The sequence below is a fragment of the Schistocerca cancellata genome, chromosome 4 (assembly GCF_023864275.1).
Source record: "Schistocerca cancellata isolate TAMUIC-IGC-003103 chromosome 4, iqSchCanc2.1, whole genome shotgun sequence".
Classification (NCBI taxonomy): Eukaryota; Metazoa; Arthropoda; class Insecta; order Orthoptera; family Acrididae; genus Schistocerca; species Schistocerca cancellata.
Window position 1 is genome coordinate 636994591 of NC_064629.1, and position 144179 is coordinate 637138769.

At 41.4% G+C, this 144179-nt stretch overlaps 1 protein-coding gene across 1 annotated transcript; it reads right to left on the reverse strand.

The window, feature by feature from the left end:
- Positions 1 to 564: 564 nt before the first annotated feature.
- On the reverse strand, positions 565 to 88143 carry LOC126183481 (GTP:AMP phosphotransferase AK3, mitochondrial). Its single transcript, XM_049925500.1, has 4 exons — positions 87674 to 88143; positions 40833 to 40952; positions 24113 to 24285; positions 565 to 1772 (listed from the first exon to the last, which is right to left on the reverse strand). The coding sequence occupies exons 1-4, from the start codon at positions 87816 to 87818 to the stop codon at positions 1554 to 1556; spliced, it is 657 nt and encodes a 218-aa protein (XP_049781457.1). The 5' UTR covers positions 87819 to 88143; the 3' UTR covers positions 565 to 1553.
- Positions 88144 to 144179: the final 56036 nt, after the last annotated feature.

Genomic DNA, 144179 nt, shown 5'->3' on the forward strand with positions numbered 1-144179 from the left:
ATAGTAAATAGATACAAATGTATGTAAGTTACAGTAGCTATGTGGAGATGATTAGACTTTCACAGGATAGACTAGGATGGACAGCTGCATCAAAGCAGTCATCAAACTGAACACTACTATAACAAACATCTCTGTCTGTGATAACATGCCAAACTTTGCATTTCAATTATAACAATATTTAAAACAATACTATTAAATGTAAGTATCTAACAAACATTAATAACAGGTAATATTTGTTTATGAGGAGGTACAAAAGCAGTACCCCCCCTCTGCCACCCACATGTGCCATTATTAGTAACTGATCCCATACTTGGCATCATATGTCTTATGTGCAGCAGTGAACTACTCTGTTCTCTACAATAAAAAGCATTCCAACACATGTTGGCAGGATTTGATATAAACAGGTAGCTGTTGAATTTTATTATTCACAAATTAAAATTTCCCTTGCAGGAGATCAAGCACAAAGAGCACAGGAGAGTCTGGCAGCCTGTATTCATTGATGACATGCCTCCATCAGGAATGGTGCTGCTCTCAAGAATGATGGTGATGATGATGATAAATTAAATTTATTGACGACAAAAACAAAACAATTTCATTAAAATTTGTTTAACAAGTAATGAGGCATTTTCGTTGCATTTGGTTCTTTCTATAAAAGAAAGAATGATGCTTGTCATATTTCACATCTTACAGAAGGTACACCATAAATGTATGTTATAGTGGACAAATTTTTATTTTTATAGTTTTCCATGTATTTAAATGCCCTTTCACTTATCTAAATATACTATAATTTATAAACAAAATATACCCTCTGACATTTTCAATAATTTATAGAAACTACATTCTATGCAACATTCATCCTCTTTTTGTTTAGTGAATTCTAATATCATCAATATTTTTTCTGGTTCATAGACCAAATGAATTTTCTCTCCTCTTACATACAAACTTGTGCAAAAATTTTAATATGAGCAATCTTCAAGGCAAGTATTTTATCCTATAGATACGAGCACAGAAATTGTAAAGGTACACTTCGTACCCATTTAAACAATAATTTTTCTTGAATTTCTTCAGGATATTTGATTATGTATAAAATCAAAAGCTGTTCCATTTAGTTTTTACACAGTACATGCACAATACCAATAGATTACAATTTAGTTCTTAACAACCAAATATTCAGCTAAAATAATATCAATTTCCACATAGTTCTTAATACTATATCACTGCAGTTTATATGAAGGAACTTTTAATATTGTACTATTCTCAGCTAAAAAACACAACCATAAGAACAACAAATATACTTCTAAAAACTATTGTCTATCTCATATGATGACATAAAATGAACACATAAATACTTCAAAAGTTTTACAAGAAATCACACTTAACAGTACAATCAGTTAACAAAAATTATCAAACAGGTTAAAGTCCACTTTTATTAAAATATTATCACCTGAGTAAGCTGCATACATTTTGAAAAGTTTGTGCTTAGTTTTGAGCTTAGTTATGTCGATGTGTTTAGTCCCAAATAGTCAGAAGGAACACAGCCTTCCAGTACCTATTTAGATTTTAGGTTTTATAAAGTTTGACACATATGCAAAGACTTGAGTCCATATTTCATCAGAAGTTTTTCCATGGAAGTTCTGAAGGAGACCAGTCTTCTGATATAGCTCAAGCAGAGGCTCAATTGTTGATGCATATATTTGTAGACGTTTTTTCACCGTTTCTGGATTGTCATCAGCTCTCTGTACCAATGGTTCCCCTGTTACATCATCAATTCCCTTCAAAAGAGAACACAAAATTAGAAAATTACATGGAAGAATTAAGACAAGGATTTGATTATTAATATTAATTAACATTTAGCTGCTGTTGCTCTCAATGAAAGATTATGTCAAAACTGATGATATGATTCAAAATCATACTAGTATTTTTTAATTGTTGCAATTTCTCATGCTAAGTGGGATTTTCAACATATTCAGCAATGTATTACCAATGTTCCCAATAGTGAGCTTCATCAGGAGAGCCTGTGTTTTTCATTTGAAAGACATGCAATCAGGTTTTGTCCTCATGTTATGTCAACTAGTAATTTTCTTAAGCACTATGTGCATGCTGCAAGCCACTATCTTAGTGCTATAATTTGTAATCTATACTTTTAACAGTTATCAAGAACTGTGAGCAAGTCTCATCATGGGCAGATCATCCTGCACCATGCAGTATTCTCGCATCTCTTATTTCTGAATACATTTACATCTCTTTAGTATTAAAGCAGTCATCAGTCTAAAGATTGCCTTGAACACAACAGTGCTATTACAGGCATGGTCCTATTGGAGATTATATGCTGTTGACTTACTTCAATCTCTTAACTGACTTACCCAGTCAGTTATAAGGAACTTACAGTTTAATATGGATTCTGAATCATGGTGCAACTCAGCATTTTTCACATCATCAAACATTACCAGAGGTGTAATATGTGATAAGTGACAGATAAAAATCCTAGGGTTGACTGAGGATCAAATCTGAGACCTTTGGATTTATAGTCTGGCACTTTACCACTGAGTCACTGCTATTGTCTAACAATATGTGTTGGCAAGTTATTTCCAGTTTTGAAGCCAGTATCATGAGTCACCATTATGAAACATTCACAACATCAAATTAAAAAGTATTATTGCTTATGTAGTTTTAATATGAGTGATTGGTCTAATGAATGGATCATAGACTTTTAGAATTACCAATAATTTTTTGTTTTTCTGTTCCAAAGAAGAAAAATGAACAGCATTTTCATGTAAGTTGATATATAGAGCCCATGTAATCTTACAGGTGGCACTTCTTCATTGAAGTTAGTCTTATCAGTCATGGTACTGCAGTATGTAATGGGAGTACAATGCACAGGACATGTTTTGCAACAAAGGTTACAAAAGTATGTGGCACAAAAAATTGTTTTGGAATGGCAGGAGCATAATGTGATGCAAAGATTTGGAGGGAAGCAAATCTAGTTATACTTTAAAACCACATTTTAGAAAATTATAGTGCAGACAAGGAAGCTCATTTATGCATACCAGATCATAATACTATTCTATCTCCTATTCTACAATCAGTTCATAAAGAAATCTGGACAGTGATAAAATGGCATAAGAAATATATCATTTCACCAGACCAGTAACTGAAAAAAGACAAGCCAGTGATGGAGTTAATGGCTGTTTTAAGGACACTTATGAGGATATAGCAGGTTGTGATGAAAAGGGCAAGGTTCAGTAGTTAGGTAGGCATTGGAACTCAATACGAACAGCAGTGAATATGAGATAGGCAAAGGGAATACGAGTAGAAAAGAAAATTAACAATGACATTTAATGTGTGATTGGCAGAGAATGCTTGAGTTTAGGGCATTCAATCTTGAGGATGCCAGTGCTAGTGTAAAACTAGTTTTTGATGAGTGAGTCTAGAACATGTAGAATTTTTGAGATAGTATGTCAACATGATAGCAATACACATGATATAAAATACTTTAACCCGATGAATCAATAAAATACAAACTATCTGTAGCTGCCTCTTAGATTGTGTGACTACGCTTATACAATCCCGAGACAAACATCAAATCTTAATTTAGCAACATTTGTAAAATATTACAAAATACAGAACATTCCCCATACAGATATAGAGTAAAATTAACTATGCAGATAAATGTAGCTGGTTCATAAAGCAAAATATCAGATGGAACAGCCACTCTGTGATACATTAAAATCTGTCAATATACAAAAATTGTAGGATAAAATGCTATTCACTGAAAAGAGTATATTACAAGCATGCAGGTCCTCATATTATAGAGGAGGCTCCACATTAAAGGAGTGTAGGCAATATGCAAATGTGTAAGAAGAGCTTGATATCTTCTTTGCAGTTGAATGGAGGTAGCCCATAACTTTTTTGTGAGTTGCCCATGTCACCACATATTGTCACACACACCCAGCCACGTGTTTTCCCATTGGCACACCACTTCACAGCTCAACAGCATGCAGGGAGATGTCACACTGCACTATTGTCAAGTATCCATAAGCCTCCTTCACTGCTTCAGCAGCAGTTAAATTCTCTTGATTCTCACGTGCCCAGGTACCCAGCAGGGAGTGCCACTACCTTCCCTTGGTACCATACTGGCAAGTGGTGTCCTTGATTCTTTGGACAGTTTTGTGTGCTTAGTACAAGTGCTGGATGGAATGCACAGCATTTAGGAAACCAGAACCGATGAAGAATCTCATGCCTCGATCGTGTCTCAACTGCTTCAGTATCTCCAGGATTCCATTACATACAACATCAAAGGTAGAATACTCACCTGGGACCCAAATCTTGAAGACATCAGGGAAAACAATGACACAGTCCCCTGCTTATATTTACCAGTGTATATATGTAGGGCTTATTTCAATAGTGGTACAAGACCATTACCTCCACTTTTCTGCCTATAATGCTTCTGAAATTAATGATTTAAAACCAAAAAAAACAAAAAAACACAGAAAGAAAGGTTCATCTCTAGCAAGAACCCATATGCTTGAATATTTCTGGTATCTCAAGTGCAGATTTTTCAGTGCTCATTTAACTTTAGGACTCTGTATCTCAAAATTAACAAAAATGGACTTGTACCACTACTGAATAAAAAAATCATAATTCTCTTTTAAAATCTCATAAAATGTTATTTTCAAAATATATTGGGAAGAAATTAAATTTAAAAGCTTCCTGAGCCTTGCCAATAACTGGAAGGAGGCTTACTCCAATCCTGAGATATGATCATTATACTTGCTGCATCTTAGTCTATCACACAGTGCTTCGCTCGTTTTCCAAATTGCCTCGTGGAATTTTAGTGGTGTAAATTTACATGCACCACATAGGAATGGGCAACACAGATGACTGCTTGTTGGTATTTACAGCCACGTCACTGGTGCTGACAGAACAATGTCCACTCCCAGTTTTTGCATGGACACTGGAGATCTGCCATTATTCTTCTAGCAGCATGGTATGATAGTAGCCACAGAGAGAGAGCTACTGGTGAGGCCAGGTCCCAAGAAAATGGTCATATAGGTGAACCACATGACCTTCACTAAGCATATAAGGGATGAAATGATGAAGTGTTCCTCTCAGACACTTTTGAGTTTATGCTTTACATCAGCTATTGGATGAAATTTGAGCACAGTGGACCTGGGACTGGCTTACATTACTGGACTATGATTTTGTTGTTTTTCCCTTGACTTTGGATGCACAGGTTGCACTGATGATTCTTGGCTCTGTGTTGCAGATTTGTATGGGCCTTCATCACTGACATATTTCAGCAAGAGTTCAGGAGACACTCACTTGTCATGGTGGTGGTTATAATTTTGAGTGTGTCAGTGTTTATGAGAGTATATTTTGTACCCTGCAATAAAGGAGTTCAACACTGATAAAAGTTTAAAATCCATTTACAGTTCATCTACACTGGTGCTAAATTCCACCATTTTAATGAAACAAATGCAGTGAGCTCCTTAACAAATTTTTGTACAATGAGAACCTTTCTTAAGAATAAATGTCTTTTAACTGGTGTCATCTAAAGAACCATTTCAAAAATAAAAGAAGAGTGTTGTGTTAGCTCTCCTATAAGTTTTCAAACGATTTTGGCCTTGAGTATGATTGAAGACATTTACAAGCTTAAGCAATGATCACTTACCAACCTTATTTAGGTGTATGACAATTTCAGTGCAGCATGATGCATGAGTGCTCTCAGCTAACACCTTTTTAATGTATTCTACATCAGTATTCTGTCAAGAACTATATTAATTCACTTTACAGCACTATGAAGATGATATTAATCATGACACTGGGAGAATAGCTGTAAAAAGTGAACACTAGTGGTGCAAACATGAGTAGAAATTCTGTTCAAGTCACCATAAGCTCAATCATGTTAGTGACTTTATTCTGTCAAAATACTCCCCCCCCCCCTTTTTCCCCTCAAGATTAATTGGTGGAAATTCCTAATGGTGCCACCAAAACTTTGTTATGTCACTTATTAGTGAATATTTCCTAGTTAGCTTGCAGCAAAAATAAGATATTTTATTCCAGAATGGATTTCCACTTTGCAGTAATCCTGACCAGGATTCAAACCATGAAGGTTCAAGCCATGTTCAGGCACACAGTTATAATCAGTCAGGATGTTTCAAATCAGTGCAGTGCACATCCCCCCCCCCCCTCTCTCTCTCTCTCTCTCTCTCTCTCTCTGAGGAATTGTGCTAAATCTGAAGTGATTGAAATAAAAAATTGGCACAGCACTTTAGAAAAGTGATCCAGTGATCCACTAGATTATATGGATCAACTGGAATGCTGCAATGCACAGAGAGGAGAACAAAACTGGTCAGCCTGTTTTGATACGTACTATTTCGTAGATATATTTTCACATGTTTTAAAGTAGAAAATGTCCCTTCTTGTGACTTGGGATAATGATGTAATTTGGCACAGAGTTTTCTGCTCTCCTGGTCGTTATGATGGCATTCTTGACCGAAGCCGCTACTATTCGGTTGAGTAGCTCCTCAATTGGCATCACGAGGCTGAGTGCACCCTGAAAAATGGCAACAGCGCACAGCAGCTGGATGGTCACCCATCAAAGTGCCAGCCATGCCCAACAGCGCTTAACTTCGGTGATCTCATGGGAACCGATGTATCCACTGCGGCAAAGCTGTTGCCCCACAGACTTCTAGTACTGGGAATAAATATGAAATGCATATCTATGATGTCTCCAAAGCATTCTATGATCTCATACTTGACATTTTAGCTTCTAAATAGAAGATTCTTCAGCTACTGATGAAGGCTGTGGCAACAAAGAAAGACTGATAAAATGTAATGCAACTGAGAATATCTTTGGTATTGTGAATCACACATTTTGTCAGACAGATACTTTAATGGAATTTAATCAATTTTTCACTGATTTTAAATCTGTAGTGCTGTTGGTTTCTTACATGAAGCAAGAAAGGTAAACTATTCTTATTCTACAGTATTACTATGGGCTGCTATCAAGCCTATTATCTTAGCAAGAGATTGCTGACACAGGCCTTGGTACCAAGGTTGTTAATCCTTCTCCTTACAATAGTGTTCTGGCCAAGATTTTTGAATTCCTTATCACTACCCCACATTACTTCTTCTACACCACTACACATACTTGTAACATATACCAGTATCCAAACACTTTGGAGTGTACTGCAAAGAGAAGGGTGTAGGAGACGTTTTATTTTCAACAGTACAAAAATTAGAACGAACTTGCTACATGCAACAACAAATGACAACTGGTGTGCATTTTGGGAAGTTTCTTCATTAGAAAATAACTCTAACAACTGCCAAGAATAGATCATTTATACAACCTTAGGAAATGTCAAATGTTTGCAGATCCACAGAGTTCTCCACATGTCTCTCTCCTAATGACACCCTTTGGTTTCTGTCAGAGATATAGAACTTGAACCATTTTGCTGTATTTCCTGTGACATCACAATATTCTAAATCATTTAAAAGCATAAATAATGAGTGATTAAAAAGTTTCTGTTCAAAGACCTTACAGTCCATAATCAGCGTGCCAATCAGACAAAATCACTGTGAGCATTTAGGCAATCATCCCATTGATGCATCAGGAAAATATACCTGTGTGGTAAAACACTGTGTCTTGTTGCATGCAGAAGTCCATAACTGCCTGCTGCACATCCTCTTCCAAAAGAAATTGTCAAACATTCAGGGCCTTTTTTAGGCAGCTAAAGACATGATAATGACATTAGAAGAGATTAGGACTACAGGGTTGGTGCTCGAGTGTCTCCCACTTGTCTGTAATGGATGAGGCTGGCCTCCCAGATCGACCGGCATCTTGTGTGCAACCATGACCAACACAGAACTTGTGCATCATTCCACAAGGGTGGTTTTTGACAGATATGCTGCCCCATACACATTCTTCATTCTTCAGTGGATGTCTAATGGTGTTTGTCCTTTGGCAGCCAAGAAAACAATAATAGCATGTTGGTCCTGTTTGAACACATTTGGTAATAATGTCACCATAGTTCACATTCCTGCATTTACTGCACACATGTTGGAATGACATGAATGTCACACTTACCCTTTGCCTGTATGTCAGTGTTTATATCCCAAATTAGAGTTGTGCTATGTTGCATATACACTGTAGCAATGCACTCAAATGGAAACCTTTTGATCACTCCTTATTTTATTTGTTGTATATGGTTCAGAAGCTGTTGTATATTACCCTTTCTAAAACTATTCAGATTGCTGGAAAAAGTGCAACTGGATGGAAATTTGACAGAATTTCTGTATCTTCTTTCTTAAACAAAGGCTTAACTTCAGCATATTTAAACCCTTCAGGAAATGTCTCACCAATAAATGATTGGTTACACAGACGCCTTAATATGTTACTAAACTCAACAGCATACTCTCTTATTAACTTTGTTTATATTTTGCCATAACCACTACAATTTTTTAACTTTAAAATATTTTAAGGTGGACATCACTTCTACTTGTGTAGTGAGGGATATATTCACATTACTGAAGTTATTTGTAGAGATATTCCATGGCAGCATTTTCTGAATCTGTCAACCCCATCTTTTCAGTAACACTTATGAAATGCTTGTTAAAAAGTTGTGCAACACTGCACACATCTGTTACAAATGTATCATTGTATATGGTATCATGGTATCTGCTCCTCATCATGCCTGGTTTTACCAGTCTCTGCCAGATATACACATATGAAGATGGCAGTAATATTGGGTACACAAGATACAAAAGGGTAGTGTACAGGAGGAGCTGTCATTTGTACTCAGGTGATTCATGCGAAAAGATTTCTGACTAGATTATGGCCACATGATGGAAATTAACAGACTTTGAATGTGGAATGGTAGCTGGAGCTAGATGCATGGGATATGCCATTTCAGAAACCATTAGGGAATTCAATATTCCAAGATCCACAGTGATAAGAATGTGCCAAAAATACCAAATTTCAGACAATACCTCTCACCATGGACAATGCAGTGACTGATGGCCTCCACTTAATGACTGAGAGCAATGGCATTTGTGTAGAGTTGTCAGTGCTAACAGACAAGTAGTGCTGAGTGGGACAACTGCAGATATCAATGAGGGACATACGACAAACATATCAGTTAGGACAGTGTGACAAAATTTGGTGTCAATGGGCTATGGCAGCAGATGACCAATGTGAGTGCCACTACTAATGGCACATCACCACCTGCAGCACCTCTCCTTGGCTTGTGACTGTTGGTTTGACCCTAGATGACTAGAATATTGTGGTCTGGTTGATGAGTCCCTGTTTCAGTTGGTAAGAGCTGATGATAGGTTCAAGTGCAGTACAGACCACATGAAGCCATAGACCCAAGTGGTCAACAAGGCACTTTGCAAGCTGGAGGTGGCTCCATAATGGTATGAGCTGTGTTTACATGGAATGTAGTGGGTCCTCTGGTCCAACTAAACCAATCATTGACTGGAAATGGTTGTTTGGCTACTTGGAGACCATTTGCAGCCATTCATGGACTTCATGTTCCCAGAGAACAGTGGAACTGTTATGGATGACAATCTGTCATGTCACTAGACCACAACTGCTTGTGACTGGTTTGAAGCACATTCTGGTCAGTTTGAGTGACTGCCTCACATGAATCCCATCAAACATTTATTGGACATAATCAAGAGGTCAGTTCATGCACATCATCCTGCAATGGCAACACTTTCTTAATTATGGACAACTACAGAGGCAGCATGGTTCAGTATTTCTGCAAGGACTTCCAACAACTTGTTGAGTCCAGGCCACACCCAGTCGCTGCACACCAGGCAGAAGAAGGGTCAACACAATATTAGGATGTATCCCACTACTTTCGTCACCTCAGTGTATATAGCATATTGTCTTTATTTTGTTATTTGATGTGATCATCTTTTTCTCATAATGCATTTGCTTTGCTGTCTGTAGTACTACATTTAATACTTTGCAGTGTCTTGCATAAATAGTTCAAATGGCTCTGAGCACTATGGGGCTTTACATCCGAGGTCATCAGTCCCCTAGAATTTAGAACTACTTAAATCTAACTAACCTAAGGACATTACACACATCCATGCCCGAGACAGGATTCGAACCTGCGACCGTAGCGGTCCCCCAGTTCCAGACAGAAGTGCCTAGAACCGCTCAGCCACAGTGGCTGGCTCTTGTAATGAGCTATAGCATCAACATCAGAGCTGTTTCTGACTGACAGATACAGTTGTCTTTTTGAGCTACGTAATACATTTATTCCTTGAGTAATCCATGATTTCTTTGTAGATTTTGGTCTAATCTGGGTTAGTTTTGGAGGAAAACAGTATTCAGATAATTTAAAGACTTCACTAATGACCGTTTTACAGTTTTTAATTCATACCATGAGCACTGTATAGCAACTCAAATGCACAACAGACAGTGGGTTAAAAACTGACAAATAAAAATTGGTAGGGGGCCTCGAAAACCCCATTCATGGGGGGTAAGTAAAATGTGATGGTACCAAGCAGTGTCATATGCTTCATGTGGGTGACAAAAGACTGTGATGAGGTGTTGATGTTTAGAAAAAGCCTGTTGGATTGCTGTTTCCAACCTAACCACAATATCAGTTGTGGATCATCCCTTTCGGCAACTACACTGATAGGGGAAAAAAAGGTCCTGAGATTTGAGAACCCAGTATACTCTGCAAGCAACCATTCTTTCAACCAGTTTGTAGAGTACATTGCTGAGACTAATCAGTTGGTAGATATCACCAGACAATGGGCTTAACAATTGGGATGATGATACTATCTCGCCATTGCAAAGAGAAGACACTTTCAAGTGAAATATGGTTGAAGACCCTCAGTAGCTGGAGCATTTCAGTAAAATTCACATGTTGGACCATCTGACAATGAACCGAATCAGAGCTGGATGCTGTATCATAAAATGAAGCAAAAGTTTGAAGCAGCTTCCAGTCAGTGAAAGGCTCACTACACAATTCAACTTAGTGAGGTGTGAAACATAGGGGGATGTCTTCAACTCATCATTTCTGTGTTAGAAAGGTATCCAAGTAATAAGAGGATGCCAACACTGTTATAAAGTGGGTCACAAGGCATTAAGCAAGAATCGGCGCACTGGTACAATGACCATCCTGAAGGGAAAAAAAACCTGGAACAGTTGTTGATATTCGGTGGGCCAGAAGGCTATACAGCTTCGCCCACAGTTGTGAGGAAGATGCATGTGTTCCCGTGGAGGAGATTTAGCACTCCCAGCATTCCTTCTTACTGTGCACAATTAGACAGTGAGCCTAAATCTTGTTTTGCTTAAAAGTGATACAGGTGGCCTCTGAAAGATGCCACTTGGATGTTGCAGGGTCCTATGATGATCCTGAATAGCTGTTTCAATGTCTTTGGTCCACCATGGGACTGGCCCGTGAAAAGAGGAATAGCAGTTCCAGCAGCATGGGTGATTGTGTCAGAGATATCTACCACAACCTCATTAATCCAATTCCAATCTGATGAGGAGGGGTGTGGTGTGGGAGGGGGAGGGGGAGGCAAGACAGCAGGGAGGTTATATGGTGAAAAGAACAGCAGGGGTATAACACTGCCAGTTGGCTCTTCAGAGATCCAATCATGGTGACTGATTCATTGGGTGGCAACAAGGAAGTGACAGAATCAGTGCCAAGTAGCCACTGTCACAGAAATCATCGTGGAGCAATCAATGTGGCAAAGCTATGAGATTGCGGGAAGAGACTGTAAGGTTGATAGTCAAAATGTTGCTATGAGCTGCACTGAAGTGGGTAGGAGTTCCGTCACTTAGGAAGCACAGATCAAGATCAGGAGGAAGCTGGTCGCTACCAGATGAAGTGGAAGTGTTACTTCCTCACAGGGTGTGCACTGGAACATCCAAGTAGGCAAGAAAGAGGGGAGGGGGGAGGGCTTTTGGGTTGAGGTGGTGATCTTAGAAGAAGTAAGTGAGCTGCCTGGAAGAAAATAAATGCTACAAGTTGTGATCACTGGTGTAGTCTGCACTCGCACCACTATTTCAATGAGGTATGGAGGGGAATTCACTAACTGATGACACCTGTGCAAACCAATGCACAAACCTCTCCAGTTGTCCTCCCAGTGCCACTATGACTCTGGGGACTGATGACCATAGATGTTAAGTCCCATAGTGCTCAGAGCCATTTGAACCACTATGACTCTGGCCGAATGCATGGTAATTGTGAAGCATTGGGAAATGGTAAACAGTGAAGTGAGTTTCTTGGAGGTCAATAGATACTGCCAAATAAGAGGAAATTTGTTGTTGCAGTTCCAGCAGGTGACAGTAACATCCATTGAAGATGTACTGGTTAGGCATGAAGGAGCAAGGAATATGTCATGTCACAGGATCACTGCATGTGACCGGTGCAGGTGGGACAATATCAATGAACTTAGGCTCAGAATCTGACAGCACTGGGCAATCTGTCACCTATGGGATTAGTGGAGTAGCCTTCATCTTCTTCCCTTTAGTAACTTTTGATAGCTGAGATTCTTGTGAGGGGTCATCTGCTGAAGACATTGGGATGGATGAAGAGCAGGCAGCCCTGGGACACACAAGCTATATTTTGTCGGATCTCTGATCTGTGACGGGCGCTGATAACCTCGTTGTTGTGCGCCCTAAAACACTAATCATCATCATCATCATCATCATCATCATCATCATCATCTGATCTGTGTGTTTGTGGATAGAGGGGTCCCAAGAGGGACAGGAGAAAGAAACTGCTTTTCCAGCCAGGTGTAGCAAGTGGTTCACAAAGGTAGTGTCATGGGAACCATGGTGGAGGGCGGTGGTGGATCTGGTTTGGAAAATATTCAGGTAGAAGGGTGACAGCAGTAACTTTTACCTAATTGATCATCATGTCAACAGGAAGCAGGCATTCATATGTTTTCTTGTCTCAGTATATAATAGGTGCACAAGTGATTTATATTCTTGTATTTTAATTTTTAACTGACACATAAAGACAGTTGTTCACAAGACCAACCTTTGTGGAGTCATTATCCACAGTTTCCACATTTTGGGTCTACTGTGCAGCAAAATGACAGACAAGCAATGTGTAAACACCAAAAACACCTCATTGGCAGTGGGACATAAGATTTCACATCAAATCGGTAAACCATTAATTTTTCTATGAGCACATTTCCTTCAAAGGCTAGGATGAAAGCACATGTATCTGTTCAGTTATCCTTGGGACCTATTTGTGCATGTCAGACAAAATGCACACCTTACCATTCAAGATTAGCTCATAGCTCTTCATCCGTCTGTGATATAAGGTCTCTTTGAAAGGTAACTCTTTGTACCATACTGAGAGTTTTATGTGCAGTAAGTCACTGGTATGTCAACCAGCCATTCACATGCCTAAGGAGCTTGATACTGTACAGTACAAGAGGCCTTAATCTATAGTGATCCAACACACATTTTGCCCAAGTCAACTTCTCCAAATCTTCTGTGTGTTCCATAAAAAATAATGATTTTGTTACCGTAAAAGGGTCTCCTTCAGTTCTAGTATACACCAGGTAATAAGAAAATTGTTTCACTCCCAATCATCTGTCTTGTCCTTCTTCCCATCATGTGGCCAGGGCAAGGGAAAGCAGTAGGTTCTGTAACTGTCCATATTGAAATATCTACACTTATCTTTTGAGATGGCCAAACAAGAACAGCCATTGTATTGGTTCAGTTTGGTACATTTCATGAGTGAAATGTCTACCCTGATGCCACCTACACCAATCAAGGTCTCTTTCAATGGGTGCTACCCAGCAAAGCAAATGTTATCTGGCTCAACAGCCATTCCCAAGAGGCCTGATGCCCCAAGAAGATGGGCATCTACTCCTTGACATGCAGCTCAGACATCAGAAGTTGTTACCAGGAGGCTCTTTTAAAATGATACATAATGAACCCACTACGTCAGATTGGCTGTCACATTGGCTTTAAGCACATATGTGAGAGAGGACAAACGTACGGATTTAGAAGCATATTTCTCTGGGGGAAAGATCGATGCCACCTACAGGAAAATTGAAGAGGCCTTTGGATAAAAGAGAAGCAGCTATATGAACATCAAGAGCTCAGATGGAAAACCAATCCTAAGGAAAGAAGGGAAAGTTGAAAGATGGGAGTATTTTGCAGGGTCTATACAAGGATGAACTTGAAGGTAATGTTATAGAAATGGAAGAAGATATAGATGAAGATGAGTTGGGAGATGTTATGCTGTGAGAAGAATTTGACAGAGTACTGAAAGACATAAGTTGAAACAAGGCCCATGGAGTATACAACATTCCATCAGAACTACCAATAGTCTTGGAAGAGCCAGTTACAGCAAAACTCTTCCATCTGGTGTGCAAGATGTATAAGACAGGCAAAATACCCTCAGACTTCAAGAAGAATGTAAAAATTCCAATTCCAAAGGAAGCAGGTGCTGTCAGGAGTGAACATTACCAAACTATCAGTTCAGTAAGTCATGGTTGCAAATAAATAACATGAATTCATTACAGAAGAATGGAAAAACTAGTAGAAACTGACCTCAGGGAAGGTCAGTTTGGATTCTAGAGAAATGTAGGAACATGCAAGGCTATACTGACCTCATGACTTATCTTAGAAGATAGGCTAAGTGAATGCAAACCTGCATTTATATCGTTTATAAACTTATAGAAAGCTTTTGACAGTGTTGAGTGGAATACTCTCTTTTAAATTCTAAAGGTGTCAGGGGTAAAATACAGAGAGTGAAAGGCTATTTACAACTTGTACAGAAACCGTGGCAGTTGTAAGAGTTGAGGGCCATGAGAGGGAAGCAGTGGTTGAGAAGAGAGTGAAACAGGATTGTAGCCTATCACCAATGTAATTCAGTCTGTACAGTGGGCAATCAGTAAAAAAAAAAACAAATTGGAAGAAGGAATTAAAGTTCAGAAAGTAGAAATAAAAACTTTGAAGTTTGCCAATGTTATTGTAATTCTGTCAGAGACAGCAAAGGACTCAGATGAACAGATGGATGGAATGGATGGTGTCTTGAAAGGAGGATATAAGATGAACAACAACAAAATAAAACAAGGATAGTAGAATGTAGTCAAATTAAATGACGTAATGCTGAGGGGATTAGATCAGGAAATGAGACGCTTTAAGTAGTAGATGAGTTCTGTTATTTGGGCAGCAAAATAACTGATGATGGCCAAAGCAGAGAGAATATAAAATGTTCAAATAAGTTATGGGAATGCAGCTTGGTGACATTGACAACTTCTCATATTTTGACAGGAGCACAGGCTGCCATTTTCACGGTAAAACTGCAGCAAGTAAGCATTGTTCAAGCAAATCTAAAACCTCAGTTTTCAGAGAAACTTTATAAAGGCAACTCTCTCTCTCTCTCTCTCTCTCTCTCTCTCTCTCTCTCTCTCTCTCTCTCTCTTCTCTGAAAGCACTAGCTTCATCACAAACCTAAGACGACGACTGATGTCAAAATTTACTGATAGTGATATTAACAATCAATGGGTGAGGTAGCCAAAACTTTGACCATCCATTTTCTAACAAGTGCAAGAGTGGGATTCCATGCAGAATTTCAATGAAAACCACCATATCTACTCATAAGGTTACTTGCTAATTGAATTTCAACAGCTTCCTTAATGACAGTATCAACAGCTGGAAGTACATGCTATAATCTCCATGTTGCTATATGCCAAAGGATGACCAGTGCCAAGACAGCATGCTGCAACGGCAGATTTATTCAGCTGTTGTAAGCATTTGTGCCGCTTATGCTCAGTACACTGGTCCTCCACAGTCCTGATAGTTTGATCACTGTATGACATGGCACAGATGCAAAGAATATGATAGACACCTGCCTTACACAAACCAAGATCATACTTCACAGAATCTAAAAGGACCTTGATCATAGATGGTGGTCTAAAAAGTCACTTCACATCATACTTCCACAAAATACAACCAGTCCTGTGTGAAATGCTGCCTGTGTAAGGCAAAAAGGCTGTAGACTTTGGTGTCACCCTGGTATTGTTATCACTCAACTGGTGCACACACACATCTAACCTGTCTTTCACTGAAACCATTCTAATGAAAGGTTATTTTGAGATGGGCTAACTCAGCTGACAACCTTCCTCCTGACCAGCAAATCAAGGAAGGGAAGACAGCCATTCTTTTCCACCTCCATTATGAAATAAATCTTTGAGTGGACTAAATTCAGGTGTTATAAAAAGTCATTCAAATTCTCACTGCTATGAGACCAAACAACAAAAGTATTGTCTACATATCTGAAAATAACTGCAGGTTTCAAAGCCTCTGACTCCCATGCATGTTGCTCAAAATCTTCCATAAACAAACTGGCTATAATAGGTGACAATGGGCTTTCCATCACAATTCCACCTGTCTGCCCATAGCACTGGTCATTGAATAACACACAAGTGGAACTCAACACATGTCAAAATAGGTTTGTTAATTCAGCTCAAAACCAAACCTCAGTCAACCTGATGAATAAGACAGAGAAACATGGGTGAAGAGAGGGACTACCTCAAAATGTACTACAATATTAGAGTAATTCAAACACATGTCTTCTAATTAACATAATAAATTGACTAAATTCTTAATATGGTGTTCAACTGACCTATTACAGGGCTCAACATAGTAGCAAGGTGTTTTGCTACATGATGTGTCAGAGCACAAATGTTTCTCACAATTTGACACAGAGGAACACCCTCCTTGTGAACCTTAGGGAGGCCATATAACCTAGGCAGGATAGCACAATAAGAACTGAGACTCTTGATAGTCCCCTGTGACAAGTAACTTTTCTTCAGGAGGCTGTTGGTCTCTCTCTCAACACTTGTTGTGGAGTCAACACTGATCCTGTGATACACTGAATCAGACAGTGAACATTGCAGCTTTTCAATGTAATTCTGCTTGTCCAAAACAAAGGTAGCATTGCACTTGTCTGCTGGTAAAATAATATTTGGATCAACTCTAAGTGAACATACAGCAGCCCTCTCAACAGCTGTGATTTTACTCTTGGGTGGACATGCCCCTGTCAACGCGACATACCTCCCTCCTAGCCTCCTCTGTAAGAGGTTTAAAAACAGCCTATTCAACAGAACTAATAAAATCAACCACTGGCAAACATTTGGGAAATGGTTCAAAATTTAAACCCTTCCCTAGCATGGATAAAGCTGTGTCATCAAGAACTTTCTCCGTGAGATTATCATAGTATGTCAAGTTATAGTCTCAGACTCTGAGCTACAAAAACTTTCAAACCTCACCACATGCCAGGCAGTTACAGAATGAAATTTCCAGTCAGATTGAAACCATGAAGCACTGTCCAGCCAATCCCAGGAAAAGCCAAAATTTTTGAATCCAACATTAATTGAATCCAAAACAATTCCTAGGAAACAAAGCTCAACTGTCAACGAGTGTAATGGATCCTTACTAGGGCAAGTCCACCCAAGAGTAGCATCACAGTGGCTGAGGGGACTGCTTTACATTCACTTAAAGTTGACCTGGATATTGTTATTTTACCAGTTGACAAGGGCAACACTACTGTTGTTTTGGACAAGCAGAATTATGTTCAAAAGATGCAGTTTTCACTGTCTGATTCAGAGTATCACAGGATTGATGCTCACCCCACAAAACGTGTTGAGAGAAAGATCAACAGCCTCCTGAAGAAAAGTTCCTTATCATGGGGGACTATAAAGAGTCTCAGTTCTTATTATGCTCTCCTCCCTAAGTTATGTGGCCTCCCTAAGGTCCACAGGGAGGAGTTCCTCTTTGTCAGATTGTGAATAACATTGGTGCTCTGGCATATTGTAGCAAAACACCTTGCTACTCTGTTGAGCCCTATAGTAGGTTGGTGTAAGCATCATATTAAGAACTCAGTGGATTTCTTACATCAGTTAGAGGGAATGCATTTGAATGACTCTGATATTCTAGTACTTTTGATGTGGTCTCTCTCTTCATCCATGTTCCTCTGTCTGATTCATTAGGGTTGATTGAGGTTAGGTTTTGTGCTGAATCAACAAACGTATTTTGACATGTGTTAACTTCCTTTTATGTTTTATTCAATGACCAGCACTACGGGCAGATACGTAGAGTTGCAATGGGAAGCCCATTGTCACCTGTTATTGTCACTTTAAGGAAGATTTTTATGAATATGCCTGGGAGTCTCCTTGACACCTACATGCTTTTTTTCTCATATGTAGATGATACTTTTGTTGTTTGGCCTCATGGCAGTCAAAATTTGAATGACTTTTTAGAGCACTTGAATGCAATCTGCCCGAAGATTCGTTTCACAATGGAAGTGGAAAAGGATGGCTGTGTTCCCTTCCTTGAAGTGTTGTTCAGGAGGAACATGGATGGTATGTTGGGACATGCTGTTTACAGGAAGCCTACTCACATTGACTTTTATCTGCAGGCTGATAGTTGTCACCGTCCAACTCAACATGAACGGTACTTGGTATCTTGGTTGTCACAGGGCCAATGTCATCTCGGCTCCTGAGAGTTTGTCAGTTGAGTTACTCGAAGTCACCTTTCATTAGAATGCTTCTGGTGAAAGACAGATTAGATGTGCAGTGTGTTTTCAACCAACTGTGCACCAGGTGAGTGATGATAATACCAAGGAGGCACCAGAGTCTATGGCCTTCTTGCCTTATGCAGGAAGCATTTTGAACAGAATTGGTTAAATTTTGTGGAAATATGATGTGAAGTCTGTTTTTTGACCACTATCTAAGCTCAAGGTCCTTTGATTTGTGTCAGGCGGCTGTCTACTGCATTGCTTGCAGTTGTGGCATGTCGTATATTGGTCAAACTATCAGAACTGTGGAGGACCAGTGTACTGAGCATAAGCAGCACACACACTTACAACAACCAAGTAACTGCCATTGCAGAACATTGTCTTGCCACTGGTCATCCTATGGAATATAACAACACGGAGATTCTGGCATGCACATTCAGCTATTTGAATACTGTTATTAAGGGAGCTGTTCAAATTCATTTAGCAAGTAACCTTATGCATAGATATGGTGGTTTTTGTTGAAATTCTGCATGGAACCCCGCTCTCTCACTTGTTAGAAAATAGAGGGAAAGCATTTTGGGTACCTCACCCACTGATTATTAATTTCACTGTCGATAACTTCTGACATTGGTTGTCTTTGGTTTGTGATGGTGCTAGTGTTCACAGAATGAGAGAATGATAGAGAGAGAGAGAGAGAGAGAGAGAGGGAGAGAGAGAGAGAGAGAGAGAGAGAGAGAGAGAGTGGAAGGGAGGGGTGGAGGGGTAAAAATTACAGAAGGAGACCAAGAGATGAATGCAGAAGGATCTAAGTTGCAGTAGTTATTCAGAGATGACAAAGCTTGGACAGGGTAGAGCAGCATGGAGAGCTGGATCAAACCAGACTTTGGACTGAGGACCACAACAATAACATGAGTCTAAGCTGTATTTGTGCCCAGAGGGTCATCAACACTACAGACAGTAGGTGCTATTTAAGACAGTCTTCCTCAGTTTGTCCAAACTAGAGAAAAAAGAGTTCGAAAATGGAGGTCAATCTCGAAAGAGGACCAAAATTGCTTCAGCTGAAAAGTGATATAAAGGAAATGAATGAAGATGTCAACTTCAAGGAAGCCACTATTGGAAAGAAAGAGAAAGATAAGTGGAGATGGGGGACTGCAGTGCACGAAAGAAATTAGGTGCTGCAATGGCTATGGGCCTTGTGCACACCACACATGTACTCACAAAAGAGTTGCCAGTCCTCTGAGGTGTTCTTTTGATTGAGCTTCTAAATTCCTCAGTCAGTGATCTCATGACAAAATGACACTGCTTTTTCCATTACATTTCTACTTTTAATACTGTGGTCTCCACAGCACTTCTCTTTCAGAAAGAGGCTCAGTTTGAATAATATAACACAGAAATAATTATATAGTTCTGATTAATAACTATATATGGAAAATTAGTGAATGTATAATCTGTTATATATAGGGTAGTCAGAAACAGTCTGAAGAGCTTGTAAGGGTGTTGCAGGGTAGGTTTTTCTGAGAAATAATTGTTGGGGAAAAAAATGCTACATTGAGCCATTTCTGAGTTAATTAGCAATTTCTGAGTTAATTAGCAATTTCTGCCGAAATTTTTACAAAGGCACAGACGGTGTTTAGAAAGGATAGATTGCATGCAACCGGTGGTGGAGTGTTCGTCGCTGTTAGTAGTAGTTTATCCTGTAGTGAAGTAGAAGTGGATAGTTCCTGTGAATTATTATGGGTGGAGGTTACACTCAACAACCGAGCTAGGTTAATAATTGGCTCCTTTTACCGACCCCCCGACTCAGCAGCATTAGTGGCAGAACAACTGAGAGAAAATTTGGAATACATTTCACATAAATTTTCTCAGCATGTTATGGTCTTAGGTGGAGATTTCAATTTACCAGATATAGACTGGGACACTCAGATGTTTAGGACGGGTGGTAGGGACAGAGCATCGAGTGACATTATACTGAGTGCACTATCCAAAAATTACCTCGAGCAATTAAACAGAGAACCGACTCGTGGAGATAACATCTTGGACCTACTGATAACAAACAGACCCGAACTTTTCGACTCTGTAAGAGCAGAACAGGGAATCAGTGATCATAAGGCCGTTGCAGCATCCCTGAATATGGAAGTTAATAGGAATATAAAAAAAGGGAGGAAGGTTTATCTGTTTAGCAAGAGTAATAGAAGGCAGATTTCAGACTACCTAACAGATCAAAACGAAAATTTCTGTTCAGACACTGACAATGTTGAGTGTTTATGGAAAAAGTTCAAGGCAATCGTAAAATGCGTTTTAGACAGGTACGTGCCGAGCAAAACTGTGAGGGACGGGAAAAACCCACCGTGGTACAACAACAAAGTTAGGAAACTACTGCGAAAGCAAAGAGAGCTTCACTCCAAGTTTAAACGCAGCCAAAACCTCTCAGACAAACAGAAGCTAAACGATGTCAAAGTTAGCGTAAGGAGGGCTATGCGTGAAGCGTTCAGTGAATTCGAAAGTAAAATACTAGGTACCGACTTGACAGAAAATCCTAGGAAGTTCTGGTCTTACGTTAAATCAGTAAGTGGCTCGAAACATCATGTCCAGACACTCCGGGATGATGATGGCATTGAAACAGAGGATGACAAGCGTAAAGCTGAAATACTAAACACCTTTTTCCAAAGCTGTTTCACAGAGGAAGACCGCACTGCAGTTCCTTCTCTAAATCCTCGCACCAACGAAAAAATGGCTGACATTGAAATAAGTGTCCAAGGAATAGAAAAGCAACTGGAATCACTCAACAGAGGAAAGTCCACTGGACCTGACGGGATACCAATTCGATTCTACACAGAGTACGCGAAAGAACTTGCCCCCCTTCTAACAGCCGTGTACCGCAAGTCTCTAGAGGAACGGAAGGTTCCAAATGATTGGAAAAGAGCACAGGTAGTCCCAGTCTTCAAGAAGGGTCGTCGAGCAGATGCGCAAAACTATAGACCTATCTCTCTGACGTCGATCTGTTGTAGAATTTTAGAACATGTCTTTTGCTCGAGTATCATGTCGTTTTTGGAAACTCAGAATCTACTATGTAGGAATCAACATGGGTTCCGGAAACAGCGATCGTGTGAAACCCAACTCGCTTTATTTGTTCATGAGACCCAGAAAATATTAGATACAGGCTCCCAGGTAGATGCCATTTTCCTTGACTTCCGGAAGGCGTTCGATACAGTTCCGCACTGTCGCCTGATAAACAAAGTAAGAGCCTACGGAATATCAGACCAGCTGTGTGGCTGGATTGAAGAGTTTTTAGCAAACAGAACACAGCATGTTGTTCTCAATGGAGAGACATCTACAGACGTTAAAGTAACCTCTGGCGTGCCACAGGGGAGTGTTATGGGACCATTGCTTTTCACAATATATATAAATGACCTAGTAGATAGTGTCGGAAGTTCCATGCGGCTTTTCGCGGATGATGCTGTAGTATACAGAGAAGTTGCAGCATTAGAAAATTGTAGCGAAATGCAGGAAGATCTGCAGCGGATAGGCACTTGGTGCAGGGAGTGGCAACTGACCCTTAACATAGACAAATGTAATGTATTGCGAATACATAGAAAGAAGGATCCTTTATTGTATGATTATATGATAGCGGAACAAACACTGGTAGCAGTTACTTCTGTAAAATATCTGGGAGTATGCGTGCGGAACGATTTGAAGTGGAATGATCATATAAAATTAATTGTTGGTAAGGCGGGTACCAGGTTGAGATTCATTGGGAGAGTCCTTAGAAAATGTAGTCCATCAACAAAGGAGGTGGCTTACAAAACACTCGTTCGACCTATACTTGAGTATTGCTCATCAGTGTGGGATCCGTACCAGATCGGGTTGACGGAGGAGATAGAGAAGATCCAAAGAAGAGCGGCGCGTTTCGTCACAGGGTTATTTGGTAACCGTGATAGCGTTACGGAGATGTTTAACAAACTCAAGTGGCAGACTCTGCAAGAGAGGCGCTCTGCATCGTGGTGTAGCTTGCTCGCCAGGTTTCGAGAGAGTGCGTTTCTGGATGAGGTATCGAATATATTGCTTCCCCCTACTTATACCTCCCGAGGAGATCACGAATGTAAAATTAGAGAGATTAGAGCGCGCACAGAGGCTTTCAGACAGTCGTTCTTCCCGCGAACCATACGCGACTGGAACAGGAAAGGGAGATAATGACAGTGGCACGTAAAGTGCCCTCCGCCACACACCGTTGGGTGGCTTGCGGAGTATAAATGTAGATGTAGATGTAGATGAAGTTAGCCAATCAGGCTATTAAGTGCGCACATTCAGGTGGCCTCACCAGACACATTAGGTGTCAGTTTTTCCCATAGTGTATATGATAGCACACAATACTGCTCAGCCTTTGGCTCAGGTTTGACCTTTCTGCTGTCCCACATCCAACTTTTGTATTACTCTCTAGTACAGTTTTAGGAAACCAGAGAACACATCTCTCTGGTGGGTTGCTTGAATCTGCATGTGCAACATCCTGATTGGCTAACTTCAATGCTAATAAACTCTGACATGGCACAATGTACCAAACTTTTCCCTTAACAGTTATTTCTCAGCACAACCTACCCTGCAACACACTTACGTGTGTGTGTGTGTGTGTGTGTGTGTGTGTGTGTGTGTGTGTGTGTGTGAGATTTCCCCCAAACCCCTGGATTGATTTCAGTCAATTTGGCACAGAGACAACAGGCCTCAGGAATATCAGCACTGTGGGGCTTCAACCTCACAGTTCCAATAAGATGAAGATATGAGCAAAAATGTGGTTTTTTTCCCTCAGCCTCTGGCATGTAGGTTGCCCTGCATGACAGGCATGTTGTGTGGGAACAGTATTGGCCCAGCAAATCGACCTCTGTTGCAAGGAGCCTGCATGTCAGGGGCAATAAACAGTTTTCTGGGTCCTGATACATAGGCTACCCTGCATAACAGGCATGTTGTGTTGGAGATGTATCAGCCTGCTTCATCAATCTGCTTTGCATGGATGTCAGGGACCAATAAATGATTTTCGAGTCTCTGATGTGTAGCCTGCCCTACATGACAGGCACTTGGTGGGAATAGTATTGGCCTGCATTATTGAACTGTATCGCAGGGGCTACACATGCTGATGAGCATGGCTGGGGACTGGTTGAGATGGATAGAGGAAGGGGTGGGCAGAGCAAGGGCGAGAAGGAAATGGATAGAGAGAGGGGGAAATGAATGAGGCAGGTGGAAGGTGTGGAGGGGTAGTGGGCAAGTGGAAAAGGAAGAGGAGGAGGCAGAGATAGAGAGAGGGAGGAAGATATACTAGGAGGGAGAGGGTGGAGGAAATGGACAAAGCAAGCAGGAGGAGGAAATGAAGAGAGAAAGAAAATGGGAAAGAAGAGATATATGACAGACAGAGGTGGGAGGATGAGGTGGGCAGGTAGAGGGAGGAAGATGTGGCCACAGAGAGGGGTAGAAGGAAGTGAGTTAAACATATGTGTCAAATGCACATGCAGTCAGAGCCACAGGGAAATGGCTCATGTAAATATAACAACAAATTTTAAGTGACATTGCTCTGAGTATACAAAATAAGGAAAATTGGTATTTACCGCAATTTTTGGCGGTGAGTATTCTGTGTTGTAAACTCGTCCACTTGACGGGTGAATCCATCGTCCTTTCACCCTATTAACTATCACTTCAAATGGTACAATAAGATTCAGCACGCATGTGATAGGGTGGTTTTTCAGTAACAGCTCTGCTTGGTTTCTCGTTCTCGGGAAACCTGCAACAGCATTAAAATATCACTGAAGTAAGTGTCAAAACAGAAAATTTCACAGATGTTCAGTTTATATATTTACACGTTCCATAGTTCATTTGGTATCCCCACAAGTCTCATGCATGTCAGATGAGGCATTTTTCATGGTTGAGAGTCAGAGTGACCAATGACACCACCACAACTGGTGTGAGTGTTGCATACAGCAGGCAGTGCCTCTGGGGTCACAACTTTCCTGGTTTGGCCATGTGGACTTAGGAGTAAGTTCCATGCTAGTCTAGCTCAAATTCTTGTTTATTTGGCCTACACTCATTTTAATTCATGTCATGAATTCTTTTGTGCTGTCATGCTCTCTTAGTTTCCTGTTTGACCCTGATCATGCTTTCAGACTCTCTGTTCACCAGCTGGATCTACACTCACTGCTTTTCACAGGATGTCATGTGTCATAGTACTCTACACTCATTCCCGAGTGTTTTGTGGATTCTGTCACTTCACTATACAAGATGTAACAGTTGCCAATAAATGTGGGTGCCACACTGGACTGGTGTCCATCAGTGAATCTGCCTCCGAGTTTGCAGCAGGAACAGAGAACCACCTTTCTAAAGTGCCAGACTCGCTCCAGAGACACAACAGACTTGGGCCCAGATTGATGGTCATTACAGGAGAGGAGATAATGTTCCTATTTCTCTGTAACTTGTTGAGGCTGCCATACACCAGGGCATTTAGCAGTTGTGTGTGGAAAATGTTGGCGAGTTCCACCATGGGACAATGTCCCTATGTTCACAGTGAAGTACACATGCACATCGGTGGGCCTATAGCCACACCATATTATGGCAGACTTGGAGATAGCTGGGTGTTACATGAAGTTTCAGTTAGGCTTAGGTTCACAGTTTTGAGCTTTGTGTGTTCTGTGTATTATCTTCATTCTTAGTTTATTTTCCACTCCATACAGAATTAAATGCAGCACTCTGACATGTTATACATTGGGTAAACAGTTTAAAAATTTACGACAACATACAAAGAACACATAAACACATGTGAAAACAATCTCTCTGCATTCAGTGTCTATCGTTGGGAAAATTGACACACTACAGTAGGTGTAACCACTAATTATTCCATTCTTTGTAGAGCTGAAAATGGAAGCTACATGAACAGCATAGAGGAAATAGATACCTATATACATATGGTAAAAAATCTGAACAACATTTTAAGTGAACAATCAGAACTTAGAAATAAAAAATACATTGAGAATTTTGACAAAATTCTTACTGGTCATAGATAATTCATAACAAGCAGTACACAGGCAATGGGAATGTCTGTGATTGTCACTTGGTGCTTGGAGCAAGGGTTGATTGGTCCTTCCCACACACATCCATGCCCGAGGCAGGATTTGAACCTGCAACCATAGCAACAGTGCAGTTCTGGACTGAAGCACCTAGAACCTCTTGGCCACAGTGGCCGGCTATAATACAACAAAAAATTTTACTATTATATCCTGGTACCACTAAGAATGAACCACCATTCAAAACTGGTAGCAGCAAATTAAATATAAAAAAGCAATACTGGTGGATCTTGCAACAGCAGTATGCATTTCATACAATTTGTTGATGCTGCAGAACAGCATACATAAGAAATATTTTCAGACTTGATGCTTTCACTATTTTTAAATTTTACGTGGTTGATAAAGTTAACATTGTCTCTCAGAATTTGGACAGAATGCTGCAGTCGTTTGATCAACTTTTTGTGAGTATCTGAGTAAAGCCACCAAGTTTGAGATCCATATTACATTGAAACTGTCAGCAGTTCCTAAGTTCTGTTAAGCCTGCCCCATGGCATTTACTGTGCAAGATAAAGTGAAGGCAAAACTTGACAGATGGCAGAATCTCATGGTTGGTGTCACTGGTTTTATCAAGTCATTGGGCCACCCCCAGGGCTGTGGTTGAGAAACCCAGTGGCAATGTTAGACTTCATGGGAATTTCAAGTACACAATCAACACACAATCTGAAATAGGTGTTGACCTCATACGAGATCCTGAGGACTTGATGGTCAGGTTGGCTGAGGGTCAGTTTTTTTTCCAAAAATTGACCTCAGAGATGCATACTTGTAGTTGCCATTAGACATCAAGTCTTGATGGATTTTAATATTACATATTCCTTGCGGGATGTACCAGTTTAATTGTTTGTCATTTGGGGTAGCTTCAGTTCCAGGAATAGTTCAGCACTTCCTTGAGCAACTTAGCAAAGACATTCCAAGCTGCATCAACTATATGGATGACATTTGGGTTACTGGCTCCCTGAGAGAACAGCATCTTCAACATTTGCAGACAGTTTTTCAGCAACCATTACACAATGGGATGCACTGCAAGTTTGAGACATAGTTTTCTTGCTCCTGGAGTGTGGTACTTAAGGCCTGTGTTAAGTAAGGACAGTAAAGTACCAATGGCACAGCATGATCCAGCATCAACAAGTTACCCAATCCTAAAAATATTAGGGAGTTTCAGTCATTTTTAGTTAAGGTAAATTACTATGCAAAATTCATTCTATGGGGTGTTTACCTTTGACACCCACTGAATCGGATTCGTAAGAAAGGAGTGACGTCTGACTGGTCAGAGGCATGTCAGTCAGCATTCCAGAAATTGAACCAACACTTCTATTCCCCTCCATGTTTAGCCATGTTCACCCCTGACAAGCCTTTGACTCTGAACACAGATACAGCCAAATACAGCAATAGGATCATTCTCACTCACAGAAATACTGATGACTCAGAGCAGCTTATTGCAGTCACCTCAAAGACTTTGTCAGCAGCACAGAAAATTTACTCCCAGAGTGAGAAGGATGCACTCACAATCATACATGGTGTATAAAAGTTCCCTGTGTTCTTGTATGGCACTAAGTTGTACCTCCTTGAAGATCATAACCTACTCATCTCCCTCTTTGGTCCCTGACCCAAGCTTGTGGACAGAACGGCAGAGTATTTGACCTTCTTTCTGAGTAACTATTCTTGTGATATTCACTAATGGCCCACCTCACAGTGCTTGAAAGTGGATGCTTTGTCATGGTAAGCAGTGGGTTCCAATGTTGACTTTGATAAGCTGTGTTGCACTGGGCCAGAACCTTCAGGAATCCTAAACAAATTCCTGTTGACAGTGCAGGTAGTTGCAACAGCTATGAGGAAGGATCTGGTCCTGCCCAGAGTAATTACGACAATCCTCCAGGTATGGCAAAAAAGTTTTCCCATGTGCTCCGACCCACCACTCTAGGTATAGTTCAAATTTCATGTTAGGCTTAACATTGTTGAAAGCGTCCTACTGCTCGCTATGAAAGATCAGAATTACCAAACTGGTATTCCATCATTGTCATGACAACATATTCTGCATATTGTTACATGCATCCCATTGGGAGATGTCCTGGATAAAAGTACTGGCCCAATGATACATCCATTGGCCAGAAATTGATTATACCATTGAGAGCATATGGTGCTCTTCTTGATGTATATGAATGACCTTTTCGATAGTGTCAGAAGCTCTGTGAAGATATTGTGGATGATGCTGGTCACTACACGAACTTCGCAGTGCCAACAACCAGGCAGCACTGCCACAAAAATTTTGTCCATGGTCCTTGCCAGAGCTCACATGGGGCTGAATACTTGTGGATTTCACCAGCCCCTTCTCATAGGCCGTGTGGCTGTGTGTGGTTCCCAGGTTGTCTTCTATGATACTGCATGCTACAATTCGGGCCTTAGCTGCTATTTTTGATATCAAGGGTATGCTGCACATCCTTATCTCAGACAATGATCATCAATTTATGTTGGAGGAATCTGAAGTGTCAGGAGCTCTGCGCCCGCCACAGTTTGTGCCACAATATCAGCAAGGTTCTGCTGTCTGGGTATGCATGTTCAGGCATTGTGGTGGGACATAAAGTGTGACAACTTTACATTGTTGCAGTGGGTCAGCAGTGCCTGACACAACACACAAATCACATACACCAATGTCAAACTGAGTGACAGGCACCACATCTCCAGCATACAGGAGACATTTATGTAGGTGGGAAGGACCAATCAACCCTTGCTCCAAACACCAAGTGACAATCACAGACATTCCCATTGCCTGTGTACAGCTTGTTATATAATTTGTACCCTCACCCAAAACATAAAGGAACACTGTTTCCCATGTGTGATCTGTTGGAGGTGGAGTATGTCCCTGCATAACTGCAGTAGCCAGTAGAGGTTGCCCTCAGTCCTCATTGGTTCTCGACCACCAGCCTCTGATGGAGTATCAGCCCATCACCATCCTCAGTATCACCCTTGATGTCCCAGCGGACAGCATCCAGGCAGAACCCATGGTCGAGATACTGTCACTGCTCATCTCTTGACTTGGTGACTCTGGCATTTTTGTGTCTATGTGCCTCTTTAAGGGAGGAGGGATTTGGTATCCCTGCCAGACTCATGCATGTCAGACGAGGAGTTGTTTGCTGGCTAGAAATGTGATGCACAGTTGTAGAAACTGGTGTAGAGCAACACACAGTCCTGTCACAGGCTTATCCTACGCAATCAGAGGCCACACCACCTGTGAAAGTAGCCGTGTTGTATATCAACTCTGCTACAACACTGCACAGCTTTTTATGTAAGTAAAACTACCAACCAGCTGTCCTTATCCTCCACTCCCACAACCACCTTAGCCTCAACCTCAAGTAACCCACTGTCCCTGCACCTTCCAGCCAATAGTTTTCCCTTCCACCATTTTGTCACCCTCTCATTACATGTCCCCATGTCACCTTCAGTGTACACTACTCCCCACCAGCTCCTTCAATCGTGCATCACATGCTTAGTCTGTATTCATTACCTAAAAATTAAATGGCCTTCACTATATTGCTACAAAGGATAGAAAGTAAAACATGGTCAACAGCCCACATGTTGTTCACTAAAATGACCGGTAACTCAGATGGTAAACACAAACTATAGTGTAAGCAATTAAAAACAAGGGCATTCCATCAGGAAATGGCGGACCATCAAAAGTTGAGTGCAACGTGCACAAAGTGGTGGGGGAGCACCACATAACAAATGGCAATGGCTAAAAAGACAGTGCCCAATAGGCAACCTAGTTAAAATGATCTCCTCGCGGCATGAGGGCCGAGAGGAGGTTGTCTGAGCCACTGAGAGAGGCTTAATAACCTGGAGCTTGTTCCCATGAAGGGAGGAACAGTAGTGATGCCCAAGTGACACCACCTGCTGACAAATGGCAACACAGAGATCATCACAGGGAATGTAAAAACTAGTTGGCTGAGGTATGAGGACTGTAACCCTGGCAGCAGTGTCAGTGGCCTTGTTTCCTGTCAGACTGGCGTAACCAGGAACCTACATAAACATCACACTGGCTCCATCAACAGTGAGCATATGAGACATTTCCTGGGCCTGTTGCACTAAGGGATATAAGCTGTACAGCACACACAGGATTTGAACGGCATTGAGAGATTCGGAGCTGAAGACACAATTGAAAAGCCCATGTCTCCAGATGTACTGTGCGGCCTGATACAGGGCAAAGAGCTCTGCTGGAAATACTGAGCAGTGTTCTGGAAGCCAATATGGAAAAACTTCAGTGCCAATGATGAAGCAGACCCGACACCATGGTCAGTCTGAGACCCATCAGTATACACAAAGGTACTATTGTAAAGTTCTGTGTAAAGGCAATGAAACTAAAGGTGATAGAGTGAGGCTGAAGTAGTGCCTTTAGGAAGTGAATGAAGGCCAAGATAAACACAGGCCACCACACAAAGCCAAGGTGGTGAAGGTTTTACACCCACCGGGAAAGTTGCAGGTAGCGTGAAGTTAAGCTGCCGGAGAAAGAGTCGAAAAAGCGAACTCCAGGAGGTAACAGAGAAGACAGATGTGCACTGTACTGGAAATCAAAGGAGTCATCAAAGAAGGAGGCATATGATGGGTGGCCATGTATGCCAGAAAAATGGCATGCATATCTGCTGAGGAGAAAGTCACAGCTGTAGGACAGCGGTAGTTCGGCAGCTTCTGTAGACAGACCCTCAACCAGGCTAGTGGAAAAGGTGCCAGTGGCCAAATGGATGCCACAATGGTGGATAGTATTGAGACGGTATAAGAGGGACAGATGTGTAGATGCATAAACCAAACACCTATAGTCTAGTTTCAAATGGACAAGGGACCAATACAAACAGAGGAGGGTGGTTCGATCTGCTCCCCAAGAAGTACCATTGAGGACACATAGGACGTTGAAGGACCACATACAGCAAGCTGCCAGAGGAGGACCAATAAAGTTTCCTATTGACCAGAATCCCCAGGAACTTCGAAGTTTCAGCAACAGGTCCAAGATGTAGAGACAGTGGAAGAAACCAATTGTGCCACCAGAAACTCAAAGAAACAATTTTGTCAGTGGAAAAATGAAAGCCATTGTTGATGCGCCATGAGTAAAGATGATCAAGACATTGCTGAAGACATCACTCAATTAGACACGTCAAACTGCAATAGATGGCAAAATTATCAACGCTAAGGGAGCCGGAGATGCCTTGTGGGAGACAGGCCATTATAGGGTTAATGGAGATAGCAAAGAGGACAAAGCTCAGGATGGAACCCTGAGGCACACTGTTTTCCTGGATAAAGGTGTCTGACAAGGCAGAATCCACACATACCTTGAAATCTTGGTCTTTTAAAAATTCCTGAAGGAAACGAGGCATGCAGCGTCAGAAGCCCCACATGTAGAGAGTATGGAGGATACCAGTCCTCCAACAGGCTTTCTCTAAATCCAAAAACATGGACACAGTCCGTGATTTCCACAGAAAGCCACTCAGGAAATTGATGGACAAAGTGACAAGATGGTCAACTGCAAAACAGTGTGCTTGAAAGCCTCATTGTGCAGTGGTTAGTAAATTGCAAGACTTGAGCCGCCATACCAGCCAGGCATGAATCATAAATTCCCTCACCCTGAAAACACAGCTGGTGAGAGAAATGGGCAGTAGCTAGAAGGAAGGTGCTTGTCCTTACTGGGCTTAGGTATGGGTATGACAGTGGCTTCACACCAGCATCTGGGAAATGTGCCCTCTGCTAGATGCAGTTGTATGTATGAAGCAGAAAGTGCTTGCCTGCTAGAGAAAGGTCTTGCAACATCTGAATGTGAACATCATCTGGCCCTAGAACAGAGAATTGGAATGAAGTGAGAGCATGATCTAACTCCCTCATAGTAAAGGTGGCATTGTAGCACTCATGATCCTAAGAATAGAAGGGTATTGCCCGAGCCTCCTTTGCTTATTTTTGATGTAGGAAGGCAGGGTGATAATGAGAGGAGCTCAAAATCTCCGCAAAATAGCAGCCCAAGGTGTTGGAGATAGCAATAGTGTCTACAATTAGATCATCTGCTACTGTCAGGCTGGAAATTGGGGACTGGATCTTTGTCCCAGAGAGCCATCACAGGTTGGCCCGCATGACAGAAGAGAGAGTAGAACTGTTAAAAGACTACAATATGAAATCCAGCTAGCTTTTTTCCTATCCCAAAGAATGTGATGACACTGTGCACACAACTGTTTACAATGAATGCAGTTTGCCATCATAAGATGACGGTTAAAAACATGGAGAGCATGTCTCCACACGTGGATTGTGTTGCGGAACACCTCAGTCCACCAAGGGACTGGGACACAGTGTGGTTAAGAGGAAGTGTAAGGAATGGAATGTTCTGTGGCAGTAGGGATAACATTTGTAAGATATTCTATCTGTTCATCACAACTGGGGAAATGTTGTTCATTGAAGGTCACCAGGAAGAAGTAAAGCCTCCAGTTGGCCTTAGTAAGTTGCCATTTGGGTGTGTATGTAGCTGGTATAGGAATCAGCAAACAGATAGCATACAGGAGATGGTCACTTAAGTATGTGTCAGAGAGAACAGACCACTCAAGATGATGGGCAAGTTGGGCAGTGGAGAAGGATAGGTCCAAATGGAAATAGGTGTGCTTGGAGTCTGAAAGGAACGTCGGTGCTCCTGTGTTAAGGCACAAGAGGTTAAGTTGACTGAGGAGGTCAGCTAAGAGGGCACCTCCTGGACAAGTTCTGGGAGAACCCCAAAGGGGATGGTGCACATTAAAGTCACCAAGAAATGGGTGAGCTAGCTGCCCAATAATCTGGAGGAAGTCTGCCCTGGTGACATCGAATTATGGAGGGATGTAAAGAGTACAAAGGGAAAGGCCAACTGAGGAAGAAAAAGGCGAACTGCAACAGATTGAAGGTGGGTAGTCAGGAAGATGGGTTGACTATGATCATCATCCCATATGAGGAATTCCATCCTCACGGGGGGAACGTCAAAACGGACCAGGAAAAAATTGCGAGTGCTCACACCAGTCGCGAGGACACAATTTTGTTTCCTGAAGGCAGAGAACAAGTGGACGCTATGATTTGAAGGTCAACTGTAAATCCTCTTTGTTGGGTCTAAGACCATGAACATTCCATTGGAGGACAGTCACGACAAAGAAAAAATGAAGGGGTGTCACCTGGGTGGCTGCCGGTGTCAGCCTTTGAAGACTCACTGCTACAGGACAGAGAGGCAGGAGGATCCTGCTCCGTGAGGTCTATAGAAGCATTGCCATTCTCCTTCTGTCAGCCTAAAGAGTCCAGGGCAGAAAAACAGTTGGTGGTGGTGGTGGTTGTTGGGATGTTTAAGGGGGACTAAACAGCGAAGGTCATCAGTCCCCCATTCCAAAAACAAGCGAGACAAAGTCGCAGAGCAGATAAAACCCCAAGGGGAAGGAGACTGCCCCCCCCCCCCCCAGGTGCTAAAGAACACAAATTAGGCAACGAACACTACAGAAAAGAAGAGTGGTGTGCACTGGAAACACAGAGGTTGCATGGGCGAGGTTATCATGTGGCGACACCATCGAAGAGGATCTTCAGGTTGGCAAAGGAAAAGACTGTTTGCCTCTGTTTCACTTCTTGGAGCCTTTCCAGTTGGCAAGACTCCAATGTGAGCTGGCTGGAGGGATGTAGGAAGTCATCATGGGAGTATTCATTCTGCCCTTTCCAGCCTGCCAGCTGCTGAGCTGGTGACTTTGCCCCGTTAGAGAAAAGTTTGGTGGTGTGTTGCACAGCTGAAGGAGGAGACGGGGATGCTACCATGATGCTGGGTGATTTCACAACCACAGTGCTAAATTTGAGGTCACATGTCTGCATGGCCATGTCCTTTGTGGAGCGATATGTAGCAAGAACAGTACTGTAGAAGCCAGATGGTAGAACACAGGGTTTCTGGCTGGACAACAACTTGCAAGTGACCAGGTAAGGCACTTTTTTCCTTCACCAGGATCTCCTGGACAGTCCTCTCAATGAGATACACAGGACAATCGTGGGAGGAGGCAGCATGGTCATGTCACGATAGACATTTGGCTGGGTTTCAACATGACTCTCGGGTGTGGTTGTAATGATGTTACTGGTTTGGAATATACGGTCTGACTGATAACTTCATAACCTGCTTTGATTGTTGATGGAAGAACCACTCTATCAAAAGTGGGAAAGAGAGTGAGTGTGGGCACTAAGGGGGCATCTACTTTTTTATCACCTGATGGACAGCAGTGATACCCTGAACACAGAGGTACATTCGGATTTCTGCCTTGGTCAGACCATCAAGCAGCCTAGTATAAATAACACCATGGGAAGAATTCAGCATTCGATGGGCCTGAACATAAACAGGATAGCCATGTGGACCGTATCTCTGATCTTCCGTCGTCTTGTGTTGGGGTCAACATCTTCAACTTCATAAGTAACATCAGACAACTGTCTTACAACCTTATAAGGTCCAAAGTAGGGCCTGAGGAACTTCTCAGAGAGACCAACCTTCCCTGCAGGAGTGAAGATCCATATGAGGTCGCCAGGCTGGTGGACAACAGGGTGGTGGCTCATGTCATACCTCCGGCGATCATTTTCTTGAGCCTGCAGCATGCGGAGTAAAGCTAACTTCCTAGCTTCCTCAGCTTTGCTTAACACCTGGCTGATGTAGTCATTGTCCATGTCACCAGGATGTAATGGAAAAACAGTGTCCATTGTCATAGTCGCCTCACGCCCAGGCACCACAAAAAATTCCGTAAATCCTGTGGTGTCTTGTTTGGCGATGCTGTAGGCAAACATCACAAAAGGTAGCACCTCGTCCCAGTTCCTCTGCTCAACATTGACAAACATTGATAGCATGTCAGCCGAGGTCTTATTAAGGTGTTCAGTAAGCCCATTAGTTTGCAGATGGTAGGCAGTCGTCATGTGATGAGTAATGTTGCACTGACAGTTTATCTCTGTCACAAGATTCAACTGAAAAACTTTCCCTTGATCCATAATTAACGACCTTGGGGCACCATGTTTTAATACAATGTCTTCCACGATGAATTTGGCAACCTCGGGTGCTTCAGCTGTTTTCATGGCTTTTGTAATGGCATAGCGAGTCAGATAACCAGTGCTAACAATAATCCATCAATTGCCACTAGCAAATGTTGGAAAGCGTCCAAGGAGGTCAATCCCAACACGCTGGAAAGGCGTTTCAACTGGTGGAATTGGTATGAGTCAGCCAGGTTGTTTCTGAGGAACTGCCTTTCTCCTCTGGCACTCTCGACAGTGCAATACATAGTGACGGACACTCCTAAATAAACCTGGCCAGAAAAATCTCTTGTGGATTCTATCGTATGTCTTAATAAATCCTAAATGTCTGGCCTCAGATGTGTCATGGAATTTCTGTAGAACATCTAACAGCGCATGTTTAGGAATCACTAGTAGCCACCTCTTTCCAAACAGAGCAAAGTTTTTCTTGCAAAGTAATCCATTGACTACCTTAAATTGTCCTTTCACATCCTCTGACCGATTTAAGGTGAGCATAATTTGAGATATCTTGGCGTCCTTCTGCTCAGCAGAGAGATCCTGGAATGCAGCGAGACAGTCACTATCTTCATCAAAGTCTTGATGGTCTTGCACAGGGTATTTTGAGAGACAGTCAGCATCTTGGTGTTTTCTTCCACTTTTGTACACTATGGTAATGTCATATTCTTGAGGATGTAGTGCCCACCTGGTGAGTCATCCTGTTGGATCTTTAAGACCTGTCAATCAACAAAGTGAATGATGGTCTGTAAAAACTGTGAATGGCCTTCCACAGAGATACTGCTGAAATTTGCACATGGCCCAAATCACAGCAAGACATTCTCATTCTGTAGTTGAGTAGTTTCTCTTAGCTTTTGTAAGTGTCTTAGAAGCATAGGCTATAACCTTCTCTCTTCCATCCGAAATATGCACCAGAACGGCACCGATCCCATACCCGCTGTCATCTGTGTGTAGTTCTGAACGTGTTCTCTCATCTTACAGACCAAGTACAGGGTCAGTCGTCAGAGCTTTTCGCAGCACATCAAAAGAATCTTGTTGAGCACCAGCCCAGATAAATTTAGCATTGGCTTTTAACAACTCTTGGAGTGGCCTGGCTTTGATACAAAAGTCTTTGATAAAACAATGGTAATAAGAACATAATCTGAGGAAACTTCTCACACCTCTAATACTTTTAGGAATAGGAAATTCGCCTTTTCTGGGTCTGGTTGCACACCTTCATTTGACATAAGGTGTCCAAGTATTTTAATTTCTTTTGCTCCAAAGAGACACTTTCTTGGATTAAGTTTCAGTCCAGCTTGTTGGAGACACTTAAGATTGGCCCTCAGTCTTTTTATATGTTCATCAAATGTCTCTGAGAACACTATGTCATCTAAATAACACAGACACATTGTCCACTTCAGATGCCTTAGAAGATTATCCATCAACTGCTCGAAAGATGCTGGTGCATTACACAAACCAAACAGCATTACCTTAAACTCATACAGGCCCTCAGGGTTGATCAATGCAGTTTTCTCACAATCAGCCTCCTTTACTTCGATTTTCCAGTATCCCACGTACATGTCCATGGTTGAGAAAAACTTAGCCCCCTTCAGACAATCCAGCGTACCGTCAATTCATGGAAGAGGGTAAATGTCCTTTTTAGTTATCTTATTAAGCTTCTTGTAATCAACACAAAAGTGCCAACTGCCATCCTTCTTCCTGATGAGGACCACTGGTGATGAGCATGGGCTCTATGAAGGCTGAATCATGTCATTCTCCATCATTTTCTCTACCTCATCGCAAATTATTTGACGTTCCATTGTTGACACACGGTATGCTCTCTGACTTATTGGTTGATGGTCTCCTGTGCTAATCCGGTGCTTCACCATCGATTTGTCTAATTTGCTCTTCACCTGTGGATTGAAGCATTCAGAGAACTCTTGAAGAATGGCAGGTAGCTTCTTCTGTTGTTCCTCACTGAGATCTGGTGATAGTCAAGCTAGAAGATCTTGTTTTGTAGTGGTAGCACCAATTTTACCCACAGACTCAGCATGGGAGGTTTCTATGAAGCTCAGCTGTCCTTCAATTAATGGCTCAGCATTTGCTATGCACATGCGTCTTGGAAGGATCTGTGGTTCTCGCCAACAGTTAACTATCCACAGTTCACTGAATCTGTTCTTAAACGAGATGACAGAGGCTGGGATGAGCAAGTTATTCTTTACTGATATTCTTCTTTTACATTCCACTACAAGATCCATGGGTTGATGCATGGCATGACATGTGACAGTTACCTTTCTAGCACTGACTGCAGGAATGATCACTTCATCCAGCACACGTAGTCTCCACACACTCAGATGCGCATCTTCCTGTCCACAGTATCTCATCTCATCTAGCATAATTTTTGAGTGATCACAAACTATAATTGCCTGAGAAGCTTTCAAAAAGTCCCATCCAAGAATGATGTCATGACTACACTCATGATGAATTCTAAGGGCTGTGTATGGCCACTTATACCCACTTGAATGGTACATCTTCCTGTAGGTTTTACATATGTCCCATTAGCCACCTTCAGCAGAGATGTTTTATTGTTGACAAATATGGTTTTCTGCAACTGGTGACAGTACTTCTCCGAAATGACTGAATATAATGCTCCAGATTCCACAAGAGCTTGGGCTGGTCAGCCACCCATGAGGATGTTGACATAATTTCCTATCATTTTTGTAGTGATCGATGGCGGAGGATTTTTCTCTTCGGTGGCCTCACCTCCAAGGAAGGTCGCACCCTTTGTTTTCCAGGTTGCGGCAGCTGGGTGATTGGCTGGAGCTACTAAACAGCAATGGAGACCTTGATCGGCATGTTGGGGACTGTCCTTTCCAGTGCCTAGCTTGCAGCGGTGTTGACCTACGTCATCCTGCACCCACATCATGTTGTTCATCTTTGTTGTCCTGGAGCTGGCATCAGCTAAGATCAGTCTGCTGTCTTCTGGCATGGGTGTCTTCAAATATCTGCCACCTTTCTCGGCAATAGCGCACCACAGTGGAATCATACTGGTTGGTTATCCTGGGTCCTCCAAACAACAGTCTTCCTTGGTGCCCAAACAAGTTCTTCATGCGGCATTGTAGGAACGTAACTCCGCCTGGGTCTCGATTTTTTCACCATCTTAAAGGGAAATGAAGGATGAGAGATTGGGTTCAATGTCTGTTCCACTTCCTCCCTTATGACCTCTTGAAGTGTCTCGGTTTTTTGCTCGCCGTGCAATCCAAATGCCTTCTGAAGTTCCTCTCACACTATCTGACGAAGAACACTTGTGAAATCAGTTACTTCCTCCATCACAAACAACGATATGATGTCTGTGAGCCATTCAAACTTATTGCATGTAATTCTTTCTTGTCTCGATATACTGGCACCATTTTATGAAGTCGTCTGCTGTCGAAAACTCCTTCAGGAGTAGGGCCTGATACATGTCCTCAGCAACACCCTTCATGAGATATGCAATCTTATCTTCCTCCTTCATTCTAGGATCCACTATTTTACACAGCTCCAAAACATCTTCAATGTAGCATGCTGTAGTTTCTTATGGACACTGTGCCTGCACTTTAATTTATCTTCACCCCTGCACTTCTGTCATTGTGTGTCACCAAAATACTTGTGCAGTTACTGAGCGAGGTAGCGCAGTGGTTAGACACTGGACTCGCATTCGGGAGGACGACGGTTCAATCCCGCGTCCGACCATCCTGATTTAGGTTTTCCGTGATTTCCCTAAATTGCTCCAGGCAAATGCCGGAATGGTTCCTTTCAAAGGGCATGGCCGACTTCCTTTCCCGTCCTTCCCTAATCTGATGAGACCGATCACCTCGCTGTCTGGTCTCCTCCCCCAAAACAACCCAACCCAACCCCAACTTGTGCAGTTCTGGCTGGAATACTTCACAGCTTGTGAACTTCTCCTCGTTGTTCTCATACCATTGCTTTGCAGTGCCCTCCAAGTAGAAAAATATGTTAGCCAAACACATGGTGTCATCCCATTTGTTAAATTTGGCTATACACTCATATACCTTCAGCCACTTGTTTGGATCTTGGCCATCGTCACCAGAGAACCCGGAATAATGTCTCATGTGGTGGCACACAGTTGCTGTCATCGTAATTTCCTCTTCTTCTTCTGTCTCCGATGGATTGCGATCTGTTGAATATGGCTCAAACTCAGGTTTCTCGCCACATAAACGGCGGCTCTGTCATGGCCTGATTGGAGCCCCTGTGTCATCAATAATGTGTGCTATCACAAGATCCAATACCCAGTGCCTCCACCAGAATAATGTCACATAGAAGAAAGTGTAAGTAGATGAATGACAAACACTAACTTCACTTAACAAAGGTTTATTCTGCACTTGGGCATACAAGAGTGTGTAGTGAGCTGCCTCTGGTGAGAACACATACAGTATATATACAGCTACAGAACATTCCAGTACAATGATTCTTGACATTTGTGGATACTTCTAGGATGTACTCAAACCGAATATAGAAATTAAAATTGTACAGTTCAGGTGAGTTTTGAACTCATGGCCCTCTATGCAACAGTTCAGTATCATAACCACTACACCACAGTGCTACTGAGCTTCTTCTGCAACAACATGCATGTGAATGTCAGTGACCAATTATCTGTTCCAGGAATTTTGAAAAATAGCTAGGACAATAGTCACCCCAAATGGCAACCTAAAGACTAGAAATGACTTTGATTTCTCACCCAGTGACAACTGGGAGTGGGAAATTGAGAATAGGTTCCTGATAAACCAAATTCCAAATAAAATTTACCAACTTTCATACTACAAAATAGATCATCTGGTCATGGACTCAGTTACATAACAATAACAGGAGGTATTTCACTTCTTCAAAACTTCCACATACATATAAATAGCCACTGGGTGTCTTGAATAGGACTAACAAAGAAATCCAGACAAAATGGAGAGAAAAAAACTTTGCCGGTCAAACATGTCTAATCCTGCTTTGATGCCCCCACACACAAAACATGGGGGACTGGCTGCATTCATCGAGATCTGTGAATTTCCTGTAGTTTCATGACAATGTCCACTTGCATTTTAGTGACACACACTATTTAGGGTGAAACAAGTTCAAAAACTTTTAAATAAGTCATCATCCACATCCTATAAAATGCCTTGGTGAACCACAGATTAACTGATTAGGTGCTCAATGAGTTGAAACTGTTAAAATCGTCAACATTTGATACATTTTTAGCAGTGGTGCCAGTAATGTCACTTGCAGAGTGACATGGTTAGATGAAAGCTTTGCAGAAACTTACTGTGACATTGGTAGTGCCTTCCAGCTACATGTGCAGACTTGCTTGTGATGCATAGAGTGCAGGGGGTAAATCTAATTTCAAATGTGTTAATCCATTTAATTGAGAGGAGACAGAACTTGCATTCACCTGGAGGTCTATATCCTGCGCCAAAATCTGTAGCCATATAAACAGTGATGGAGCCAAAGAATCTGTGATGGTGTCCTTTTTTTTCCCAGACAAAAAGGCATGGTGCCAATCACTAAAAACAAAAACATGTGCTGTTAGATGTTCTACAGAAATTCCATGACACACCTGAGGCTACAGCTTCAATTTTTGTGAAACTGCTTTTAATGACATGGAAATAAAATGTAAGCAGTGAATAATACGTTCTCATAACTGGAAAGCATTAACATGATTTTTTAACCATCAAAAACAGCACCCCACACATCCATACTTTCAATAAATGAACAAAAAGCTGGAAAATTTGAATGATTTGAATTTAAGTTATTGATTTTGTGCCATTATTTGCCCTATGGTGACTGAATAGTGTATCAAATGTGACAATGGAGGCCATTCCATTACTTCTAATAGTTACACATTGTTGAAATATGCAACAACAATACCCAGTCCAACACTATCACATAGTTCTCACTAATCACAAATGTTCATCACACTATATATTCCACTAAAGAGTGGAAACACATTACCTCATATTTGCAACAAAGACTAACTTGAAAGTTTTGTTAGAAATATTAGTGCAGAGAATCCAAATATTCCTAACAGTTTCAGAGAAACCCCCTCACTCAGTCAGTAATAAATTTACCTTATTAGTGAAAGATAGCTATAATTACAACAGCTGATAATCATTCACGTGTAAGTTTTATTGAAAACCAATGCTCCATTAACATAAATAACATTCATACATGCAATACTGACCATCTAAAAGCCAGTTGTCATTAGGAAGTTTCTTTAGCTCTTCATTTACTAGATTCATCATGACATCATCTGGTACAAGACGACCTTCATTGATGAACCCCTGAACTCGTACACCAAGTGCTAGAACAAAAATAATTTTCAGTGTAAAACTTCTTTATCAGAGATAATTTTTTTTTTAGAGCACTGATAATTACCCCACTCAACTGAATATTGCACGAGATTAATTTGAAATGATTCTATCAATTCAGCATGTTAGAATATACTTTGCTTTCAGAAGGAATTTTCATTTTGTGGTGAAGTGTGCACTGGTTTGAAAGCTTCTGGTAGATTAAAATTGTATGCCAGAATGGCACTTGAACCTAGACTTTGGCTAAACCATTTTCTCTACAAAACATTTCTTCTAGAAGTGTTAGTCCTGCAATGTATCCAAGAAAACTTCTGTGAAGTTTGGAGGGTAGAAGAAAAGGTACTGCTAGAAGTAGAGCTCTGATGGTAGATCGTGAGTCATGCTTGGATAGTTTAGTCAGTAGTGCCCGTGCTTGAGAAACGCAACAGTCCCAGAATAAAGTCTCAATATGGCATATAATTTTAATCTACCAGGAGTGTTTATCTCTAATGATTATGCACATGGTATTTTCTATTAATGCTGTATATCTCATGGATCACCTTATGAACATCATCTGTTTGGTTTGATTCTATCCAAACATCTATGTATGAGACAGCTTCCTTTACAGGATCAAAGGTCACTTGTCACAATCTAAGAACCACAAGTTCTTATTTTGTCACTTGTCTCTTCTTTCCATAGCAACTTTTATTCCCTTCATCAAAATTTTTCTTAGTCTGCTCCATATCCTTGTCTTCAAACGGATGTATTTTTATAGTGATATTCCATGAATCATGAACCTTTCCATTGATGGGGAGGTTTGCGTGCCTCAGCAATACAGATAGCTGTACTGTAGGTGCAACCACAATGAAGGGTATCTGTACAGAGGCCAGACAAATGTGTGATTCCTGAGGAGGGGCAGCAGCATTTTCAGTAGTCGCAGAGGCAGCAGTCTGGGTGATTGAGTGATCTGGCCTTGTAACATCAACCAAAATGGCCTTGCTGTGCTGATACTGTGAACGACTGAAAGCAATGGGAAACTACAGCCGTAATCTTTCCCTAGGGCATGCAGATCTACTATATGGTTAAATGAGATGGCATCATCTTGGGTAAAATATTACACAGGTAAAATAATCCCCCATTCACATATCTAGGTGGGGACTACTCAGGAGGCTGTTGTTATCAAGAGAAACAAAACTAGCATTCTACAGATAAGAGCATGGAATGTCAGATCCCTTAATCAGACACGTAGATTAGAAAATTTAAAAAGGGAAAGGGATAGATTAAAGTTATATACAGGGTGGTCCATTGATCATGACTGGGTCAAATATCTCACTAAGTAAGCGTCAAATGAAAAAAACTGCAAAGAACGAAACTTGTCTAGCTTGAAGACGGAAACCAGATGGCGCTATGGCGCTGCCATAGGTCAAACGGATATCAATTGCGTTTTTTTTTAAGTGGGAACCCCCATTTTTTATTACATATTCATGTAGTATGTAAATAAATATGAATGTTTTAGTTGGACCACTTTTTTCGCTTTGTGATAGATGGCACTGTGAGTACGTGGTATCATGTAACATTGCGCCAGTGTGGATGGTATTTGCTTCGTGATACATTACCCACGTTAAAATGGACTGTTTACCAATTGCAGAAAAGGTCGACATCGTGTTGATGTATGGCTATTGTGATCAAAATGCCTAACAGGTGTGTGCTACGTACGCTACTCGGTATTATGGACGACATCATCCAAGTGTCCGGACCGTTCGCCAGATAGTTACGTTATTTAAAGAAACAGGAAGTGTTCAGCCACATGTGAAATGTCAACCACAACCTGCAGCAAATGATGATGCCCGAGTAGGTGTTTAAGCTGCTGTTGCAGCTAATCCGCACATCAGTAGCAGACAAATTGCACGAGAATCGGGAATCTCAAAAACGTCGGTGTTGAGAATGCTTCATCAACCTCGATTGCACCCGTACCATATTTCTATGCACCAGGAATTGCATGGCGATGACTTTGAACGTCGTGTACAGTTCTGCCACTGGGCACAAGAGAAATTATGGGACAATGATAGATTTTTTGCACACATTCTATTTAGCGATGAAGTGTCATTCACCAACAGTGGTAACGTAAACCGGCATAATATGCATTATTGGGCAACAGAGAATCCACGATGGCTGTGACAAAGGGAACGTCAGCGAACTTGGCGGGTTAATGTATGATGTGTCATTATGGGAGGAAGGATAATTGGCTCCCATTTTATCGATGGCAGTCTAAATGGTGCAGTGTATGCTCATTTCCTACGTGATGTTTTACCGATGTTACTACAAGACGTTTCACTGCATGATAGAATGGCGATGTACTTCCAACATGATGGATGTCTGGCAATAGCTCACGTGCAGTTGAAGTGGTGTTTAATAGCATATTTCATGACAGATGGATTGGTCAGCAAAGCATGACCCGCAAGTTCACCAGATCTGACGTCCCCGGATTTCTTTCTGTGGGGAAAGTTGAAGGACATTTGCTATCGTGATCCACTGACAATGCCTGACAACATGTGGCAGCACATTGTCAATGCATGTTTGAACATTACGGGAGGCGAACTACTTGCTGTTGAGAGGAATGTCGTTACACGTATTGCCAAATCCACTGAGGTTGATGACATCATTTTGAGCATTTATTACATTAATGTGGTATTTATAGGTCATCACGCTGTAACAGTACGCGTTCTCAGAAATGATAAGTTCACAAAGGTACATGTATCACATTGGAACAACCAAAATGAAATGTTCAAACGTACCTACGTTCTGTATTCTAATTTAAAAAACCTACCTGTTACCAACTGTTCATCTAAAATTGTGAGCCATATGCTTGTGACTATTACAGCACCATCTATCACAAAGCGAAAAAAGTGGTCCAACTAAAACATTCATATTTATTTGCGTACTACACGAATATGTAATAAAAAATGGGGGTTCCCATTTTAAAAAACGCAGTTGATATCTGTTTGACCTATGGCAGCGCCATCTAGTGGGCCAACCATAGCGCCATCTGGTTTCCCCCTTCAAGCTAGACAAGTTTCATTCTTTGTAGCTTTTTCATTTGACACTTATTTCGTGAGATATTTGGCCTGGTCAGGATCAATGGACTACACTGTATAGAGGGAATTAGTGAAGTTTGGCGGCAGGAGGAACAGGACTTCTGGTCAATTGAATACAAGGCTTTAGATACAAGATCAATAGGGGTACTGCAAGATTACAATTAATACTGAACAAAAAATTAGGACAAGGATTAGCAACTGTGAACAGCATAGTCAACGCATTATTGTAGCTAACATAGACATGAAGCCCACACCCACCACAGTAGTACAAGTTTATATTCCAATTAGCTCTGCAGATGATGAAGAGATTGAAAAAATGTATGATGAAATAAAAGACATTATTAGGATAGTAAAGGGAGACAAAAATATAATAGTCATGGGGGACTGGAATTTGATAGTAGGGAAAGAAAGACAAGAAAAAATAGTAGGTGAATATGGACTGGGAAAAAAGAATGAAAGAGGAAGCTGCCTGGTAGAATTTTACACAGAGCATAATTTAGTCACAGCTGACACTTGGTTCAAGAATCACAAAAGAAGGTTTCGTATGTGGAAGAGACATGGAGAACCTGGAAGGTTCCAGATTGATTATATAATGGTAGGACAGGGAATTCAGAACCAGATTTTAAACTTATGACATTTTCAGGGGCAGATGTGGACTCTGACCACAATATATTGGTTATGAACTGTAGATTAAAACTGAAGAAACTGCAAAAAAGGTAGTAATTTAAGGAGATGGAACCTGGATAAACAGAAAGAACCAGAGGTTGTAGAGAGTTTCTGAGGGAGGATTAGGGTACAATTGACAAGGACAAGGGAAAGGAGTATAGCAGAAGAAGAAAGGGTAGCTTTGACAGATGAAATAGTGAAGGCAGCAGAGGATCAAGTAGGTAAAAAGACGAGGACTAGTAGAAATCCTTGCATAACACAAGACATACTGAATTTAATAGATGAATGCAAAAAATATAAAAATGTAGTAAATGGGTGAGGTGAAAGGGAATACAAACATCTAAGAAATGAGACTGCCAGGAAGTGCATAATAGCTAAGCAGGAATGGCTATAGGATAAATGTAAGGATTTAGAAGCAAATATCACTAGGGGAAAGATAGAGGCCACCTACAGGACAATTAAAGAGACCTTCAGATAAAAGAGAACCATCTGTATAACTATTATGAGCTCAGCTGGAAAACCAGCCCTAAACAAAGAAGCAAAAGCAGAAAGGTGGAAGGAGTATAGAGAGGGTCTATACAAGGGAGAAGCACTTGAGGGCAATATTATGAGAATGGAAGAGAACACAGATGAAAATGAGATGGGATATATGATAATGTGGGAAGAATTTGACCAATCAGTGAAAGACCTAAATCAAAACAAGGCCCTGGGAGTAGAGAACATTCCGTTAGAACTAATGATAGCCTTGAGAGAGCCATTTATGAGAAAACTCTTCCACTTAGTGAGCAAGACATATGAGACAGGCAAAATACCCTTAGACTTCAAGAAGTATATAATAATTCCAATTCCAAAGACAGCAGATGCTGACATATGTGAAAATTATGAAACTACCTGTTCATAACTCATAGTTATGAAATATTAACATGAATTCTTTACAGAAGAATGAAAAAACTGGTAGAAGCCAACCTCGGGAAATATCAGTTTGAATTCCAGGGAAATGTAGGAAGACAGAAAAACAAGTAGTTTCAAGGCAAATGTCAGACCTTATAGAGGAGAACAGTGTGTATCAGACCATTATTTAGTAAAAATGGAATGTTTTTGGCCATGGCAGAATGCAAAGAATGATACTAACAACACTAAAATAAATTGTGTTGAGACAGCTCAAAATATACCTTCAATATCAACAGCCAACAAGATGAAATTATACAAATATTCTTTACTGCCAGAATGGAAAGGACATTGGAAGAATCATTTGCAGGAAGTTCAGAGGAAATATATGAATACATAAAAACCAGTGTTATAAAAACAGCAACAGCATAAAGAGAAACCACCACAGCTGTACTGCAGAATGGTGGTCAGAGGAAATAGAAGTGGCAATTAAAGAAAAGAGGAATGAGTCAGAAGCAATATGAACATTCTACAAGGAAAAGTAGAATAAATTGATGGAAAAAAATAAGGATAGCAAAGAATGAAGCATGGGAAAGGACATACGTCAATGTCAATGTCAATGTCAATGTTAATAGAAAACTACGATTTGGGAGAACAAAAGTAGCTTGGTCAGTATTAAAAGGGCTTCAATAAGAGATGAAAGCCAAAATCAGTCTTCAGTTGATAACACCAGAGGAATGGGAAGAATATTACTGGAAATTATTAAATGGGGATATCTGGAAGAAGAAACAATAGAAGGAAAGGAACAGGAAGGGAAGAAGATCCAAATTTTAGAAAGTGAGGTGAGTAAGGTTTAGAACAGGGAAACATGATATATCATTTGGACCATGTAGGATCAGTTTGCAGTTCTTAAAATATGTTGATGACAAAATTTTGAAACTTGTAACACAGTTATTCAACCAAATTTTACATGGAGATTCGATACCCGATGAAATGATGCTAGAATATATTAATGCCATATCTGAGAGAGTAGATTACACAAGCTGCTCGAAATACCAAGGAATTTGTGTTATAAACTTAATGAGAATTTTTGGGAAAATAATTAAAAACAAGCTTGAAATAAATTTTATAAATGAGGGATAACAATGTAGCTTCGCTGCTGGTAGATCATGAATAGACCATATTTTCACATTATGACAGATCTTAGAGAAACATAGGGAAAAATCAAAAAACCTAGGATTGCATTACATTATTACATTAATACTTGTTCCCTAGATCATAAATACAACATTTTGTAATGATATGGAACATGTCAGTTTAAAATAAGTTTTCTTAAGTGAATATCCCAAGTTCCTTAAATGTCTACAAGGTGATCTTAGATGGGCTCCAGCTATTATTCTAATTGTACACTTTTGTGTAATAAATAGTTTTTCTCTTAATGATGAGTTACTCCAAAATTAATTTTCATAGACATAAAAAAAGCACATGAAACTCTTCCAAGAAAACTACTTTGGAGAGAATTATATGTGGTAAACATAAAGGGTACTTTAATTAAAGTAAGACAAGAAATAAATAAACATAATATACGTCAATTGAAATTTTGTAATACACTTTCACAGAAATTTAGAACAAGCAAGGGTCTGCTAAAAGGCTTCCCCATGTCAACAACTTCATTTAACATCTACACTCACGTTCAGAAAAAACAGAACGCCTTTTACCTCCATCTTTAAATGGATCCCAAATAACAGAAAGTATTGATCTTCTTAAGTCTCTTTCCCTCTATATATAAGTCATATGGATCATTAGTCATGTATTCTGTTTTCTGATAATTAATCTTCAGTCTCCGGTTTGTGTATTCCATTGCTAACTGATTACATATAATTTTCATCATCCCTGTCTTGTGCTATAACTGCTTGATCATCAGCAAATAGTAGCTGATGTAAATAAACTCCTTCTTTAATTTCTAGCCCCATCCAATTGCCTTTATGTGACCATGTCTTAAGACTAATGTCTATACACACTCATGTTCAGAAAATACAGAACACCTTGAATGACTAGAGGCAGGACTTTCATATTCACAGGACATGTACAGGCTCTTGGTATCTTCTTCAATTAAAGTTAAGCCCAATCTTTCTTCCTACCTTCTTCAAGTAAAGTAAATAAGGACAAAGAAAGAGCTGCCACATATATAAAAACAGGACACAAATTCAGAAATACTAAAAGAAACAGACCCTCTGACAATGTAATTAAGGCTGACATTAAGACAGGATTTTTGAAACTACAGATCACTCAATGGATTAACATAGCTTGTCACTCAAAAAGGGCACATTATATAAGAAGGACAAAACATCACGATTTAATGTCCCCCAACAACAAAATCATTGAAGATGGAGCACAAGCTCATAACTGACATTCATGGCATAAAAATCAGTTGTGCCCTTTTTGAAGGAACTGTTTTGTTGTTTAACAATTCACAGAAGCATCAAAAAAGCTAAATCTGGATGGTTGCATGGGGATCTTAATCCCACTGCACCTGAATGAAGATCCAGTGCTCTACCTACTATGCCACAACACATAATAGCTAAAATTTACTGAGAAGTCAATAAGTTCACACATTATGGCAGAAATTAATGGTTCAGACTCAGTACGGAATGCAGTGACATGAAATATTATGTAACTTGTACCACAGACCAATACAGTATTACACTTATGATGGATGAGAAGCATGTGTTACAAATCACAAGAGGAAAACATATATGATAATAGTCAACCATGGCAAAAAGAAAAGCAAATTGCATATTAAGAAACCATTTACAAAAACTGTCAAGTCTAAGCAACTTCCCTGATGACGAAATAAATCTCGGGTGAACAGCCTGGTATGAGTGTGCATAGGACACAATATTTCGGCAATCGACCACGTAGCCATCATCAGGTGCGCTGATGTAATGACCGGCGGTGGGCCGGCGCCATGTATATATAGGAAAATCCCCCTCCCGATCCTCCCTCAGGCACTTCTTATGACTCAGTGCAGTCCACGCCCAGCACACGGCCCAGGTGCAGCATCTGTTCTCCCGCCATCTGAATGCTGCATCCTAGGTCTTCTCATTCAGGAGGGTCTGCCTGCACTGCTCTCAGTATTCTTCCCTCCTCCCCCAAAGTTGGTACATTCTGGGAAATATCCTTTATCTTCTAAATCCGGGTGATCGCAGGTCCCCATGCCTTGCTGAGGATGTAACCTCTGTCACAATTTAGTTGTGGCCCCCTTACTTTGATCTCTATGGCTTATTTGATGATACAGTCCCAGTATTTGTAAGTCTGTGTCAGGACTTTGGTTTGGTTATAATCCATGCTGTGGAGGTCCGACAGGCAATGCTCAGCGATTGCCGACTTACTGGGCTGTTGCAGTCTAGTGAGCTGTTGATGTTCTCGGCATCAGTCCTCAATGGTATGAATGGTCTGCCCTATGTATACACTACCACATTGGCAAGGTATCTGATAAACCCCTGATTAACGTAGACCAAGGTTGTCCTTGACACTACTAAGAAGGCTCTTGGTTTTGCTTGGAGGATGGAAGATGGTTTTCACTTGGTGTTTACGTAAAATGCGTCCAATTTTTCCAGATAAGGCCCCACAAAACAGAATAATAGCCAAGGCCACCTCATCCTGAGGTTCATCGTCAGTTTCCGCTGGTGCTGCAGGTGTGGGATGTAGAGCGTTCCGAATTTGCCCTTCCTTGTAACCGTTCCTCCGAAACACGGTCTTCAGATGGTCCAATTCTTGTTGGAGCCTGTCCCTGTTGGAGATGGTGTGAGCTCTGTGTACAAGAGTTTTGAGCACGCCATTCTTTTGTGCCAGGTGGTGGCAGCTATCTACATGTAGGTACAAATAAGTGTGCATCTCCATCCTACACACTCTGTGGCCCAAAGTGCCATCAGCTCGTCTTCTAATCAAAACATCTAGGAAAGGGAGCATTCCATCTGTTTCGATCTCCATGGTGAACTTAATATTCTTGTGTCTGGAGTTGAGATGAGTGAGGAAGTCTGCCAGTTTATCTCTTACATGTGGCCAGATAACGAAGGTATCATCCACATATTAAAAAAAAAAAAATAGGTGGGTTTTAGATGTGCTGATTCAAGAGCTTCCTCCTCGAAATGTTCCATGTACATATTTGCGACAAGAGGTGAGAGTGGACTCCCCATGGGTACTCCTTCTGTCTGCTCGTAGTATTCACTATCAAATACGAAGTAAGTTAATTTCAAAATATGTCTGAAAATGTTGGTGGCCTCTCTGTCAAATTTCTGGCTGATGAGTTCCAAGGATTCTTGTAATGGAACTTTAGTGAATAGAGATACCACGTCGAAGCTCACCAGTATGTCAGATTCCTTAAGTACAAGGTTGTTGATGTGTCCCAGGAAATCCATGGAGTTACGGATATGGTGGGTACATCTCCCAACGTAAGGTCTAAGCAGTTGTCTGAGGTGCTTGGAGAGAAGGTATGTTGGGGCACCAATATTGCTGACAATGGGACGTAACAGAATCAATCAATTCCTTGTGCACCTTTGGCAGTCCGTAAAGTCTAGGAGGAGCAGCAGCCCTTGAGCGTAGCTTCTTGGTAATCTTGTCAGGGAAACCGGAATCCTTGAGAAGTGCCAGAGTCTTCCTCTCAACCCTCTTGGTAGGATCGGTGTCAACCTTGCGGTATGCACTGTCACCATCTTCTCAGCATAATCCTGTCAGGATAGGATCACTGTTGCGTTGCCCTTGTCTGCAGGTAATGCTACTATGTCTGGATCTTCTCTTAGCTCCCGTATGGTGACCCTCTCCCTGTAGGAGATGTTTGGTTTCATCAGCTTTGTTTCGGTTAGAGCTCTGCAGATTTTGCAACGAACTTCTTCAGCAGCTTCAGGTGGAAGTCAAGCACCTGTTTGTTCCACTGTGCTAATGATGTCAGCAAGGGGTACATCTTTAGGAGTCAGAGCAAAATTCAATCGTTTCTTAAGAACCGAAATAACATCATCATCCAGTTCCTTGTTAGTGAGATTGATGATGGTCTTTCCACTGCCATCAGAAGGTTGTTTCCCCGATATATGTTCAAACTTGGATGCCTGCCGTCCAGCTGACTTCCTCTGGGTTAAGTCCGCTGTGGTCCAAGTGACACCATCAACCCAATCCCACATCCTGGGGTTGAACCAGTTGGCCAGTTGTAGATGTAACTGTAGGAGTTCTTTGATGGTAGTGTCCAAGCACCACCGCGTGAAGCAAACTCTCTCTCGTACCAAAGCTAGACTGGCACGTTTCTTGATTCTTCTGGTTGTTGCTAAGTTGATGTGATGCTTGACCTTAGCCAAAGTCAGTACCACACATTCTTCTTGGTACTTCATATTAAAAAAAAAGAACTAAGTGAATGACTTCTCCGATGACGCAGCTTTTCGATCCTTTTCATGCTGTGATATATCTCCTATATCTCCTCCCTGTAGAGGTATGTCATGTGATTCTTCAATTTCTCCAGGCGTATTTTCTGACGAAATAAATCTCTGTTGAACAGCCTGGTATGAGTGTGCATAGGACACAATATTTCGGCAATCAACCACGTTGCCATCATCAGGTGCACTGGTGTACTGACCAGCAGTGGGCCGGTGCAATGTATATATAGGACAATCCCCCTCCCAATCCTCCCTCAGGCACTTCCTATGACTCAGTCCATTCCGCGCCCAGTGCACGGTCCAGGTGCAGCATATGTTCTCCCGCCATCTGAGTGCTGCATCCTAGGTCTTCTCATTCAGGAGGGTCTGCCTGCACTGCTCTCGTTATTCTTCCCTCCTCCCCCAAAGTTGGTACATTCTGGGAAATATCCTTTATCTTCTAAATCCGGGTGATCGCAGGTCCCCATGCCTTGCTGAGGATGTAACCTCTGTCACAATTTAGTTGTGGCCCCCTTACTTTGATCTCTATGGCTTATTTGATGATACAGTCCCAGTATTTGTAAGTCTGTGTCACGACTTTGGTTTGGTCATAATCCATGCTGTGGAGTTCTGACAGGCAATGCTCAGTGCCTGCTGACTTACTGGGCTGTTGCAGTCATCAGCCAGAAATTTGACGAAGAGACCACCAACCTTTTCAGACATGTTCTGACATCAAATTACTTCTTATTTGACAGTGAATACTACGAGGAGAGAGAAGGAGTAGCCATGGGGAGTCCACTCTCACCCATTGTCGCAAATATGTACATGGAATATTTCGAGGAGGAAGCTCTTGAATCAGCACATCTAAAACCCACCTATTTTTTTTTTTTTTTTAATATGTGGATGATACCTTCGTTATCTGGCCACATGTAAGAGATAAACTGGCAGACTTCCTCACTCATCTCAACTCCAGACACAAGAATATTAAGTTCACCATGGAGATCGAAACAGATGGAATGCTCCCTTTCCTTGATGTTTTGATTAGAAGATGAGCTGATGGCACTTTGGGCCACAGCATGTATAGGAAGAAGACGCACACCGGTTTGTACCTACATGTAGATAGCTGCCACCACCCGGCACAAAAGAATGGCGTGCTCAAAACTCTTGTACACAGAGCTCACACCATGTCCAACAGGGACAGCCTCCAACAAGAATTGGACCATCTGAAGACCGTGTTTCAGAGGAATGGTTACAAGGAAAGGCAAATTCAGAAGGCTCTACATCCCACACTTGCAGCACCAGCGGAAACTGAGGATGAACCTCAGGATGAGGCGGCCTTGGTTATTATTCCATTTTGTGGGGACTTATCCAGAAAAATTGGACACATTTTATGTAAACACCAAGTGAAAACCATCTTCCATCCTCCAAGCAAAACCAAGAGCCTTCTTTGTAGTGTCAAGGAAAACCTTGGTCTACGTAAATCAGGGGTTTATTAGATACCTTGCCAATGTGGTAGTGTATACATAGGGCAGACCATTCGTACCATTGAGGGCCGATGCTGAGAACATCAACGGCACACTAGACTGCAACAGCCCAGTAAGTCGGCAATCGCTGAGCATTGCCTGTCGGAACTCCACAGCATGGATTATGACAAAACAAAAGTCCTGACACAGACTTCCAAATACTGGGACTGTGTCATCAAAGAAGCCATAGAGATCAGAGTAAGGGGGCCACAAGTAAATCGTGACAGCGGTTACATCCTTAGCAAGGCGTGGGAACCCTCGATCACTTAGATTAAGAAAAAAAAGAATATTTCCCAGAGTGTACCAACTTTGGGGGAGGAGGGAATAATAACGAGAGTGGTGCCGGCAGACCCTCCTGAATAAGAAGACCTAGGACGCAGTGCCCAAATGGCAGGAGAACGGATGCTGCACCTGAACCGCACGGGGGGTGCGGACTGCACCGAGTCATAGGATGCACCTGAGGGAGGATAAGGAGGGGGATTGTCCTATATATACATGGCGCCGGCCCACTGCCGGTCAGTACACCAGTGCACCTGATGATGGCAACGTGGTCGATTGCCGAAATATTGTGTCCTATCCCACTCGTACCAGGCAGTTCACCCGAGATTCATTTCATCATAAAATACACCTGAAGAAATTGAAGAATCACAACTTCCCCGATGAATAAAAGAAAATTATATATTCTTTCACATATAAAAGGCCATACAGTGTTGATTGTCTTTCCAGTAGAATACTTGTTTGTTGACCAATGACCTTGGCAGTTTGGTCCCTTAGGAATTCACACACACACACACACACACACACACACACACACACACACACACACACACTTGTTTGTTATTCTCAGATAGTAACTACTTAACTGGAATACAGGGGGCAAGGGGTAGTTACAAAGTTTTAATTTTTGAGTCCAGTCTTCTGACTGGTTTGATACAGCCCACCACAAAGTCCTCTCCTATGCCAACCTTCTCATTTCAGAGCCACACTTGCAACCTACACCCTCAAGTACATACTGTATGTATTCCAATTTCTGTCTTCCTCTGTAGTCTTTACCCTCTACAGCTCCATTTAGTACCATAGAAGTTATTCCCTGATGTAATAGATGTCCTATTATCCTGTTTCTTTTACTTACAGCATTTTTCATGCATTCCTTTTATCACCAATTCTGCATAGAACCTCTTCATTCCTCACCATATCAGTCCACCTGATTTTCAACATAATTCTGTAGCACTACATCTCAAATGCTTTGATTCTCTTCTGTTCCAATTTCCTCACAGTCCATGTCTCACTACCACACAATTCTGTGCTCCAAACACACATTCTCAGAAATTTCTTCCTCAAATTAAGACCCATGTTTGATACAAGTAGACTCCTCTTGGCCAGGAATGCCTTTTTTTTTCAGTGCTAGTCTGGTTTTTATTTCTTCCTTGTTCCATCTGTCATGGGTTATTTTGCTGCCTAAGCAGCAGAATTCCTTAACTTCATCTGCTTTGTGATCAGCAATTCTGATGTTAAATTTCTCACTGTTCTCATTTCCGCAGCTTCTCATTACTTTTGGCTTTCTTCAACTTATTCTCAATCTATATTCTGTTCTCACTGGACTGTTCATTCCATTCAAAACATCCTGTAATTCATCATCACTTTCACTCAGGATAGCAATGTCATTAACAAATCTTGTCACTGATATCCTTTCACTTTGAATTTTAATCCCACTCTTGAAGCTTGCTTTCATTTCCGTCATTGTTTCTTCAGTGTATAGATCGAACAGAAGGGGCAAAAGATTACATCCCTGTCCTACATCCTTTTTAATCCAAGCACTTCATTCTTCTTCTTCCACTCTCATTGTTCTCTCTTGGTTCTTATACATATTGTATATTACCCATCTTTCCCAATAGCTTACTCCTATTTTCCAGAATTTTGGACATCTTGCACCATTTCACATTGTCAAATCCTTTTTCCAGGTTGACAAATACTATGAATGTGTCTTGATTTTTCTTCAGTCTTGCTTCCATTCTCAACCGCAATGTCAGAGGTGCCTTTACCTTTCCTAAGGCCAAACTGATTGTCGTCTAAGAAATCCTCAATTTTATTTTCCATTCTTCTGTGTACTATCCTTATGAGCAACTTAGATGCATGAGCTGTCAAGCTGATTCTGTGATAATTCTTGCACTTGTCAGCTCTTGTAATTTTTGGAATTGTGTGCATGATGTTTTTCCAACAGTCTCATACATTCTACACACCAACACAAATAGTCATTTTGTGGCCATTTTCCCTGATAATTTTAGAAATTCTTATGGATTTTTATCTATTCCTTCTGAATTATTTGATCTTAAGTCTTCCAAAGCTCTTTTAAATTCTGATTCTAATACTGTATCCCCTAGCTCTTCCATATCAACTCATATTTCTTCTTCTTCTATCACATCAGCAGACAAGTCCTCTCCCACATATAGATTTTCAATGTACTCTTTCTACCTTCCCACTCTTTCCTCCGTTTTTAACAGTGGAATTCACTCTTAATGTTACCATCCTTGTTTTTAATTATAATGGAGTTTGTTTTAAATTTCCTACATGCTGAGTCAGTCCTTCCGACAACCAATTGTTTTTCTATTTCATCACATTTTTCATGCAACCCATTCGTCGTAGCTTCCTCACACTTCTGATTTATTTCATTCCTAAGTGAACTGTATTTCTGTATTCCTGAATTGCCCTGAACATTTTTGTACTTCTTTCTTTAGTCAATCAATTGAAACATTTCTCCTGTTACCCATGGTTTCTTTGCAGTTACCTTCATTGTACCTGTGTTTTTCTTTCCAACTTCTGTGACTGGCCTTTTTAGAGATGTTGATTCCTCTTCAATTGAACTATCTATTGAGCTATTCATTATCATAGTATCTATAACCTTAAAGAACTTCAAGCATATCTCTCATTCCTTGATGTTTTCATATTCCACTTCTTTGAGCATTGATTCTTCCTGAATAGTCTCTTAAACTTCAGCCTATTCTTCATCATTACTTAATTGGGGTCTGGGTCTATATCTGTTCATGGGTATGCCTTACAATCCAATATCTGATTTTGGAATCTTTGGCTGACTGTGATGTAATCTAACTAGAATCTTCCCATACCTCCCAGACTTTTCCAAGTATACCTCATCCACTTGTGATTCTTAAACAGAATAATTACTGTAAGTACCTGACATTTGTTGCAGTGCTCAATTAGCATTTGTCTTCTCTCATTCTTACTCCCTAGCCCATATTCTCCTGTAACCCTTTCTTCTCCTCCTTCCCCTAAAACCACATTTCAATCATCCATTATTACTAGATTTTCATCTCCCTTTACTTACTGAATTACCTGTTCAGTGCCCTCATATACTTTCCTCACATCTTCATCTTCTGCTTAAGATGTTGGCATGTATGTCTGAACTTTTGTTGTCAGTGCTGATTTGCTGTCTGATGAGAACAAACTTATCACCGTACTGTTCACAGTAACTCACTCTCTGCCCTACCTTCTTATTCATAATGAATCCTACCCCCATTATACTATTTTCTGCCGCTGTTGATATTACCCTATACTCATCTGACCAGAAATCCTTGTCTTTTTCCCATTTCACTTCACTTACCCCCACTCATCCAAGGAAAGAGGAAGAAGTCACTGGGTATCATGCTGGGAGAACTCAGTGGTTGTGGCAAAATTTGGCAGCCCAAAGAAGCAATATGTGTGACTGTGTCCTGTACAAAATGCGCTAGGGCATTGTCATGGAGCAAAACAACCCCTTGGATAGTTTCCCCTGATGCTTCAACTTGATAACCTCCTGTAATCAAGTCAGAAGATTTTGGGGTATGCTCCTGTAACAGCCCTTATAAGCATAACGTGCCATGGCATTGCAGGAGTGTTAGGTGCAGGCACCCCATGCAGTCATGCAGCTGCTGTATGAAGGCTAGTGTGCAGGTGATGGCCGACAGGACTGCACCTCAAAGAAGTTGCCTGGGATGGCAAGCAGCTACCAGTACATCAGTACATGACTTTGGTGGGTGACACACCCAAGTCAGTTTTGTGAGCCACCCACAAGCCTGGGAGAAAAAGTGGCTGGGTAGTAGACCAAGGTATGGACTGAGAGGTAAGGGCAGCTTTCAGGGTATACTGGAATCTCTTCACCATGCCGTTAGTGGCCAGGTGATAATTAGTCATAAAATGGATGAGTATACTGATTTAGTGAGAATTTTAAATAGGCAAGATGTGAATTATTATCTGCTGTCCATCATCACACTTGTGGCTACCAAATGAACCTGTCACTGATAGTGAAAATGTACTGGCGGCTGTTTGATGATGGAAGGGGTCTACATTGACAATATGGACATGATAAAAATTATGGTCCAGCAAAAAAAAAGAAGGGATGGGGGTGGACACATGGTAGCCTATCTTGGAGCACTGGCAGAGGAGGCAGGTGCAGGCCCAGTTGGTGCTGGATTCCATACCAGATGAAATACTCCTGCATGAGGGCCATGGATGCACAGACACCAAAGTGCGACAGTCCATGGAGGTGTGTGAATGCTGTCTTCTGAAAGTCTGGGAGAAGGCATTGGTGGATGTGTTTGGTGGAGTCACCTGGGTGGTCAGAACTTGCACAAAAGTTGCACCAGACATGTAAGTAAGTATTGGGAACCATGTGCAGTTTGAGGTTATGGCTGGTGGTCATTATACAGTCTTAGCAACTTGTGGTTAGCTCCCTGGGCAGTGTAGTGAAGAGGAGGGGGTGGGGGAGGGGGGGAGGGGGCAGCAGCAGCTGAGGCAGCCAGCAACGATATTCTCAATGCCTTCCATGTCAGTTGTGAACTGCGTTATTTATTCCTGCTGATAGAACTGCTGAGGGGAAACCTGTGTGCCTTCCTTTCAACAAAACTCTGTTGTAAGGAGGCACTGGTAGATGAAGATCTTGAAGGGGTGTGCTTCCATCCAGGGATAAAAGTACCTCACCATCTCATATATGCCAAGGAGTTCATGTTCATACGCAGCCCAGCTCTGCTGCAGCACAGAGAACTCCATGGAACAGAATGCCAGCAGCTGCCAGAAACATTCAGCACAATACTTAAGGACAGCACCTAGAGCAGACTGGCTGGCATCAGTAAAGATCACAAATGTGGCAGTTGGATGGGTGTGGACCAGGAGAGCAGTCTGAGGGGTCATGTTTCATTTGTTTGAAGCTGTCTGTCATATGCATCATCCAAAGAATAGCCCTGCTACCTTTAGTGCAGTCATCCTGGAGTGTAGAAGTGAGTGGTGATTGCAGGCTTACAGCACTCTTCAGGTGGCACCATAAAAAATTTGTCATCCTGAGGAACCTGTGGAGTCCTCTGAAGGCTTTGGGGTGTGAGAAACTGGAAGCAGCCTGAACCTTCTCGTCCAATGGGCAGAAACCCGCAGATGACATTCTGTGTACAAGTAAGTTGATCTCCACAACATCAAACATGCACTTCTCCAGACTGATGATAGTTCCCATCTCTTGGAGTCTGGAAAATACCTCCTACAGGCGCCGGTAGTGCCCTGTGAGATTGCATGAGTAGATGAGGATATCATCCAGGTAGGAAAAACAACACAAGGTGCCATGTAGGACATTGTCGAGAAAGCATTGCCAGATCTTGGCGGTGTAGCGGAGGGCGAAGGGCATAAATACCCTTTCTAAAAGACTGAAGGGACTGATTACTGCCCTCTTTTCCACATTCTCTGGGGTGACCAGAATATGCATAAATGCTTTTACACAGTTGACCTTGCTAAAGATAGTTGTGCCGGACAGATCGATGCTGTAGCTGTCCAAGAGAGGCACTGGGTAGTGGTCGGAGACCACCTCGGCACTGAGGGCTTGAAGGTCACCACACGGATACCAACAGTCATCTATTTTTGGGATTAGGTGTAAGGCAGAGGCCCATGGGCTCTTTAAGGGGCAGAGCACACTGGCAGTGATTGATAGAAATTGAGGATTTGATTTTGGAATTGTGTGGCTCTTTGCTTACCCAGCAGAAGGCAGTGGGAGCCCATATCATTGTGATGTAGTGCAATATATCATGGTGTACCTCCCAGGGGGAGGGGGAGGGGGGTGCTGGAAGGGTGGATGAAGAGAGGGAATTTGGTGAGGTGGTCAACAAAGGAGCCAAAATATGATAACTGCTTGATGGTGAAATGGATGGCAGTGCAGGATCTACAAGGAATGGAACGGCGGGACATGCCATCTCCGATAGGGTGATCTGGCAGGTTGAAGAGGAGACCATAGTGGGTGATGAAGTCAGCACCAAGCACAGGCTCTGTAACATCAGCCATGGTAAAGTTCCATGCAAACTCTCCCATATAGACTGGGTGAGAAATCTGTACCACATTTTTACAGACTATAAGATGCACTTTTTTCTTCAAAAAATTGCCTCCAAAATTCAGGTGCAGCTTATACTCAAAATGAATATAAAAATGTCCAATGTTTGATTCAAAATTCCCACCAGTCTTAAAAATGGTCATGTATTCGATGCCACGGGAAACCTATCTCTATCTGGCAACATAGGATTCAAATGGCACAGCAGTGCACCGATACGATGAACATGAGTTGCAGGGATTCACAAGCTTGCTAATACTGTCTCCCACCCACCCTGCCATCACAAACCCAGAACACTGTCTAGCCTATAATGCATCATTGCAGTCTACGGTGCCAGTGAACTTGAACTGAAAGTGATTTTTGTCATCAGTAACAATATAATATTTTTGTTAGTAGCTAGTTTCCTAATGGTAAAAAAAGAGGTATTCATATGATGTGGGCTATAAATTGAAAGTAATAGCATGTGCAGCAGAACATGGAAACAGAGCAGCTGAGTGGCACTTCGGCCCTCCACCAACAGAAAATACCATTTGCAATTTGTGGGCTAGTAAAGGACAATTGAAAAAAAAAAAAAAAAAATGAGGAACAATAAATGTGCAAATAGAGGACTGAGTGCAAAATGGCGAAAACTAGAAAATGACATATTGAAATGGATTCGAGGACAGTGTCAAAATGGCTCTCAAATTAATACAAAAATGATTCCAATACACTCCTGTAAGTTAGTGCTACAGTGGAACTTAACAGACTTTAAGGGTGGAATTGGTTGGTGCTACAGGTTTATGAAGCATCATGGACTTAGCATATGAAACAAAACCAAGATATCTCAGAAAATGCCACAAGAGTATGAAGAGAAAATATTATTTTTTCATCACTTTATTATTGAACATTGAAAGAAAACCAGTGTGGAACTGAGGCAAATAGCGAACATAGATGAAACTCCTCTGACATTTGACATGCTGAGTAAACAGAACTGTTGCCATGAAAGTCGACAAGGAAAAATGCACCTTCACTGTTGTCCATTCATGTTATGTTGATGGTACTAACCCTAATCCAATGATTATTTTCAAGTGCAAATCAATGCCAAAACCTTCTGATATACCAGCTAGTGTTGTTCAGGTACATGACAAGAGTTAGATGGACAAGGCTGGTATGAAATTATGGGTTAACAAAGTGTGTGAGAGAAGGAAAGGTGTTTTATTGAAAAAGAGTTCTCTTCTTGTGCTAGATCAGCTTAGCAGTCATTTTAAAATTCTGTGAAAGAGAAACTGAGACAGGAAAATACAGAGCTTGCTGTTATTCTGGGAGGACTTACTCAACAATTGCAACCTCTTGATGTCTCCATAAACAAACCATTTAAAGTGTATGTGTGAGAGGAAGGGAACACGTGGATAATGGGCGAAACCAAACATGAATTCACACCGAAGGGAGCTTTAAACTGACCTATAATCAAAAAAGTATGTCAGTGGATAAACCAGTCATGGTGTAGAGTGAGAGAAGACATTATTGTTAAATCTCACAAGAAGTGTGGCATAAATAATGCTCTCAATGGCAGTGAAGACCATCTTACATATGAAGAGGACAATTATGATGACAAAAAGGAAGAAGTTCAGATAATGATTTTCAGAGATTTTAAAGGTCAGTTCAGTTTTATACACGAAGATCACTAGCTGATCAGAGTGGTGTGCACCTGTGTGAGCATGCATGCCTCATTCGCAGGCATCACAGGGTGGAGATAGGCATGCCCCAAGTGCTGGGGGCTTCGTGTAGTCAAGGGCAGAGGTTAGCTTTTTCATCTCACCAATCATACTGGTTATGAGCTCCACCATGGGGAAGGTTTGTGGGATGTGGTGGGCATGGGTGCTGGTACAGCCTGTACATGTGGGAGACTGTGCAACAGGCCATCACAATGTTGTGAGGGCTTTGCAGACCCTCTTTGTTCGCTATGACAGCTGCCACATCAACATTCATACAGTCATGTGCAGCTAACACCATGCAGACTGTGGCAGGCAGAGACTAAGCAAATTTGAGAGTAACAGCATTTTTGGAATGATCACAGGCTTGACAAGTGCACGGAGGTGCTGAAGGAGTTGCAAGGGCCACATGTCAGTGAATTCTTCTGATGAAAATAGTGTGCACATGCACTGCATTTCTGATGAGGCCAGCTATGCTGTAAGCTGGTCTTTCAGGGCACTGAAGCTGCTGTACTGTGGCAGGCTTGCGATGATGTTGTGCGCCTCTGCAGCAAACAAATATTCGACTGGTGCAACTGTTAGGGAGAACTGTGTGGAGTTGCTGGTAATCGAGGACTCTGAAAATATAGTCGCTGCAGAAACAAACCACAGACAGGGGTCACAGGAGATGAAAGGCAGGAGATAGATGGTGATGCCGGCCAGGTAGGAGAGGATGTGTGGGCCGGGGTGGTGGCAGTCCCTGCGAGTTGCGTCCAGTGGCTGAGGAAAGTGTGAGAGACCCAGCCACATGCGTTTGTAGATCAGGGGGAGGGGTAGTGTGGGAGGAGGGAATGGGTGGTTGGTTACTGGCTGGGGCTGAACTTGAAGGTAGTGGTAAGCCAGGATTGGACTCACCCTGCAACGTGATGCTTCACTCACTGTGTTAGCCCTGGAACAGCAGAGTAGTGTGCTGTACTACACACTTGGCCCAGTGTTGTAAGTGCTAGCCAGGTGGTGGGGAAACATGACACTGGCAGTCACTTGGTGCACACAAACATGGTCCAGTGTGGTGGGGACTAGACGGGTGGCGTGGTAACGTGACACCAGCAGCCACTCAGTGTGCTGGCTGTGGTATGGAGCTTGGCCTGAGTGGGTTTGGCTGGGATCACCAGTTTGGGAATTGTGTTCCCCAATGAACATGACATGTGGATACTACGGGTTTTCTATTTGTGGATGGTAAAAAGGATGGGTAAAGCATAGGAAAAAATGTAACAAAAGATTTCTGAATAGTAGACAGTTCTTTTATTGGAAGGTTAATAGGCACAATTAATTGCAGAAAACATTTACAAAGATAAGTTGGCACAAAACTGCCTATGAACAAAAACTCTCGATTGAGTTCTACTACTCATGAAGGCATTACAAGTGCACGCAAGGGATGCCCCCCACCTGTGTGTGGAGGATCATTTTATACAGTTCTTTTGAGACAACAGGAGAAACATCATTAGGATTCTTGAAATATGGTGTCAATCTAACCTATCAGTTCTATGTAGTTGTCACAGGAGCCTGCAATGCTGTTCGCTTTATAGACGCATAAAACCAACTCACCACTGATTTCTGCATGTGTTGTGCACCTATCTGGTAGCATTATGGCAATCTGTTAAGTTCTGATAATGAAATAACTTGAACATACACTTAACACAAAATGAACACTAAACCATTGCACTTGTTGCATGGGCAGCTCGGCATTGGCTTGGGAACTCTGGGATTTGGGGACACTTTCTGTAGCGTGCTTTACGGAAAACCCCCACATGCATGGTTTTGCCATGTACGTGGCAGAGAAAACTCTTGTCCTCACATGCATACAGTTTACAATGCAGTTTTCTGCTCAGTGATGTGTTTTCTGCTACAGTGCAAAACCATCTGCAAGAGCTGATGAGTGGCAGGCACAACTGTATGCTAGTGTGTCGTTACAATGATATGAATTAAAATAAAAGCATTCTGGAGCTTATTATGCAGCTAGATGCAACAACATTTGCACATCATTTCTTTGCAAGCAATGGAGAAAAAGGCCAGTAGTAAGTACTGGTATACTTTGTCTACATTCTTTATCTAACATTATTTTGAAAAATATTATGACAACTAAGACTTTATAAACAAAGCTTTTGTAGTACAAAAATGTACAGTATGAAATGTACAGCATGAATAACACTTGGTGTTCATCCACAATTACCCTGTACATAACTCTATTTGTTGTTAGGCATTTTAACTAAAGCCTCGCAATATATAAATTCTTCAATTAAATATCTTGTGAATAATACATCACGTATTATAATATCCACAGTTAAGAGACTAGAAAGAAAAATAACCTTTATTACTCATAGTTAAAGATGAATTTGACTCAAAATTATGCTTGCAACAAAAACATTTCAGCACCTTCTAAATAATTTAAAATGACTGACATGTTTCATTTTGACAACTTCACCATTTCGTAAATTAATTATTATTCATAAAGTTATAATGCAGCATGTGTAAAACAATCATATGAATATTTTTAGGTTAACAACAATAAGTAGGTTACACACCTAGTATGGTATTTACCTATGTGTACATGGGTGGCAATTACTGGTGTCAGATGAATTAACGACCTGTGCACAAGTAATTTGACAGCAAAACTATAAATCATGCAATTGGTATCTGAAATATGTAATTGACTGACAACACCATCTTTTACTACCTGAATGAATTTGGTCTCTCATTCTTTGTGCTGCAATATTTGACTTGTTGATATCAATTGGCAATCACATCATCTGTTAAGCAATTAACTACCAAACTGGAAATAAAATTTTAATCCAATTTCGACTGATGAGTTCCACTTTACCTTCAAATGGTTCAAATGGCTCTGAGCACTATGGGACTTAACATCTATGGTCATGAGTCCCCTAGAACTTAGAACTACTTAAACCTAACTAACCTAAGGACATCACACAACACCCACACTTTATCTTCAACGAAAATAATGATTAATACCAGGATTTGGCATAGAAAGAAACAGCTCATTAATTCAGCACTCATTTGTAAAGACCACGTGCTACAGGGAAGGGAAATTACAATCAGTAATGTGATAAGCTATGATTCTTGTTTATCTGTTGACTCTCATAATTTGACATGCAGAGCATAACAATAACACAGAACTATTCTGCAGATTCATTTTTTTCCCATAAGAAACACAACAGTGTTCTGCAACAAGACAGTGTGCATCAGTCAACAAATACTATGAGTTGTTAATAACATTCTTCAAGTCCTGGTTGCCTATTAAATGCAGCAAACTTCAATGAACAACTGTAGAAATAATTGTGGTGCTGTTTCACAGCAATCCTATGCAATAAAATGTCCTTTAACATAATTTCCTTTCTCTTATAATTAAGAGGCATCAATTTATCATTAGTAATCTGATTGTCAGAAACATACTTCACCTCCAACACGGCCACAATATTTCAGTTTTAAACTTGACTTTTGCTCTGTAGATACTAAACATATATATTTATACTCAGTCAGCTTTGTTCTGCCTCTCCACCACTGAACATTGTTGGCCAATGTGCTAGGGCACTGCGGCTGTCTCTATATTTGTTGCTCTGGAGAAGATCAAAAGTTCATATGCTGAGCTACAATTTTCTAGTTTTTGTTTATGTACCTGTCTATATAGTGAGCAGATACAATCATTCCAGTGTGTGTAGCCCACCCACAACTTTTCATTATTGCATAAATATTCGCAGACAGCTCCCATCTCTCTTATTAATAATGCATGTGTCATTGCTGTGAGACATAATCCAGGTGCAATACCTGTCCCATTTATCCACCTAGCACATCCTGTCTGGTCCTGTCAGGAATAAGAGGCTTGGACATAGGTAGAAGCAGGCATATGAAATGGCCACCAGTTAGCTCTTCAACTGGATACAGAACCATCACCAATCTGTGGCCAATGTCTATGAGTTGTCATCAACACTGCTGTCTCAGTGGTATCACTCTCCCTTTCTTCGATCCACCGCTCCTCCTCCTCCTCACCCTCATCCTCCACCTCCTTTCCTAATTCCTCATTTCAGTCTCATTCTCAAATGATTTTGTCAGTGCTTTAATTAAGCCAATATTTTTCTCAACTTCCTAAGATAGAGGCAAATAATACAGCTACAATTATGTTTTTCATGTTTATAAATAAATTTGTAAATTTTCTAAGTAACTTCCTATGAGGTAATTAACATACTTCTTCCTGCACCTACTCATGCTCACAAAGAACATACCACCATAAGTAATTGTTCACAGTGGTTTGTCACTGGAATGTTAAACCCTACTCGTCCTCCTTGTTCAAGGTGATTATCTCAATGCACTCATTATGAAAACAAATGACTTTTGCATCACAAGAGTAAATGAGCAGGCATCTTCCAGGAAATTTTAAAACAGTGAAGACTCCATTTTACATGCTGATTTATTCTGGAAGCAGGCATCTGTTACCCTAGCAAGTTGGTCTGTCTTAAGTTTAGACTGGAGTTATATTCACAATTGTCTTAATGTATGCTAGACAAAGTGGAAAAGAATCCAGAATGAACAAGCATCTTTGCTGCAGCCACCAGATGTGACAATCTCTTTGAACACAGTGATTATGAAACACATTAATCAGGTGATACAAATGTTGAAAAGGGTAGGCACTCAACTGTGTTGCATTCATAATCTCTTACAGACAACACAAGATGAAGCTTCCACTGACTCAAGCTGTGTTATGAAGAATGCCATGTATTGCTGTCAATTCAAATGAAGAGGCAGAGGGTAAAATGCCTCATGCCAGAGGATAATATGCACCTGCATCTAGACATTTCCAAACCAGTAACTTCTCAGTTTGGATCCTTGTGTCACCTGTCTCATTTTAACAAAAGAGGATGGAGAAACATGATAGTTGCACAGTCTTCCAAAAGAAATATTACATGAGCAACATAAGTCCTATCTTTCGTAAATGAATACATCCCTCTCTTCTCGCACTTACAAGAAAGCCAGTTATTGTTTTAAATTTAAGACTTACTAGTAGACACACACAGCTTTTCATATACATCCAATGTATATTTCTAGGTACTACACCAAGACAACTGAACACAGTCAAAAATCATTAATTAACATGCTTATACTAAGATGGTATCTGTTCTTTCGGGCATGTCCGAAAGAACAGATACCATCGGTGACCATTCAGCTCGTTAGAATGAAATTACAATGAAATGAACACCCTTAGTTGCTTACAGGCGTTGACATTCGTCAACGGGGACAGATGAAAATGTGTGGCCCAACCAGGACTCAAACCCGGGATCTCCTGCTTACATAGTTAAGGCTCACCGGCCACCTGACCAACTTCTTCTTCTGTGCGAATGCACAGACAGTGCCCGAACTCTTACAGGAATCAGCAACACACCGCGAGTAATGAGTATAATGGGCGGGGGCACTACGAATATAGTGTGGGACAATACGTTGAGAATGTGGGTTGTGCGGGAGGCGTGCCAGAGATTAATCCCTGCAGTCACGATATCCTCTGTGTCCTCAGTAGCTCAGATGGATAGAGCGTCTGTCATGTAAGCAGGAGATCCCGGGTTCGAGTCCCAGTCGGGGCACACATTTTCATCTGTCCCCGTTGACGTATGTCAATGACTGTAAGCAGCTAAGTATGTTCATTTCATTGTAATTTCAATTAACATGCCGACTGCCATAAGCATAGTGATGAATGTTTCACTGCCACACCAGACCACAGTGTCAGGTTTGAGGCTTTACTGTGGCCGTCGGTAGGCAGATAGTGTCAGGTGGAAGACACTGCTGTGGCAGCTAGTGGGCACAAGGTGTCAGGCTCTGCTGTTGCCAGTGGAAAACCTCCAGTGGCAGTCAACATGTTGATTACCTACAGTCAATAAAACTTCCATACATATTTGAATTGGACTGGATGTTCATATGAATCTTACCAACCACATTGATTTCTGCTGTCTCTGCCAGAAGATATTGGGGGGGGGGGGGGGGGGGGGCAGACTATTTAGAAGAGCGCAGTATAGTTAAAATCACTCTAGAGAGAGAGAGAGAGAGAGAGAGAGCACATGCTATAAGGACTATGTTACACACAGTACCTCAACTCACGACCAGACCTCATCGAGTGTCTTAGGACTCACGCACAGTTAACATCAAAAAGAGCCGACCTGGACACTGTACAAGTGATGTTAGCCATCATTCACTGAATCTAGGACTACACCAGTATTTAAATAAGACAGATCAGTGCAAGTGAATACTGATCTACACTGAAGCACCAAAGAAAGTGGTGCAGGCATGCATATTCAAAGACAGACAGACAGAATACGGTGCTGCGGTTGGCAACGCCCATATAAGACAACAAGTGTTTGGCGCAGCTGTTAGATTGGTTACAGCTGCTACAATGGCAGGTTATCAAGATTTAAGTAAGTTTGAAAGTGGTGTTATAGTCAGCGCACAAGCTACAGGACACAGAATCTCCGAGGTAGAGACGAAGTAGGGATTTTCCTGAACGAACATTTCACGAGTGTATTGTGAATATAAGGAACACAGTAAAACATCAAATCTCTGACATCACTGTGGCTGGAAAAAGATCCTGCAAGAATGGGGCCAATGATGACTGAAGAGAATCGTTCAATGTGACAGAAGTGCAACCCTTCTGCAAATTGCTGCAGATCTCAATGCTGGGCCATCAACAAGTGTCAGCGTGCAAAACATTCAACAAAACATCATCAATATGGGTTTTCAGAGTCGAAGGCCCACTCATGTACCCTTGATGATTGCACAACACAAAGCTTTATGCCTCGCCCGGGACCCGTCAACACCAACACTGGACTGTTGTTGACTGGAAACTTGTTGCCTGGTCGGCCGAGTCTCATTTCAAATTGTATTGAGCAGATGGGCATGTACATGTATGGAGACAACCTCATGAATCCATGGACCCTGCATGTCAGCAGGGAACTCTCCAAGTTGGTGGAGGCTCTGCAATGGTGTGAGGCATGTGCAGTTGTTGTGATATTGGGCCCCTGATATGTCTAGATATGACCCTGACAGGTGACACATACATAAGCATCCTGTCTGATTACCTGCATCATCCATTGTGCATTCCGATGGACTTGGGCAATTCCAACAGGACAATGCAACACCCCACACATCCAGAATTGCTACAGAATGGCTCCAGGAACACTCTTCTGAGTTTAAACACTTCCGCTGGCCACCAAACTCCCCACACATGAACATTATTGAGCACATCTGGGATGTCTTGCAAATCTTACAGATTTATGGACAGCCCTGAAGGATTCATGTTGTCAGTTCCCTCCAGCTCTACTTCAGACATTAGTCGAGTCCATGCCACATTGTGTTGCGGCACTTCTGTGTGCTTGTGGGAGCTCTTCAGTGTCTAATGCCACATAAAGTCTTCACACTCCAGTTAAGAACTGTAAAAGTTCTTTCAGTAAATCATTTTACTTTCCCACTAATCTGCGTTGTCATCTATTTTTGCCATAGCTGTTGACTACTCCTATTTGGCCCTGTGACAACACTATATAATTGCAATGTGCAAGCAAGCCACATCATAACAGCAAACTTTGGTGGTAACTGTTTCTCTTTCTGCCAAATTTATATGTTTAATGCCAAGTGAATTTGGTGAACACAAATCCCATTACTTTCCAACAATAAAATAATTAAGCAGGTCCATGTAAAAAGACAAAAAAAGAGTGTTAATGTGATTTGCAATTCTGTCAGAATTGAGTCAGATGTTCAGAATAATGAGACACAACAGATTACCTCTTGGTACGCTATTGTTAAACATAGTTTAAATTACCTTGCAAGGGTACACAGCAAAGGAAGAAAGAAGGAAGATTAATGTTTAACCTCCATAAAAGGCAAGGACATTAGAGGTGGAGCACACACTCAGATTGTTTTTAAATTTATCTTTGCTATCCATCTGTCATCTTATGTCATCAGATTTGTAACCATCGAGTTTGGTAGGAGACTTATTAGCCCTTTCTTGAGCTAAATCCAATGGCAATAATGTGTAATCAATGTATTTTTTCCACTAATAATTAAATTAGGGGCGTTATTATTGCTTATGGACTGTAAGCATCCCTATTCAGAGAAGGGAGTTAATAACAAAAGCAGGCAACTTCAACACCCTGTAATACTTTTACGAGAAAATGTGTGGAGATCTACAGTGCATGATAGTAATGTCTTGTCATTCTCCTGAGCTCAATATCTCTCATCTAGGTGCGGGGACCCACTGCCAACATCATTTTCCAATCAGACTGAAGTAGGGCATGGAGATACGCTTGTTCATGGTTCTGGAGTCATCAGTGGGTGTTCGTAGTGTGTGCAGTGGTGCAGTGCAAAACATTGTTTTCTATTGCAAATTATCTGGTACAAGGTATGTTCCACAAGTAATGCAACACAATTTTTTTTTATGAAAGAAGCTTGCTTTTATTCAGGATTCCAGTACACCATTTTATTCCTCAATCTTTTGCTTACAGAACCCTATTTTTTCATCATAATCACCATTCAGTGTGATAGCTTTACACAACCTTAGTGGGGGTGTCTGTATGCCTGCATTACCACTCTCCTAGCTGAGATCAGAGCCAACATATTGCTGCATCAATAACCTTTCTGTCATCCATGTACTGTTTCTTGTGGAGTGAATCTTTCATTAGACCAAACAGATGAAGTCACGAGATGAAAGATCTGGGCTGTAGGGTGGATGAGGAAGAACAGTCCAGTGAAATTTGGCGAGCTCCTCTCGGATGCACAGACTTGTGAGGGGCCTTGCATTCTCATGGAGAAAGAAAACTTTGTTTGCATTTTTGTAACAATGAGCATGCTGAAGTTGATTCTTCAGTTACCTGAGGGTAACACAATACACTTCAGAGTTGATCTTTGCACTATAAGGGAGGACATCAAACAGAATAACTCCTTCAGAGTCCCAGAAGTCCATTGCCATTACTTCACTGGCTGATGGTGCAGTTTTGAAATTTTTCTTCGGAGAATTGATGGTGTGGTGCCGCTTCATATAATTGGCACAATCAGGCTCATAGGACACAAGCAATTCTGCATGGGTGGTCCATCGTTGACCTTTCTGGTCTTCTGTTCGACAGCGAGGAATCCAGTAGGCATACAACTTTGCGTACCCCAACTAGTGGACAAGTGGGTCAGCACTACCAACAGAGATGTCCAGTTGAGCATTGAGGTGTTTAATTGTGGTCCATGGATCACATTGAATGAATGTGTCCACATGTTCCAATACTGTAGTAGTCACAGCTGTGTATAGCTGGCCAGCACCTGGGAATTGAATAGGTTTCCATGACCTTACTGTGATGATGACAGATGCTTCATCTAACAGCTCACCAAGCTTTTGTTTACTGACATGTCTCCATAGATATTCTAGAAGTGTCTGTGAATGTCTGTGATGCTCTGGTTTTCCCCAAAAGAAACTCAATGACTGCTCTCTGCTTAGAATACATCTCTGTTACAGATGCCATTTGTAGGCTGCGTATAGTGCCTTCATCTGTCGGAACTTCATGAAACTACAGGGGCCAAAGTAGAAATAATCAACAATGCCCCACAACAAATTCAGCATTTTTGTCAACTGAAATTAGCCAAGAAAAAAATGTGTTGCACTTCTTATTGGACATTGTGAGTGATCGAAATAACATTTTACAGTGGGGATCAATGACTCAAGCAGGGCAGTTTTCAAGACACTGCTTTCATATTCAGGAGGATGGAGTTTGCTCTGCCCAGCCATCTCAATTTAGGTTTTTTGAAGTTTTCATAAATTATTTCAGGGAAATGCTGGGATGGTTCCTTTAGCAATGACACACCCAACTACCTATCCTGCCCTCATAAAACGTACTTACAGATTTTGTGTAAATGTATATTAGAGCTTTTTTTGTGATGAAAAATAATTAAATTCACCCTGTTCTGTGCATCCCATGATGAAAGAGAAATTCCAGGCTTGTAGAAAGCTTTAGGTTACACATTAATGAAGTTAAGTAGCTGTTGAAACTGGATTAGTAATTAACTAGACTTAGTTGATTCGATTTTTATTGAACTATAGTAAATAATTTGTGCTTAGTCAAATGAAATAAAATGAGTTACAATAATTTGGAACAAGCTGTTGCTTCCTCAGATATCTTTCACAGCTGTCATTTACTTCTTATTGTTAGCTTAGTATTTACATGACCAAATTGATATTTATCATGCAACAGTTATACGTCACTCATAAGAAGAGAGACTTGTTTACAATTAACATTGTCACTTGTCACACTTCTAACAGAGATCTTCAGTTCTTGAATATTAATAATTAGATAATTTGTTGTAGCAGAGGCTAAGAAAGTATGTTTCTGATTTTCTTCTGAACTTACACGAATGTTCAATTTCTTGCTTTATGTCAGCTTGTTGAAGGCCACCACAGCAGAATACAGAAAACAGTCCAAACTCTTTTTTTAAAGAGGTTAAGGCTTTGCAGATGTTTCTCTGTCCAATTTTATGTTAACAATGATTCATCTCCAGCTGATTTTTATTAGTAGTAATCAATGCCAACAATGAAAAAATGTATTTGGAAATGGATGCAAGAATTCTAAGATCTTTGAGTAGATCTCTGCAAGAAGTCTGGTTATCAACAATACTTCACAATGTAACCTTAAAACTTATTTTATCTGATGAACACATACTTATGATGCACAACCCAAGAAAATAATATAAGAAGACAACTGTGAGTGAAAATATCCTAAACAAGCCAACATCAATGTCTTCAAGTCAACACAATAAAAGATGGCAAATTGAGTTTCTTGATTAATTTATCTGAATGTTGACACCATATTGACTTGTTACCTAGCTGAACCCCAGTAAAGTTTAGTAGCTGTCTGCTGTGAACTGGTAGTGTACTCCTCAAACCACAATGAGGTGCATAACAGAGAGTAGGTCCCATTGTAAGGTAGAGGGTAGTTGTGTATTCCTAAAAGTCACCATTTAAAGCCAGTTCTTGAACTTATGCGTTGTAGGTGACCCAGTGCTTTCACTCATAAGCTTGTGCATTCTGCACACTTTACAGCACTTTTTAATAGTCTATTAAAGTCATTGGAATGTCCTTTATGTAGTTTGGGAATAAGTGTTCACTTTACAGCACTTTTTAATAGTCTATTAAAGTCATTGGAATGTCCTTTATGTAGTTTGGGAATAAGTGTTGACCAAATTATGAATTTAGTTTTATTCCAATGGTCTAATTTTCACAATCACAAAATATACCAACATGATAAAGTTTGTTGTTTAGCCCTTCAAGGGCTTTATGACGTCACATATAGCTATCTGTAAAGAATCCCTTACAAAATCCAAACCGATAGGCAATAAGCAAGTTACGCCGTGAAAAATGATTTAGTATGTTATAGTATATCACTTTATTTTAAATAACTGGAAGAAGTGAACTGGAACTGTAATTAGAAGTGACTTACTTTTTTTTATTTTTATAGATTAATGTCACAGCTGGATATTTAAATTATTTAGGAAATATGCCTTGACTCAAAGACTGACCACAAAAATAACTCAACTGTGGTCTAATCTAAAAGCCGTAAATTCAACTAAATACCTAAGTATTACAATTATGAACAACTTAAATCGGACGGAACACATAGAAATGTTGTGGGGAAGGCTAACCAAAGACTGCGTTTTATTGGCAAGACACTTAGAAAATGTAACAGATCTACTAAGGAGACTACCTGCACTACTCTTGTCCGTCCTCTTTTAAAATACTGCTGCGTGGTGTGGGATCCTTACCAGATAGGACTGACAGAGTAGCACGTTTTGTATTATCGCGAAATATGGGAGAGAGTGTCACAGAAATGATGCATGATTTGGCCTGGACATCATTGAAAGAAGGGCATTTTTCGTTGCAACAGAATCTTCTCACTAAATTCCGATTACCAACTTTCTCCTCTGAATACAAAAATATTTTGTTGACACTGACCTAAATAGGGAGAAATGATCACCATGATAAAATAAGGGAAATCAGAGCTTGTACTGAAAGATATAGGTGTTCATTCTTTCTGCATGCTATACGAGATTGGAATAATAGAGAATTGTGAAGGTGGTTCGATGAGCCCTCTGTCAGGATTTGCAGAGTATCGATGTAGATGTGTTCTTATCAAGTCAGTTCAAGATATTAATGATCTGCTAGCATCATCTCATGAATTTAATATGAGATTTACATAAGGCTGTTACTTAGTAAGCACAATGTCTGCTACTTCTATGAGAATGTAATGAATGAAAGAGGTGGCCTATGATATGAAATTAACATTTGTGTCACAGCTATTATCTGGTAACCCAATTTTTGCATTCTGCTTGGGGTGTTTTATATTTTGTGTCTAATATGTGGTCCCCCCCCCCCCCCAACAGACTGGAGGATTTCACGAGACACATGGTAATTATACTACTTCTCTTAATTACAACACATATTCTGAATTAGGAAGAGGTTTCTCACACCGGTATGAGATACTTTAAGCCCATGTGGTATCCATCCCTTTTCCCTGCTTCTGTTTAATTGTACCTTTGTTTGAGGCAAAAGCAGGACTTAAAGAATGTTTAGGAAAAAGTTAAATTTTTGATCACTGCTGTCTGATTTCTAAATTTCTTTCCAGTGTTCTTCCTGAAAATTATTGTTAAAAACTGCAACTGAGCCCTAGTTTCAGTTTGACCTATGTTCTATCATCAACATTTGACCTTAACGCTCAAATACAGGATTTATCATCACTTCTAGAACTAAATTGCTAAGAAAAAACTGTCAATGGCTTCTGCACTATGACTTCCAATTTAGGTTGTGAACTTCACCATGGGAAATAATCCAAAGCTGGACATAAACAGCTCTGTGTTCATCAGTACCACCAAACCAAAAATTAATAGAAAATTCACCACAAATAACTAGTCCCCAGTTCAGTCTACAGATCATCATCAAGGTGCCCTCTAACTGTTTTATGGAACTGTCAGTACTACCGTGTACATGTTTTTAAATCGATGGTTGGGGCCAGTTGGTCTAAAAGCTGTTCAGTATAATATTCACTAATCTGCAGTCACTGGGACATAATATAAATTTGTGCATATATGGGTACTTCCCCTCTTCTTTTACTAACTGCACATTGTATGAGAGTACCTTGTATCCGCCTACATGTATCTGTTCAATTTCAGTTATTAGCAAGCGAGATTCTGATAAGCATAACAACAGCATTTGTACTTTTGTTTCCCTGTATTACAAATTCATTATTTTTATTTATAAAGCTCGCTGTGTGTTCATGGAAAATACTAAATGAACATTACTTCAGATTTACTCTGATGACTGTAGATTTTCGCAGCATATACTGCTGATGAAATCCTCTCAAGCTTTCATCTGGGTTGCTGCACTGAAACTGTGTGAACTTTTAATTAGTGTCATACTCATCATCATCTGGAAAAAATGTCGAGATTATGCAGGCAACCCATATATATACACCTGATCAGTGGCTGTCTCTCACCATCCCTTCCCCCTAGTGAACTGTGGTGGGGAGTGCAAACTACTGTTCAACTCTCAGTTGCTCAGATTACCTGCATAATCTTGACATTTCACCAGAAGATAATGAGATAGACACTGGGGGGGGGGCTCTGTCTGTTAGAATTTACCTGGAGGGAAGAAGAAGAAGAAGAAGAAGAAGAAGAAGAAGAAGACGATGGTGGTGGTGGTGGTGGTGGTGGTGGTGGTGACAGAAGACAAATGAGGAGGAGGAGGAGGAGGAGGAGGAGGAGGAGGAGAGGAAAAAAAAAACAAAAGTCTGTAAAGTGCTGAGACAGGCTGGATACTGCTACCATCAGGCTGGATGTTGGTAGCAGTTATTCAAGCAAGTAGCCTCTTTATTACAAGCTTTCTGGTGTAGAACAATCTGTATTTGACACAAATGAATGAGAGATGACACACAAGCATATCCAAGCTCTGCATTAACACTTTCCACAAAATACTTCATACATGACTTGTCATAACATTCAAAGAGTGCCGTGATCTTCACAGCAGTGAGAAGTGCAGTCTCAACCAGGAGTCATCTAATTGGGGTTACAGTCCAAATTGTTGCCTGCGGACTAAGATATAATAGCATGACTTTTTCCAAAGCATAAATCTTTCCTTACATGGCTATTCCCTATTACTTGACTTAAAAATATTTGGTAATCAAATAGTTCTGTACCACTAAACATTGCCCTTATGGCTTCCTACGTAACACTGAGACCTTCTCAGTTCTTATACATTACCTTATCATCTTAGCTTGCATCTTATACCATTTACTGCCAAACTGCTAGTGAACTAGTTGGGTTGCCTATATACTTATGTCCATAGTCTCCTAAGAAGAGAAGGCATTGCAGACTGAAACTATCACTACAGTTAGCAATATACTAAGTGTACTGTGATGACATATTTAAAATACCCAACTCATTAAACAGTTGTCCACAAAATAATGATGAACGAGAACAAAATATCATCCTTACAGTACCCTTTTTTGTAAGGAAAATTTTCTTGCTTAAGTATGAGTTACTTGGGAATAATGAAAAAAATAAGCAAGGTATTTTAACTAATCTTTTCACTCTCAGATATTTACAAGGCATTAAGTACCTTAATGGGGTTGTTTGGGAAGCCCAGGGCATTTTTTAAATTAAATTCTAATTTTTGTGTTTCTTATTAACTTTAGTCGGACTACAAAATTTATAACTGATGTTGTAACCTTTTGTCATGAACTGAACCTTTTTATTTTCCTTTTTTATTATTTTAAGAGATCATGTATACAAAACCAGTCAATACTTTTTATCAAGCCATTAATATCACTTAAAAGTTCCAGGTTAGTAGACCATGATCGATGCATAAAACTTTCTTCTAATGTTTCCTCTACAACTGTGGGAGACACCTTCAGAGGTAAAGTGGTGAACTGCAACCAGAACTTGAGGGAGTGCCAAATAGACGGGCAGTGTACAGGGCACCACAGCCCATCATGTGACGTTGGCTATGAGATTATCTCTGGTAATGCCAACATTCTAAATTGAAAGTAATCGATCGTCACTCTTCTGTTGCAATGTTGAAATTCAAATTTTATCTAATTTAACCCTTTCTCTTTCCCATTAAAAATTATTATAGTGTTTATAAATCTCAATAGCCTCTCTGTACATATGCACATGATAATGCAATGTTTTCTATATGACACTCATCTCAGTGAATTTTATTTCACGATCACACTCTTGGTAAAGATATTCTGCTACAGTGGATTTATCTGTATGTCCTAGACAGCAATTCCTCTTGTGTTCAACCAGATGGGTGTCAACATTTCTTTTTGCGATACCAATATAAACCAGTCCACAACTACAAGAAATTTTATATAAGCCCTGTGAAGCCAAAGGATGTCGTACATCTTTTGCTGATCTTAAACATTCTTTTATCTTCCTGGTGGGTCTGAACGTAGCAACATAAGAGTGATGATTTGTTACTTTCAATTGAGAATGTTGGCATTACCAGAGAGAGTCTCATCACTCCCTCGAGTTCTGGTTGCAGTTCACCACTTTGCCTCTGAAGATGTCTCCCGCAGTCAGAGAGGAATCATTACGAGAAAGTTTTATACACTAACCACGGCCTACTCACCTGGCAGTTTTAAGTTATGTTAGTACCAGTCATGAAAGCTTACACTGTATCATTATTTGCATTGTCTTTTGCTTCTGTATTTCTCCTAGGATCAATTACAATATCTGTATCAGCTTTAAAATGTATTAATGCAGCTTGTTTAGTGTTAAATGGTAGGTAATTTACATTTAAAAAACATAGTAACAACAGAAGCTTTCTTATTTAGTTACTTTCTCTCACAGCTCATGGGCTGATGTAGGCCTTCCTAGTTGATATCACTTGAAAATGCAACATGAACTATGAGTCCATTCACTAACAAGTATGCATTTACTAGCTCGCTCTTAGCTTCACCTGTGCAAAGATTATCATTACAGGTTCTGCCACCTTCAACAACACCTGAAGGATGATTAATTATTGATATAAAACTGTATGGGCCAAATCATATTTCCAGGTATTTTTTTTTTTTTTAAGCAGAAGTCACTACAAAATCTATACTGAATTCACTACAATTATTAATTGTTGGTTATTACCTGACAGATAACATACTAAAAAATCAGGATACCAAGTAAACACCGGCAAGTTTTCTAGTACCAATTTGCATATAATTACAACAGGCATTTACATTTTATAGCATTAGCTCACAATCACATGTATCTATGTGCTGATTAATGAAAAAAGCACTTGTTTTATTTTTCTGTTATTGTAACACCTTTTAAAGATGTGGCATTACTACTCTACATGAGGAGGAAGCTTTACTAATCTACATGAGGAGGAAGCCAATGCACAACTATTTATATCTCACTTTTTAATCCCTGTCATTCCATGGTATTCAGACACAGAACTAGTAATTGTTCCTTCAAACATCTTTGTGTTTGGTGCACAATGAAGAGTGACACATTTACTGTAAAGCTACTTCTTAAGTGAAACTAATGTAATACAATGTTTTACCTTATTGGTGAATTATTTGGAGTCAAAAATTTTTCTCTGATTTATGTTCTAGCACAAAACTAAAGACATTTTCAATTGCGACATTTTCTTGTGAGAAAAGAAAACTTTGAAAATTTCTGTTGTAGCTTTCTGCATGTGACAATTTCCAAACAAATGTCACTGTAAATCTTATTAATGGTGTACAGGATAAAATTTTTCACATTTATTTTTCATGTACATTGTTTGAGTTAGTGTTGGCACATAAACAGTTATGCACAGAAGGCACGAAAGGATATATGTACCATACCAGATCTAAACTGCAAAGGCAGTGTGATGACATACTCCTTACACTACATTTTTGCAGTACTATGGCAGGAACTGAACCAAAACTGAGCAATTATGACATTAGACTATCTTGTATAAGCTGTAAGTAAATCAAAATAAAAAAGGTCAACATGTAGCCATACTTACAAATTAGTTTGTTCTTTGAATGTAATAGGCCTCATTACACATCACAATCATTCATGATACTAAGTAACTAACTAACAGGAAGGACAATTATCACGTAATAGTTATTTCGAATTGCCAGTCCCAAAAATTGTCATCATTTTCTTCAGACCAAATTGCATGGTAAGAAGCATGGATTGTAAATTAATTAAACTTAAAACATACATTCTTCAAAATGTTGGGAGGTGATGAATGTGCTGTGACATTAGTTTTCGGTCTGAATATGACTTTTATATGACTCTCAGCGATGAACATTTTATAAAAATAAAATCTATATTGTTGGTGAGAGTGTTTCTGCATTAAAATATCATTGCTTTAAGAGGAAAAGTTAATTAGGTCATGAGCCTCATCTATTAAAATACTCTCAGTTTGTAAAGCAAGTTCCAACACAAAAAATTTTCATTAAAAATTAGCATTTAAAATAACTACAGATCACTGATGTAGGACCAATTTTAAATCATTCCAACAATTTGAACGTGCTCTCTTGCAAGAGTGCACATGTATAAAGTTGTGAATGAAGCTAGAGTTAGTGGAATATGAAAACTTTCAACACAACATTATAAAGGGCATCATTTAAAAAAATCAATGTATAGATACACAAAGACACGAGTCATGCCCAAAATGTTTCCATGTGGCGAATCTTAGTTAAATATTTTAGTGTGTGTATAGGAAGGAGAAAGAAAATGAGTAATTTTAGTCAAACAGTCATGCATCTGGCAAAAAAGAGGAAATGTGCTTCCTACTATGCAGCTATAAAAACAAGATATTCCATTGAGAATGAAACTAATAAAAAATAATTAATTTTGCACAGATATTTGTTCCAAGAAAGTTCCAAACAACATTTTAGCAAAACATAGGTTAAACACATCACACGAGAAAATTGAAAGGCAAATTTTAAACCTTTGTCTCTTGATTAATAAAGAATTATTTATTTGAAATTGTGGGGTCTGTTATATTGGACACATCCGAAAAGTCAGACATCACATGGGATCTGCAGAAGTGATATATATTATGTAAAGTGAAGGTGGTGGGGGAAGCATGGAGAAAGGGAAGGACATAATGAATACCTTCCATTTCTTTTCCTTTCTCCCCTCCTCCACCTTCAATTTATATATAGAACCATTTGTCATAAGTCCACCGCCGGTAGCTGAGTGGTCAGGGAGACAGAATGTCAATCCTAAGGGCCCAGGTTCGATTCCCAGCTGGGTCGGAGATTTTCTCCGCTCAGGGACTGGGTGTTGTGTTGTACTAATCATCATCATTTCATCCCCAATCAACGAGCAAGTCGCCGAAGTGGCGTCAAATCGAAAGACTTGCACCCGGCAAATGGTCTAACCGACAGCAGGCCCTAGTCACACGACATTTATTTTTATTTGTCATAAGAAAATTAGTACTGATAACCAAGCCAGAAATCCTTAAAAATTTCCGTTTCTCAACCATAATTCACAAAACCATTTTATTTATTTATTTTTGATATATTTACAGAAGGGTTCCACAGTAAATAAAAACTCATGAGTACTTACTATTTTATATGAGCTATTTCCTGCAGCCATTTTTCTTCCTCTGCTAAGTTCTTCATTCAACAGGTTAGTATATTCATTTCATTATTAAGACCTAATCATCTGTGCTTTTCCTTCTTTACACTTGTCATCCCTAAGTACTTACCTCTGTTTCTTTTTACTGCATGTGTATCCAACGTGAATGAGCATATTTCTTTAGCTATTCAGCAGAGTCATAATGCAAATGTTTACTGCTATTTTTCAGTGCTCAAAGCGATTTCCTTTATCTGTGCCAAAACAATTGCGGCGCGGCCCTCTAAAAGGCAGGTGGGGAGGGCCGACGGCTTGGGCAGGGCCAAAGTGTTGCCTTGGGACCAGGGCCGCTGGCTCCCGGAAGGGGAAACACTTTGGGTGGCAGAGGTCGACGCTCTTGGGGGGGCCAGGGCCGACAGTTTTCGGGGGCAGGGGCTAATGGTTTTCGGGGCTGCAGCCAACAGTTTGAGGGGCAGTGGCCAACAGGTAGGAGGCCTGCACTGACTGGTTAGGGGGCAGGGTCTAACGTGTAGGGGATCTGCACTGATTGGTTAGGGGGCAGGGTCTAACATGTAGGGGATCTGCGCCGACTGGTTAACAGGCAGGGGCCGACATGTAGGGGATCTGCGCCAACTGGTTGGGGGGCAGGGGTCGACGTGTAGGGGATCTGCGCCAACTGGTTGGGGGGCAGGGGTCGACGTGTAGGGGATCTGTGCCAACTGGTTGGGGGGGGGGGGGGGGGCAGGGGTCGACATGTAGGGGATCTGTGTCAACTGGTTGGGGGGCAGGTGCCAACGTGTAGGGGATCTGCACTGACTGGTTGGGGGGCAGGTGCCGATGTTTAGGGGATCTGCACTGACTGGTTGGGGGGCAGGGGCCGTCGTGTGGGGATCTGCGTTGACTGGTTGGGGGGCAGGGGCCACCGTGTAGGGGATCTGCGCTGACTGGTTGGGGGGCAGAGGCCATCGTGTAGCGGATCTGCGCCAAGAGTGGGGGGGAGGGGAAGGGGTAGGTGGGTGAGAGCCAAGACTCAGGGTTGGGATGAGGGCTGAGAGTCGAGGGGGGATGGATGAGCACCAAGTGTTAGCGTTGGGGGGAGGGGGGGAGAGAACGGATGAGGGCCAAGGTTTGGGGGCGGATGGAAGAGAGCCAAGTCTCGTTGGGGGGGGGGGGGGATGATGGATGAGTGCTGAGTTGATGGCTTAGCTTTGCATCGGGGGGGAGGTCAGGGGGGATGGATGAGGACCGAGCACCGAGGGGGGGGGGGTTGTGATGGATGAGGGCCAAGCGTCGGGGGTGGGGGATGGATGAGGGACAAGCGTTGGGGGGGGGGGGGTGAGGGACAAGGGTCATGGGGGTTGGAGTAAGGGTGTAGAGGAGTGGGTGAGGGCCAAGAGTCAGGATGGGGGAGTGAGGGGTGGGAGTTGGGGTGTGAGGGCCGAGATTGGAGGGGGGGGGGCGGCCGAGTGTGTGGGGGCGGCGGCCGAGTGTGGGAGGGCAAGGGCCGAGTGTGGGAGGGCGAGGGCCGAGTGTGAGAGCCAAGTGTGGGAGGGTGAGGGCTGAGATTGTGAAGACTGAGAGCGTGGGAGGGTGAAGGGCAAGAATGGGGGGTGGGCGAGAGTGGGCGGGGCAAGGGCTAAGAGTGGGCGGGTCAAGGGCCGAGAAAAGGTGGGGCGAGGGCCGAGAAAAGGTGGGGCGAGGGCCGAGAAAAGGTGGGGCGAGGGCCGAGAGTGGTGGTGGTGGTGGTGGTGGTGGTGGTGGTGGTAGTGGTGGCGGGAGGTAGACCTGTGAGGGAGTACGGCCACGGTGGGGTGTGAGTGGCAAGAGTTGAGAGGGGGGGACGTCAATGGTGGATGGACAAGAGAAGGGTGGGAGGGATGCGAGGAGGCAGAGAGGGCTGAGCGGGGTGTTTCGGGAATTGGTGAGTGTCTGTGGGGTGGGGGGGGCAGGGGGGGGGGGCAAGGGTGATGGCCAAGGGAGGAGGGTCAAGAGGGGCCTAGAGCTTCATTACATGTAATTCTTTATAATTGGATCCCAATATTACATGAGAAAAGAGTACTTGGACTGCCTAGATTAAAAAATTGAAGATTCCTGTTAATGGATGACTAAATGTAATTTTTATTGCAAGAATACCTATGTTCCTAAACCATACAAATAACAGTCTATCAGTTAAAGAGTGGTTATATAAAAGTTAAGGATAAACTGTAGTTATTTATTAACCATGCAGCTTGCAGATTATTTGATTACCTACATTCAAAAGCTTAAAGATTCTTCTTAACTACGTGACTAGATGTAGTTTTGAAAGCAAGCAGGTCTCTATGCATACAGCATAGAAATAAAAGATAAGTGTGGTGACATAATTGTTCAAGACAATTGAACAAGAAGCCACTTCTTTTATACAGAAGCTTTCCAGCTAATTTTATATGTGAAATATGAAGTAAGAAGAAAACAGTTTCTTAATGCAATGCTCAGATTTAATTTCTAGCAACGATTTCTCTTTATTAATGCATAGTTAGATTAAGCACAAGAAGATGGGAACAATGCCTCAGTTTCCCAAACATGGTTCAGAAGTTCTGACAAAAGTGTGTGCTGTCTCCTAGAAGTGTTAACTATAAACTAGCTACGAAACTGTTAAACAGAATTGAAAAATAAATTAAAAAAGAAATTCGTGTTGAAAATCCTCCAAGACTGTTTACAGATTTCCTTTGTAGTTGCAATTAAGTAAAATATAACTGAGGAAAACTTCCTGTTGTTTATGAAAATTGTATTATTACAGGATTGCCACAACTTTCCCAAGTGAAATTCCTTGATTTCCACATAAGTTTTAGCATTTTTCCCTGACAAATTTTGAGACCTCACGTGTAAATAAAGACACAAGTTGAAAAAAAGTAGGGACTTCTGTATTTTTAAATGTGTGAGCAAAAGTCTTATGTACTAACATCAACATCTTTTGTAATTAACTGTTTTTAGATGGAGAAAGCAAGCTAAATGGTATACATGTTTCATTAAGACCACTGATGTTATTTTATTTCAATAAAACAAAACACATTTGGTGACAAAAATAAGCATTTCATTTGGGTCGCAAGACAGATTTAAAATACCTTCATTGATTTCAGACACAAGCTCACAAAAAAGTAGCCTCTTGAAAGAAGTGTATAAGGCAGGGAAGAGTTGTGTAAACCAATACTATAGGTGACTGTCAATATTCTGTTATGTTCATTATTGTTGGTTATTACCCACTGTGTTATGTCTATTATTTTACAGATTTTGTGCGGTTTTTCTTTTAAGAAATATGTGAGTACATAGCGTACAAACTGCCAACTGCCACAATTTTCTTCTTATTATTATCATCATCCATATTTTCTAATATATAAACTACTTTCAAAGTGCCAAAATGTACTAGAATAAATAAAATGTTACACTCTGCAATGTACTTGTGGTGAGACCGCCGCAATTCCTGAATTCATTGCCCTTAGCCTGCCGAGGAGCACCACAGTCTTGGGTCCATGGATAAACAATGAAAATCCAACACAGTAGCCACATTAAGAGTATGTGCTCGAGTATCATGTCGTTTTTGGAAACTCAGAATCTACTATGTAGGAATCAACATGGATTCCGGAAACAGCGATCGTGTGAAACCCAACTCGCATTATTTGTTCATGAAACCCAGAAAATATTAGATACAGGCTCCCAGGTAGATGCCATTTTCCTTGACTTCCGGAAGGCGTTCGATACAGTTCCGCACTGTCGTCTGATAAACAAAGTAAGAGCCTACGGAATATCAGACCAGCTGTGTGGCTGGATTGAAGAGTTTTTAGCAAACAGAACACAGCATGTTGTTCTCAATGGAGAGACATCTACAGACGTTAAAGTAACCTCTGGCGTGCCACAGGGGAGTGTTATGGGACCATTGCTTTTCACAATATATATAAATGACCTAGTAGATAGTGTCGGAAGTTCCATGCGGCTTTTCGCGGATGATGCTGTAGTATACAGAGAACTTGCAGCATTAGAAAATTGTAGCGAAATGCAGGAAGATCTGCAGCGGATAGGCACTTGGTGCAGGGAGTGGCAACTGATCCTTAACATAGACAAATGTAATGTATTGCGAATACATAGAAAGAAGGATCCTTTATTGTATGATTATATGATAGCGGAACAAACACTGGTAGCAGTTACTTCTGTAAAATATCTGGGAGTATGCGTGCGGAACGATTTGAAGTGGAATGATCATATAAAATTAATTGTTGGTAAGGCGGGTACCAGGTTGAGATTCATTGGGAGAGTCCTTAGAAAATGTAGTCCATCAACAAAGGAGGTGGCTTACAAAACACTCGTTCGACCTATACTTGAGTATTGCTCATCAGTGTGGGATCCGTACCAGATCGGGTTGACGGAGGAGATAGAGAAGATCCAAAGAAGAGCGGCGCGTTTCGTCACAGGGTTATTTGGTAACCGTGATAGCGTTACGGAGATGTTTAACAAACTCAAGTGGCAGACTCTGCAAGAGAGGCGCTCTGCATCGCGGTGTAGCTTGCTCGCCAGGTTTCGAGAGGGTGCGTTTCTGGATGAGGTATCGAATATATTGCTTCCCCCTACTTATACCTCCCGAGGAGATCACGAATGTAAAATTAGAGAGATTAGAGCGCGCACAGAGGCTTTCAGACAGTCGTTCTTCCCGCGAACCATACGCGACTGGAACAGGAAAGGGAGATAATGACAGTGGCACGTAAAGTGCCCTCCGCCACACACCGTTGGGTGGCTTGCGGAGTATAAATGTAGATGTAGATGTAAACAGACCTGGCCTGCGGGCAGACTGGGGAGGCTACATCCGATTGGCAGGACCTGCACATTAGTGGGAAATGATGGGCTTCAGATCGGTATGCCCGATCCATTAGAGATACCTACAAAAATGGCCTGCAGTTTTGGCCTGTCATGGAAGTCCATTCATGTGGCCAACTATTCATATATCACAGACACCACGTCAAAGAAATGAGACCACAGTGATCAATCCATGTAATAGATAACTTGTGCGAATACTCTGAGCATCAATACTCATGAGGACAGGTAGCAACTCTCCAAAAAATGATCGCTGAGCCACAGACAGGCACATAAAGAAAAGACAATCACACTATCACAACTAAATTTTTGGCCACAGCCTGTGTTACACAATCACTCAGATACAACTTGTGCACAAATGACCGCCATCTCCAACCGTTGTGTCAACAGTTTCTGAGAATGAGATCCAAACAAACCACTCCTCACGCCTCCCTGCCTCCGTTGGCAGCTCCTAGGCTAATGGCAAGAAGTGGTGGCAGCACTGACTGCAAGGTGAGGGAATGGTAGGGAGGGGAGAAGCAGTAAGAATGTGGGAGTACGGAAGTGGCGCACATACTCAGCTGTGCCCAGCCAGCAACAGTGCATAACATCTCAATAAGAAACAATTTCATCTATTAAGACAAAAATAAGATTTTTCCAGTGGTTTTTTTCCAAATTTCCCTGATATTTTCCTGACATGTTTGAAATTCTCTGATTTCCAGAACTTGGACAACCCTGCACTGGGAAGTAACAGCCACAGAAGATTATATTTGAATAGATAGATTGTTCATGACAAATCACGTTAACTTCAGTGTAATTATTGTCTTTGAATGAAAGTATCATTTCTGTTCATCTTATTGCATATTTCTTTCAGTTACGTCCTGTACTCAACTGTAGCAGATTTTTCTACGTATGGTCCAAGTTTCATCGACCCATGCCCTCGGCTGTGACATCATGCTAAAGATATTTCTTTCCTGAAGTTTTACACACCAATGTATATAATAGAGCATAAGCAACTGTTGTGTGGAGTGACCCACAATGTAAAAATAATTATAATCACCAACTACTTCAATAAAGTGTTTTGTTGAATACTCACACTATGAGACTACGGATGTGTGACCACATGTGAATTTTTTCAATATATAATTTTGTTGTTGACAATCGGATGCTGGTTCGCATTAGGACTCTTGTGTTACTGACGTCAATGTTTCATGGTGCCATAAATCTTTAAAAAATATATTTCTGAGAAACTAACAACTGGTGTCTACAGCATTTCATATCACTTCAGGGAGTAAACTTTGTTTAGTGACACACACACACACACACACACACACACACACACACACACACACAGTGCTCTAGAGACTGTATTTCCGTAAGTGCTGAGAAGTAACCAATTTTCATTCAACAACACAGTATCAGACACAGTCTTTCGGGAACAGGGAGGTATTTTCCACCTGAGTAGCATCCCCAAGAATTCATTTGTTTATTAAGAATCACGAAGGATTGTTATAGTTTGTTACTAGGCAGGTATAAAAGAAATTCCAATTTCTTCCTTTAGCATTATCCACCACCAGTACACACAACATTGACAACAGTAGGACAAAACAGTCCAGATGAAATAACATCCCTCTATTAACATCAAAATGTAGAACACACTAAATAAAAGACACACTGTCATCTGATGATCAACCTTTGAAGTTCAAAATTGGTAAGAATTCTATTTTTGTCTGCCGTTTCCATTTTGGTAAGAAACTGAAATTCCCAAACATTCTGAGATTTCTGAGTAATTTTTAATCTATTGAATGTTCTTTGCCATTATTTAACAAATGTAATGCTGCAGACGTGTTATAGGGTATGAAACTACTAGATTGTGATACATACACAGCTTCCCATAGAACAATTCAAATAGAATGCCTACTGCATTCAGTGTCTGCTAATTATTGATCACAGATTTTCCTACAAATAACCACAACAAAAAGAAAGTAAAGTGGAAGGCCCAATACGCCCTCTCTACTAACAATCCATGTGAATTTCTTGCAAGTTTTTCAAGAAAATATTTAAGTACTAGGAACAGACATTCCCCCTAGCAGGACAGAAGATCAAACTCATGGGTAACCTTTGTCAACCCCTCCTCCTACACACACGGTTTTCTTCTTGTTCCATTTACATATGGAGCATGGGGAGAAAAGAACGACTGTTCAGATGCCTCTGTGTGTACTGTAATTACTCCAATCTTGTCCTTACAATCCATACAAGAGCAACACATAGGGGGTTGTTGTATATTCCTAGAGTCACAGGTGGAAAACAAGGTCAGAGTGGACATTACTGGATACAGGAAAAAATTGTGTACTTTCCAAGAAAACAATCCAGTATTTGTCTTAAGTGATTTACAGAGACTACAAAAAAACTGACACATGAATGGTTGGCCAAGGATCCGAATCCTGTTCCTGCTGAATGAAAGATCGTTTATATTAACACTGTTCCATCAAGCTCAGTACACTACTAAAAAAACCTTCCTTATTTAACACAACTTCACTTACATGAAATGGTCTCTTAGAGCAAGGAACATCACTTACAGCTTCTTTGATCTGCACATTCTGCTTCATTGATTCCATGAATCATCAGTCCTCTATCACTATCTATGCATCATTTTCCATTGACAAATTACACAGTGCACAGAAAATTGCACTATAACCAGGTACACATTAGCAAAACTGATAGAATCTGCTTCCTGTTTAGTCCCTCTTGTTTTTGTGAATGAACTGTGAGTAGTTTATGTCAGTTATAGGCTTTGCACAGCTTCATCAAATTATCCTGAGCAATTTTAATTTCTGAGAGATTACAAAGTAATACTACATCTAACATTGATAATAAATCACTAGTCTGACTGAATTTGTGGTGCTGCATTGTGTGTGAGCTAAACATTTTGAATAGAGTAAACTAGCCACTAGCATTACTCCAAAGTGGATTCAGATCTGTGCCAATGGAGGGCATACTGTGTTATTACACTGGTGGTGTTCAAACACACTTCACATTGATCACACTGATGGTAGAGGAACGATGAATGTTTACAATATGAAAATTTATAATCTATCACAGAATATATCACCACATGCTTGAAAATGAAAGTAGGATAACAGTTTCTACAAGAACATATTATACTTCATTTTTTCACATTTTGTGAAGCAACGCACACAATGGTGGTGGGGAAAGAAAAATTGTTACTCCTCTTAGATTCAAGCATTAGAATAAATATTATTTCATATCACATTTGTGGTATTGCAGCATGGAAATGGATACAGGTGTATATCACGAAATTAAGAGGAAATAAAACTTCTCTACACTGAACTTTTGGAAGCCTTGTTACTTATACAATTAACGTTTTTCCCACAACAAACAACGATCACTTATATACATTTTTATGACTGTATTGCCCTAAAAATGGTTCAACGAAGGCTCATGTTACACTTCCGTGGTTCCATCATTTAGAAACAAGTTTGAGGTTTTAACAAAGCAATGGCTATATTTTAACTCTACAGTGGTACTTAATACAATCGAATAGTGATATATCATTTACGAGCCCATAAATGTGAGAAATTGACCACTATCTGGTTACAAAACAAATGTCTTACGTTAGTGTGTTCTTACGATAAATACTTTTAAGTGTTACCTGTGTTATTCAGAATGTGGGTCCGCAACATGTCCCCACTTGACAAATGTTTCACTTCGAAGTATTTTACAATCCTTGAAGAAATAGTACCCTTCCCAGATGCAGGGGCTCCCATAATAACTGCACGAAATATCTGTGTCCTCATGGTTGCAATTACCTTCGAATCCGTGCTAATTCTTCTATGCTGTGTCACGCAACTAAGATAACGACAGATAACAGAATACAAACAGCCCTCACATTCAACAACGATTAGTTAATTTCAACAGTGATACAATTTCCCTCACTGAAGGTCGCAACGGTTATTTTCATGCTTGTTTCTATGGGAGATTAACAAAAATACACTGTCGGGGCAAAGTACAATTGTTTCTCACAAATATTTGGGATATAAGATGATATCACAAATATTAAGGATATGTCCCATTATGAAAGAGTTTAAAGAATCTATTACATGTATCGTATAGTCTTCTGTTTCACTTGTATCCACATTTTATTTATATTTAATTTTTTTGGCAACATTCGTCCAAACATATCCACCTTTCAATTTCCTGCCATATATCGCAAACATATCATCATATACAATCGATTAGATTCCGGATTTTGTGATATATTTCTTGAATCGATATGAAAACAACTTTCGACAAGCAAAGAAGAAAATGAATATGGTCAATGACTCAAGGGGCTATAGCACTTCGTACGAGAGAGACAGGTTTATTATTACTATCATTATTATTATTCGTTCGATCATTTTGAGAGTTGTATGAGACACATACAAATTAAGAAGGCGTGTCCAAGCTGTTACACAGTACAGACAATTTTGCATACAAAAAGAAACATCTGTACACAATTATTTTCAGTCCTTTGTGGCGGACACGCACAGTCAACGAGGGACGCTATGTCGTTAAGTGTGGTTAACCACAACAGCAGTACAACACTGAAGCGTAACAAGTTATGAGACATACGCTTCTTTGGCATGTAGTTGTAGTGGAATACCAGATCCATTGATTGCGGTACCACTGGCGGTCTTTCAACACACCTTGTCACTGGATGTAAACCAAACATGAGGTTATTTTACTTTTGCTCGTATTATTATTAATAACTTACCAGATTATCAAACGTCTAACTTTTAATATTTTTGGGCCAGAATTACGAGTAATAATTTTACGCAAATAGTGTGTGTGTGTTCCTGAACACCGTCTACCCTGAACAGCAAATAAGTTTAATAATATTATTGTGTTGAAGGTAAACCTGTGCTCGTAAAAATAGTGTTAGAGAATGTTTTTACTGTGTATATCATAAGACAAACTTCAATTTCTGAAAATAATATATATATATATTTTTAATTCCAGTCAATTTTATGACACTCATCTACAATTTGAAGATAAAATATAGTGTAACATTCCCACAGAGGTGCCTAACAATGGAAGAAATACACCTAAAAACAAATTAATCCAGAGATACTGAACAAGTACCACGAATATACGGGGTGTTACAAAAAGGTACGGCCCAATTTTCAGGAAACATTCCTCACACACAAATAAAGAAAAGATGTTATATGGACATGTGTCCGGAAACGCTTAATTTCCATGTTAGAGCTCATTTTAGTTTCGTATGTACTGTACTTCCTCGATTCACCGCCAGTTGGCCCAATTGAAGGAAGGTATTGTTGACTTCGGTGCTTGTGTTGACATGCGACTCATTGCTCCACAGTACTAGCATCAAGCACATCAGTACGTAGCATCAACAGGTTAGTGTTCATCACGAACATGGTTCTGCTGTCAGTGCAATGTTTACAAATGCGGAGTTGGCAGATGCCCATTTCATGCATGGATTAGCACGGGGCAATAGCCGTGGCGCGGTACGTTTGTATCGAGACAGATTTCCAGAACGAAGGTGTCCCGACAGGAAGACGTTCGAAGCAATTGATCGGCGTCTTAGGGAGCACGGAACATTCCAGCCTATGACTCGCGACTGGGGAAGACCTAGAACGACGAGGACACCTGCAATGGACGAGGCAATTCTTCGTGCAGTTGACGATAACAAGGTAACTTTGACCACGTCACTGTATGGAGAGTGCTACGGGAGAACCAGTTGTTTCCGTACCATGTACAGCGTGTGCAGGCACTATCAGCAGCTGATTGGCCTCCACGGGTACACTTCTGTGAATGGTTCATCCAACAATGTGTCAATCCTCATTTCAGTGCAAATGTTCTCTTTACGGATGAGGCTACATTCCAACGTGATCAAATTGTAAATTTTCACAATCCTCGCAGGCATTGTTGGTGATGTCTTGATTGGACCCCATGTTCTTCCACCTACGCTCAATGGAGCACGTTATCATGATTTCATACGGGATACTCTACTTGTGCTGCTAGAACATCTGCCTTTACAAGTACGACACAACATGTGGTTCATGCACGATGGAGCTCCTGCACATTTCAGTCGAAGTGTTGGTACGCTTCTCAAACAGATTCGGTGACCGATGGATTGGTAGAGGCGGACCAATTCCATGGCCTCCACGCTCTCCTGACCTCAACCCTCTTGACTTTCATTTATGGGGGCATTTTAAAGCTCTTGTCTACGCAACCACGGTGCCAAATGTAGAGACTCTTCGTGCTCGTATTGTGGACGGCTGTGATACAATACGCCATTATCCAGGGCTGCATCAGCGCATCAGGGATTCCATGCGACGGAGAGTGGATGCATGTATCCTCGCTAACGAAGGACATTTTGAACATTGCCAGTAACAAAGTGTTTGAAGTCACGCCGATACGTTCTGTTGCTGTGTGTTTCCATTCCATGATTAATGTGATTTGAAGAGAAGTAATAAAATGAGCTCTAACATGGAAAGTAAGCGTTTCCAGACACATGTCCACATAACATATTTTCTTTCTTTGTGCGTGAAGAATGTTTCCTGAAAGTTTGGCTGTACCTTTTTGTAACACCCTGTATTCACACTTCAAGCAAATTTTCAGGAAGCTCATGAAACTAATGCAGCTTCGTTTTGGTTTTCAACACGTCACACTGTATTTCACAGATCTCTATTTGCATCTGCAAACGTATGTATTACTTCATTTTGTACCAGTCACGGCATTCAATCCCTTAAGGCATGCTCCTGATTAAGGCTCTAGAGGAATCGTCTCCCATTCTCTCAGGATCTTGTAGGGTCTCTGAATAGTGCTGATGAGCCCTTCACCTCAGATGATTCCATACATGGTCAACAGGATTCAAATCAAGGCTTCGTCCAGGCTGAGCCATAGCATGAATTGCATAAGCGGAATAAGAGTAACATATTAACAATGAAATTCAAAGAATGTGATACATATAAGAAGTCATAATCAAGAATACAATGCGATGAAACCATCTTCCGCTCACTATGAAACGAAAACGATAGGCCACCAAGTACATAATTCTGCCAGAAGATGTCTCATTCAGTACGTTGTTCTTTTCTAAACTTGTGAAAATGACGACAGTCTGTTGTAACAGTCACCCTTTGGATCAGATGGTCAGGGACTGACGAGGTTGTAAAGGTGAGGAGGTGACTTTACAGTGTGTTGGAAGCTGAGCTGTGGTGAGAGTTTCAGTCTGACACCCAAAGATGCTAGTGAAGCAGCGGTTTCTGAAATAATGTTTTATTGACATGTTTGTTACAGCGAATACTATCCTTCTTGGTGCTCAGGAAATAGATCAGACTGCTCGCCCAGGGGTCGGTGAGAAATGCTGGACACAGTACTCAAACAGCTTGCCTAGTTTTGCGGCAGGTCAGGGACACTGCTTGACAGTGACGCAACATAAGGGTGGCAGTGGGACCCCATGTGGTGACCAGTGGATGCACTGTGGTGAACTTAAAGGCCTCACTGCACTCGAAGAGGGATGTTTGCTTATACCTGTACCCACAGCATCTTCTGGATGGCATTTGTCGTGAATGTGGAAGCCTAGGTCTCCCTCAGCTTGTGTAGTGCACAGCCAGGAAGATGGTACATGTACAGCTTGGGAGGTGGCAATCAAATGCCCACCAAGCAGGTAGAAGATGGCAGCTTGCAGTTGGTCAGCTAGGCTCTTCACCAGAGAAAGGCCCTGTAGGTTTGCATCTTCTATCAGTCACGGCTGTGACATGTCAGGAGCGATGGCATGGAGTGTCGAAGTCCACCCACAACCAGCAGGCTGCACTCTCATAGCTGAAGTGTTCAGGCAGGCAGGAAACAGCACACCATGGTTCGTCAGCAGATCTAATCCGTAATTAACGAAACTGTCATTCCATCAGGATCAGTGATGCAGACAGAATGAACAGACACAGTGAGGACGAGCTGTGCAAAACAGGGGTATTTAAAGCCAGATATCACGTCCGTGTAGCAGGTTAGGTGGCCACTTGCTCTCATTTAAACAGAGGTGTCAGTGATCTGGTCTGCACTGTGGTGTCTCAGGTATAGATGGTTTTCCCTGCCTCTGCATTCATCATCAGTACTAGCACGTCTTGGAGTGGTGGAGCTTGGATATTGCATATTTTAACTCCATACTGTAGAGTTTGCAGAACGACGTTTTGGGTATTATAATACAGCACCATTTGCACTCCCTGCAATAGTTCTGCTAGCTGTGTAGCAATGAGGCACAGGTTTTGCCCTGCTTTTGAAATACAGACAGTCTTTGCGTGCTCTAGATTACGATGGTGACACGTGTTCAGAGTTTGACTTGGTTCTTTTACTGCAATAGCTCCGAAAATTTATTAGAACTCCCGGAAACAGGGTGCTTCTCCAGGAAATTCACCTCGAATTTTAGGTTGGTGTCACCCTAGAACGACTTCACATAAATACACCATATTTACAATTATTGTGTAACAACTCACAAGAGTGGGTCTACTGCTCATTACCATTCCATTCCTTAATATCTAGTTTTAACCTCTAATTATTATAATCTGATAATAAGCATGACCATAAGTAAGCCCAGTTCTTGTTGTTTACATATGGTGTCAAGCCATTCCATGGAGATTTGAAGTAATGGTAGGTCTTTAGGGCTGGGAACTTTACACCAAAAGTGTACATAGAGCATACAAGTTGCTATCAGAAACACGGCTACACTAATAGTTAAAACACTGATAGTAATTACATTCCAAAGGTGTTGTTCTCAAAAATTTTGAATATACCTGAACATCTGTTCCACAGTAATTGTCGTAGCGGCCTCTTATTAGTTAGAGGGCCCACAGAACCAACACGCAAGATGGGTTGCAAACCTCCTTGCAGAAGTGCAGAGAGAAACATCGCCAGCGGATATAAACAAAGTGGTTTTCCCAATAAACAAGGAACTACTTCGACGTCAACATGTGACAGTGTTCCACCAATCGGATCTCATATGACTCATGTAGCACTCCGCCAATCCGGCTTTATAAGCACGCCTGGACAGTCAGACAGGCAGTGTTTACTTCCTGCTAGGAACAGCTCCGCCCAGTACTTACGTCGGTTCTAGCATTCTATACACTCACCGCAGCATTGTAGTAGCACGTTGTATTCTGTAATTGGTAGAGTAGATTTTGGTCAGTATTTTCTTCCATTGTCTTGTTTCCTGGCCTGTTTTTCCGCCACAAGAGTTGTGAGGTTTTCTTGTTGTTCTTGCGTTTAAAACTTAGTATATCCCAAGAAGGTGATTTTCTTTAATTATAATAAATTGTGTTCAAATTGACTGTTAGTTCTTTCCTGCCGACCGCAAAACACTGCAGTTATTAGCAACAAGGATAAAACTTGCATGTTCAAAGGAAATGGCCTCCTCCGAGGAACTTCTTCAGTCCTTAGTGGAAACTCTACAGCAAATTCAGGCAACGCACACCCATTGAGAACTTCGCCCTCACTCACCAGCGTTGCAAGTGGTAGCTCATAGAACTGATTCTATCGCAGGTAAATTGAACACTTTGCATGTGGCTCCACCGAAGTTTATGGCTTTCGATACGTCCGTCGAACCATGATCAAATTATGTCGAACAGTTGGAACAACACATACTGGCACGTGGGATCCATGATGAAAATCGAAGTCGGGCCTTTTTTCGCAACAGTCGGCTCATAGGTGTATCGTATAATTCAACAATTGAACCCTGAGCAGTCTCCTCGTGATCGCTCATTTACCCATATCAAGGGCTGCTTTTTTGAATACTTTGACGCACAAATACACATCACCTCTGCCCGTCAGACTTCTTTTCTTGTCGAAAGTCATCAGGTCAGACTTACTGGGAATGGATTACGATGCTCCAGGGTCTCTGCCGCAATTGTAAATTCTGATGCGCCAACGTGGCCTGCAAGCAGTCTTATGCCTCTTCGTTGATTCGCGATATGGTGGTGTTTCACGCACCAGACGAGGGTCTTTGGGCTGATATTTTGAAGTTACAGGACTCATCCCTCGACAGCTGTCTGCCAGTCATTTGTGGGTTTGAACAGTCTCACCAGCTATAACCACCATGTATTGATCCAGCTGTTTTCGCGGCTCGCCAGTTGCCTAGCGCTGAGTGGGAGTCTCGTCGATCCGTTGGTACATTCCGTGATAGGAAGTCTTTCACCTGGCTGTCATCCTGTCTAGACTTTTTCCAGACTAACCAATAGACGGCTTGCAACTGAGCTGGTCAAATCGCCATGGTATGTCAGGCTTTGCAGAAACATCATGTAGATGCCACGCTACCAGCGGACACACAGGCTCGTTACGACTCGTCACCTCACGACCAGCAAGCCGCACATTCCATTGATGGACAAGTATTCTACATCATTCCCCATTTGGATGCCCGTTTTCTCCTTACCTTGGAGGTCGCGTATATCCTGGTGGTCTTCCAAATTGACACGGCATCATCCGTTTCTATTGTGGATGGTGCCACATACCAATGCTTGGGCTCGCCGATTTTATCCCTATATACTCGCGCCTTGTGCAGTTTCAGTACTCACTATATATCAGTCTACGGCGTGTTTTCCACACAAATCTCTTACAACGGTCGTTCCTTCACCGCTAAGTTTTTGGTGGTCGGATCTCCTGGCGCTACTAACCTTCTGGGTGTGGACATTTTTGGTCGTCTGGGTTTACCAGTGCAGGATGTGGTACAATTTGTGTCAATTCCCTCATCGGATATCCTCCTCGCCCCGTTGCTCAGCAAATACGAAATGTTGTTCTCATCCTCCACACCAGATGTGAAGGGTCTCACCGAGCATGTTAAGCTTCTTACCTCTGCTGTTCCGCGTTATTTTAAGGGCCACCCGGTCCCCTTTGCTCTCAGAGACAGGCTCCAGGTGGAACTTCACCACTTACAAGACGAAGGCATTCTTTCTCTCGTCAAGCACAGTCGCTGGGCGACGCCTATCGTGATAGTCGAGAAGCCAAACGGAGCTTTACGCATCTGTGGCAATTTTAAGGTCATGGCCAATTCTCAGTCCGTAATCGATGCATATCCTGTCCCACCAGAGGATGACATACTCAAAGAATCCTGGAGATACTAGAAGGTATCAGATAGATTATATAATGGTAAGACAGAGATTTAAGAACCAGGTTTTAAATTGTAAGACATTTCCAGGGGCAGATGTGGACTCTGACCACAATCTATTGGTTATGAACTGTAGATTAAAACTGAAGAAATTTCCAAAAGTAGGAAATTTAAGGAGCTAGGACCTGGATAAACAGACTAAACCAGAGGTTGTACAGAGTTTCAGGGACAGCATAAGGGAACAATTGACAGGAATGGGGGAAAGAAATACAGTAGAAGAAGAATGGGTAGCTCTGAGGGATGAAGTAGTGAAGGCAGCAGAGGATCAAGTAGGTAAGAAGACGAGGGCTAGTAGAAATCCTTGGGTAACAGAAGAAATATTGAATTTAATTGATGAAAGAAGAAAATATAAAAACGCAGCAAATGAAGCAGGCACAAGGGAATACAAACGTCTCAAAAATGAGATCGACAGGAAGTGCAAAATGGCTAAGCAGGGATGGATAGAGGACAAATGTAAGGATGTAGAGGCTTATCTCACTAGGGGTGAGATAGATACTCCCTACAGGAAAATTAAAGAGACCTTTGGAGAAAAGAGAGCCACTTGTATGAATATCAAAAAGGTGGAAGGAGTATATAGAGGGTCTATCTATACAAGGGCGATGTACTTGAGGACAATATTTTGGAAATGGAAGAGGATGTAGATGAAGATGAAATGGGAGATACGATACTGCGTGAAGAGTTTGACAGAGCACTGAAAGACCTGAGTCGAAACAAGGTCCCGGGAATAGACAACATTCCATTGGAACTACTGACGGCCTTGGGAGAGCCAGTCTTGACAAAACTCTACCACCTGGTGAGCAAGATGTACGAGAGAGCCGAAATACCCTCAGACTTCAAGAAGAATATAATAATTCCAATCCCAAAGAAAGCAGGTGTTGACAGATGTGAAAATTACCGAACTATCAGTTTAATAAGTCACAACTGCAAAATACTAATGCGAATTCTTTACAGACAAATGGAAAAACTGGTAGAAGCCGACCTCGGAGAAGATCAGTTTGGATTCCGCAGAAATGTTGGAACACGTGAGGCAATACTGACCCTACGACTTATCTTAGAAAATAGATTAAGGAAAGGCAAATCTACATTTCTAGCATTTGTAGACTTAGAGAAAGCTTTTGACAATGTTGACTGGAATACTCTCTTTCAAATTCTGAAGGTGGCAGGGGTAAAATACAGGGAGCGAAAGGCTATTTACAATTTGTACAGAAACCAGATGGCAGTTATAAGAGTTGAGGGGCATGAAAGGGAAGCAGCGGTTGTGAGCAAGCAGTAAAGAAAACAAAAGAAAAATTTGGAGTAGGTATTAAAGTCCACGGAGAAGAAATAAATACGTTGAGGTTCGCCGATGACATTGTAATTCTGTCAGAGACAGCAAAGGACTTGGACGAGCAGTTGAACGGAATGGACAGTGTCTTGAAAGGAGGATATAAGATGGACATCAACAAAAGCAAAACGAGGATAATGGAATGTAGTCGAATTAAGTCGGGTGATGCTGAGGGAATTAGATTAGCAAATGAGACACTTAAAGTAGTAAAGGAGTTTTGCTATTTGGGGAGCAAAATAACTGATGATGATCGAAGTAGAGAGAATATAAAACATAGACTGGCAATGGCAAGGAAAGCGTTTCTGAAGAAGAGAAATTTGTTCACATCGAGTATAGATTTAAGTGTCAGGAAGTCGTTTCTGAAAGTATTTGTATGGAGTGTAGCCATGTATGGAAGTGAAACATGGACGATAAATAGTTTGGACAAGAAGAGAATAGAAGCTTTCGAAATGTGGTGCTACAGAAGAATGCTGAAGATTAGATTGGTAGATCACATAACTAATGAGGAGGTATTGAATAGAATTGGGGAGAAGAGGAGTTTGTGCCACAACTTGACAAGAAGAAGGGACCGGTTGGTAGGACATGTTCTGAGGCATCAAGGGATCACAAATTTAGCATTGGAGGGCAGTGTGGAGGGTAAAAATCGTAGAGGGAGACCAAGAGATGAATACATTAAGCTGATTCAGAAGGATGTAGGCTGCAGTAAGTACTGGTAGATGAAGAAGCTTGCACAGCATACAGTAGCATGGAGAGCTGCATCAAACCAGTCTCAGGACTGAAGACAACAACAACAACAACAACATGCTCAGTTGTGAAGGAAGTGTCTGGTCAACAATACGAGGTCGACGATATAAAGTCAGTTTGTAGCAAAAATATTTCTGTTACTGATAAGTCAGATCTATGTACAGTATTTAACAATCATTTTCTGTGCAATGCTGGTAAATTAAGTAAAAATTTAGTTTCTACAGGGAATCATATAACTCTCTTGGCAAATCCCTTTCCGAGATTGATGTCTGAAATAGTCCTCTGTGATACAGAAAAGGGAGAGATTGAGTCAATAATTAAATCACTGAAGACTAAGGACTCTTATGGATATGATGGAGTGCCTAGCAGAATATTAAAGTACTGTGCCGCACATGTTAGCCCTGTATTTAGCCATATTTGTAATTTTTCCTTTAGGAATGTTCAGTTTCCTGAATGATTAACGTACTCAGTAGTAAAGCCACTTTGTAAAAAGGGAGAAAGAGATAATGTAGACAATTTTAGACCTATTTCTATGCCCGCATCTCGTGGTCGTGCGGTAGCATTCTCGCTTCCCACGCCCGGGTTCCCGGGTTCGATTCCCAGCGGGGTCAGGGATTTTCTCTGCCTCGTGATGGCTGGGTGTTGTGTGCTGTCCTTAGGTTAGTTAGGTTTAAGTAGTTCTAAGTTCTAGGGGACTTATGACCACAGCAGTTGAGTCCCATAGTGCTCAGAGCCATTTGAACCATTTGAACCTATTTCTATGCCATCACTGTTTTCTAAAGTTATTGAAAATGCTGTGTATGTAAGGATAATTGATCATTTTATATGACAGGATTTGCTATCAAATGAACAGTTCGGCTTTAGAAGTCGTTTAACAACTGAAAAATACATATTCTCTTTTCTCTGTGAGGTACTGGATGGGTTAAACAAAAGGTTTCGAATGCTAGGCATATTTTTTGATTTAAATAAGGTGTTTGATTGTGTGAATTACAAAATATTGCTCCAAAAGTTGCACCATTATGGAATGCGGGGAGTAGCTCACAATTGGTTTACCTCTTACTTTAGCAACAGGTCATCATTCACAATGTTGAGAATGTCTGTGATGTGGGTGGGGTCTGAGTAAGGTACAGTCAAGTGGGGTGTGCCCTAGGGATCAGTGTAAGGGCCACTCCTGTTCCTTATTTATTTCAATGATATGCCCTCTAGTATTACGGGTAACTCTAAAATATTTCTGTTTGCTGATTGCACTAACTTAGTAGTAAAGGAGGTTTACATTACTCTCGTCAGGTAGATTTTTCCAAATCTCCATAAAGAGTCTGCAAAAGTGCTTTCGATCGACATATCTGTGTGAAAGACCTTCTACAGATTGTGAAACTAAATAAGTCATGATTATGCGGGAACTGGAGTGCGGAACTCAGTGAAATTATCTGTGTCTGTCAGTACACCGGCATTTTGTACCAGATAAAAATTATGTTATGTCTTCAGCGTGCCAACAATAATTAATTAATACCGAAGACTTGTTTTGTTTGTTACCTATGCTGTTGATAAACGTGAAATATAAAACCAAGATACATGCAGTGCAACTCCACTGTCATTTAAATATGGTGCATTCACTGTTTTCTCCTCTTCCCCTCCTCGAGCTCTGCCCTCGCATCAGTAGCAGAAATGTGCCAGCCAGGCACAGCGCTATAGCCCTAGGGCCCAGGCATGGTTTCCAAGCCCAAATCTTGGCCACCACTGCTCTGTATACTCCTTCCACCTTTCAGCTTTCCCTCCTTTGCTTGAGACTGGTTTACCATCTGAGCTCTTAATGTTCATACAGCTGCTTCTCTTTTCTCCAATGGCCTCTTCAATTTTCCTTTAAGTAATATCTATCTTTCTATTAGTGAAATATGCTTCTAAATCCCTATATTTGTTCTCTACCCATTCCTGTTTAGCGATTTTGCGCTTCGCCGGCCGTGGTGGTCTAGCGGTTCTAGGCGCGCAGTCCGGAACCGCGCGACTGCTACAGTCGCAGGTTCGAATCCTGCCTCGGGCATGGATGTGTGTGATGTCCTTAGGTTAGTTAGGTTTAAGTAGTTCTAAGTTCTAGGGGACTGATGACCACAGATGTTAAGTCCCATAGTGCTCAGAGCCATTTGAGCCATTTGATTTTGCGCTTCCAGTCAGTCTCATTTTTAAACTGTTGGTATTTCCTTTCGCCTGCTTTATTTGCTGCATTTTGAAGTTTTCTCCATTCATCAATTACATTCAATATCTCTAGGCAACATTCTACTAAGCCTTGTCATATTACTTATTTGATCGTTTGCTGCCTTGACTATTTTGTCTCTTAAAGCTACCCATGCATCTTCTACTGAATTCATTTCCCCTGTTCTAGTAAATCGTTGCCTTAAGCTCCCTTTGACGCTCTCAACAACCTCTGGTTTTTTCAATTTATCCAGGTCCCATCTCCGTAACTGTCTACCTTTCTCCAGTTTCTTCAGTTTCAATCTGTAGTTCATAAACAGTAAATTGTGGTCAAAGTTCACATCCGCCCCTGAAAATGCCTTACAGTTTAAAAACTGGTTCCGAAATCTTTGTCTAACCATTATTCAATCAATCTGAAAGCTTCTGGTGTCTCCAGGTCTCTTTCACATATACAGCATCGTTTCATGATTCCTAAACTGAGTGTTACCTGTGATCTACCATTCTCCTTCCTAGTTGCTATTGTTCAAAACGTGCAAGGTCTTTTCTGAAGATTTGACAGGTGTAACATTACAATAAACTTTTTAGTTTACTAATCTTTCTTGTAGAGTTGGCTCCAGTTGTTCTCGTATGGGTGTCTGATTCTTGAAGCTGAAATTCTCACATTTTAGGTTCTCATGGTTCAATTGACCCAAAAAATTTTGAAGAGTGTCATTGCAGAATTTTTGTTTTCGCATTAATTTATTTTGTCACATTTTTATGACACAGTCTTTTGAACTTTCACATTAACAAAGCTGAAATTACATTGTTAATCCAAAATATAAAAATACGTATGATCACATCAGAGGCATGCTTACAACTAATTCACTCTGTGGTAATAACAATATTCCAAAGGGTTTACAGTTTTTCTTAACAAATGAATTTCTATTAGTTTCGATTATTATTTCATAAATGAATCCAGGAATAAATATAATAAACAGTACTAGATTGGGTAATTAATAATAGAAATTTTAAGTGTGCCAAATAATTCGTAATTTCAAATGTTGCTAAGAAAATAACTTTAACTGTACATTTAGAATTAATAACTATCGATTGTAACATCGAAAATAAAGTAATTCCTTTTCATAAATTTTATCTTGAAATATAACATATTGTGTGTGAAATTATATAAAATTTTTCGGAAAAACAGCTGAGATAATATTGACCTATCCAAAATTCTAAAAATATTAGTGGTATCGACTACTACCTTTAAGGAAAAGTAATGCTAGAGGGGGATGTCCTGTTACACAGCGATGATCAAATTATGCTCTGTGCATAATTCTACAGGCGGCTTCCACTTTCATTCCTTTCCCCCAGTCCACAGTCACCTATTACTTTTCCTTCTCTTCTTTTTCCTACTATCGAATTCCAGTACCCCATCACAATTAAATTTTCGTCTCCCTTAACTATCTGAATAATTTGTTTTATGTCATCATACATTTCTTCAAGATCTTCATCATCTGCGTAGCTAGTTGGCATGTAAACTTGTAGTACAGTGGTAGGCATGGTCTTAGTGTTTATCTGGGCTACAATAATGCATTCACTGTCATTTTCATATTAGCTAAATCACATTCTTGCTTTCTTATTCATTATTAAAACCACTCCTGCATTACCCCTATTTGACATCGTATTTATAACCCTGTATTCACATGAGCAGAACTCCTGTTCCTCCAGCCACTGAACGTCACATATGCACACTATATTTAACTTCTACCTATCCATTTCCCTTTTTAAATTTTCTAACCTACCTGCCCGATTAAGGGATCTAAAATTTCCCGCTTCGATCCGTAAAACATCAGTTTTGTTTCTCCTGATGACGAGATCCCCCTGAGTAATCCTTGCCTGGTGAAACGAATGGGAGGCTTTTTTAGCTCTGGAACATTTTACCAAGAGGACGCCATCGCCATTTAACCATAAAATAGAGCTGCATGTCATCGGGAAAAATTACGGCTGTAGTTTCCCCTTGTTTTCAGCCGCTCGCAGTACCAGCAAGTCCATTCTGGTTGATGTTACAAGGCCATACCAGTCAGTCATCCAGACTGTTGCCCCTGCAACTACTGAAAAGGCTACTGCCCCTCCTCAGGAACACATATTCCTCTGGCCTCTCAACAAATGATCTATGTAGCTATAGCATAAACAACGTATTTTAAAAGAAATGTATCATGTAGGTATGTTATTAACAAAAGTCTCCACGAAGTTACGATTCATTTCAGCTTCTAATTTATGCCCCATATTTTGTGTTTAGAAATCTGGTCACCCTAATCTAGGTCCTTCACCAGAGGGAAGCCCCATAGGTCTACATCTTCTATCAGTCACGGTTGCAAACTATTCGGAGCGACGGCATGGAGCGACGAAGCCAACCCACAGCCGGCAGGCTGCACTCTCGTAGTTGAAGTCTTCACAGAGGCGGCAAGCAGCACATCATGGTTCGCCAGCAGAGCTAACTTATAACTTGCGAAACTGTCATTACTTTGGGACTGATGATGCAGACGGAATGAACAGACACACTGAGGAAGAACTGTCTGAAAATGGGTATTTAGAGCCAGATATCACGTCGTTGTAGCAGATTAAGAAGCCACGTGCCCTCGTTTGAACAGAGGTGTCAGCGGCCCTGTCCGCACCGTGGTGCCTCAAGTACAGATAGGTTCCCCTGCCTCTGCATGTATCAATATTAGCACGCATTGGAGTGGTGGACCTTCGATGTTGCATGTTATTACTCCATATTGTAGAGTTTGCAGAACGACGTTCTGGGTTCAGTCAAACTGCGCCTTTTGCACTCCTTGCTATAGTTCTGCTCACTGTGTAACGATATGGTACGAGCGTTGCCCTGCTTTTGCAGTACTGGCACTCTTTGTATGCTCAAGATTAGGGTTGTGACACACGATCTAAGTTGAACTTGGTTCTTTTACCATCTATGTCGAGCAATAGTTTCTAAAATGCATTAGTGTACTGGGAAACGCTGTGCAATAGGATTTGAGTTATTTTTGAATATGATACACACTCTGTATGTTGACGCACTCTGGTCAGACAGCAAGTTGTACAGATTTTACGCCTGTGAGCGCATACAATTCGTGCACTCGGACTTCGCAGTGCGATTCCTCACATACTGGCAATACAAAAATGTCTCTCACAAAATTTCACCCTGTGCATATTTCGGACAGTAAATGCACGTTAAAGACTGGCAAACTGGCAACACTGTAGTCACATGTACAGTAAGTACCTCTGTCAGGAAGTTGATGATCGCTGTGCGGTCGGTGCATTGGATAGCGTTTTGGGTTAGTATGCAGGAGGTCGAGGATTCGATTCTGGGTCGAGGCTTTTCTGTTTGCTAAAAGTAGTCGGCGTGGTAAGATATTTGGCATCTTAATAGTTTTACAGCGACTACAGCGGGTCTTCTACAAAGTATTTGGAGTTAAGTAGTACGAACACAGAAGTGGATGTACAATCGTTTTCATTGGTCAGCTTATAATGCTGAATGGGTGTGCTGACCTCCATATCTTGAAATACGAGTTCGCTAACCAGTCAACGTTACTGTGACACTTCTTCTTGCCATGAGCATCTTTCCAGTTGTGTATTCGGCCCTGACTTCATTTTTATGGATGACAATGCACGACCACATGGAACAGCTCAGGTGAAGGAGCTCTTGGAAAGAGAGGATATTCGAAGAATGGATTGGCCTGCCCATTCCCACAGCTTAAATCCCATCGAGCACATGTGTGATAAGTTAGGGAGACATACTGAAGCAACTTCGCATGCACCAACGACCACGCAGCAGTTGTCAACCGCACTGGTGAGGAATAGAGATGGGGGATGCGCTCTTGAACTTATTCATAGAGTTGAATCTTTCAAAGGAGTGAACAATCAGTGATTCAGAAAAAAAGAACGGTAGCTCCAAACGTTTCCCACGGCAGAGAGAGAGAGAGAGAGAGAGAGACGGAGCATATCAGCAGCGCCTCTGCTGGTCAGAGCACAGTGCACGCCACACAACACAGCCAGCGCCGGCCTCTGCCCTGCTTCTACCTTGGCTGCCTGCATTGTGCAGTGCCCCATTGGATTTTGTGTTTCACATATGCCGTGCCTTCTCTGTGCGTCGTCTGCCGCGTGCAGTGTCTGGCGCAGCTTAACTTCGCATCGCACTCTGTCAGCGATCGTTTCAGCAACAGGACAGAGAGCCACCTAGCGGATAACATAGGAACTACTTGCAACAACCTGCTCGCAAGGGAACAGACGATTTGTCTCGGAGCGGGTGAGTTCACCGCTCCCCCCACCCTCGGAACTCGCCCGCTCAACGCTCACCCCACTGTTCTCGACTCTAGCCAGAGCGTTGAGCAAAGCAACTCAGGTGTCACTCTGGTCTCTGCGGTCTTAGCTCACGCAGTAATACAGCTCGCGGCTCGACCTGCTCGACTCAGTGCTTCTGCATTGGAGTTCGTCTCTACTGGATATTGTTCTTCGTGGTAATACCGCTATCTATATTACATTATTATGTTATGTATACATCATTTGTTTTTATTTTATTTTTATTTGTTTAAACTGATCAGATTAGGTTCCTGACGACTCCTCTTACTATAGGATTTTTATGATGGACATTTGAATTTACGCTTTAATTACGAGCGAACCGATAAACGTATCGCAAAATGTGATACACCAATATTTTCCTTGTTTTATTCTGCATAAGGCTATATGCAGCACTTTCGTTTTACAGTCAAATTTATATTTTTTTTTTCTTATTCTGGTACGGATTTTGCGATTTTAGGCGTCTTCGGAAGGAAACGTTCACTTTAAAAATATATGGCTTGCGATGTACTTGTATGAGGTTAATGAAATTTTAATACATTATATCCAAATATATTGTTAATGTAAATCTCAAGTTACAACATTTTCCAATCACCCAAAAAACCACGATAGTGCAAAATAAATCAATAATCAAAAACTTTGTCATATCGTGGAAATTTCAATAAACAATACAAAATTCTTACTCATTATCTGTGTTACTTCAAAATAGGATCAAATAAGATCAAAATACAGGTATAGTACTGGAATAAACCAAGTTTAAAGGGCAATGTGCCTTCCATTTATTTTCTATTGTAAATGAGTGGTGAGTCATGAAAAAGAGCTAATTCATTTCAGGGAGTGAACAGTTCTGATCCGATCTCTGAAAAGAACAGTTTTGCCCATCTCTAGTGAGGAATGGAACGCCCTACCCAAAAACTCCTTGCCAACCGTGCGCCCAGCATGAGATCACGTTGCAAAACATGCGTAGCTGTCCATAGTGAGCACACAACCAATTAAGGGGCAACGTTCCACCTTTTGTAATGTCCAGAAGACCATCACAAACCACACTGGCTTCAGTGTAGTTATTGTCTTTGAATAAAAGTGTCATTTCTGTTTGTCTCATTTCTTTGGAAATTTGTGGTAAGATCCTATGGGACCAAAGTGCTGAAGTCATCGGTCCCTAATCCTACACGCTACTTAATGTAACTTAAACTAACTTACGCTAAGGACAACACACACACCCACCCCCGAGGAGGACTCGAACTTCCCACTGTGGTGGTGGAAGGGGGGAGGGGGGGGGGAGAGCCGCGAGGACTGTGATACTTGACGATGACACATCATGTGAAAGTTACTCACACCGTTAAAATTTGCACTCCAGTGTAGTATATCCTTCTACTGTTCCTTTTATAAACTCATCACAAAAATAATAAGTGTACTCGCGAATTTAATATCACTTGTGTGACCTGAAAAAACTACTTCTTTCTATAACGTTCTTGTTAGAAATATCTTTTCTCTGGTTCTAGAAGAAAAATAAAAAATAGAAAAAAGAATCCGGTTTGTAGCTGCACCTGGACATACACCACTGTACATATATGAGGCATAACTGAAAATAAAACATTATACCTCATGCTAAGAATGATCACAAAACAGCACAGGAAAACTATAGACAAATGAAAGACACAAGAATTGGATCTGAGATATTGGAAGATGTGTTGTCAAAACATATGATTGCTTTCCTGGAGGCCAGTCAATGGCAATTCATATATTAAAAATTGTGCTGGCCCTCTATTATATTTAATGCTTTTGGTGGAATGTTAATATTACATTTATCTGAAGAGCAGTGGCGAATCATCCATTAAGGCTCTAAGGGTGAGCCTATCCAAAAAACTCGGAAATAATTCGTCCAACCTGAATTTAATCCGATCTGATCATGTGACCTCGTGAATATTTTCAAATATTTCAGTATAGTACAGTGCTCCTCTAGCTTTGCAACCACTAGCAGCTCGTAATTCGGTACTGGAGTTTCTACAGAGTGGATAAGGTTTTTAAAAGCTGGGGTTTGATTTGTTTCTACTTGTCGCCAGCAGGTGGATACACGCCTAACTGTAATGGCAAGTCATTCAGCAGTTCCCTAACAGATGGCGCTACTTTGCACTTTCTAGCACGTTAGCAGCAAGCTGGGCAGAATGTGAAACCATTGACTCTTTAATCTAAATGTTTCTTTGAAACACAAAGTATAAGAAGACATTCATAATTCATAGAAAATAAAAGTGAATGCGCCTTTGAATGTTGTTGAGAGATGACAGGAAATAGCATATGTACTTTCATTATTCCTTAGATTAAAATTTAGTAGCCTCACTTATTTCAAACGTTGGTAGTTCCGTAGCGTGTCTGTAGGTTTTCACATCAATAGGCTAGACATGGTTATGGTGAAACCTAGAACGTGAATTTTATAGTTAACATGTAGTAAGTAGTGGTAGTGATTAACTCATTAGTGCAGTACATTTCGGTGTGGCCTGCCACGTGTGAGGTGTCATCGACAGGTTGTCTTGTCAATGTGTTATCGAAAGGAAAACTGTAAGTTGCCTAATATTTAAATCATTATCTTGTAATGAATGGCATTGCTGACTACTTCAAACTGCAATGGACGCGTTTGTTTCATCACAAGATCCACTGAATTTTTTGACTGAAAAACCTGCATTCTTCTCTCGCTTTTCTTTGGAAGATAAACTCGTGATATTCGTAAGACGCTTCCAGACACAATGGTACAATTCAAAACCTTGGTTAAGTGGTAGCATTGTAAGGATCAAACTTTTTTGTTTTTACTCTACACTATTTGGAATGGGTAATGATGGTTTTGAATGGCGTAAGAGGAGAGTAGGCGAAGAGAACCTACAAAATTTCCTTTCGAAAGCTAAAAAACATGAATGTTCCATTTCGTATATCACAGCAGCTGTTAAAATACAGTCAGCTAGGTAAAGTAAGAATTGATCATGGTCTTTCAGAAGCAACACACCTGGAAGCTCTGAAACATAACGAGAAGATTGATCGAAACAGAAGTATAATGTAGACTTATTTCGACTATCTGCTTTTTAGCTAGGCAAGATTTAACTCTTCGAGGTCATGACCAATCTGAGGTGTTAGTAAATAAAGGACATTGTTTAGAACTATTGGATTTCTTGACAGAAGAAGAACCAAATATGAAAGATCATTTAGCATCTGATGGAGTACTTAAAGGCACTTCCTCTGACACACAGAATGAATTAATAGCTTGTATTACGGATGTTGATATACAGCAAATTTCAGATTAAGTTAAAAATAGCCCCTTTTTTTATCAAAACAAGACGACGAAACAACGGATGTCCCAACTAGAAGTCAAATGAGTGTAATTTTTCGTTTATCTAACAACGAATTAGGAGAAATACGAGAGAGATTCGTAGGGTTTTATGACGTATCCAAAGACTGGAGTGCACAAAGCATAGCCACTGTTTTGTTGCAAGTGCTAAGCAGTTGGAATGTTGCTAAAAGCAAATTAGTATCCCAAACATACGACGGCTGCAGTGCAATGGCAGGGAACAATTATGGTGTCCATTCTATTGTGAAAGAAACATACTCTCACGCTCTCTTTATCCACTCCTGCACACATTAATTAAATCTATACTCTGTTCATTGTAAGAATAAACCTGATGTAAACATTGCGCCAAGTTTCTTTCGCGTTTGCTTGAATCTCATTGGACTTCGTTTCATGTGGAGCAGAAGCCAAGCTGTGTCGACTACAGTAAAGTACAGACGCAAGGATACGTTTTACGCTGTGTTACACATACATAGACTGAGTGATAATGCGGAACAACAGCTTTACTGGTGCATTAAACTCGATAATGCGGGATAACGGTTTTAACGGTGCATTAAACTTTGACGGCACTGGCCAGCCAGCTGGTCCTACTAACCCGCAACGATGTGAACAGTTGCACTTCAGACGTAAGAGAAACGAGCAGAGAAACAATATAGCTTCGAATGCCATTTAATTTTTAAAGAGAATGAAATAATATTCGTCAAAACTCCAGGACTACCGCGCGCTCCTTAGGTGAACAGACGGAAAGCAGTAATCGATTTAACAACTGCACCAGATACTTTGTATATGTAGACGTTACTGACCGCAGCGCCGTATTCTGCCTGTTTACATATCTCTGTATTTGAAAACGCATGTCTATACTAGTTTGTTTGGCGCTTCAGTGTATATGCCTCCAGCGTTCGGTAGTGACAAGTGAGAAAGGTGTGTATGTTCCAGTACATCTGGCACCTTAACAGTCTTGTTATTTTTTGGCCATATCCCTTAACTTGGCTCCAGACCAGTCCTGTTGGGTTCATGTTGTAATGGCACAGTGGCAAATGTAAAAGTGCAAGATATGTATGGTGTGCTCGATGCTGTGAAAATGGTTGTTTATGTTTCTACAACACTTGCAATTCTGGTTCATGTGAGACTACATCTATGGTATTCAACAATGGACATAGTCCAAATAAAAAGTATTTGGCTTTTTGTTTTTGCCCTAAAAATTAAATTGTTATGTTTCCTTCATTTAAGCAATCTTTAGTAATAATATTTCATTATATACCGATAATTAAGAATTTATATCTGAAATGGAAATATGTAATTAGAAACGAGAAGACGTATGTTATTCATAAAAAAACGATGATGGATTTTACAATTACGAGATGTAGGTATTTAAAATTAAACGGGAAAATAAAAGTGACTTGGGTAATACTTGAACCAGTGATGTACGAACCGCTCTAGATTATCAGTCTGCTATATAACCGATTCCGCTATACATCCGACATGTCTTTACATTTCAACTGTACCTCAAAATACTTCAGAGCCGTTTTTTCTGTAAATTTATGATAAACATTAAGAACAATTTATTTTTCGGCAGTTTTTAACCGTGTTCCACACGCGTGTTTCAATACGGAGCAGGAAGCAGCCTCAGCCACTTTCATACTGCGTATTAACAGCGCGACACTCAAGAGCACAACAGTATAGAGACTGTGACTGTACACGATTTTTGAAATAACAACTACATAGCTAAAGCGGGATCAAGAAAAACATTGATGGCTGTTAATGCATTAGAGTATCATAAAGTTTCGTTTAACGTAACTTAGTAATAAGATATCTTGTACATAAGACGAACCTACTTCCAAGAGTGTAACAACACCAGTGTATGTGTGCTATGGCTTCTGTCCAATCATTGCGTTTGTGTTTGTTTACATCAAGCTTATTCTTCTGATGAACAGAGTATAGTTCTCTGCACTTGCAAAAAAAATTACACAATTAAAAATTTTTGGTGGCAAATCTGTAAGGATATTACGTATTTTTTATCCGTTCCAGCAAAAGAAGTGAACTTCTGAGGGAAAGTGGATTTAAATTACCACGTCCTTATGAATTTTCATTCATGCGCTGTACAAATCATTATTCTTCCCTATGCAGACCTGAAAGCAGCATTTAGTGATGTGATAAACAATGAAGGGTGGGATGATAATTCTTTACGTCAAACAACTGGGCTAAATAGTATGCTGGATGATCAGACTTTTCTTTTTCTACTGCAGCTGTACAGTTCCATTTTCCAGCATGCAAGTATCTTGTTTGACATCTTGCAAAGTAAAACTGTGGACAAAAGACGATGTAGTTCGAAATTGAAAACTGCATTAACGCTGTTGGAATATTAAGATCTGATGAAATTATTCTGAAATGCGTAAGTGGAAGCCGATCGCCTTATAAATTCAGCAGGAGTATCTGAAATCAATTTTAACGGAACAGAAGCAAGTATTCAGGAACTGAGAAGGCTAACTTTAGAGATAGTTGACTCAGTAGTAGTAAACATGGAAACTAGATTCCAGGACTTTCGTGAAACAGATTTTACAGAACTTGTAAATGAGAAAAAGTTCTCGGGATATAGTAGGCCAAACAATTTCCCGATACGTGAAAACTCCTCTAATCTTCGTGAAACTTGGCATCAGGGTCGTGAGCAGACCTTCAGTTGTGCACATTTTAAGGAGCTTTTAACCATGCGCAACTGGCGTGGCGTAATTGCCTTGTGGACCAAATACATACGGATTTGACAAACAATGTGTACATTTCACAGCAGCACAGCTAGGCTGTACCACTCAACTACAAGTTTACATCAATGCCACCAGATGGTAGGACACTGAAGCAGACTTTTTTCCCATTCGCTTGGCATGAATCCCACTAGATGGTACCTCAGGTATAGCAGTTCACTCGCTACATTTAAAATCAGATCGGATGTGAGTATTCATTATAGTTATACTGACAGAAAAATCTATTTTGTGGGGCTCTGAGTGAGTTATAGTATATTAAGTTTTGAATTTTATCATACACTAATCCATTTGAGACGCTGAGAACCATAAAGCACATCATCGTCGATTCTGAGTTTGTAATATATATTCATCCTTCTGAAATCTGTTGATCTTATGGTGAGTCAGATTTATAAGTTCAAATGGCTCTGAGTACTATGGGACTTACTTCTGAGGTCAACAGTCCCCTATAACTTAGAACTACTTAAACCTAACTAACCTAAGGACATCACACACATCCATGCCCGAGGCAGGATTCGAACCTGCGACCGTAGCGGTCGCGTGGTTACAGTCTGTAGCGCCACTCCGCTCGGCCACTCTGGCCGGCTATTTATATGTGCTATAGATCCACACTGTATATGTAAACATTCACGAAAAGGTGTCTCACTGGTTTGTCTGATATTCAAATAAATGTGGGATCGATGACGGTGTGCTTTTGGCCCTTTTGGTTCTCAACACCTCATTTGATTCTAGTCATGTGACCATGCTGGTGGACATAACTATCTGAATTTAATCGTTTTCACAAACGGAAGTTTGGAGTTGATTGTTTACGGTGTGGGAATCGGCTTTCGTGTGCAGCATCAGCATGAACTCTGTTGAACGTGTTTGTGCTAACAGAAAAGAAAATTTCTGTGATAAGTTAGTCACAAAGGAACTAAGGCCTCCCATACCAGATCCGTTGACTCAGAAAGTGATGAAATCAAATAAGTGTGCCTACAGGAGAACATTTAACGAAGAAGTGTATAATAAGCGTAAGTTGTTGTGTAGATGTGCCTGCAAAGCGAACATGTAACGAACAAGTGTATAATAACAGCAAGTAGTTGTGGAGGTGCAATGTAAGAATGTCCCAGAAGTTAATTCGTGGATTAATACATACGTTGAGGTTCTTGACATTTGTCCGAGAAAATAAAAAAAGCAAGAAAACCCCCCTTGCACAAAGATGCAGAATGGGGAGTAGTGAAAGCTTAAACATTATTTCGTTCTTGCCCGAAACTGTACTTAAGTATGTACAAGACAACAAAATTCCACAAAAAATTCTCTCTTTTTTGACAAGTTCTGCATATTATTATTATTATTGTTATTATTATTATTGGCAGTGACTGTATTTGTATACACTTGTTGATAAGCACAACTGTTATACAGCAGATGCTATTAATTTAACACACTCATATTTATGTGGATCTAAAAAGTTGTGAACATCTAGAATGTATATTCAGGAGCTGCCACTGTAACTAGGTTACTTTGGCAGTGTTTCTGTCTTACAAATTTTTGTTTTAAGATTTTTTTGGTTTTTCGAAGTTCGTAATTCCCCGCCTATCCTATAAAAAATGGCACCCGTCGCCACTGTTGACGAGAGATTTTAAATTTCCTCCATAGAACTCAGCCTGAGGTTAGCATGAATTTAATTCATGTTACGATTGCGAAATTGAACGAAAGACATAAACACATTGTCTTCACAGTGCCTTCTTTCAGCTTCCCTAACTACGTTCGTTTAAATAATTATTTAACAATTTGCTGTTCATGCAAAGCTAGAGAGAAGTCTACGTTCAGTAACTGCCTTTTGTACCTAAACTATATATTTTCATTTGAACAATGTGACTCTAACTAGTAGTGTATATTTTATGTCTGCTCTCAACTGACACATAAACATTAAGAAACCTCTTCGCATTTCCTATTACAAAGTGTCAATGCGCATTAACCGTGGCGTTTCGTAAACTGACAATCATTTATGGAAAGGCTATCGTTCTTCGAAGTTATTAGTACGTTTTGACTAACTAGCCGCTACAGCAGCACTTCATTCTACATAATTTCTTACCAGCGCTTTGCTTACTTCCCGCATTATATAGTACCAGTATAGTTTGAAAAGTTCTCGGAACAGAACAGAAAAAAAGGTGCCTACATCACTGAAACTTTTTTTTGTTTTTCAATGTAGTCTCCTTGTAGATTAATGCACTTGGTCCGACGATTTTCCAGTGCCTTGATCCCATCTCGAGAATGATTTTCCTACAGGCCTGCAAAATAGTTGTCAATTCGGGCTATCAGTTCTTCGTTTGAAGTGAATCTTTGTCCACCAAGAAAAATTTTCAGTTTTACGAAGATATGGAAGTCTGACAGAGCCATATCAGGTGAATATGGCGGGTGTGGCAATAATTCATGCCTTAGTTCATGTAACTTTGCCATGGCGACAGCACGTGTGCGGGCACGCATTGTCTTGATGGAAGATGACTTTCTTCCTTGCAAAATCTGGTCTTTTTTGGCATATCTTTTGTTGCAATTTGTCCAGGACGTTAGCATAGTGTTCTCCAGTATTTGTTTGCCCAGTTGGGAGGTAATCTACAAACAGAATCACCTTTACATCCCAGAACACTGCTACCATAACCTTTCCCGTCGAAGTAATTGTCTTTGCTTTCTTTTGTCGTGGAGAATCAGCACGTTTCCACTGCTTTGACTGTTGTTTTTGTCTCTGGGGTATAGTAGTGCATCCAAGATTCATCTGTGGTCACAAACCAGCACAAAAAATCGTGTTCGTTTCTCCTAAAACAGGCCAAACATTTTTCCGATATTCCATTCTCATGCGTTTTTGATCCAGCATCAAGAGTTGCGGCACCCATCTTGCAGATACTTTTTTTCATTTCTAATTCTTTAGTTAAAATGTGATATACTCTTTCAGATGACATCTGTCAAGCATGAGCAATTTCACACACTTTCAATTTGCGATCCTCCATGACCAGTGTGTGCACTCTTCAATGATTTCTGGAGTAGTGACACTTCTTGGCCGATCACTGGGTGGATCACCATGTAAGCCCTCCCAACCAATTTAAATTCATTTGTCCACTTGACAACAGTTGAATATGAAGGAGCAGAGTCCTCCAGTGTATTCTGGAAATCGGCGTGAATGTCCTTTGCTTACATACCTTCATTTACGAAGTACTTAATCACTGCTCGAATCTCGATTTTTTTCCATCTTCGCAAATCACTACGCGGGAACAACAACAGAGCTACATCACCGCCACAGCTCTCTTCCAAGAGCACTGACGTGGCACGTGTTTACAGGCAACAGTCAGTGGATTTCACGTGAACAGATCGTTGCGCTAGCGCTGGCCTCTCGTGCTGATTCCGAGAACTTTTCAAACCACCCTCTTAGCATACACGCACTGAGACCGGAATGAGCACTCACCTGTTAAATTTGCACTTGCAACAACTGTTATTGACAAACTCTTTTTCAAAAGATTTAGAAAAGAATTTTAACCGCTTGTACTGAGAATGGTATCATTCTAAAATCTCTTATGAGGAAAAATCTCAGCGAATACACTTTAAATTACTTTTGGTAAAGTTGAATAATATCATTGATATAAAATTATCCTTTAAGATACAGGTTTAAACATTACCAGCTGATGAATATTTCAGAAGGCCTTAACGAGCTAGAAGTTTGTTAGTGCTATATAAGACAGTTATTCAATTAACATGAATTCCTCCCAAGCTGTGAAGCAGAAAGCAACTATGAGGGGCGTTCAATAAGTAATGAAACACATTTTTTCTCGGCCAGTTTCGGTTGAAAAAAATGTGGAGTTTGTTGTGGGACATCGTGGAATATTCCTGCTACAGCCCTTATTGTTTCATGAAGTTTCGATAGGTGGCAGCGCCAATTGGTGTCTGTACCGGAGATGCGTTCCCAGCGGAGATCTGTCATTGAGTTTCTTTTGGCGGAAAACCAGAGCATCGCTGATATTTATAGGCGCTTGTTCTATATTTGCTTTTCGTTAGACATAAATATGTTCGAAATTAATGTTGCGCATCACAAAGGCAAATATGAATAAAATCAGACGAGAAAGTGGTCTATTAGTTACTGAAACATGGGGTAAGTTTAAGATATTATATTTTAAGTAATCAGTTAAAAATTTAATCTTGATCACGCCCCTGTTAAATTCATAAATTGCCCAATGGTTTAAAGTATAGTGTTATTGTAAAAAATAGAAAAAGCTGTCAGTGCTATTTTAGCACCAATGCCGACAGAAACTAGCAACAGACACATGACTTACGAGTTAGTACAGCATTGGTGTAAGATACGCGGCTACATTCAGTATGCAAGACTTTCCCATCACTGACGGCAACGAACAACTGTTGTATTTTAGAATGATACAAACCGTACTCTAGAAATGTGTTTTACAAAGTGATGTAACAGTTAAGTACAATGCTTTGTTTGCTTTAAAATATCAAAGATCTGTCTGCCATTTCTATGGAATAATAAAAGAGGACATAAATTATGGTAACAGTAATAAATTAAAGACTTAACAATTGTTCATTCATAGTCCTCAATAAAAACAGAAAGTTGCTGCTCTGCTGCCTGTCTCTACACAATATGCCTTTATCTACTTCTGGCCCATGAAGACATACAGATTAGCACGAGAAACAGACTTCTTCAACCTCAGTTTTCATCCTTTGAAATTTGAATCAGTAGGAGAATACTGGTAATTTTTTGTAGTATTCAACCACTTACCAGTTTTCGAGAAAAACAGCGAGCGTTGGACTGATAAAGTTTTCTTTCATTTGCCTGTTTAATTTGATATTTTGATTCTATACAGGGTAATTTAGTCCACTATGTTCAAACTCAAGCGACTGATCGATGAGAGGATAGAGAATAAAAAAGGTCTAATGAACTTATGTCCAGAAATGACATACAGCCACAGTTACAGTATGCATGGTTTCCTCATAGAGGGTGATACTTTTCCTCATACGTCATGCCCTAGCTCCCTCACCTGTCATAGTAAATGGTAATGTTGTGTCCGATTTACTTCTCTTGCTGACTCACCTTATAGCGGATGTGATACAGCATTGTAGACAATGGTCCCATGTTCAAATCGAGAGCTTTCCGACATGGTGTTTAATTACTGAAAGGTAAATGGCAACGGGCAGCAGACAGCAAGGCTGTACTAGGAGTCCTATCCCCACCGACAACCACCACAGCATTCAATGTTTGTGACAGTGTTTCGTCGTTTATCTGAGACAGGGTCGTTTCAGGAAGCAGGAAATCATGAAGGACGTACCCAAAATGTTCGGTTTACAGACTTAGAAGAAAACGTGATTAACACTGTGGAAGGCGACCACCGTGTCACTACCAGACAGTTGACCCGCCAGTAGACTGTGTGGAACATACTACATGCTGCATTACTACCCTCCACACTTACAATGTGCAGGGCTTACTAGCGACAGACTTTCCACATTGGGAGCAGTATTGTCACTAGTTTCTTCACCAAGCAACCACAATTCCCATCCTATTTACAGATGAGGTCACTTTTACGCAGAGTAGTATCTTCAGCTTTCCTAACAGTCATCTGTGGGATAGATGCAGAACCCGCATTGTATGGTGACAGCAAATCATCAGCATTGGTGCAGTCAGAATGTGTGGGTCAGGATGATTGGCGACCGTATTTTGCGACCTGTCTTTCTTCCACGTCGTCTAACAGGCCGGAACTATCGGCGTTTCTTGCGGACGACTTTGCCTCCCCAGCTGGTAGAAGTGCCACTGATGATTTGAAGTGTTATGTGGCTGCTACATGATGTTGCTCCAGCCAACAGTGCCATTAATGTCTAGACGCATCTCAATCATGTCTTCCCTGGTCGATAATCGAACGAGGGGGGCCAGTTGCATGGCCTTCTCGTTTACCAGATCTCAACCAGTGCGATTTCTGGTTATGGGGCCATCTCAAAAGTATTGTGTGGGCAGAGCCAATTCCAGATGTCGAGAATAGTGGGACTAAGCAGGAGCTGGTGCATTTTGTTTGTGTGGATTGCCTACATCAGGGGCAGGTATGCACCCAGGGGTGGGCAAACCTATTGTTCTCCTTTGATTGACAGGTCCTTAACCTATTGTTCTCCTTTGATTCACAGGTTCTTCACCTATTGTTCTGTTAAGTGGCTTTCCCTGTCACTGCAGTTAACCTATTGTTCCTCCACCCCCACCCACTCCCCTCCCCCTTTCAGGAAACCTCCCCCTCACTGCTACAGGTACACTTTCAGATATGATTTATTGGAATAGCCCTTGTCACTACTATTAGTTTGATTGACTACATAATTAACCTCTCCAACTCTGGTAAACCCACTACCCTCCCACCCTCTCCTCCTCCCCCAGAATATGGCGGGAAAAAGAATCAATTGATCGGTCATTTGGAGGTAAATCGATTGCTGTGTATGGAACATTGTTTTTGGGGATTCTAGGCTTTTCAAGTCTGAGTTATTGGAATACACCCTATCACTACTATCAGTTGACTGACTACTTAATTAAGTTGATCAGTTGATTAACCTCTCCCTCCCCTCTGGTAATCTCCCTCCCCACCCACCCTCTCCTCACCAGAAAATGATGGGCAAAAGTCTCAGTTGATCAGTTATTTGGAGGGAAATCGATTGCTCTGTATGGAATATTGTTTAAACAATTTAGACAATGTATGGAATATATAGAAAGGGTATATTGTTTATTTATAAAAAAAATCAGTTTGTGGAGGTTGGATTTCTCTTGCTCATCATTCTCTGCTGTTTGGAAATATCTAGGTCTTGCAAGAAGATATTACATGAGGCAAACATGTTGCATAACCTAATGTTCAGCACTATACTCTGGGTACCTTAACCTAATGTTTGGCCCTTTCAGCACTTAACCTATTGTTCTGTTAAGTGGTTTTCCATGTCACACCCATTTCCGTAAACTATTATACCGCCTTTGATGCCAAATTAAATAATTAGTTATCTCCTCCCACCATTTCCTGGTACACTTTTCGAATTTCACATGTTTCCGAACGCCATTTCTGGCACATCCTTCTGTGTCATACGCATCCTTAAACTATTGTACTGTGTTTTACATTAAGATTATTCAAATTAACTTAGTGTTCTGCACTTAACCTGCTGTTCTCCTCTATGTCACCCACTCACACACAGCCTCCCCTTAACTATTGTACCGCTAACACTATGTTGATATAAAAAATTTATGGAAATTAATTAAATCGATATTCTTCACATGTATGGGATAGTTTTGTTTAATTCGCAGCATCCTATTGGTCTTAGAGTATGTTCGTCTGTATGGGGGGCCCCTTACCAGTTGGGTCTAATTCAAGAGTTTGAGAAGGTCCAAAGAAGGACCGTAGGATTCGTGACTGGTACATTTAGCCATACTGAGAGTGTTGCAAATCTCATTGAAAGTTTGAAGTGGGACACACTTGCAGATACACGACGCACTATGCAAAAGGGGCTGCTCACTAAATTCCAAAATCCTATCTTCGCTGGGGATGTAGAGCATATATTATTACCACCAACTTTCATATCACACAATGATCACCATTGGGTCCCACAAGGATGAGGCGCCGCCTGAGAAATTCCTGTCGAAATACATATTCACCTAGGTACCGTAGTTGGCGCGATGACGCATAGTGTCCAGCGCCGAGAGATAGAGATGTTGCAGTACTTTCCAGAATAGCACAGGGTGTATTCCTGATAGTACAGCCCGTCCTCACTGAACTTACCTGTCAAACTGCCACTGCTACAGGTGTGGGAACACCATCCGCCCCTTTTTCTTTCTGCAGTCGAGACTTTCAGTGGCAAAATTATTTTGCACAGATCACTAGATGGTACTGACAGTTAAACCCACAAAAGTTGTCTACTGATCACGTACAAGACTCACAAGAGTATTGGAAGCTAGTAACGTATTTACCATTCTAAGTACAATTAAATATTATGACTGCTGCTGCAGTCTGACACCGATCGATGTACAGGTAATGTCTCCTTTTGACGGCTGTGGTTCTGGAACGAGTGTCAGTATCTATAGTGCACATAATTTTCCACGTAAATTAAATGTCTCTCATACCCTCATGGTTATCGATGTCCTGAATCTTTACGTCACTCATGATAGGACACACACTCATCTTCTCTGGTCATGCCACAATATAAACCACACTAACTTTACAATGCAATATATACACATTTTACACAAACAGTGCTGTTATCTTTTATACCTGTACAGCACCTGAAAAAATCATGGTATGCCTACACTATATGTCACGATGCTCTTCAGTCCTAGGGAAGTACTGCCCACCCTTTCTTTCTTTCTACAGGCGTGACATTCAGCTGCAATAAATTATTTTACACTGATCACCATATTGCAGTGACAACTAAACCTCGCAAAGTGCCATACATATCGTCAAATATGGAAAGACTCTTACTCAATTACGCTGCTCTCCCACTGAGGACAGGAGCTTGAATATTGGAGCGTGAAACCGTTCTCCAACCCAGCAATATATCATCGTGTACTGTGTCGATGTGGTAGACATACAATTATTATCCTCTGCCATACAAAATCATCCATTTTACATCAGAAATCCGTCAGTGGATCGAAGTCACTCGATCAAAGTCACTCTCAGAACTGTTGTGCAAAGACTGGCTCGTTCCCACCCTTGGTACTAATGCATTACTGTTTCTGGTCTGGACCTGCTTGCTTGCTCACATTTCTACACCCTGGTTTCTGCATGTGATTGTTCTAATTTAGGCCGTAACTGAGCAGATGTCAGAGAAAGACATATCCACGACCTTCTTCAACCCGTGTAGAAACAGAACGACCTGAGTTAGTGCAACAGGACTGTGTTTTGACCATTTGGTGGAAATGCGTGCAGTGTGGTACGTCATCCAAACTAGGTAGTGATACTACTGTCCAGAGCAGATCCACATCCATCCAAATCAATCAGCCCAACATGCTATCATTGTTATTCTCTCCACCCCAACAGAGAAAAATTACGAACTATAAAAGATCCACTAACTTCACCCGATGTAGAAGTCACTTAGGCACCGATGTTGGCGCAATCATGCATAGCTGTGGTGCGGTCCAGCGTGGAGAAAGAGATTTCGTGATGCTTCCCTGAAGAAAAGCACTGTCTACTTGCGATCGTTAACGGTAAACCTGTCGGTCATCAGAGGACTTCCATCTCATGTGTGGTGAAACGTGGCACATTACTCTAAACGAACTTTGATTTATGTGATGCACTACATCCCCCTGCCGCATTTTGGGTGTAAAATCGAGACTTCAGTGTCATAACTAAGTTAGCAATAGGTGCTTGTGAGGCAGTGTAATCCCCGTGTGCATATTTGCCTGACAGGAGTGCTGTTTACAAAGTTAGTGACGGAATGACTTGTAATTTTCGCATGTCGTACGCTTCTGCTATGCGTTTATCTGTTTCCTTGTAAGAATTATTCACCATTACTAACGATCATTTTATATAGGGCTGAAGCAGGTATAGCATAATTTCCGAACCGTGATCGGATGTGAACAGTGGGCGCTATACATGTCTGGAAAATTGTATTGTACACGTATCACACAGAGCCAATGTTTTAAGGAAGTAGTTTTTTTCGTTTTACGGTTCTATAACATAGTTCATCGTAGAGAAACCGGGAAGAAGGATGTATGTCCTGCTTTTGAAATATATTTCTTACATTGGAATATTAACAGCGCTACATTTCATACGATGGTTGGTTGGAAGCGCAAGCAATCTAACATTATAGCCCGTTTTAAGTACAGAACATTGTAGCCTTAGGAGTGTGTGTGTTTATGTTCTCTCTTACCAATACCTCGCATCGAACTTCATCCGTCTTGTTCTTCTTAACCATCTGCTATTACATCACGACACTTTGAAATCTGTTACTATACATCGATAAGGAGTGCTAAGCTCCTCGACATGGGCGCATCTCGAGAAATCGCGGGCACTAGGATGGGTGAGGACTCAGAAAGCTCTATTCATTCACGAGACGTGGAGTGTAGCGGTATACTTCTGATCGGTTGCACATTAATTCGTTAACGGTGCTGCAGGGCGGGTTGGTCAATGACAGTGTGATGAGGGTCTTTCACTCTCTGATTTTACCCTAAGACAGCGAGAATGCTCTGTGACTCTCATACCCAGAGAGATGGATCGTAAATAAAGCACTGTGCTCGAAGTGTTAGAAATATGTAGAGCACTGTCTGGTATACTTTGATGATTTATGTGTTTGAGAATTATCACGGAATGGACATACTGTGCAGTCATCTATCTGCATTCGCAATGATGCTCGCAAAGTATAAAAGGGGTGGTTGAGCTATGATATTGAAATTGGGGAAAATGCTGTCATATCATTATCTGGTATTGAAATTATTGTAAAATTGCTAAAATTGTTCACACTATTAACTGTGATGCTTATTATTACAGTACATCGGTGGTGTCTTTTCCATCCCATCCATGCATTGGTGCACTATTGTTTATCACATAATCATTGACTGACAGCGGTTGCTTGAGTTGGGGAATGAGTTTTGAGGATGGGTGACACCTTGTGGGGGTTGCTAGCACTGAAACAGTGATTGCATACATGAGTGTAATATGAGGAATCAGTCGAAAGGGAATGCAAAGCCATCATCTATTCCATCACTGTGACAGATGAGTTTAAATGTAGAGGTCGTCAGTCATTTTCGGACATCAGTTTGGAAACTGTCCACAACGCTGCCGAACTCTTCTAGTTCCTTATGTTGTACCTGTCTTTTATTTAAAATCGTCCAGTGTGTAGGGTGTTACGGTAGCCATTGTAACAACACGATTTACACCGTGCGATGTCTAGTTTTCTGCGAGAGGCCGTGGATCAGAACATCTTTTGTCAGTTTAGAACCTGACACAGGTCTCGAAGTTGTGGCAGCAAAAAGAAGATGTTTGGCATTGTACAAAAGCGTGTTAGAAAACAGTGTTTCAAACAACTAAACAGGACCAGAGGGAGCATCTTTTGCGTCTGTGGGATACGATCATTCGCCTAGAGTATAGGTGATCAATCTTTAAAGTTGCCTTTGCAGTGCCTGTATATTTAATAGTATCGTGCCATACAGGCAGCAGTAGAAGCAGTAGTTTGATGAGTAAATTCGGTGAGGGATGGGGTATACCATTAGGAATGCTTGGAGGGTTGCACGCTGGGCTATTCAGGGAAGCATTGCACAATCTCTTTCTCCACACTGGACCACCCCGCAGCTATGCGTCATTGCGCCAGCATCGGTGCCTAGTGGAAGTTAGTGGATCTTTTATAGTTCGTAATTTTTCTCTGTTGGGGGGGTAGAGAATAACGATGATAGCATGTTCGTCTGATTGATTTGAATGGACACGGATCTGCATTGGACTGTAGTATCTGTATCTATTTTCGAGACATACCACACTGCTCAGATTTCCACCGAATGGTTGAAATACAGTCCTGTTGCACTAACTCAGGTCGTTCTGTTTCTACACAGGTTGCAGAAGGTGGTGGATATGTCTTTCTCTGACATCTGCTCAATTACCGCCTAAATTGGAACGATCACACGTGGAAAGCTGTAGAAATTAGAGCAGTTGCAAGATGCGTAGGAGGTGACTAAAACCACGTTGGAATTGTACTGTAGCACCTAGGTTCGGGAAAGGTGACTTGTTTCGATATATGGGAGTGCCAGAAATATGATTGAGTAGTGGTTTAATCATTAAAGGCATTGTCAATAGGATTCAATGCAGGTATGTGCTTGAATGGAAAGACCTGATTCCAAATCATGGACATCATTTCTAGCACGTAGTGTAACACTAGAGATCTGAGAAGCTAGTGTACATTGCTTATGACCTCAATAAGCATACGATTTACTACTGTTTGTGATCCTTCTCAATCAGTCATCGCCTATAACTGAGTGGATATAGAGCAGAACCTCAGATATGGTATCGAGACAGAATACATTACACATACTGGATAAATATCTAGCGGCGTGAGGGCATCGCAAATACCAATTTCATACCACGTTCCTTAGCTGAATAAATTTCAAAATTCAGCGATTTTATCACGAGGTTGCATCGTGGGCTACGTGTAAGCGCGCTGCTGGTCTGATAATATACACTCCAGTGATCACCATCTCAGTATTTGTTCGGATAGAAAAACCACCTCATTCAGAGGTAATGTCGTATCTCGATTTATAAAGCCGGTATAGCTTTTAACATGGATACTTGTGTGCATCTGTGGAACCATGACCACATGTGACAGTAACATACAGTAGTTGTTGGGATCGAGTTTTTTAACATCTGGCTGATTACATCTCTCTTTTTAGGACACGCAAGAAAAACTTATGAGACATGTCCACCCATGGTTGATTTTCTCTCATTATTTTGTATCGCCAGTGATCAGTTATTGACAAAGTATTATACTTAGTAGTAGGGGCTGTGTGATATGTTCATGTTGAGCTTCAGGCTTATAAAGTATGTGTTTGTGTTCCGACATGTGCAAAGGAAATGACTATGTCCAGTCATAACGAGTGTATGGATTTAACATGGAGTACTGTGAGAGCATGGGAAGAGTATGTCAAGTCATAAGAATGGTACTGATATTTCTATTTCCAGAGCCACAGCCGTCAACAGAGTGTATTTCTGATACTTCGCTCATTGTTGTATGTCGTTCAACTGAGGCTGTGATCATAACATTTAGTTGTAAGTACAGGGATAAAATATATATGTGACCAATTTTGTAGGATATACATTCTACATGTGCGTGCAGCGCCGGTGACCTGTGTGGTGTGATTAATGTTTCCTGTTAATGGTAGGAGCTGTCAGACTGGAGATGTCTATTGGAGTGTAGGAATGTAGACGAATTAACCACGTTGTCCTCTAGATGACCGAATAGCGAACTAATACTTAGTAAGTGTGGAATAGCTTTCATGATTGCGTGGAAATTTGAGAAAATTAAATATGGTGGTGCGTTTGGGCTGGATCGTTATTCCCTCCCACGTAAATTGTTCAGTGGACTGCTTCTGCACATTTTGTGCCTTTGTTTAGTTGGGGGAAGATCGATTGTGGTGTGTGCATCTACCATGTGGGAGACATGTTTGCTGGTTCTCTAGACATGACAAACGCTTTTGTTGACCTTGTAAATTATACGGATGATTTGGAATCTACTACATCAGTGACACTGGTATTTGGGAGTGGAAATATCAGTTTCCCCTATTTGTTTCGTGTTGCTGAGGTAATGTATTTGCAGACGTGACAAGTTTCTAGTTAGTCAGTGGTTTACAGAACGCTCCACCTAGTTAAAGTTTTGGGTTTGTAGAGAAATAATTTCCAGTCTATATTTTAAGAATTATGTTGCATGAGCAATCGGTAGGATACTGCTGTGTGCAAACCATGTGAAATTAGGTATGTTCTTGTAATCCCAGAGTCTGGGGATGGGTGTAGAAACGCGAGCAAGCAGGCAGGTCCAGACCAGAAAAAGTAACGCATTTCTACCGAGGGGGGGACGAGCCAGTCTCTGCATAACAGTTCTGAGAGTGACTTCGATCCACTGACGGCTTTCTGATGTAAAAGGGATGATTTTGTATGGAGGTGGATTTGAATTGTATGTTTACTACATCAACACGTTATGCAGTGATATATTGCTGGGTTGGAGATCGGTTTAACGCTCTAATATTCAACCCCTGTCCTCAGTGGCAGAGCAGTGTAATTGAGTAAGGGTCTTTCTGTATTTGACGATATAGACGGCACTTTGCGAGGTTTAGTTGTCAATGCAATATGGCGATCAGTGTAAAATAGTTTATTGCCGCCGTGTCGTCGTAACTGCCATCTGCTTCACGACTGCTGTGCAGCGAGCTACCATAACTTAAGTATTAACTGTATTTTTCTTACTTGTCACTTCTTCTTCCGTGTGTATTTGCTTTTAGGAAGCTTTAATTGTCGGGTGCTATTAATAGTGTTCCATAGATTTCGTGTTTGTTTCGAATACAGTCAGAGAGAGTCCCTTTAGTCAGCCATAGTGCCAGTAGTGTCAGTGTCGTCGTAACTGCTGTCCGCTTCACGTCTGCTGTGCAGTGAGCTACCATCATTTAAGTATTAACTGTATTTTTCTTACTTGTCACTTCTTCTTCCGTGTGTTTTTGCTTTTAGGAAGCTTTAATTGTCGAGTGCTATTAATAGTTCCATAGATTTCGTGTTTGTTTTGAATACAGTCAGAGAGAGTCCCTTTAGTCAACCATAGTGCCAGTAGTGCTAGTGTTTGTTTTCAATGCAGTCCAGAGACAGGTAGTGCTATTTTCATTGTTTTCTACAAGAAGTGGCTAGCAACCACAGTTTAGTGAATAAACAGCCGCCTTTAGTGAATTAGCAGTCTAGTTAAAGGTTGATTAACTCTATTCAGTAAATTGATTCCTTAGGATGGATAGGATGTGTGACTGCTGTGTACGGACGCAGGAGGAGCTGGCCACTGTTCGCGAACATATCCTCCAAAACCAAATTCAGAGCAAAACGGCATATATACATGCTGCTTATGTGACAGGACTTTTTCAACAAGGGTAGATTTGCCAATATTTGTGTCTCCATACAAATACAACTGTTTTTTACGCACCACTTTGGACCGAAAGGCTTCATTGTACCAGCGGACCACGCGCCCCGCCCAGCCATTATATGATGTTGTTCAAAGTGAAGTAAAATATGTAACATTTGTAGTTAGGAACAGAGTGTATATGACGTTTTGTAAACGAAAAGGAACCGTTAAATTCTAAATAAAGTCTCTTGTTTACAGTTAATGTCTGCGTTGGAATTTTTTTATTCAAACTGGGACCATATCAGAAACTATCCTGATGACCTTCGCCTGGCCTTCCTGGTTCCTACGTCGCAGCAACGAATCGACGATTTAGCATTAATTTTTTATGGAAATAAGATTAATTACGCTGCTGCTGTAATTGTTTTGGAAGAATTGTGGTTCTATAAACCTAATTTGGAACAACTTATTGAACAATTTAGGGATGCTTACAGATAGTTCGTGTTCATGCCTAATGGTATAAGGTGTGCCCATCGGTACTACGATTTTAGGCAAGGTCGTTTCAGGCCTCTGTGGTACACATATTAGAGCCACATTGTTTTCACACAGTCCTTCTCAGACACACAGCCGTAGGCCATCCTAGGAAATGGCCTCACGTCCAGTGAGGTCTCCTTCTCAGGGTAAAAACAAATATAGGCTTGTGCACAAGTTGAGAAACGAGAAAGAAAAGTGGCAATGTACATGTATGTACGAACTGTGTCTACATTATCGATGGCAATGGCTATCTAGGCTTTTTTATGTTTTGGATATTGCAGGATGGCGTACCACATGCGTTCCGCATTGGGATACCCAAGAAGATTGTATGAAGATGCTACCCGCCGTGATGAACAAACCGAAACCAGGGAATATAACACAAATAATAATGCAGAGACAGATGGGCATGTCCAAGAAGCTTCACAACCTGAGTTTGACGACGGATGGGAGGTGCCGCTGTCGCGCTTGCCAGCGCACATACTCGGAGTTGGAGAATCATCCGCTGCGAGTGCGTCCCCATTGGGGGCCCCTTTATGCAGCTGTAATTATTAATAAGATTGTAACGTATGTTTATAGAATAAATGTAAGAATAGAAAGACTAACACTTGATGATAGAGCTAATAAAAAAAATTCGAAGATCAAGGTCAGCCGTCTTCAGGCTGCTGCCTCGGAGTGTAGCGGCAGTGGGGAGTCTGGTGCATCGCAAGGTACACCCCAGGTGTTACATGCTTCACCCACTGTCCCTGCTGTCGAGACATCTTCGCGGGTACCGGGCGCGGTTGGGCCACCCTCTCCCCAAGGGGAGTGGCGGGTTCAGCAGCGTTCGCGGCGCACGAGGCGGAGGGTCAATGTGGAGGCTGGCCGTGTGGCATCGCCCGCTCTGCCTGTGAGTGGACATGTGGCTGCTCCTTCAGCAAGGTCCGAGCAGGCACACGGGGGGAGGGGTTTATTAGTTATTGGGAGCTCCAACGTTAGGCGGGTGATGGAGCCCCTTAGGGAAATAGCGGGAAGGTTGGGGAAGAAGGCCAGTGTTCACTCTGTCTGCTTGCCGGGGGATCTCATCCGAGATGTGGAGGAGGCCCTACCGGCGGCGATAGAGAGCACTGGGTGCACCCGACTGCAAATTGTTGCTCATGTCGGCACCAATGACTCCTGCCGTCTGGGTTCAGAGGTCATCCTCAGTTCGTACAGGCGGTTGGCGAAATTGGTGAAGGCGGGAAGCCTCGCTCGCGGGGTGGAATCAGAGCTAACTATTTGTAGTATCGTTCCCAGAACCGATCGCGGTCCTCTGGTTTGGAGCCGAGTGGAAGGCTTAAACCAGAGGCTCAGACGATTCTGCGGAGATCTGGGGTGCAAATTTCTCGACCTCCGCTATCGGGTGGAGAAATGTAGGGTCCCCCTGAATAGGTCAGGCGTGCACTACACGCCGGAAGCGGCTACAAGGGTAGCGGAGTACGTGTGGAGTGCACATGGGGGTTTTTTAGGTTAGAGAATTCCCTCCCTAGGCCCGACAAGACGCCTCCTGAGATGCGGCAAGGTAGGAGTAGGCAAAATGCAACAGGGAATAACAATATTAATGTGCTAATAGTAAACTGCAGGAGCGTCTACAGAAAGGTCCCAGAACTGCTCTCATTAATAAACGGTCACAACGCCCATATAGTACTAGGGACAGAAAGTTGGCTGAAACCAGACGTAAACAGTAATGAAATCCTAAACTCAGATTGGAATGTATACCGCAGAGACAGGCTGGACAGTGAAGGGGGAGGCGTGTTTATAGCGATAAGAAGTGCAATAGTATCGAAGGAAATTGACGGAGATCCGAAATGTGAAATGATTTGGGTGAAGGTCACGGTTAAAGCAGGCTCAGACATGGTAATTGGATGTCTCTATAGGCCCCCTGGCTCAGCAGCTGTTGTGGCTGAGCACCTGAAGGATAATTTGGAAAATATTTCGAGTAATTTTCCCCACCATGTTATAGTTCTGGGTGGAGATTTTAATTTGCCGGATATAGACTGGGAGACTCAAACGTTCATAACGGGTGGCAGGGACAAAGAATCCAGTGAAATTTTTTTAAGTGCTTTATCTGAAAACTACCTTGAGCAGTTAAACAGAGAACCGACTCGTGGCGATAACATATTAGACCTTCTGGTGACAAACAGACCCGAAATATTTGAAAAAGTTAACGCAGAACAGGGAATCAGCGATCATAAAGCGGTTACGACATCGATGATTTCAGCCGTAAATAGGAATATTAAAAAGGGTAGGAAAATTTTTCTGTTTAGAAAAAGTGACAAAAAGCAGATTTCAGAGTACCTGTTGGCTCAACACAAAAGTTTTGTCTCAAGTACAGATAGTGTTGAGGATCAGTGGACAAAGTTCAAAACCGTCGTACATAATGCGTTAGATGAGTATGTGCCAAGCAAGATCGTAAGAGATGGAAAAGAGCCACCGTGGTACAACAACCGAGTTAGAAAACTGCTGCGGAAGCAAAGGGAACTTCACAGCAAACATAAACATAGCCAAAGCCTTGCAGACAAACAAAAATTACGCGAAGCGAAATGTAGTGTGAGGAGAGCTATGCGAGAGGCGTTCAGTGAATTCGAAAGTAAAGTTCTATGTACTGACTTGGCAGAAAATCCTAAGAAATTTTGGTCTTATGTCAAAGCGGTAAGTGGATCAAAACAAAATGTCCAGACACTCTGTGACCAAAATGGTACTGAAACAGAGGATGACAGACTAAAGGACGAAATACTAAATGTCTTTTTCCAAAGTTGTTTCACAGAGGAAGATTGCACTGTAGTTCCTTCTCTAGATTGTCGCACAGATGACAAAATGGTAGATATCGAAATAGACGACAGAGGGATAGAGAAACAATTAAAATCGCTCAAAAGAGGAAAGGCCTCTGGACCTGATGGGATACCAGTTCAATTTTACACAGAGTACGTGAAGGAACTTGCCCCCCTTCTGGCAGCGGTGTACCGTAGGTCTCTAGAAGAGCGTAGCGTTCCAAAGGATTGGAAAAGGGCACAGGTCATCCCCGTTTTCAAGAAGGGACGTCGAACAGATGTGCAGAACTATAGACCTATATCTCTAACGTCGATCAGTTGTAGAATTTTGGAACACGTATTGTGTTCGAGTATAATGACTTTTCTGGAGACTAGAAATCTACTCTGTAGGAATCAGCATGGGTTTCGAAAAAGACGGTTATGTGAAACCCAGCTCGCGTTATTCGTCCACGAGACTCAGAGGGCCATAGTCACGGGTTCACAGGTAGATGCCGTGTTTCTTGACTTCTGCAAGGCGTTCGATACAGTTCCCCACAGTCGTTTAATGAACAAAGTAAGAGCATATGGACTATCAGACCAATTGTGTGATTGGATTGAGGAGTTCCTAGATAACAGGACGCAGCATGTCATTCTCAATGGAGAGAAGTCTTCCGAAGTAAGAGTGATTTCAGGTGTGCCGCAGAGGAGTGTCATAGGACCGTTGCTATTCGCAATATACATAGATGACCTGGTGGATGACATCGGAAGTTCACTGAGGCTTTTTGCAGATGATGCTGTGGTGTATCGAGAGGTTGTAACAATGGAAAATTGTACTGAAATGCAGGAGGATCTGCAGCGAATTGACGCATGGTGCAGGGAATGGCAATTGAATCTCAATGTAGACAAGTGTAATGTGCTGCGAATACACAGGAAGATAGATCCTTTATCATTTAGCTACAAAATAGCAGGTCAGCAACTGGAAGCAGTTAATACCATAAATTATCTGGGAGTACGCATTAGGAGTGATTTAAAATGGAATGATCATATAATGTTGACCGTCGGTAAAGCAGATGCCAGACTGAGATTCATTGGAAGAATCCTAAGGAAATGCAATCCGAAAACAAAGGAAGTAGGTTACAGTACGCTTGTTCGCCCACTGCTTGAATACTGCTCAGCAGTGTGGGATCCGTACCAGATAGGGTTGATAGAAGATATAGAGAAGATCCAACGGAGAGCAGCGCACTTCGTTACAGGATCATTTAGTAATCGCGAAAGCGTTACGGAGATGATAGATAAACTCCAGTGGAAGACTCTGCAGGAGAGACGCTCAGTATCTCGGTACGGGCTTTTGTCAAAGTTTCGAGAACATACTTTCACCGAAGAGTCAAGCAGTATATTGCTCCCTCCTACGTATATCTTGCGAAGAGACCATGAGGATAAAATCAGAGAGATTAGAGCCCACACAGAGGCATACCGACAATCCTTCTTTCCACGAACAATACGAGACTGGAATAGAAGGGAGAACCGATAGAGGTACTCAAGGTACCCTCCGCCACACACCGTCAGGTGGCTTGCGGAGTATGGATGTAGATGTAGATGTAGAATGTCACATCTGTAGAAAGAAAGAAAGAAAGGGTGGGCAGTGCTTCCCTATTACTGAGGAGCATCGTGACATATAGCCGGTGTGAGTGTAGACATACCATAATTTTTTTTGGGTACTGTACAGATATAAAAGATTACTGCACTGTTTGTGTAAAATGTGTATATATTGCATTGTAAAGTTACTGTGGCTTATGTTGTGGCATGACCAGAGAAGATGAGTATGTGTCCTATCATGAGGGACGTAAAGATTCAGTACATCGATTACTTTGAGGGTATGAGAGAGATTTTTTTATGTGGAAGATTATGTACGCTATAGATACTGAGACTCGTTCCAGAACCACAACCGTCAAGAGGAGACATTACCTGTACGTCGATTGGTCTCAGACTGCAGCAGCAATGGTAATACTTAATTGTAGTTAGACTGGTAAATATGTTCCTAGCTTCCAATATTCTTGTGAGGCTTGTGTGAATTTGGTGATATGTAGGCAACTTTTGCAGGTTTAACTGTCAGTGCAATGTAGCGATCTGTGCAAAATAATATTGCCACTGGAAGAGTTGTCTGCAGAAAAAAAGGGCAGATGGTGCTCCCATACCTGTAGTAGTGGCGGTTTGATGGGTAAGTTCAGTGAGGATGGGCTGTACCATCAGGAATGCACCCTGTGCTATTCTGGGAAGTATTGCAGCATCTCTCTCTCTCTCTCTCTCTCTCTCCGCACTGGACTCTATGTGTTATCACACCAGCAACGTTACGTAGGTGAATACGCATTTTGACAGGAATTACTGAGGCGCCAAGTATGAAAGAGATGCTGGTGCCTCATCCTTGCGGGACCCGAACAATCGTGTTGTAGCTTCGCAGGGACTGCCGATGCACCCCAACTCCGGCGTTGGCGTCGGGCGTTGGGTGGTGGGATGAGTTGTTTACTGGCAATCTTTAGTTTAATCTAGATTCCATCTACAGCTACATCTACATATATTCTCCGCTAGCCACAAAGCGGTGAGTAGTGAAGGGCACTATCCAATTTCCCTTGTCCTTGAATGGTTATCATTGCACGGTATGAAAGTTGGTGGTAATAATATATGCTCTACATCCCCAGCGAAGATAGAATTTTGGAATTTAGTGAGCAGCCCGTTCCATTTGGCATGTCGTCTATCTGCAAGTGTGTCCCACTTTAAACTTTCAATGAGATTTGTAATGCTCTCGCGATGGCTAAATGTACCAGTCACGAATCTTATGGCTCTTGTTCGGATCTTCTCAATCACTTGAATCAGGCCCAAATGGTAAGGGCACCCCACATGCAGACGAACAATATTCTGAGATTGATAAGATGTCGCGAATTAAACAAAACTACCACATACATGTGAAGAATATCGATTTAATTAATTTGTAGTGAATTAAACAAAACTACCCCATACATGTGAAGAATATCGATTTAATTAATTTGCATAAATTTTTTATATCAATGTAGTGTTAGCGATACAGTAGTTAAGGGGAGGCTGTGTGTGAGTGGGTGACATGGAGGAGAACAGCAGGTTAAGTGCGGAACACTAAGTTAATTGGAATAATTTTAATGTAAAACGCAGTACAATAGTTTCAAGGTTTGGGTGACACAGAAAGACGCGCCAGAAATGGCGTTCAAAAACACGTAAAATTCGAAAAGTGTACCAGGGAATGGTGGGAAGAGATAACTAATTACTTAATTTGGCATCAAATGTGGTACAATAGTTTAAGGAAATTGGGTGACATGGAAAACCACTTAACAGAACAATAGGTTAAGTGCTGACAAAGGACCAAACATTAGGTTAAGACACCAAGAGTACAGTGCTGAACAATAGGTTATGTAACATATTTGCCCCATGTAATTGTATCTTGCAGGACCGAGATGTTTCCAAACAGCAGAGAATGAAGAGCAAGAGAAATACAACCCCTACAAACTGATTTTTTTTGGTAAATAAACAGTATACCCATTCCATATATTCCATACATTGTCTAAATTGTTTAAACAATATTCCATACAGAGCAATCGATTTCCCTCCAAATTACCGATCAACTGAGTCTTTTTCCCGCCATTCTCTGGGGAGGAGAGTATCTGAGGGGAGTGGGGTTTACCAGAGGGGAGGGGGAGGTTAATTAATTGATCAACTTAATTAAGTAGTCAATCAACTGATGGCAGTGATAGGGTGTACTCCAACCACTCAGACCTGAAAAATTTTGAATCTTCTAATACAATGTTCCATACACAGCAATCGATTTTCCTCCAAATGACCGATCAATTGAGTCTTTTTCCCGCCATTTTTTGGGGGAGGAGGAGAGGGTGGGAGGGTAGTGGGTTTACCAGGGGGTTGAGGTTAATTAAGTAGTCAATAAAAATAATAGGCTGGCCGGTGTGGCCAAGCAGTTCTAGGCGCTTCAGTCTGGATCCGGGCGATCGCTATGGTCACAGGTTCAAATCCTGCCTCAGGCATGGATGTTTGTGATGTCCTTAGGTTAGTTAGGTTTAAGTAGTTCTAAATTTTAGGGGACTGATGACCTCAGATGTTAAGTCCCATAGTGCTCAGAGCCATTTGAACCATGAAACTAATAGTAGTGACAGGGGCTATTCGAATAACTCAGACCTGAAACTGTACCTGTAGCAGCGATGGGGAGGTTTTCTGAGGGGGTAAGGGAGTGGGAGGAGATGGAGGAACAATAGGTTAAGTGCAGTGACAGGGAAAACCAGTTAACAGAACAATAGGTTAAGAACCTGTCAATCAAAGAAGAACAATAGGTTAAGGACGTGTCAATCAAAGGAGAACAATAGGTTTTCCCGCCCCTGGGTGCATACCTGCCCCTGATGTAGGCAATCCGCACTAACAAATTGCACCAGCTTCTACTTAGTCCCACTACTCTAGAGCAGTGTATTTATGCTCCCTTCGAGACTGTTCGGATGCAGCCTGGCCGATGCAAAAGACCGAATGTGCTACGGCGTGTACACACATGCAGTGAGGCACTTGGAAACTATTTTCGACACATTTTGCAATTGTGGCTGCATGGTATGGCGTGTAGTAGATCACTGTCTCTGTAACAATGTGATTGAATAAATCGTCTCTGGCGTGTAAACCATGCATTTCCGGACATAAGTTCATTAGACCTTTTTCGTTCCATATTCTCTCATCGATCAACCCGTAGAGTTTGTACACACTGAAAAAAATCACCCTGTACATCTTGAATCTGAGGAAGTCAAAATTTTTCAATATTTGTTCAATTTCTACGTTTATTACAGGAAACTGTATGTGTACTGTAATGCTTATCCAAAGCCATTATTATTGGAACTGAGCAAGAGTAATAATGCATTCATACGCCAAGTCTTGACTCGGACACAAAAGCTTATCTGATGCACTGCTACCTCTGAACTGGTCCAGTAGATGTGCACACCAAACATAGTGCGCCACCGCAACACTGGTCCCCTAAGGACAACGGTCAACCGTTACAAAACAATTTCCTGTGCAGTATGTGATCACACATGTTAAAAGTTCTATATCTTTTCTTACATACGTTTTAGATATCTACACTTTTCTACTTATACACTGAAAAATAAGAAACAGTAGTGCAATAAACATACAACACTGTCAGTTATATTAGAAGAACATCTGTTACACATTCAACTTCTTGAATGACACTCTGACTCATTGTCACTATGTACATTACTGTCACTTATCGCAATGCGGTATTATTTCATTTTTCTGCGGTTGTTTCGCAGTTATCTAATGAGTATATTGGAGCAGTGTGTCTGAGATATCAGCCCCGCTCTCACCAAGGTAGGTGGTGTGCCGCCAGAAGCGTCTTTATAGCCTGTTTTGTCGGCAGAAAAACAATACCTGAGTCTCATTAGGTCGAGTGGGCCTATTTCGGGGGAATGATCTGTTCGTGAAACTTTGGCAAGGACTCGGTCAGTGGCTAGTGAAAGCTGGGCTGGCATCTGCACCTCTGCGGTAAGTGTACACCACGGCCACCCCACAGCTCCCAGAGAAAGACTGAGTGTGATACTCTTCTGTGTGATGTTAGAGGTTCAGATGCCGAAGCACCACCTTGCCAGCATGGGAGGGCCTGTTTTGTTCACTCTAAGAATATGGTTCAGCCAACAGCATTGCGACACTTTGGACAGAGTTTTTTTTTTTCTTTATTGATTTTCGATTCGCCGCAAAGGGGGTGGGCTGGCAGCAGCTTAGTATGCCGCTCTTCAGCCTACAGAATTCGTTTTAAAAAGAGGAAGATAATAAATAATAAAAACAGGCGATAAAATCGGAGACTTAAATGGTAACATGGCGAAAAAATCGTGGAACTTCAAACATAGAAACAAAGGGATAATGATGCTAATAAAATACATGTGAAGCAGACAGGTAAAATAATAGACAGACAATTAAAAAACACAGCGACAGTCTTGGTTCTGTTCGCAAGGGACATAAAATTCACACCCAGCGACAGCAAGATTTCTGTTCGCAACACTTTGGAAAGATGAACATCACTGAACATTCACTTGAACACTGCACTAAAAAGTTGGCAAATATGACATACCACAGCCGAGGGCAGGTGGGGGGAACCTGGAGAGATGATGGGAAAATAAAAGGGGGGAAGGAGAGGAAAAACGAAGGGGGGGAGGGGGGAAAGGAGCCGATGGAGGACGAGGACCCATAAGAGGGTGGGGGGGAGGTACTGGGCAGACACGACAGGGAGTGGGGAAGGCAGAGGATGGGAATACAAAAGGACTCAGGGGGGTAGAAGGGAGGTAGGGAGAGGGTAGGCAGGGAGAAGTACGGGATGGAAGGGGGGAAGAGGGAGCCGAGGGAAAGGACGGAGGAAAGGAGGGGGGTGAGAATCAGAGTTGATATGAGGGATAAATGGAGGGAGAGAGGGTATCATCTGGGAGGGGGAGATGATGGAAGCCACCTTGGGAAAGGAGATGAAGGGTATAGAGATGGAGGGTAGGGGGGACACAACAGTGAAGGCGTGGTAGGGGGTGGGGACGGGAGAGGAGAGGAGCAACCAGGGGGTGAGGGGGATCAATGCGGCGAGAGGTGTAGAGTATGCGGAGATGTTCGAGGAATAGGAGCAGATGGGGGAGAGGAATGAAGTCATAGAGGATACGCATGGGGGACGGGAGGCGTATACTGAAGGCGAGGCGGAGTGCATGACGCTGAAGGATCTGGAGAGACTTATAGAATTTGGGGGGGGGGGGCAGATATGCAAGCGGGACTGACATAACAGAGGATGCGGTCCAACCCCCATGTCCAGCCAGAAAGGAGTTTGAGGAGTCGGAGGCAGTTGTGGGCTTTGGATTGGATGGAGCAGAGATGAGGGATCCAGGTGAGTTGACAGTTAATGTTGAGGCCAAGGTAGGTGAGGGTGGGGGAGAGGCGGATAGGACGGGTGCAGATGGTAAGGGAGAAATTCAGGAGCCAGAAGGAGGGAGTGGTATGACCTACAATGATTGCCTGGGTCTTGGTTCAAATGGCTCTGAGCACTATGGGACTCAACTTCTGAGGTCATTAGTCCCCTAGAACTTAGAACTAGTTAAACCTAACTAACCTAAGGACATCACAAACATCAATGCCCGAGGCAGGATTCGAACCTGCGACCGTAGTGGTCTTGCGGTTCCAGACTGCAGCGCCTTTAACCGCACGGCCACTTCGGCCGGCCTGGGTCTTGGAAGGATTGATTTTCAGGAGCCACTGGTTACACCATGCGGCAAAAAGGTCAAGGTGATTCTGGAGAAGGCGTTGAGACCTTTGGAGGGTAGGAGCGAGGGCGAGGAATGTGGTGTCATCGGCATACTGCAAGAGGTGTACTGGAGGAGGGGTCGGGACATATCTGCCGTGTACAGGAGGTAGAGGAGAGGGGAGAGGACAGAGCCCTGGGGCACACCTGCAGAGGGATAGAAGGTGTGGGAATTGGCATTATGGATAGTAACATAGGAAGGGGCGGTGGGAGAGGAAGGAGGCCATCAGACGGATGTAGTTGATAGGAAGGGCGTAGGTTTAGAGTTTAAACAAGAGACCGGTATGCCAGACACGGTCGTACACCTTTTCGAGGTCGAGGGAGACAAAAATGGCGGAGCAACGGGAGTTAAGCTGGAGGGAGAGGAGATCAGTGGGGCATAGGAGTTGGTCATTGGCAGAGAAGGAAGGTCTAAAGCCACATTGGGTGTCGGGGAAGAGGTGGTGTCGATGGAGGTGGTGATGGATGCGTCGGATAAGGATGGATTCCAAGAGCTTGCTGAACACCGATGTGAGACAGATCGGACGATAGGAAGAAGCATCAGATGGAGGCTTGTTGGGTTTGGAGAACATGAGGATACGGGAGGTTTCCCACGGGTCAGGGTAGAAGCCGGTGGCAAGGATGACGTTGTAGAGGGTGGCAAGTACTGAAAGGAAGGAAGGAGGGCACTGTTTGAGGTGGTGGTAGGTAACGCGGTCGTGGCCGGGAGCAGTGTTGCGTTTAGTGTGGAGTGTGAGGCTGATGTCCTGTGTAGTGATGGGAGTTTTAAGTTCAGATGGTGGTGTGTGGCCCAAGTACTGGAAGCTAGGATCAAGGGGAGGAACAGAGGTATTTGTACGGCCGATGACGTCAGGGCAGAGGGAATAATCAAATTGGGGATCATCTGGTATGGAAAAAACATCGGAGAGGTGAGAGGCAAACTGGTTGGCCTTACTGAGGTTGTCAAGAAAGGGACGGTCATCAAGGAGGAGAGGGTACTGGGGGGTGGGGCGGTTCCCAGTAAGGCGGTGGAAAGCAGACCAATACTTGGAGGAGTTTATTGGGAGCGTGGTGTTAAGTTATGTACATGTCTGGCGCCAGACGCGGCGTTTCTTCGCAGGAAGCAGGTTGCGGATGTGTCGTTGTAATTGCCGGTGGCGGGTAAGTGTGTCCCGGTCCCGAGTGCGGAGAAAAGAGCGGTAGAGGCGGCGGGACTCTCGAAGGAGAAGAACGGCCTGTGGAGGCAGGGCGGGGCGGGGAGGGTGGATGGCTTTGTTGGGGATATGGGTGGCGACGGCGTCAGACAAGGTCTGGTGCAGGAAGGCAGCAAAAAATGGTTCAAATGGTTCTGAGCACTATGGGACTCAACTGCTGTGGTCATAAGTTCCCTAGAACTTAGAACTACTTAAACCTAACTAACCTAAGGACATCACACACATCCATGCCCGAGGCAGGATTCGAACCTGCGACCGTAGCGGTCGTGCGCTTCCAGACTGTAGCGCCTTTAACCGCGCGGCCACTCTGGCCGGCGGAAGGCAGCAGTGCGAGAGATGTCATCAGGAGATTGGAGGGTAAGGTCGTGGCCTTGAACCTGGGTGTGAATGGAGTCCCGGTAGGCATCTCTGGACAGAGTTCTTGGAGTGTAAGGTTAACTAATCATAAAGTCATTGCTACTGCCGAGTGCCTACCTTGCACGTTTTGTACGCAAAAGGAGAAAGGTTGTGCGCGCTTTCCCCTGATTTTTCTTGAACTTAGAAACAATTCACACCCATCACGCTGGCAACAGAATCCTCTCCATGTAGCATTTTTTAGTGAGTAGAGCGTTGAGAGCTTGGAATTTGCGCTCTCTGTTTTGGGCCGTTGTGGATTCAAATGGTTCAAATGGCTCTGAGCACTATGGAACTTAACTTCTGAGGTCATCAGTCCCCTAGAACTTAGAACTACTTAAACCTAACTAACCTAAGGACATCGCACACATCTATGCCCGAGGCAGGATTCGAACCTGCGACCGTAGCGGTCGCGCGGTTCCAGCCTGTAGCGCCTAGAACCGCTCGGCCACTTCGGCCGGCAGCCGTTGTGGGGAGAGTGTTCTGCTCGGTGCCAATATAGAGGGCGTCATCTCCCATCACCGTTTGGCGCTGGTCGGCGCACGGTAATCGTTTACGGGAATGTAGGTAACACAATTGCAGTAGAGCGATCCATATTCTTTGTAGCTCGTTACTTGCTTACTTTGCCACGCAACTTGTGTTGCTTGTTTTGGTTATATGATGGGCGTTCGAAAGGTTTCTGTCTGCGGGCGTTGCTGCAGTGAACGAGGTGGCCTATATGCAACTCACTGCGACTCCGATGCGGCTGTATAAGCGGCGACATAATATGCACCGACATATAGGCATGGGATTAGTGTGGCCTTCGAAATGAAATTTTTTGATCGCCTTTTATATTTGCGGCTTCTTGTGTAGTGTTGACTTTGATAGCGCGAGTTGCCCAGATACGCACATCTTGTTGAGTTAGCTCCATGCAGTCTTCCATAGTTCTTAATGCCTTATTTTGTAATTTACTTCGAATTCTACATAACTTTGTTCTCTGTTAATCTCATTTTGATTTCTGTCAATCATTACAGCAAATAAGTAAGTCAATCTCAGTACTGACTTGGATTTTAAGATCCTTTAACTTGTCCCATTAAAAACAAATCTGAGCGGTTGTATCCTAAGTTGGTTCATTTCACTGTGTACGCGTTGTTCTTGCGTAGAATGGCCTACTATAAGGATAACTTACTTATTATTATGTCAGTTACTGCACCTGCTCGTTGTATATCATTTAGTTTCTCCAGATACTGTTGTGTCAAAGCAGTGACCATTGTAACCGCTCGGCGTATATCTGCACGACTTAACAAAGGAATATCCATCCGACATGTCAAAACCAACCCTGAAACTTTTCAGACAGGAAGATTACACCGAAAGAAATTCACTGACAAAATTTTAGCTGCTAAGGCGCACTGCAAATATTTTTTAACAAATGTTAAAGTTACTCAGTTTTGCCGCACTAAGAACCGCTTATAACAGCGGTTTGTACAGCCCATCCTGCGTAGCGCCGAATCGGCGAATAATCAGACGCAGCCGTAACAAGATGACATAGTGCAGCGTAGCGCGAAGTCCAAAGTGAACACAAGCGACTTTTAAGCACTTAACCATACCAAAAATGTCTCAGCTCATTAATTTTTTTAAATAACTTGTAGCTGATATCGACAGCTAAACTGTTGCAGATGTAACTGTTACATAAGTGACTAGCAGAGGAAATAAAATCAATGCAGTGTATGATGTTATATTACAAACGACTTCCAGCAATGGAGACTTCAATTTGTTGATATTAAATGTTTTGTAACAATTTCCATAGTGCAGTTCTTATGATAATTTTTGAATAATTTGAATTTTGTTAACAATGAAACAGTTCCTCGTTCATTCTCGGTAGTCATCACAAAAATGCGTAGTGGCTATTGGACGACGAAAACAAACATTTTCCTTACATCAGGCACACCTGATAAAGAAAAATATTAACGCATTCAGACACTTTGCAGTAATTGCTAGTTTTATTTAGACAGAACTGGAATAGAGTAAAAAATGGTCGTGGCCATTGTTCTTCACATCGTGCTGCATGCCGGTCATATTTGATCAAATTCTAAAATTTGATGGCGCAAACTGACACTACAGAAATGACTGCTTTGACATTACTGTTCCGCTAATAAACTTCAAATGACAAAGAGCTAACGGAAATTATTACGCCCGACAGTTTTCCGAAAAATGCTTTAGACTGTTGAAAAATTTTTGCAAACGGCAAGAAGATATTTCGGATATATGATTGAAAATTATTCTTCCCCATTTTTCCAAATTTTGCTAAGTCGATTACAAATTTTTGCAATTAAATAGTCCTTTTTTTTAACTGACCTGGGTGGCCATCTAGGGCTGCAACCAGACTGACCTCTGCTAACAACTCTGTCAGGCGTGAAGAGTGTGTAAATGTGTTCCAAGGTTCGGCCAGCTATTCATACAGTTGCTCCATCCTGTTGGAAGTAACTGTTTTTTCCTCCTCTGTTAATTAGAAACTACATTCATATCCTTTCTTTCCTCAATGAAATCTATTCCGTACATGTTTTCCTTGGGCTTAGAAGCTACTCTATTTTTGTTCTGGATTTTAATTAGCAGAGTAATCATCGTTCGGACCGCAATCTACAGAATCATCTGAATTATTTCCTGTTTCCTCTAATGTTTCCATAATAGGCTAACGAAGTGTCGATATCATTCGAATGACTGTCCAAGAAATTAACAAACTAGTGACACATCAATAGGTCTTCAGAAGAAGAAGTTGATTTCCGTTGCATATCGCATTCTGCATATTTCGCCTTTGCAAGGTTGAAAACGTTAACTGAATTCCGCATTACTGTGAAATTCTGGAACCTGCACAACGCCAGATGCAATTAGTGAGCATATACGAAAAAATCAAACTCGAAAATTACTTTAGCTTTATCTTCATTGTTAACACTTAACGATACCGCAAAGGCAGCTGCTAATTGTTGTCGATATTAAAGGAGTTGCAAATGCGAGTGAATAGTTACTGTGAACAATTTTATCACAGAAACTATCAACAGAAACTGAAATTCGCTTTACAAATTACGATTGCGTTGCACCATGTTATCTGTTTACTGATGTGCCGTGAACCAAGAAGGCATGCCCGCCGTTTTGCTCTTGCGCTGTCTGCTACAACTACGGCAGGGATATACACGACGTCATCAAAAATATTCGGACACCCCCAAAAACACACGTTTTTCATATTAGGTGCATAGTGCTCCCACCTACTGCCAAGTACTCCATATCAGCTACCTCAGTAGTCATTATACACCGTGAGAGAGCAGAATGGGGTGCTCCCCGGAACTCACGGACTTCGAGCGTAGTCAGGTAATTAAGTGTTATTTGCGTCATACGTCTTACGCGAGATTTCCACACACCTAAACATCCCTAGGTCCACTGTTTCCGATGTGATAGTGAAGTGGAAACGTGAAGGGACACGTACAGCAAAAAAGCGTACAGGCCGACCTCGTCTGTTGACTGACAGACCGCCGACAGTTGAAGAGGGTCGTAATGTGTAGTAGGCAGACATCTATCCAGACCATCACACAGGAATTCCAAACTGCATCAGGATCCACTGCAAGTACTATGACAGTTAGGCGGGAGGTGAGAAAACTTAAATTTCATGGTCGAGCGGCTGCTCATAAGCCACACGTCACGCCGGAAATGCCAAACGACGCCTCGCTTGGCGTAAGGAGCGTAAACATTCGACTACTGAACAGAGGAAAAACGTTGTGTGGGGTGGCGGATCACGGTACACAATGTGGCGATCCGATGGTAGTGTGTGGGTATGGCGAATTCCCGGTGAACGTCATCTGCCAGCGTGTGTAGTGCCAACAGTAAAATTCGGAGGCGGTGGTGTTATGGTGTGGTCGTGTTTTTCATGGAGGGGGCTTGCACCCGTTGTTGTTTTGCGTGGCAATATCACAGCACAGGCCTACACTGATGTTTTAAGCACCTTCTTGCTTCCCACTGTTAAAGAGCAATTAGTGGATGGCGATTGCATCTTTCAACACGATCGAGCACCTGTTCATAATGCACGGCCTGTGGCGGAGTGATTACACGACAATAACATCCCTGTAATGGACTGTCCTGCCCAGAGTCCTGACCTGAATCCCATAGAACACCTTTGGGGATGATTTGGAACGCCGACTTCATGCCAGGCCTCACCGACCGACATCGATACCTCTCCTCAGTGCAGCACTCCGTGAAGAATGGGCTGCCATTCCCCAAGAAACCTTCCAGCACCTGATTGAACGTATGCCTGCGAGAGTGGAAGCCGTCATCAAGGCTAAGGGTGGGCCAACACCATACTGAATTCCAGCATTACCGATGCAGGGCGCCACGAACTTGTAAGTCATTTTCAGCCAGGTGTCCTAACACTTTTGATCACATGATGTACATTTCTCGAGCCGCCTGGCGAGCTACAAATTTGCCAATTTTCAACAGTTTGTTTAAAATACTTGCAGTGTGTCTTAGCAGCAAAGATTTTGACATTATGTTTCTTTCGTTGTTTTCTTCCCGCATAAAATATTTCAGGGAACGTTTCGACATGTCGGATTGGACAGTTCGCTTGTTAGTTTTGCCTCACGTTTAGTGTGAAAGCAACGAGAATTGCACTCGCTTGTCTTGCATCAATACACGATACTCCTAAGCGCTGTTGTGTGAAAGCAACCAGATCGGCTGCAGCCGATTTGCATCACCGGACACCCTATCCCAAAGGTTAACACGTACAATCTTAACAAAAATGTGGTATCTGTGTGTTTACGTTACGAAGTCTTCTTCACACTTTCACGTTTCTTGTTTCTTTTTTCCTTTGTGCTTCCACGAAGCCTGTGTTTAGAAACTGAAACTCAGAAAGACCGCCCTAGAGGTGCAAGTAGAGCGTCCTGGCGACGGATGAACCATCACTGCGGTCAGACACTCACGCATGATCGTTGCGCCAAGTTGAGGTTAAATTTCCACCTGCATTGGAGCCAAGGCACTGGGCTCGCATTCTGGGAGAGCGCAGTTCACATCTATATCCAGTCATCATGGTTTGGAATCAATTTGAAATGTAACCCAAAATCAACACTCCTGTCTAACTCCTGTTCCAAGGACGAATTTCTGTTTATAAACTCGTAGCCTGAAACAAAATATTTTTAAATGTAGTTTCATGAGTAGGACTAAAAAAGTAATGTTTTTATTAATGTTAGCACTAATCATGTACAAACATCCCGTCAACTGATCTTTCCACGTCATTTTGATAAAAGAATCGTTTAAATGATCTGTGGTACATGTAACTATCTGTGATTTTCCTAAACCGTTAAACATAAATGCCAATGTGGTTTCCTCTAAACTGACACAGCCCCACTGGAGATTTACAAAAACCATAGGAAAAACTAAATATGAATAGCTGGACGGGGATTTGAACCCCACTCCTCCAGACTAGCAGGTCAGTGCTTTAATGAATGCGCCGTCTTGCTCGGTTTTTGTTTTTTCAGTTCCGGTTTCTATTCCGTTTCTGTAGACTTCATCATTGACGAGACATAAGACAAATATTCCTTTCCTCTTTCCTTTGGTGTGTTGATCGGTAAAATGAGGCTTCGAACTAATACACAAATTATGATACGGCGATTGACCTGGGAGCTGGGGGACTGGGTGTTTGTGTTGTCCTCATAATTTCATCATCATCGTCATCATCATCATTTGTGACAGTGGCTCGATTGGATTGTGTAAAAATTGGACTGTGTACAAATTGGGACTTTGTACGGGCGCTGACGACCACGCAGTTGAGCGCCCCACAAGCCAAACATCATCATAATCGTACCTGGGATCTGATTGTTCCATTTTGTGTCAAGACAGTCAGTAAAATGTGTATGGTGCAAGGGAAAGCTTTTGTAAAATTCTGTGTTTAAAAAATTTAATAACCGTTTTCTGGCCTGTATGCTTCTGCGAGTTAAACTGAGACGATAGGCTGTGAAGCAGATTACTAGTAGATTAAGTGTGCTTTGTGGAAATTTTATCCAAGTACTGAGCTCATTCACATTTGATCAGTATTGCAATGTCATAAGTTCCAAGATATTTCAACAATAGCCCTAGCATTAAATTGCTGTATGTAGCAGTGTCAAATATATATTGTGTGAAAATAAATTTCCTGTTATAAATTATGCTGTGAAATTGGGAGATTCACTATTATTTATTGATCTCTAATTAACATTGTTTTAGCGCGTGGCACTGCTCAGATGGCGGCAAAATTCTATGCATTTCACAAAATACCTTCGTAGTGTTTAGTTTTCACAAATACACGAGAAACTCATTTATTAAAAATTTAAAGCAGGGTCACAGCGTCATTTTTAGTTTTTGTCCTTAGCACACGAACAGCATTACACACAAAATAATAAATCCTCATGAAATTATTTTTAATCTTTTTATTTTCAGTGATACATTGCTTCTATTGTATCTAAAATAAGTTCTCCATTTTCTACGCAAAATACATGCAGAGACTGAAATATTCGTCCTAATGAGGATACAAAATGATGTGGAAAATATGAAGTGTCATAAATTCATTAACGAATATAAAATAAGTGATCAACGCTCAGATGGGAATTAGTAAATGCGCACAACAGCTATGTATTTCTCGTATTGTTGTCTTTTATGCCAGTCAGTTTGATCAAGAGACACATGACTCTATTTCACGAGATTTTTCAGAACCCAGAACAGACCTAGCGATGAATTTTGAAAAACATTTAGTTAAACTGAACTCTGGAAATTACAATATTCTTCACATGAATCAAATGTGTATTCTTCCATCGTTACTGACGTTTATCTTATCATAAAACGTAAATTTGTGAATTCTTCTTGAATCCTGCCAATAGAGATTCTTTCTTTCAGTCTTTTTCTCTAATTGCTTAATTCATCCACAGCAATAATATCATCTTAACATTTTCTACAAGGATTATGTTAAACGTTTTAATTTGCACGTACTGACTACGATATCCGATAAAGGACTCTACAGTTATCTCAGAATTTACAAAGTACTTAATGAATAGTTTGATTTTAATCTTCTCATTCATTTGTGCTAGAATGCATCAGAACACGCCACAAAATTTTTATTTATTTTTAAAGAAAAAATTTAATGTTTGGAAATCTGCTTGCAACGTAATTAGATTAACATTAAAATCTAAATTCTGTGAAAATCGCAGCAAGTTGGTATCACTCAAATGAAATGCTTTTGATTAAGTCTCAGAATTCATCAGCCATTCACCACTTTTTCTTTATGCAGATGAATTATCCCTTTAAGAACGTATTAATGTTTCCGATTTTTACTCCTTCACATCGGGATACAAACGCGGAAAGCCGCCAATGTTACAAGAAAAATACCTGGATTCTCGACCTGGTCTTTGTCACATTAGTAATCGTATTACGTTAACTAGCGCTGTTCATTTACTAATCGTATTACATCATATAAAGAAACTTTAAAGAGCAACACATCGCGATTCATGTAACTTCACTGACAGAACTATAGTTACATGTAGTGCTTTTTTTCTAAAAA

Bases quoted from the DNA above. Each gene is read 5' to 3' on its own strand.
- LOC126183481 (XM_049925500.1), bottom strand. From the start codon at position 87,818: ATGAGGACACAGATATTTCGTGCAGTTATTATGGGAGCCCCTGCATCT. The intron at 24,286-40,832 runs GTCAGTATTGCA...ATGCTGTTGCAG, and splicing joins TGACAACTGGCTTTTAGATG to GTTTCCCGAGAACGAGAAAC. The intron at 1,773-24,112 runs GTAAATACCAAT...TCTCTTTTGAAG, and splicing joins ACTCACCGCCAAAAATTGCG to GGAATTGATGATGTAACAGG.